The 144,179-nt window shown below is 42.9% G+C and overlaps 1 protein-coding gene across 2 annotated transcripts; it reads right to left on the bottom strand.

The window, feature by feature from the left end:
• Nucleotides 1-81,142: 81,142 nt before the first annotated feature.
• Pgm1 (phosphoglucomutase 1) lies at nt 81,143-141,858 on the bottom strand. Of its 2 annotated transcripts, none has more exons than XM_026408746.2 (11): nt 141,388-141,858; nt 107,004-107,166; nt 106,532-106,678; nt 104,829-104,954; nt 102,900-103,090; nt 101,474-101,628; nt 98,464-98,579; nt 90,202-90,337; nt 87,632-87,815; nt 85,433-85,567; nt 81,143-81,808 (listed from the first exon to the last, which is right to left on the bottom strand). In XM_026408746.2, the coding sequence occupies exons 1-11, from the start codon at nt 141,631-141,633 to the stop codon at nt 81,719-81,721; spliced, it is 1,689 nt and encodes a 562-aa protein (XP_026264531.1). In that variant the 5' UTR covers nt 141,634-141,858; the 3' UTR covers nt 81,143-81,718. The 2 variants fall into 2 exon arrangements, with proteins under 2 accessions (XP_026264531.1, XP_026264530.1); XM_026408745.2 differs by lacking the exon at nt 141,388-141,858 and adding an exon at nt 113,435-114,138.
• Nucleotides 141,859-144,179: the final 2,321 nt, after the last annotated feature.

Genomic DNA, 144,179 nt, shown 5'->3' with positions numbered 1-144,179 from the left:
AAAACCTTTGCTATTCAACACAAAGGCACCAGTTTTACTAACAGACCTGAATTCATTTCCTATTGGTGCCATAACAAATGACCACAAATTTGGTGGCTTAAAACAGCACAATGTATTATTTTACAGTTCAGGAAGACAGAGTCTAGAAAAAGGTCAACAGCGTAGTTTTACTTCTGGAAGATCTAGGTGAGCGTCTGTTTCTTGGCTTTTCCGTCTTCTAGATGCTTCCCACTTTCCTTGGCTCATAGCCCACGTATTTCTCTGACCTCTCCTTCCATTGTTGCATCTCTTGTGTTGATTCTGAACTCTGCATTCCTCTTAGAAGGACAGTTGTCATGGGTCCCAGATAATCCAGGATGATCTTTCCATCTTGAGATTCTTATTTTAATCACATCTGTCAAAGTCCCTTTTGTCATGTAATATAGTGTATTCACAGGTTCCAGGGTTAGAAGGCAGGTGCCTTGGGGGCCACTATTCTGCCTGCCAGGGTACTGCCTTTCTGTAGTTCATGTGACCTGCACTCATCCTGGCCTTTATTCTTTACAGATCTAGGGAAGCAATATGGACATCAACAAAGTTTTAGTAGACAGATTGTATAATGCTCCAATAAAGGTGACTCATCAGCAACTGAGTCCATCTTGCTCTAATCTGAAACAGTAAAACTAATAAATTTAAAATTTGTACTATGTAGAGTACTACACACCAACACTTTGCTTAGTTCTTTACACATTCTTCTCATTCTCACCACCACCCTACGAGCCAAGTATTATCGTCCCATTTTGCAGACGAGGCAGAGAGGGTAGAGAATCCACCTATCACACTGCAGAGAAAGAATTTGGCACTGTGCTGCTTTATCCCAGAGCCTTTGCTCTGAAAGTATATTCTACTGGTTCCTGGACCCATTCTTCCTTTTCCGTTTCTATTGGTGGCTTTATAAGAAGAGAGAAATTGGAACACACAAACACACACACACACACACACACACACACACACACACACACACACACGAGCCTCCTATCTCTTACCATGTGCTGTCCTGCATTGCCTTGGAACTGCCAGCAAGAAGTCTCTTGACACTTGACCTTGCACCAGAACTGTGAGCCAAAGGGAAACTCTTTTCTTTATAAGTTACTCAGTCTCAGGTTAAAAAACAAAAAACAAACAAACAAAAAAAAACCCTGAGCTTGTGCATCTAAAACCTTATCTCAATGTGCAGACATGGAGACCCTTGCAAAGGTGAGTCCCTTCAGTGCCCTATCAGCAGCCACTTGTGACATGCCTTCTTGTCAAAACAAGGTTTAAATATGGCAGGCCTTCCCACTCATCTGAACATAGATACAAAATACAAAGAAGCTACCCCATTCTTCACTTGAAGAGGTTTAAGAAGCTTATTTCAGCTCCTCAACCAGTTTGTGACATGGTCAGGACTAGAAAGAAATTCTTAGACACACTGTATTAGTTGGAGTTCTCCATAGAGAATCAGAACCTGAAGAATACATTCAGACACAAAGGAGGAGATTTATTATGGGAGGTGGCTAATGTGATGTCCATGGGCAAGAAAAGATGGGCGTCCAAGGTCAAGGAGAGAGATACCAAGCATGCTTTTCCTTCACTTTCTTCTCAGACCCTCAGTGGACTAGATAATGCCCATCCACACTGGTGAGAGTGGGTCTTCTTTAGTCCACCAATTTATTCAAATCTCTTCTGGAAACACCCTCACAGATACAGAAATAAAGTTTTACCAGCTATCTGGATGTGCTTTAGTTCAGTTGGGTTGACACATGGGATGAACCATTTTTCATACTAAGAACAAAATTGCTTTTTAGACAATCCCATAGCAAATATTGTTTCTTATTGAGCTTACATAATGAAAATCCCAGGGTTATTTCTGTGTAGACTATTCTTGCTTACCCTGCGTTGATTTTTTTTTAACCTTGAGTCTTCTGCATTGATTCCTATTGGATTTATGTATTTATCCCCCCTATATATACCATTGAGTGACACTACAGCCCCCAGCACGCCCCTCCATTTCTTCTTCAGTGATTCCCTCTCCCACATCATACCTCCCTCCATGCAGACAACGCCAACCTGAAGAGCTATGTAGCATCATCTTTTTCTCTCTGTGCACTTCATCATTTAGTACATCCTTTAACAATGAGCAGAAGATAAGGAGATAGAAATCTGTCTGCCAACTTTTCTATTTTTCAGCCACTCTTTAAAACTCTTCCACAAGGAAGAAAATGGAAACCGTGAGCCTACACAATGGTTATAAGGGAATGTGCATTTGCTTTATCCAACTCTTTCCAAACTCCAATTCCACAAACTTGGGAGAAGTAGCCATTTTACAAATAGATCCAAGCCATGAGAAGAGAATCCTAAAATCCTACTATGAAAATGTAAAAAAAAAAAAAAAAAAATCAGCCCAGGAAAGTACCAAAAGCACTGGACTACAAGGGTTGAAAATTTGCTTTTAAAACCTAACCTGTTACTGACTAGTCTTCAGGGTTGAGTAAATTTTGTTTTAAAACTCATCAGGATTCAGCTTTCCTTCCATGAAATGAAAGGAGTTGAGCAAAAGAAAAATTGACATGCTAAATAATAACAGCACTATGCGTATTGGATTTATTGTTACCTTCCTTTTGCCACTGAGAACTGGGCAACTGAGGCTGGAATGGAGTGCCTGTCCTAGGACTTGAACCTAGATCTTTTGACTTCAGGCACAAGCGTCTTTAACCTCACCAATCTCTGCCTCTCAGATCTCAAATCCTTTAATTTCCTGGAAATGAGGTTTGTACCTATGTACGGTCCAGAATACACCTGAGGTTCTCTGCAGAACAGTTTCATTTGTTTTGGGTAATTCACAGCTTATGCAGTCTGCATGAAAGGCTGCTAGATAGAATGATTAAGAGCATGGGCTTCAGAGTCATTAACTAGCCATATGACCTCAGGCAAGTCAACACCTCTGAGCCTCGCCTTCCTCACTTGGAACTGGAAGTAATTTAGAAAATGGAAGTAGTGATGGTACTTTCTAAGAATGCTGTCAGGCTTGCAGGAGATAGTGCACATCAAGCATTTGGCTTGCTGCCTGGCATAAAATAGAGCTGAAGAAGGTCCAATTACTGTTTCTCTTGGGTTGGTTGTGCTGGCAGTGAGAGGTAATATAGCTTGGTACTCAAAAATGTGGAATATACAGGTTCAAATCCCAGTTCTGCCACAGGCTAGCTGTTTACCTTGGGCAAATCACTTACCCTCTCTGTGCTTTAGTGCTTGTATCTGCAAAAGGGGGGATGATTATAATAGCACTTACCTTGTAAGAATTCCATGAGGAAATGAACCGATATACTTAACAATGCTTACATGGGTGCTTGGCATAGAAGAAGCCCCCATGCATGCTAGTAATGGAAATCATCTTTTCTTCAGCAAATCCAAGTCCATGGTTTCAGACAATTCAAGACCACTTTGGAATATATCCCTATTTGTCTCAATCCACAGCAAAGGAGCCAGCTCTCATGACTCAAGGGTTGAGATCCCATCCACACTGAGCATGCTGCAATTATCCTTACTAATTAAAAGATTATTGGTGCCAGGGGTTCTTTCTGGAACAAATAGCCCACTAGCAAAGACCCAGCCAGCTCTGGGACAGACAGCAAGGATTGGCAAAGCTACAGGGTGTCCTCAGAGGCTTGTGCTGCAGGGCCCCACAAAGTTGAGTTAGGATTTAAAAACCCCTGACCTCCTCAGGGAGTGGTGCATGCGAGTGACGGGGGCTGCTCTTCAAGGCTCGAGAGAGAGCTGACTAGAGAATGAATGAGGCACCGCACAGAGTTACAAGTCCAAGGCCATGGCTCTGTGTTCAGAGCCACCAGCCAAGTGCCCCTCACAGCTAGTGCTGTGGCTCTGCCTGCTCCCATTTCAGATGAGAGGTAATATAGCTTGGTATATTACCAAGTCTGCAAAGTCCCTCGGCACAGCAGAGAACACTTAGCTCATTCTGCTAAGCATCCTCAAAACACGTGTCTCTCCATTGTCAAGGGGCATAGGAGGGAACATTCTGGGGCATCTGGTTTTAAGGAAGTCTCGTCATTAATGCCAATTGAAAACTCAATCCTGGGGCTGGGGATGTGGCTCAAGCGGTAGCGTGCTGTCCTGGCATGCGTGCGGCTGGGGTTCGATCCTCAGCACCACATACAAACAAAGATGTTGTGTCTGCCAAAAACTAAAAAAAATAAATATTAAAAAATTCTCTCTCTCTCTCTCTCTCTCTCTCTCTCTCTCTTAAAAAAAAAAAAACTCAATCCTTACTGAGGCAGGAGCTTAGTGCACGCATCTTCAACCTGCTTGAAAGCAACATAGATGGAACCAGGTGCCACCAACTCCTGAAGTTACCAAGGTTGAGCAAAACCATCTTCCTGAAACACTTTATCCAAGGAAGCAAAAGAAAACCTTAAATATATATATATATATATATATATATATATATATATATATATATACTTTAATTCAATATAATATATATTTAATAGAAGTATGACATGATTAATGAAATCGAACTCAGAGTGTAAATGGATTTTTTTTTTTTTTACATAAAGCACAGAATCTGGCAGCAACTTTGCACAGAGAGTTGTTCATTCCCACCACTGTCAGAGATGTTTCTATGGGAAAGTTTCAGAAATGTTGGGCCTCAGTCATGGTCAGAAATGCAAGAGTGAGGACAGCATAATCCAGAGGCCAGAGTGCTGAGTGTGGGTTCCGGAGAGCTGCGTGCAGGCCCAGTCTTTGTCATCTCTTCTCTGGGTGACCTCAGTTCAGCCCAGATGGTCCCACAGGAATGGTGCTTCCCAGGGCTGCTGAGAGCATCAACTGAGACCGTGCCTGTGGAAAGAGCCTTCAGAGCTGCTGGGTTCCACAAATGTAAGTTATTACGATTCGGCCGTGTTGTTTTTGGAAAGCCTGTTTCATTTTATATATCACATGCATTCTCCACCCTGCCTCCTGCTCCAATAGGCAGATCAAAAGTGTTTGCCTTTCCCTCCGGAGTGAGGAGCCTCTGATCTGACAAAAGGCAATGAAGTCATCCGGCCTGCTCTCGCCCAGCTTTATGTCTTGGCTGTTGGACAAGCACACTCCCAGCAAGACGGGCAGCCCAGCCCTCGACACCCCATCTGGGGGACAGTTAGTCCCCGCTGTCTGAGTCTCATTATGCAGGTCTCTAGACAAGCGGGGGGAAAGGGCGAAGCAGAGGGTCAGTGTCTGAAACGTGAGGGGGACAGGCGTCTCTGAGCTATGGGAATGGGAGGAAACTTAAGAGGCTCCAAGGGGAGGGGACTTGCATCATGTCAAAGTCATTGCAGGCGGTCAGCAAGCATGGAGCTTCGCAGAGGTGGACTCGCCCATGATCCACTTGCAGCAGGGCTGCCAGGCTGTTCTGCTCTGGTGTGAGCAAGCTGGGGGCCCTCTGGTGCCTCAGTCTGTGTGCCCACCAGGACTGGAGTCCCCATCCAGGACCTAAGAGCATGGATTCCATTGGAGCATCATGGTATTAGAGCTGGCAGTTTGAATCCCAGCAAAGGTTCTGAAAGGGAGCTCTGGAGTTTGGAACTGGAGAGAATGGGGCTGGATAAGGTACCCATTAGTTGCTACTTCTATTTAGTGAGCACTTAATACATCCAAGAAAACACTTCATTTAATCCTTACAAGAAGCCTAAAATACATCCCCATTTTATGCACAAAGAAACTGCAACTTGATGAGTTATATGACTTTTCCAAGGGCATGTAGCTAGTGTGTGACCAAGGTAGAATTCGAATCCAGATCTGTTCAACTCCAGATCACTTGATTCGAAGTGATTCCTGAGAAATAATGAGATTCCTGAGGAATAAAGGTTGTGGTTGTAAGAGAAATAATCTTTTTGTTTGGGTGGTGGGTAACAGAACCCACAAGCATCTTACCACTGAGCTGCATTCCCAGCCCTTTGTAATTTTTTTTTTATGTAGAAACAGGGTCTTGTTAAATTGTTGATCCTCCTGCCTCAGTCTCCCAAGCCGCTGGGATTACAGGCATGCGCCACAGGGTGCAGCACCAGATTTGATTCTAAACTCTTCATTATGCCCTTTTCTAAATAGGAAGTGGAGCCATGATTGGTAATTAATGAAAATCTGATCGAAATACAAGTGCTACAGGAACAAGGAAGGAAAGTCCGGATTCCTGAAGGACTGATGACACATTCCTCTGAGCTGGGTGAACATGAGTGTGGTTTCCTCTGTACATTTATACCATAAGCGTTGGCCAAGTAGGTAAGGCATGACCTGCCACAGATTTTCTTTGCAGGTGAGTGAGAGTGGGCTACAGAAGCAAAGGCAAAAGTAGCAAGCAGGGCAGAGGAGAGAAGGCACAGTAGAGGGAACCAACTTCCTGCCACTGATGAGAACTGCCTTGGGTGCTTATTGGTTATCTATTTCCACAAAAACAAACCACCCACTGCATAGAGGTTTAAAACCACAACCATTATTTCTCAGGAATCTCGGGGTTGGCTGAGCAACTAGGCTGACCTGGGATGGGCTCTGACAATGTCATTTGAACTTGCTCCTGAGTCTGCCAACAGTTGGAGGGGCTGTTGGAGATGGCTTACAGGGAGCAGCCTCCGTGGGGAATGCTCTGCTCTGCTCCACACAGTGGCTCAGCTCCTGACAGGCTGGTTAATCGCTATTCGAATGGAAAGGCAGAGGGACAAGAGAGACACATGCCCAAGAACTCTTGATCTTACAACTGACCAAGAGGTCTCAGTTCAGGCCCTTAGGCTTGCAGCTGACATACACCTCTTCTGCCATATTCTACTGGCTAATGTCAGTCACAAGACAGCCCAGAACTAGGAGACTCCATATCTTAATGAAGCTGCTGGCAAAGTCACATTGCAAAGTGCTAGAAGAAATGCAGCCAGTGTTTGTTTAGCCAGTGTGCCACAGAACCCAATCCCAGTCCCAAAGGTGGATGAGAGGCAGCAGTACTTCCCAATATTCTGGACCATTCCTGCTTCCCTGACCAAACCCCTTTGGCCATTGACTGCCAGTTCCTTGTCCAATCTTTCTGTGTCTTATTGGCACTGGACTTGGGGGGGGGGAGAGATAGAGTGACCCTGCAACTGGACAGATAAGAGAACATGTCTGGCTTCTTTCTTCAGACTGCTTCCCTGTGGGTTTCATCTCTGTAGTTTTTATAATTAACAAAGTTTTATTAGAAAGTGTACTTAAACTTTCTCAGTGAGCCATCAGCCCAGCGGTCCATGAACGAGAAATGCTGTCAAATTCCAGGAAACAGATGTTCATTTAATTAGATGAATTCTTACTAATACTTCAACCCCACTGCTAATACTGATTGTGATCTGAATTTAAGACACGAAAACTCCCCAATTTATCTCTTACAATATGGCTGAGATCATAGACTCCCCAGAGATATACCTTTGAAATCCCTTACATATGAAATTATTGGCATGATATTTGACATTTTCATGCCAAGAACTGACTGTTGCAGAGTTTTGGAAAGAGCAGTTGGGCTCCCAATCAAGACTTGGCTGGTGCAGAAACCAATGGAGCATCACAGTCAGGCACATGCTCCGATGTCAAGACTGCCTGGATTTGAGTTCTGGCTTCATCATATATGCTGGGTTTCCTTTGGCAGGTTACTTGACCTCTCTATGTCTTGATTTCCCCATCTATAAAATGGGGTACATCTTACAGATGCTCTTCTCAAAGAGATGCCGTGGTTCAAATACAATGTTGAGAACAATTTTCAAGTGTTGCCTATCATTACAAGCTTTGACTCTTACTGCCTGGAGGACTTTCGGCAAATTACTTAACCTCTCTTGTCCCAAATATCATCATCTATAAAATGAGAACAATATTACCTGTCAAGCTTACAGTACCCACCTAACTGGGTTCTTCGACTTCAGATCTCGGATGGGATTTCTTGGCCCCGAAAGTGTCTTGGAATCAGGCCTTGGGTCAGACTAACCCGCTAAGACAGGATGCTTGAAAGGGGAGAGCTGATCCAGCCTTTTTACCTGAGTTCTTTCCCTTCCTTCCCTGTCTCTGATTCAGCGCTAACTTGCTCCTCTGTTCCCGCCAGGTGCAAGGCTCCTGGAATCTGCTCTGCCTCGGGAAGCCAGCAGCAGTTCCCGAGAGGATTTCTTCTCACTCCCCTCCTGCTCCCGATTCTATCAGCCATCATCTGAAAAGTCAGCAGGTTCCCCTCAGTTGACCTCAGCTATCACCCCTGAACCTGGAAGAAAAAGCCAACCTGGGCGTGGTGGCTTCTCTGTCCTTGGAGTCCTCTCCTTCTGATGCTTCCTTTTTCTCTGACCTGGGCCTGGGGAGATGGAGGCATGCACATCTTCCTACAGGGGCCAAGAAACAACTTCTCTGCTGTCCAGAGGGAAAGAGATAGAAGGGCATGGGGCCATCAACACGGCAATGCGCCCTTGGATTTGGGGACTGAGAAGCAAGGACGTGCCTGTTAGGTACAGTTATCAAATTCTGGCAACCTGAATAATTGATGTTTGCATAAAGTCCCATGTTCTTCTCCATCCCTGTGATTATTACCTTCGCTTGGTCTCATCCTGACTCACCTGGATTACGGCAGGTTTCCTCTGTGCTCCATCTCTCCCTTTTTTTTTTTTTTGCATTAATAAATATTTAATTCTATTTACTTTTGGATTTCATAGTTTTAGGTGAATTTAATATTCAAATAAAATGGAATTAATTTTAATGTGTATTATAAGATAAGAGCCTAAATTTTCCCTTCCTTTCCAAACTGCTGATCAGTCTCTCCATTCAAACTAATCTTTATCTCATTATATAGTGGCATCTTCAGCATATACTAAAATTCTTATGAAAATGAGATATTATATATATATGCATATATAAAATATATATAATATATACATATATATTATTACAAGAGATAAAACCCAAGGTTGCTCCACTACTGAGCTACATCCCCATCCTTTTATTTTTTATTTTGAGAGAAAGATCTCACTAAATTGCCAAAACTGGCCTCAAATTTGTGATCCTCCTACCTCAAACTCCTGAGTAGCTGGGATTAAGGCCACCTGGCTTGGCTTATGTTATATTTCTGACCTTTCTGTTAAACTTCAAAGATCTATCTGTTCTGACATCAAGACTTCAATATTTGGGTTTTGTTGTTTTATAGATTCTTACTGTTGATAGATCTTATTTACTTCTTTACTATTCCACCTTCCCTTCCCAACACATTTTCTTATCTGTTTAGAATTTTTCTTTCCCTCCTTCTTTTTGACTTGCTTAAAAGTTCTTTTGGGATTTTTACCAAGATTCTGCTAACAATTGAAGATGTCTTAAATTGTAGGAAATAGATATTTAGATATTCCATCCAAGCACTTCTATTTTTTCCATTCATTCACATCTTTTCAGACATGAAAGTTTTTATAGTTTCCATTATAAAAAAAATGTATGCACATACGTATGCTTGTTTGCATACATACTAAATCTCTAAACTGCATGCTATGGAAGTAGACTCTGAGATGGAGAGCTGTCTGTGGAAGGTTTTTATAGAAAACACACCTGTGTAATAAGCAGTTGCAACTGGGACCTTAGCTGATTTTAGGGTGGGAGGTGGTGGTGAGAATTAGGGGAGATGCTCCAGAACTGGAATGGGACTTTGAGGTTTGGCAATTTACAATTTAAGTACAATCTTCAAGTGGACAAGGATGCTCAAGTCATCCTGTCTCTCAAATTTTCTCTCCTTAGATGAGCCCCAGAGTCAGGCAGATTATCAGAGAGTGCTTGGGAAGCATGGGATCAAACAAGAATGAGCTGATCTCAAGAAATGTCATTCAGTTAAGGCAGGTTACAGCCTCCTAAGGTTGGAAGTATACATGGGAGTCTGCTTACCAATGGGTTTCTGTGATGTTTGGGTGGCACTGGCAAAATTACTTGGCCAACTTACTCTCCTGTATGTACTAGGTCTTTTTCCAACTAGAGTTCAAGTTTCAGCATGACTGTTGCATTCTTTTCTTGCTTCTCTAAAATTTCTCTGAGCATCTGCACTGCAATACTGCCTTTTCTTTATCTCTTCAGTCACAAATTTACAATCTCTAGATTTACCTCCATACACATAGTTAATCACATTTATAGTGTGGGAGTTTTACTCATTTAATTTTGAGATCAACTTTATTTTCAGTTTCTTGGGAGGCAACTTACTGTGATTTTTAAGGATTACCAACAGCTTCTAAAAATCACCATTCAGTATGATTGAGTACTCTTTATTATATAGAGAAGACTCATTCTATCTCAGTTAACATTATAAATGTATGAATGTTAAGTATTAAATATCCTTTATGAATTTATGAAAAAATCTAATGATGTTTCCATCTTAATATCTTGTGATATTCTCAAGTTAAGATAGTCTTTTATTATTGGCATTAACCTCTTGTTAAAGGCTTAATCCCAAGCCCATGTCACTATTAGGAATTTTTTTAAAAATTTATTTATTTATTTATTTATTTATTTATTTATTATTATTATTTTTTTATTGGTTGTTCACAACATTACAAAGCTCTTGACATATCCATCCTCTCCCTTGATGCCAGAGGTTTGCTAATTAGCCATTTTTTAGTGGCTCACCAGCCCAACAGGTAGTCAGAACCTGTATTTATGGCCCGTTCAAGTTCAGCTATGACCTTCCACTCTCCCTACACCAAGTCTCTTAGCCATGCACAAGTCTTGCTACAACCAGATGGAAACTCTCCCTCTCCCCAGTAAACTGCCTTTCCCCACCAAAAGTCTTCTCCTTCCCTCTGTTCTCAGTAAGCTCAGCCTTTGAATAACATCTTTAAGGTCACCTCCTCCAGGAAGTGTCCCCAGCTTTTCCAGGACAGGTTACGGTAGAACTCCACAACACTCTGAACCGCTTCCATAGACATAGGCGTCATATATGGGGTGGTTGTGTGGATAGATAATCCAGCTCTTAGTTCTGCAGAACCCAATAAAGTCCATTGAATCCCTCTCTGTTCTATACCCTGTGGAAGTCCAAAGTTTTCCCATGGCTTCTGAGCACTCCCAGGGCTCTGTATTTTCTGGGTCCACCATCGGCAACTTCTATGCCTACTACCTCTACTCCGGACAATGTGAACCCAGGTGTGACCAGGGCCATTGAGTAAGGGTGTAGAGATCATGCAGGGCTCAAGGGCACCAAGATAAGGGAGCAAGAAGGTTGGAAAAATTCGGGATCCAAAATGGCAACCTAGAGGGAGGCTGCATTCTGCGTCACTCTGGGACCTGGGATTCAAGTAGTGGGAAGAGCGTTTTTCTGCAAGTGATCAGAGGACCTCCGACAGCTGCTTCTGCACAGGAATCCCAGGCTGCCTTGCTATGCAGGTCTCCAGGCCCCAGCATCAGCGGCAGGACTCCCAGCCACTCATTCACGCAGGTCATCCAGGTGCCAGGGTAGGTCCACCATCATCAGCACCTGTGCAGAATCCCAATCCCTACTCCCATGCAGGACCCCCAGCCGCTAACCACACACAGAAACTCTGGCTGCCATTCCCGTGTGGACCCCCATCTACAAACGTGGAGCTCCTCTAGTCACCTCCCTCTTAGGGCACTGCAAACAAAGCCACAGTCCCCTACCTGGGGACACTGCACTGGGTCTGGAAACAGCTTGCCAGCCATGATACTGCATGCCACAGAGCTGCATCTCTGAACACACCACTCAATGCCACAGTCCCGCCCCATCCAATCAGCACCCCATCACTGAAAGCAGCGGCCTCCACCTTGGGATGCCTTCATCCCCATCTTTAATTGGGGCAACTCCCAGCTTGGAACACAGACTGTGGCTTAGAAACACTATGAAGGTACTGAAAATCCCCAACTCCCCCTTCTTCCTGGCAGTTGTGGCTATGAGGCCGGTCAGCTGCTGGTCTGTAGCTCACAAAGCCAGGTCCTGAACTGCCAAATATAAAACAGTTCTCTGTGACAAGTGCACAGCCCCCAGAACACAGCCCACAAGACCTCTGGAGGGAAAGGTTCCTGACTGGGAAGTAGAAAGGGACAGGTGAGTGAGATACAGTTTAGAGACAAACTTAGAGACCAGGAATCACAAGGTTACAGGCAATATAAGGAGATAAGACCAGGCACCCATGTCACATGAGTGGGCACCAAAGGAGATCCTTGAGGTGCAGTCTCCCATTAAGGACTAGAAAGTGCCATACCTTACCTCCAGGAGCTCCACCCCCAAGACAAACCTTCCCAATATAATAACCTTCACCATCCTGAGGGTGGAGAGACCAGCAAACAACAGACAGCTCCACCTATCAGAGGCTGGAAAGATACTGATCTCCAGCAAAAGCAATCCTAGTATCTTCCTGAGATTTTTTTTTCTTTCTCTTCTCCCATCATCAATCACATCCCAAACATTTGTGAAACCAAGCACTTTTCATGAATTAGACTACTGAGGACTGGGATGTCTGAATAGTATATTACAATGGTGTTGTATATTCTTTTATCTCCTATTTTTACATATTTTCACTTTTCTTAATATATACGTTTGTTTTCTGTACTCTACTATCTTCCCACTTATTTATCTCCCCAAAGTCACTTTCTCTCTCTTCTCCTGCTATTAACCAATTTCTTTAGATTCCTCTTTCATGCTTTCTAAGATTTAATACTCTATATCCTCACCTCCTACCCCATCATCATCTCATCCTATACCTCACCCCTAGTTCTTTGTCCACCATCAGAAACTACTGATTATATTGTTATCTACTGATTTTGCAAACCTACTGATGATATTGTGGATAATAATTGAACTGGTTGAGGTTGTGACTCAGTGGTAGAGTGCTCACCTAGCACATGCTAAGCCCTGGGTTCAATCCTCAGCACCACATAAAAATAAATAAAATAAAGGTATTGTGTCCAACTACAACTAAATAATATTTAAAAAACCAATTGAACTCACCGTTTCTGTATATTGTGACAAAACTGTAATGTCTTAACAGCAAATATTTGGTTTAAAGTTGTATATTGTTTGTATTTGGATCTCTTCACATTGTTCTCTCTCTTAAAGGAGAAGTACTGGAAATCTGCAGGAACACTATAAGCCTATAGGGTAAAAACCATAACACCTCTGATCCACAGTGCTAAAGGGGAAGACACACAAACAACATGAAAAAAAGAGGGAAGAAAGTGCCCCCAACAAACCAAGATACTACATTATTAAAATCGATGGCCAGCAGAACAGAAGAAATAACAGAGAAGGAGCTCAGGATGTACATAATTAAAATGATCTGTGAATTAAAGGATGATATTAGAGAACAAATACAGGCAGCAAAAGATCATTTTGATAAAGAGCTACATAAGCAAATACAGGAAGCAAAAGATTATTTCAATAAGGAGATAGAGGTTCTGAAAAAAAAAAAGCAAACAGAAATCCTTGAAATGAAAGAAACAATAAACCAAATTTAAAACTCAATAGACATCATCACCAACAGATTAGATCACTTGGAAGACAGAACCTCAGACAACGAAGACAAAATACATAATCTTGGAAAGAATGTTGACCACACAGTGAAGATGATAAGAAACCACGAGCAGAATATTCAAGAATTATGGGATAAAATTAAAAGACTAAATTTAACAATTACTGGGATAGAGGAAGGCATAGATTTCCAAACCAAAAGAATGAATAATCTATTTAATAAAATAATATTAGAATTTTTTCTAAACATGAAGAATGAATTGAAAAATCAAATACAAGAGGCTTACAGGACACCAAATATACAAAATCACAACAGATCCACACCAAGGCACATTATAATGAAAATGCCTAGCATACAGAATAAGGAGAGAATTTTAAAAGCCATAAGAGAAAGTAATCAGATTACATATAGGGAGGAAACCAATTAGAACATCTGCAGATTTTAAATCCAGACCCTGAAAGCTAGAAGATCCTGGAACAACATATATCAAGCTTTGAAAGAAAATGGATGCCAGCTAAGAATCTTTTATCCAGCAAAATTAAGCTTTAAATTTGATGACAAAATAAAAACCTTTCATGATAAATAAAAGTTAAAAGAATTTACAACTAGAAAGCCTGCACTATAGAACATCCTTGGCAAAATATTCTATGAGGAGGAAACAAAAAAACAACCATAAAAATCAGCAAAGGGAGGTGTTACACTAAAGGAAATACTAATCAAAAGAGAAACCAAGTCAAATTAAATACTAAAAATAAACAAATATGACCAGGAATACAAATCATATCTCAATAATAACCCTGAATGTTAATGGCCTAAACTCACCAATCAAAAGACATAGACTGGCAGATTGGATTTTTTTTAAAAAGACCCAACAATATGCTGCCTCTAAGAGACTCATCTCATAGGAAAAGACTTCCACAGACTGAAGGTGAAAGGTTGGGATTAAACATACCACTCACATGGACTGTGGAAACAAGCAGAGGTTTCCATCCTCCTATCAAATAGACTTCATGCCAAAGTTAATCAAAAGGGATAAAGAAGAACATTTCCTACTGCTCAAGGGAATCATACACCAATAAGACATAGTTATAAATATATATGCCCCAAACAATGGAGCACCTACGTTCATCTAACAAAGTTCAAGTTCAAGAGTCAAATAGACCACAACACAATAACTCTGGATGTCTTTTAACACAACTCTTTAACCACTGGATAGATCTTCCAAACAAAAGCTAATCAAAGAATCTATAGAACTCATTAAAACAATCAATAACTCAATGACTTAACTGACATATATAGAATATTTCATCCATCAACAAGTGAATACACTTTCTTCACAGCAGCACATGGATCCTTCTCTAAAATACACCATATATTATGCCACAAAGCAACCCTTAGCAAATACAAAAAAATAGACATATTACTCTGCATTCTATCAGATCATAATAGAATGAATAATAGATAATAGAATCAATGATAAAATAAAAAATAGAAGCTACTCCAACACCTGGAGACTAAATAATATGCTATTGAATGAGCAATGGGTTGCAAAAAACATCAAAGAGGAGATTAAAAACTTCTTAGAGGTAAATGAGAACACTGATACAACATATTGAAATCTCTGGGACACTATGAAGACAGTAGTAAGAGGAAAGTTCATTGCATGGAGTTCATTCCTTAAAGGAAGAAAAAGCCAACAAATAAATGATGTAACATTACATCTCAAAGCCCTAGAAAAAGAAGGACAAATCGACACCAAAAGCAGTAGAAGACAGGAAATATTAAAATCAGAGTTGAAATCAATGAAATTGAAACAAAAGAAACAATTGAAAAAATTGACAAAACAAAAAGTTGTTTTGAAAAAAATAAACAAAATTGATAAACCCTTAACCATGCTGATAAAGAAAAGGAGAGAAAACTAAAATTACTAACATCAGTGATGAAAAAGTAAGTATCATGATGGACACTACAGAAATACAGATGATAATTAGAAATTATTTTATAAATTTATACTTCAATAAAATAGAAAATATCAAAGGCATTATCAAATTTCTTCTTTTAAAAAATTATTATTTATTCTAATTTGTTATACACAATGGCAGAATGCAATTCATTTCATATTATACATATAGAGCACAATCAAAGAAAAAAACTTCAGGCCAAAATCTCTAATGAACATAGATGCAAAAATTCTCAATAAAATTCTGGCGAATCAATTAAAAAAATATCAAAAAGACAGTGCACCATGATCAAGTGGGGTTCATCCCAGGGATGTGAGGTTGGTTCAACATATAGAAATCAATAAATGTAATTTATCACATCGATGATGATAGCTATCTATGTAAGCCCCAGGTCAATATCATTCTAAATGGAGAAAAATTGAAAACATTCCCTCTAAAAACTGGAACAAGGCAGGGATGCCCTCTTTCACCATTACTATTTAACATAGTTCTTGAAACTCTAGCCAGAGCAGTCAGATAGATGAAAGAAATTAAAGGGACATGGATAGGGAAAGAAGAACTCAAATTATCACTCTTTGCAGATGATATGCAGAAGGCCAAAAACATTCCACCAGAAATCTCCTAGAATTAATAAATGAATTCAGCAAAGTAGCAGGATATAAAGTCAACACCCATAAATTAAAGGCATTTCTGAACATCAGTTACAAATCCTCTGAAAGAGAAACTAGGAAAACTACCCCATTTACAATAGCCTCAATAAAATAAAATAAAATACTTGGCAATCAACTTAACGAAAGAGGTGAAAGACCTCTACAATGAAAATTATAGAACAGTAAACAAAGAAATTAAAGAAGACCTTAGAAGACAGAAAGATTTCCCTTGTTCTTGGATAGATAGAAGTAATATTGTCAAATATTACCGAAAGCACTATACAGATTTAATGCAATCCCAATCAAAATCTCAATGACATTCCTCATAGAAATAGAAAAAGCAACCATGAAATTCATCTGAAAAAATAAGAAACAATCTTTAGCAAGAAGAGTAAAGCAGGTAGCATTACTATTCCACACCTAAAACTATACTACAGAGCAATAGTAACAAAAACAGCATGATATTGGCACCAAAATAGACTTGTAGACCAATGGTACAGAAGAGAGAACACAGAGAAAAACCCATATAAATACAGTTATCTCATATTAGTCAAAGGTGCCAAAAACATATATTGGAGAAATGATAGCCTCTTCAACAAACAGTGCTGGGAAAACTGGAAATGCATATGCAACAAAATGAAATTAAGCCCCTGTCACCATGCAAATTCAAACTCAAACTGGATCAAAGACCTAGGAATTAAACCAGAGACCTTGTGCCTAATGGAAGAAAAAGTAGGCCCAAATCTCCATCATGTTGATTAGGCCCCAACTTTCTTAATAAGACTTTTATAGTGTAAGAATTAAAAACAAGAATCAATAAATGGGATGGATTCAAACTAAAAAGCTTCTTCTCAGCAAAAGAAACAATCAGTGAGGTGAATAGACAGCCTACAGAATGGGGGCAAATATTTACCACACACACATCAGATAGAGCACTAATCTCTAGGATATATAAAGCACTCAAAAACCTTAACACCAAAAAACCAAATAATCCAATCAATAAATAGGCCAAGGAACTGAACAGATACTTCTCAGAAGATGATATACAAGCAGTCAACAAACATATGAAAAAAATGTTCAACATCTCTAGCAATTAGAGAAATGCAAATGAAAACTATTCAAAGATTTTATTTCACCCTAGTCAGAATGGCAGCTATTAAGAACACAAACAATAATAACTGTTGCCGAGGATGTGGGGAAAAAGGCACATCCATACATTACTAGTGGGACTGAAATTGGTGCAGTCCATCTGGAAAGCCATATAGAGATTCCTTGGAAAATTGGAGCAGAATCCCCATTTGACCCAGCTATCCCATCCCTTATTTTATACTCAAAGGACTTAAAATAAGCATACTAGTAGTAGCACAGCCATATCAATGTTTATAGCAGCACAATTCATAATAGCTAAATGTGGAACCAACCTAGATGCCCTTAAGTAAATGAATGGATAGGGAAACTTTTATATATATATAAATAAAACAATAGAACATTACTCAGCATTAAGAGAGAATAAAATCATGGCATTTGCAGGTAATGGATGGAGTTGGAGAATATTATTCTAAATGAAGTAAGCCAATTCCCCAAAAAAACAAATGGCGAATGTTTTCTCTGATATAAGGATGCTGATCCATAATAGCGATGGGGTCAGGGAGCATGGGAGGAATGGAGGAACTTTAGATAGGGCAAAGGGGAAGAAGGGAAAGGGAGGGGGCAGGGGGGTAGGAAAGACAGTGGAATGAGTTGGACATCATTACTCTAAGTACGTGTATGAAGACACAAATGGTGTGACTCTACTTTGTGTACAGACATGAAAAATTGTGCTCTACATGTGTATTATGAATTGAAATGCATTCTGCTATGATATATAACAAATTAGAATAAAATAATAAATTTTTAAAAAGAAGGTTGGAAAAATTCAACCTATGCCCTGTTCACCTTCTGTATCTACCCAGAAGGGGTCCTGTTACCAATTTGCATGAATGTATGGCATGAGCTAGCAGTGGTCTCTCAGTGCCAGCAGAGATGCTTCCTAAATTTCCAATACACAACCTTCTTTATATACCAGGCGCCATGGTGCACACCTATAACCCCAGTGGCTCAGGAGGTTGAGGCAAGGAGGATCACAAGTTCAAAACCAGCCTCAGCAACTTAGCAAGAACCTAAGCAACTTAGCGAGACCCTGTCTCAAAAAAATATAAAGAAGGGCTGAGGATGTGACTCAGTGGTTAGTGCTTCTGGGTTCAATTCCTGGTACTAAAATAAATAAATAAATAAATAAATAAATAAATAAATAAATAAATAAAAATAACAAAAAACTCTTTATAGAATACTTTTATATCTTTCCAATTTTAGTACATTTAGTACATCTCCTCTCTCCTTCTCCTGCTGCTGAAGTGAGCTGCTTTCCTCTCCCTCTCCCTCTGTATTAAGTCAGATTTCTGTTACTGTGATAAAATACCTGGAAAAATCAACTTAGAAGAGGAAAAATTTATTTGGGCTCACGGTTTCAGAGGTTCCAGTCCATGGTCAGCAGGCTCCATTGTTTCTGGGCCTGTGGGGAGGCAGCACATCATGGCAGAAGGGCACAGCAGAGCAAAACTTCTAGCCTCTGGCATCCAGGAAGCAGAAAGAGAAAGGGGCCAGGAACAAGAAATACCATTCCAGGGCATGTTTCCAGTGACCCATTTCCTCCTATGAGGCCCCATCAACTACAGTTTCCATCACCTCCCAATAATGCCCTCAGTTATGATCCCATTGATGGATCAATGCATTGATGAGGTCAGAAGCCTCATAGTCCAGTCACATCCCAGGAGCCCCACCTCTGAACAGTGCTGCATTGGGGACCAAGCCTTTAACACATGAGTCTTTGGGGGACACTTCATGTCCACCATAACACCCTTCTCCCTTCCTTCCATCCTTCTCCTCTCCTCTCTCCCTCTCTTCTCCTTCTCCTCCTTCTTCCTCTTTTTTCCAGGAGCAGCTTAACATTTTATTTGTTCTTTCTTTTTCTACCAACACAGAGAAATTCACCTTACCCACAGTGCCTTATCAAGATACTTTAGCAAACAAAGTACATCCCTTCTCTAGTAAGATACCCATTAATATCCACTGGGAAAATGATTTTCATTTTATCTTTTTACACATAAAACTCTCCCTGGGCCCATCCCTTGTCTGTCCATTCCTCAAGAGGCCAGACCACGTGTCCACGGAGGCCATCTTAGCAGATCCTCAGTCAGTATCTAGTAGGTGGAAAACTGAAGTCCTCTGGAGCTGCTGAAGATCTGGCTCAGGTTCTAAATCTGCCACTGCCTAGTTGAGGGTCCTAGATAAGTAACTTAATCTCTGGGACCCTCTCCCCATCCTAACCTTGATCTGGAAAATAGGGATGAGTGGCCTCTGTCTCAGGGGACGTCCCTGGGAGTCACTTGAAATGAAGCGAGCAGTGTGCTAAACATGGCATCTGGCATATTTCCAGTAGTCAGTGGGGTTTTTACATCCCCAAATGTCACCCTTGTGGTTTAGTCAGCTTTTTCGCTTCTGTGACTAAGGGACCCAACCAACACGGCTGGCTCCATTTCTCAGGGCTTGGGGTGAGGCCCGAACATCTTGGCGAGAGAGAGTGGGAGAGGAAAGCAGCTCATACCAAGGTGATCAGGAAGCAGAGACAGAGAACTCCACTTGCCCTATACAAATACAGACCCTAAGCCACGCCCTCATCCCCGTCTCCTCCAGCCACGCCCTCATTCCCACCTCTCCCCAGCCACGCCCCAATTCCCACCTCCTCCAGCCACACCCCACCACTTCAGTTACCACTCAGTTAATCTCTATCAGGGGATGAAATCAATCATTGATTGGGTTAAGGCTCTCACAACCCAATCATTTCTTCTCTGAATCCTCTTGCCTTGTCACACATGTGAGCTTTGGGGGGACGCCTCATCTAAACTATAACACCCTGTTACAATTCCAGGCTATCATTTCTCTAGAAATGATTAAGTTTAACAGAAACTATATGAAAATGAATGTTTAGGGTTGTAATAATTCAAACAGACACTCATCATTTTAAATTTTGTTTAAAAAGGTCTTTCTGCACACATTTGTTGTCCTGCTGTTGGGGACACTTATAAATACATCTTCACGTCTCCATCTGTGGGTGACATAGATTTGCCATGAGAGAATCCGCTTCATTGTTCCATCGTGAAGTATTTCTACAGGAATTTTGGTGAAGCCTCATATTTGAAATGACTGGTGGTTTCATATGTCCCTGGCATCTGAATCCAATGACCCGTCTCTCCCAATGGGCATCAGAGATGCCTCTCTTTGTGCCTCAGTTTGATTGCCGGGAAGGATGAGCACCTATTTTCTTGAGTGTTCCACATTCCCAGGTTGCGCCTCTGCCCCCACTGCCCTTTGAGAAGTGTGCCTATCTTCATTAACCGTCATAGAAGTCTCTCTGTGTGTCTCTTCTTTGGACCCCAAACTTCTATCTCACTCTGACTGACATGTTTAAAGTTCTCTTTTAAAAAAAAAAAATCCTTCCTGGCATTGAATGAATGCCTTTAAGGGATATTCAGTCCCTTATAATTTCTTGTGTGTACCCACCGGGGGAGATGTTGATTTTGAAATATAATGAACCCAAGGAGCATTCTCATCCATAAAGTTGCAGCAAGCTTTAAACCTTGCAAATGTCTAGCTGAGCTCAGTGGGATCTACAGAATAGAGTCTTGCAGCCTTCCCTCTAGGTGAGAATCAAAAGCTGAGGCTCCCCTCCACCTGGGGCTTCCCATGGTGAAATTTACATGTCCTGTAGCCCACAGTTGAAGTGAGACCATCTTCAAATACCCTTCAAACTAGGTGAAAATTTACCCAGCTGTTTTCACCTGATATGGTGACAAAGAAACAGAGAGGGACCAATTTATGTTTATGTAGATGATAACGAGAGGGTGGATGTGTGAGGTCAGGTGGCTTAAAGAGACTGGGTGGTGGCAGAGAGTACCTGGCACAAATGGAGGCTCCAATCAGTGCTGTTATCTGTGATCCAAGGTACAAAAGCACCCCCCCATCACTGGCTTTATGAAAAATAATCAAGGAAGCATGAACAATAAAAAAAGACTGCTAAAAACCACATGGAAATATCAAGAATATTCTGTGTTTGGGCACAGGAATTCTTCTTTTCAGTATTTTTTTTTTCATTTTGCTTTCATAGTAAGTATTATACATATCATGAAAACAGTATAAGGCATTATTAAGTTTTGTAAATTTTATAATTATTTTTTTATTTTGAGACAGAGTCTTGCTAAATTGCTTAGGGCTGAGGCTGGCTTTGAACTTGTGATTCTCCTTTCCTCAGCCTCCTGAGCCACTGGGATTACAGGTGTGCACCACTACCCTGGGCTTGAAAGATCTTTTTAAGAAACTCTACTTTAGCCAGATGTGGTAGCACAGGCCTGTAATCCCAGCAACTCCAGAGGCTGAGGAAGGAGAATCACAAGTTTGAGACCAGCCTCAGCCTCAGCAACTTAGCAAGACACTGTCCCCAAATAAAAAACAGAAAGGGTTGTGGATGTCTCTCAGTGAGAGAGCACCCCTGGGTTCAATACCCTGTATTGCAGGGGAGATGGGGGACTCTATTTTATCTCAGCCTTTATGAATCAAATACTTTCCAGACCTCTGAAACCTTCTGAGGGACCCAAGGAAGACTTAGGAAAACTGACAAGGAGCATCCTCGGGTGATAAGACTGATCACTTTTCTTTCCTTCTTTTTCTTTCTTTCTTCTCTCTCACTGTCTTGCAAGTAGAACTAACATCAATGATTTACAGCTGTGAAAGCTGCCACATTTATTTCTTTCATAATTTTTCCTACCAAATATTCCCATTGCCAAAGCTGTCTGTGCAAAATGAAAACACTTAGAAGTTTGTTATTATTTCGTTAAGCAAAACAAAAATGAATTTATTTTAAAAAGAAACCAGACTTGCATGGGTCACTTTTTTTTTTTTTACACCAGCAGATTTAGTAGCCAGAAACTGCTGAAATTCTCTTTCCAGAATCCAGCAACGTAAAAGCATTGACCTCGGTTTAACTCCCGACCACCCCAGCTAGTGAATTAAGTAAACAAAAAAAATCCCACAACTAAAGCTTGATTTTATGCCCCAGCTGTGTAACAGGATGTGGATATTTTAAAACAAACAACCCAACAACAAATGCAACCACGCCACCGACTCCCAAGCACCAGGGTGTGGCCCCATTGCTCCTTCCTAAAGTGCTCCTGCAATAAATCCCTGAGGAATGTGACTCAGAGTTCCTTGTAGATGGAGCCGAGCTGGGACACCTGGCAGGAGTTAGAACCTCTGGCTCAGGTGGCAAGTGGGCATGGACCTGGCCCAAGCCAGTGAAGCAAGTAACTTCTTGACTAAGCAGAATATTGCTGTGTGGGAGGCACAGTCCTGATATTTTGTAGTGAAAGAAGAAAGAGAGTTAATACAGATACATCAGGTCAGGTCCTCTCACCTCCAGTATCTCCTCTGCACAACGACCTTGCCAGGTGAGGCATATTGTGCTCATTTTCCAGGTAAGGGAACTGAGGCCCCATGAAGCCAATGAGAGTCACCCAATAAGTTAAAATAAAATCCAGATCCCCACCACCACTGCGGCCAACGCAGCTCCATGAGGAATGACCTGGGACACATTCCAGGAATCCCCTATATTAGGAATCCCCAGACCTGTTTTTTACTCAAAAATTTAAGGACTCCCACCTGACCAGGTGATGAAGAGGGCTTCTGGCTGGCTTAAGAAAAGCTGAAATTCTTTTTTAAACAGCACTTCTGCTGACAGTGTGCTTTCCATCAGCCCATCACCATAGCAATCATACCTTCCCGTGGCAAAGCTGGTGATCCGGTCTCTGGAGATGATTCTATCTTGTCTCTGAATCTTGTCACCCGATAGCACAGGAGCCAGCTCTGCTGGCCTAATCCTCAAATAGCCACAGCTCCCTCGACAGGCTTGATTTCAGCCTGGAGGGTTATGAGGTTAAAAGATAATGAGTAAATATTTTCGGACCAATTCCTCATAAAAGAACAAGAAGGCCTGGGAAAGGATTGCCCCCAAATCTAAGTTTTTCCTGGTTGGACTGCAGTCAGTTCTTAGGGTGGTACCAGATCACAGTAAAAGGGCTGTTTACTGCCAACTTATCTGGTCCTCCACACAGTGTTAAAAATCAGGAGAGAATGCTTTCTGAAAAGATTGATATCATGAGGAAGTATTTTCAGTATTACCAGTCCATATTGATTAGACTCATCTATTCTAAAGCTTTTGTCTTCACTACTACAAAACCCAGCCTCTGATCTGGGCAGGACTGGAAGTTAGGCACTGATTATTTTTGGAGAGAAGAGGTCAGCACATCCTTTTTTTTTTTTTTGAGGAGGAGGAGGAGGAGGAAAAGATTTAATTTTTGTTGTTGTTGTGTTGTTTGTTTGGAGATACTGGAGATTGAACCCAGGTCCCTGCACATGCTTGGCAAGAATTCTACCACTGGCTACATCCACAGCTTAAGATTTAGTTCTTTTCAAAGAGAAAGAGCAGAGGGGAAAATAGCCTAAAATAGATGCTGAAGATTCTGGAAGCTGGCCTCAGCTTTATATGAAAATGACCCCTTCATGTTGGCTCCAAGTTCCTTTTGGTCACAATTACCTATTATTATAATTATATTATTACCACAGTACAGAACTCTAGAGGATAGAGAACATATACACATCACCACTAATCCTATCACCGACCAATAACAGCATTTTAGAGGGGTTTTTCCCCCACTTCAAGTCTTTTTCCCTCTTTATGAATGAGTGAGCTTCATTCATCTATTCAACAAGTATTTATTGAGCAACTACTGTGTGTTGAACACTGAAAAAAAATCATTGTAGTAGTCATCGTTAAACATAATTTTTCCTTCATTTTTATTGAACAATATAAACAGTTTATATCTCTAGCATTAGAAAGGACAAAAACATCAGAAAAGCACTAAAACTCCATCCCAAATCCTAAGGGGATGTCCCAGGAGCCTCTAGGGACATCCTTTAACACAGGGTCTGACATCTGGGTGTTTCTTGTTCACCTGGCCCCGTAGAGTATGCTGCCTTAGCTGCTTAGGGAAGAGTGCTGGTCACGTACCTCTGGACAGGAACATGGCCCCAGTCATACATGAGTCCTCTACAGGGAAGAAGAAATGTCCTTCTCTGACAGAGGAAGGCCTTTCCCCTCCACCTGACCCGTCCTTCTCTCACCTCCACTGTCCTGAGGCATGGGAGACCTGGAGGCCATAGTTTTTTGTCACAGAAAGGAGCACAAAACTTCTGCCACTGGAGCCCTTGGAAGAAACAAAGATGGCAGCCCCCAGCTCGCTGATCTTGCTGCCTGGGACAGTCAGCCTGGAGCCATACTGGCCCTCCCTCATAAAAGCCACCAAGCTTCAGGGAACCTACCAATCAGCCTGGGGTGCCGGGTGTCTCCACCCACCTTCCAGGAACTCAGACACCCTCCTGTCCTCCCACCTCTGCCCTCACCCTCGAAGGCACCCAGCTGCTGTTCTCACACACTCACCAGCTCGCTGACCCAAGCCACCTAGGGAACTTGAGTTGAGAGGAGGTGGAGAAACAGGGCTCTGCCAGGCTCCCAGAGGCCTCCTCACAGCTCAGAGGGGCTCACTATAGATGAGGACCAAGGAAACGGGGGCTCTGCGCATCCTTCCCCGTGCATTGCTCACCACAGCTCCCACCATGGGTCTTGTTTGGGGAACAAAAGCAGCACATGTGAAGTTCAATAAAATAATCACACCAATACTCCCAACAGCCTGGGGGTGTAGCTCAGTGGTGGAGCCCTTGCCTAGCAAGCACAAGGTCCTGGGTTCAATCCCCAACACCACAAAATGATGATGATGATGATGATGATGATGATGATGATGATATTACCACCACCTCCACTACTCAAAAGTTCTTGATATCAATAAGCCAGGAATTGTACTCTTGATCCTTATGTGGATCACCTCATTAAATTCTTGGAATAAGTTGGTTATTATTCCTGATTTTATACATGAGGAAATTTAGGCTTAGAGAGGCTGCATGACTTGCCCAAGGTCACATAGCTGCTAAGTGGAAGAGGAGGAATGTGGACCCAGAAGACTCACTCCAGGCAGAGTGCCCAACCACCATCCAATGCCATCTCCATGCCATGTACTCAGTATCTACTATATACCAGACCTTGCCCTGGGCCCTTGATATGGTTTTCCCTAGTTCTAAAACAACCCTAGTAGTAAGGAACCTTCTGGAGTCAAATAAACTTCACTTGGAATCTTTTAGATCCGGCCATGGCAGCCACCTTGGATTTTGTGCCTTTCTCCTGCTCTGCATTAATATTCTGTATTGCAAAGAATATGGATACTGGGGTGAGCCATGCTTGTGTTCAAATCTCAGCTCTTCCACATAGCAGCTTTCTGATCTCAAACCTCAGGTTCTTCATGAATAAAATAGAGGTAAATGAGATCTTCCTAATGGGGTCGTCAGCAACTGGAGTTAATTGAGATAATTCAATGCAGGTAAAGCGCAATACCTGGTAACAAAAGGCCAAGGTTGGTAGTCATGGATAGTAAGTATGAGAACCGTGATATACATGGGAGACTTTTTGGCTCCAAGTGCCAGAATCTCTTCTACTTTGCCAAGAACATGGCACTCCTGGAGTCACTACATATGTCCCAGTGATATATCCAGAATTCCTAATTCAATGACAAAAAAAAAAAAAAAAAAAACCTCTTTTATTTATGTTTTTGGTGCTGGGTCTTCCTCACACTAGGCAAGTGCTCTAACACTGAGCTATATCCCCAGCCCCAAATTCTGCGTTTTTTGAGATTCTTCTTTTAGGGCACACCTGCAGCTCTGAGGACCATGGGCCCATTCTAACTTTTCATAAAAGATAAACTTTGTATCCTCCTAGTCACAGTTTTGATACAAAAGTTCAATAAATTTGGCTCATGATGTGTTAGAAGTAAACTTAGTGATAGATAACATACCTCAATCTATAAGGAAAAAAAGAGTATTATGGGTTTTTCTCTTTGTCAATTTGTTACTTTAAGCACTTTGAGTCATACTGACCATTTACGAAATGAGAATAATAAGAGAACTATTCAATCTACCTGACGATAGCCTTCCTTTATTAAGGGAACACATTCAATGATACTTGTTAGAGAATAGTAAGAAAGACTATTCAGGATGGTATAGGCAGAGGGAGCCTATAATGGAACTTTTCAGAGGGAGACAGAAACCAGGATCAATTCCAAATTCAGCAAGAACATTTGGGACTTCATGACCATGGAGCAGAGTGGGAGTTGGTGAACAGAAAATAACCAAGAGGTACCATCAGGAATAAGGAAGATTCTGGCTAAATAGACTTACCCAGAGTCCTGTCTGGGGGACAGCAGAAGACACAGAATTTGCTCAGACTTGGGGATGGGGGGTTCATGCTAAAACTGGATTTACAAGGAAATGCACAGATGGGCTTGGGGAGGGTCCAGAAGCCAGGCTAAAGTTTAGTCAAGCAAAGAATCATTGTCACCTAACACTGCTCTCTATCTTCCTCAATTTCCACAATACGGATCTTTTTTGTTTTGGTTTTGTTTTCATGGAGGCATTCTCAGGAGAAAAGCAAACTGGTTGAGCCAGCACACAAATTTTAGGGGTATATGCATTTAAAGAGAAATTTAAAACTGGAAAAGGGTTGGGCATAATAGGAGCATTTTAGATCATGGATGGTGGCAATGGTGAAAACAACCATTTCTCTCATGCCAGCTGATCGTCCTTATGACATAAGACTGTGCCACAAGTAGCTCCTAGTTGTGGTGCAAAGGAAAGTACTGTGTCTGTCACCAGCCACCCTGCCTCTGAAATTCAGCCTTGTCATCTACTAGGTATTACCTCTGGACAAATGAATTGATTCCTCTGAGCTTCAGTTTCTCTCTCTGTAAAAAAGGGGGAAATAATACCCACTGCTAGAGCAGAAGTGAGTACCATAGAAAATAATGAACATGCAAGCAAGCACCTTGGAAACGCTGGGGTAATTACAGAGATGCAAGATATTGTTGTAAATGTTAATCATTAAAAACTGGGTTGTTGTTACCCATAACACTAATGGTAACCTCAATTGGTTTTGTTTAATTCCTGGTAAGAAGCACTTTCCAGAATGGTATCTAGCTCTGGTCTGTGGTCAGAAAGTTTGCTGGTGAATACTTAAGTGTGTACGGGTGGCAAGCAATGTCCCCAGATGCATCTAAGCCAACGGACATCAGCTCAGCATCTGTCCCTTCTCTCTTGAAAAACAGAAAACTGGGTTTTAACAAATGGCATCCACTTGTCATATTTGAAGAGTAGCAAGGAAGCCAAGAGGGCCACAGAAGATGAGTCAGGGAAGACCTATAGAAAATGGATCAGAGAAGCAAGAAGAGCCAAGGGCTGGTCAGGCCACCATGAGAAAAATACGTTCTCCCTCTGAGAGAGAGGGAGGCCACTGCGGGGCTCTACAAAGATAGTGAGATGATCAGGAGGCCAGGGAGGAGACTGGGAATATTTCTGCCGAGGACATGGTGGCTTGGGCAGGTACAGTTGGTGAGAAGGGATGTGGCACCAGGTATAACTAGGGATGTGTGGGATAATTTGCATCAAGGATCACTCAGGATTTTGGCTTGAGCAACTGGAAAGAATGCCGTGGAGCAGTCTTGGGAAAACCAACAGATCCACTTGCAGTTTTGTTCCACATTTAAAATATTTCATAAAATCATATTTTGAGTGCTCTTAATGTTTTTTTCCTATATGTAATTTTTAAAAAAGCATTCATGCACATAATCCACCTTATAATTTTTGAAGCAACTTCTCACCAATTAGCTCATACGATCACTTAAAGCAACCTTGATAGGTGGTGGCTACTGCTCCCACTGTGTCAGTTAGAGCCTGGGGTGAGCAGAGAAGCAGATTCCCCCTGCTAGAGAACACAGGATATAACAGAAATTAGGCCTCATGCAATGGTGTAGGCTGTTGGAGAAGTTTGTCGGGTGTTGAACCCAAATTTGAGACAAGTCAGTCAGACTGGAAACGAGGAAGGAAAGTGGGCATAAATTGTTGGGTGCAAGGAGAAAACAGAAGCCATCTGGAAAGAAGACAGACTGTATCTTGCATCTGTCTCCCACCACCTCCAGCTGCAATGCTGGCAATGACCTGGAGAGAAGCTATCCCTTTGCCCACAACACATACACCCTGGACAAAGACTTGGAAAAGTTAGAGGATGTAGTGGGAGCTGAAGCAGCTGGGGGCCTGGGTGCAGCCCACACTAACACGCAGAGGTAGCCGATCAGTGTCCTGCCACTGTGCCTGCTGTAGCATAAAAATGGCTGCTTCTTCATTCACCTTCCAATTCTAGCACAAATTTGTCTTGTGGCCAGCTTGAAATCAGATGCACAAAGGGAAGGGAGTTTTGGAAAACATGATTCTAGCTTAGCTAAGCTGGCCTGGTATAAACTACCACACCTACTTTATAGAAAATGAAGATCCAGAGAAATTAAGTGACTCACCCAGTGCCTTGCAGACATTTGTAGCAGACTCTTTATTAAGACATAGTGTTAGGAATGGTCTGGAATGTCACCCAAAGGCTCATGTGTGGAAGGCTTGGTCCCCACCTGGTGGTGCTATTGGGAGTTGGTGGAAACTGGAGGAGGTGGAGCCTACTTGGAGGCAGTAGGTGACTGGGGTTGGGCCCTGGATGGGGATACTTTGTCTCTGGTTCCTTCCTCCTCTCCTCACCTCCCCACACCTCCCCTTTCTTTTCCCACCCCTTCTCTCCCCCCAGTCCACCCTCTCTCCCCATCCCTCTGTTCCTGGCTGCTGTGAGTGAAAGCTTCCCTTTGCCACACCCTTCCTGCACTACGGTTCAGCTTCACCAAAGGCCCAAGACAATGGAATCAGCCGAACTTGGGTTGAAACCTCTGAAACCAGGAACCAAAAAAAAAAAAAAAAAAAATCATTCCCCCTTTAAGTTGATTTTCTGAGGTAATTTTGTCACTGATGAAGACTGACTAATGAACCCAGGTTGGCTGACTCTTAGCCTAGTGACTTTAGTTAACATTTTTTGAAAGCTTGCTATGTGCCAGACACTCCATAATGACACTATGGAGTAAGTGTATCATCCCCCTTTCATAGATAAAGAAATTGATCTCAAAAATAAATAAATAAAGTCAACATCACTCAGCTATGGAAAGATAAAACCGAGATTCAAATACACTAGCCCTGTGCTCCACCCTCCTGGTATGGGTCCCAGAGTGGGGATCAGAAGATGGTTCATGCTAAAAGAGACCTCAGTCCCCTATTTCTCCTCTGTAGTCTGTGGTGCTGGCCTGAGGACAGTTCCCATCCTCTCCAGGACAATTCGAGCACAAAGGGTGGGGGATGCTCTGATTGCTGCCCTCGGGAACTGTCCTGAAGGGAACTGTGCTGAAGGGAACATGCGTCCCACACAGGACATGGAAAAAGCACCAGAGCACAGGCCCTGCCCTGGGCAAAGCCATCTAGCTGTCAGCCAGAGAAACCAGAAGTAGGAAGTCAAGCCAGTGCCTTCCTTGATACTGAGAAATTCACCATCATTGCAGAGAGACCAGGAAATCGAGGTAGAACCACATCACTGGGTGGGGACAAGGGAAGGACTATTGCTTTGGTAATGAAACCTAAGATTATAGTTATCAAACAATTTTACATTCATTTAATTATTGTAATAGTGATGATATTTATAATCATAACCAATATTACTTATTATAATTAATTGCTTATTTTGTCCCAGGCACCCTTTTCATTTCATATAAATTAGTTCAGTTAACCCTCCCAACAAGCAAAGATGGCAGGAAGTACTATTGTCCCCACTTTACATAGCGGGGAAATGAAGGAAAGGCAGCAGGATTATGGTTCCCATTTTGCTGGAAAGGAAACTGAGGCTGGGATTGTTTAATAAGTTGCTTAAAACCCCCTTTCCAAGCCCAGACTCGAAGCCAGAGCCATTGAGCTCCAAGACCTGTGCTCTTTCAATTCTCCCACTCAGCCCTGTTAAGTTAGTGGAACGTTCAAGACTTGAAACCAAGTCTTCTAACAGCTACTGAAGCCCAACCGCATGTGCCTATGGTTTGCTACAAAGACTTGTTGCTGTGAATACCCAGGTGGGCAATTGGATCATGGAGGTCAGCCCAAAAGTCAGAAGCCATCTGCCTGGTGAACAGAGGGTCCTCTCACATTTGCAGGCAGGACAGGACCAGCTTTGACCTCTGCACCTTGGAACTAGGAGAACAAACATAGTTTGATTCTGGAGATTAGGCGACCCCCGAACTGGTATGTAGGCATAATTGTAGTCACCTCAGGGTACAGTCCCTTGGAGGCAACCGGGTAATCACCTATGTGTGATTCAACAAACTTGATTGCCCAGCATCGATTTATTAGGCATTCCTTCACATGTGCACGTGAAGGGGAGGTCCTACTCTAGGGAGCTCACGCAGAGTTCTGGCCTTCAGTGACTTTAGTGGGTACCTGGGAAAACTTCAGACCCCTCTCACACCTCCCCCAACACGCATATCTAAATAGGACCCAGAAACAGCCCCAGGAAGCAGGGGAAGTTGGTAGGGAAATGGCTGATCAAAGTTTCTTTCATCATTCACCCCTTTAACTAAATATGTGTTTGAGTTTCTCTTCTCTTCAGACACTGTGCTAGGACCTTGGGATGTGAATCACACAGTCAGTCCTAACACTCCTGTGTGGCAGGAATTATTCTCTTTATTTTGCAGATAAGAAAACGGAGGCACATGAAAGAAAATGACTCATTCAACATCATCCCGTGAGACAGTGTTAATAATTCTAGAACCCAGATCTTCGGCTGTCCAGTTTTTTAAATACATCATCCTACAAAGGAACTCATAAGATCCTTGAATAAGATTCACAAGCTAAACAAAGATAATGAAAGGAAGGAACAGGAAAATCGGCGGGAGGTGATGAAAGCCTTCAACCTACCAATGGAAGGCAGATGTGACAAAGCTGTCCAACAAGAGTCCCTGCTCCCTTTCTGGGGGGAGCTGACTGCCACTCAGTAGGAAATCACGGCCACACCAAGATCTCCCTCAGCTTGCCTCTTGGTGTGGCCAAGGGATTTGTTCTCACCAATGGAATGAGAGCAGACGTGACACATGTCGCCAGTGTTTAAGTGGGTGTGCCCAATCTACTCCTGCTTTTCCCAGCACCTGGCAGAAAGCAGAGGATCCTTCAGCCATCAGACCCCTACCTCCCTGCTTGGAGAAGGGCAGATTGACAAACAGAAACACACTTGGACTTGATGTTAGCAAGACATGAACTCCCACTCTGTTGGTTCATTATACTTTTGGGGGCGTTGCTACCTTTGTTAAATGTGGCACTTTGGAATGTCATTTATCCCACCTTACAGAGTCAGGTACCTACAGGTCCACCAGCCTTCAAATGGGTACCTATGAGTTAAAAACCCGCCTTCAAACAGGTACCTACAGGTTAACCTTCCTGTCAGAGAACAGGAAAGGCCTTGGGCAGAGGTGAGGTCTTGGCTGGGCTGTGGGCACCTCAAGTGCTGGAACCCGTATCCTTGCCCTCTGCATCCTTGCGATCTAGCACAACACCCAGCTTGAGTCAGACACTCAGCATGTGATGGAATAGGAGATGATCCAGGTCCTCCCAGCCACTGGAACACAAGTGAACGGCTGCAAGGCTGAAACTCAGTGGCAAGCACCCTGTCATCAGAAACATAGAATATTCCTAAAACGTGCCAAGGAGAATCTGAACTGAGCCTTGAGCCACTCCCAGCCAGCGAGACCAGACCAACACTACCGCAGATGGCAATACGGAAATATTTTAAACTTAAAGCTGAGTTAGAATAAAACAAAAGTTGAGCTGGGTGTAATGGTGCATTCCTGTAATCCCAGCAGCCAGGGAGGCAGAAGCAGGAAGATCACAAGTTTGAGAGAAGCCTCAGCAATTTGGGGAGGCCCTAAGCAATTTAGGGAGAGCCTGTCTATAAATAAATAAATGGGCTGGGGGTATGGCTCAGTGGTGAAGAGCCTCTGGTTTCAATCCCCAGTACCAATCAATAAATAAATTAACAAACAAACAAATACATTTTTTAAAAAGCTGAAATCTCCCAATGAAATACCCTTGCAAAAGCCCCACCAGGAAAAATTTCCTACCTGATGAATTGGAGTGTTTGGATCACTCTTCTAATCTGCTACCATCCCATGGATTCCCAAGAGGATTTTCTGGCTAGGAAGTTTTATGGGAAGGGCCTTGAAATACCCTGAGGGAGGGCTGATGGTCAATGTTTTAACAGGGTACAGTAGCCAAAATATGATACTTGCTATAGAAAGAAACGCAGACGGTGACTGAGATGTCAGGAAATGCAATTTTCTACTTCACCTGGGGAAAAGGTTTTCCCTGAATTCCAGAATCTACAGTGATCTGGCCTCACAGATAGTCTGGTTAGAAATCTCAACACAACAGGATCTTTCTCCTCATCAGGGAGAGAAAGCTGGACCTCCATCTCTGGGGTCACTCAGCTATTGGACTAAGTTGTGGCAGGCTTCAAAGTCTTCAGCCAAGGAAGAAACTCGTCCTTTGAAAACTCACGAGCTGATAAGCAATAATACAAGGACAAGAGCCTGTACTAGATGATAAGAGTGCTTCAGATATTACTTCTGTGCCCTGGGGACTTTGAAGATCATTATCTTCACAGCAACTAGGAAAAGCAGGGTCATTACTATCACTTTATAAATTCCTCCACTGATGCCTGCCAGTCACCCAGTTGGGGAATGGCAGACCCTGGCTTCAAGTCCAGGTCTAAACAGATGATGCCAAAACCATGATGCGCTACACATACTGTTCAGATCACAGCCTTCCCGGCTCCAGATCTAACAAGCATCCCAGCACCTCACCACGGCTCAGAGGAAACGGAAAGACAATTTTGCTCATATGACACACAGGCCCTCTATCTCAGGATTTTGCTCTGCTGAAGGGATAGAGATAAACCATCTATAATTTAAAGGGTCAGGAGGTGCCACATGTGCTCGCCTTTTCGGGGTCCCTTGCTTTGGGGCCTAGTCAGTTCAGCTGCCACATACAAAAGCAATAACAGAGATCCCTTCTGTTTCGCCTCCATTCTTAGGAGCACAGTACTAACTGTTCTGTAACCTTCATTTACGATGAGGTGCCTGAATACAACACTGTCAGCGGTTTAGAGCACACAACTGATTTAACACATTATGGTCCATCTGGGGATTCAAACCCCGTGGAAACGGGTTGCTCGCAGGTACGGGGCTTTTGCTGTCGACTCCAGCTAGCAGGGTGGGACACATAAAGCTGCCTTTGCATTCCAACCTGTTCTACCTCTAAGCCCAGCCAGACCATTTCCCAAATCCCCAGGGCTCAGGATGCCAAGCTCATTCTGGCTGGAAACCAAGTACCGCTTCCTGAGTTCAAACCAAAATTGTTTGTTCCAGAACCTCTTGACATGCCTGTCACCTGCCTTCCTTTCTGGGCCCCTCCACATTCCTCTCTCTCTCTCTCTCTGGGCCAGCCATCTTGTTCTCCACCCAACCCCCCTTACAAGATCTGCCCCGCTCTTTTTTTTTTCTATCTTTGCCCCATCGTGTAGTTATTTTTAAACTTGTACAGTTCTCGGGTGTTTAAAATGCCTACTTATCTCAAAAGTATGACAAAAAGATCATCCACAATCCTCTTGTCCCAGACTTGTTCATTTGCAGGCACAGAGCTATAGATCCGGTACCGTCAAGCTTTGGTGGTTGCTGTATCCTGTATGGTTGGGATGGCAAATGGATCTCATCTCTTGCTCTGACTCTGGCCAATCTGTCTGAGGTACTGACTTAAAAAAGAAACCAGGCTAAGCAGGTAAGTTGTGCAGGAAGCAACCAGTGGTTTCTCTACACATCAAGGGGAGAAGGGATCATGGGAGCCTACAGACACCCATGGTTCACACCAGTGTTAATGCTCATGGTGTATTGTCTGAAAACATAGTCTCCAAAAATCCCTGCATCCCTGGACCGGCACGGAGATTAGGTCTGCTCTCCCTTCAGTGAGGCTTGGCTGCCTTTTTGTTTGGATTTAACCAGTGGAATGCAGTGAAAATAATACTGTGACTCCCAGTCCTTAAGAGACCCTGCAGCCTGATCAGATTCGGTGACACATACCTGTAATCCTAGCAATTCAGGAGGCTGAGAGAGGAGGATCACAAGTTTGAGGCCAGCCTTGACAACATAGCAAGATCCTTGGCAACTTAGGGATCTCTGTTTTAAAATAAAAAGTGAAAAGGACTAGGGATGTAGCTCAGTGGTAAAGTGCCCCTGGGTTCAATCCCCAACACCAAGGAAAAAGAGAAAGAGAGAAACAGAGACAGACTCTGCAACCTTTATTCTCTCTTGAGTTCCAGATAAAATGTAAAAAGTTCAGATGACAAGAGATCTCATGGGGAGGGGGCATGGTCCAGTCAGCCCCAGATGTTCCAGCCATCCCAGGGAAGCAGCAGACTTGGGAAACCAGGAATGGAACTGGGTATTCATGCCACACCACCAGCTGAATGCCTCCTCATGAATGACCTGGTCAATACCACATGCACCTGAAGAACTGTCCAGCAGAGCCTAGCCAATCCACACACTCACAAAAGATAATAAAATTTGGTCTTAAGTCACAATTTTTTGTCATATAGCAACAGATACTACATACACATTTTTTTTTCTTTTGGAGTACTAAGGATTGATCTCAGGGGCACTTGAGCACTGAGCCACATCCCCAGCCCTATTTTATATTTTATTTGGAGACAGGGTCTCACTGAGTTGCTTAGCACCTCGCTTTTGCTGAGGCTGGCTTTGAACTCGCTATCCTCCTGCCTCAGTCTCCTGAGCTACTGGGATTACAGACATGCACCACAGCACCTGGTAGATAATACATATGGCATTCGCCATAGCACCTGGTAGATAGTACATACACTTTTATCTTGATAGCTGATTTTCTTAAGTTCCACTTTAGATCATCAATCTTTTGTCTAATATCTTCTTTGACTCTTTTCCATCCAAAAGGAAATAATGACTCTCTTTTTGTGTGTGTCCCCTGGACTCCTTACTTTTCATTGTACATATTTGTTACATATTTGTTGCAGGTCTGTGCCTTCTACAGCACTGGAGACTGCTGGAGGCTGCTGTCTGGGTTTCATTCATGTTTGTGTCATCAACTCTATAAGAGAGTGTCTGCCATAGTGATAAAAGCTTAAGGGGAAAAATGATTTTTTTTCAGCGTGGAGGATTGAACCCTTGTGAATGCTAAGCAAGCACTCTACCACTGAGCTGCATCTCCATCCTTTTATTAAATTTTGTTCTGAGACAAGGTCTCACTAAATTGCCCAGGCTAGCCTTGAACTTTTGATCCTCCTAACTCAGCCACCTGAGTATCATGGATTATAGGCATGCACCTCCATGCCCAACCTCTATAAATGTTTGATGAGTGAATGAACTGACCATTGCATGAGTCTTCACTTTGTCTATAATATCACCTCACCTCTCTTCTCCCATCCAATGTCTCAGCATGTCTGCCTGATTTTATCACGTTTCTTACTGGCAAGAATTTCTCCTACTATATCCAAACTAGTAACTTCTTATATCCCTCTCTATCCTTTTGGCCTCTTTGATTTTATTTCATAGCACAAATAAACATCTGAAAATGTATATATATATTATTTATTGTTTTCCCTTCCCCAGTGGAATATAAGCTCATGATATCAGGGACTTTTTAAATTTGCGGTTATGCCCTAGTACTGAGAGCAATGCTTAGCATCTGGTTTGTTGAGCACCTAGTAAGTACTCAACAAATACTCATTGGGTGAATAAATACATGAACATATGTTTCATAACAAGAACACCAAACTTTGGTAATTTTTAACAAAATTTTTATGACAGCAGAATGCATTACAATTCTTATTACACATACAGAGCACAATTTTTCATATCTCCAGTTGTATACAAAGTATATTCACACCAATTCGTGTCTTCATACATGCACTTTGGATAATAATGACTCTCTTACATTTCATGCATTATGGTAGGCATGATCACGGTGCACCAATATCCAGTCCTCCCCTCTTTCCTGGGCACACTGAAAACTGTTCACCCAGCAATCTTGTGGTTGAATATGGCCATGTGACTCGTCCACAGGGCTCTGAGGGGAAGTGACAGGAAGCACTTCTGGGCTGAAGCACAGCTGAGACGGCAGTGCTCTCCACCAGCTCCTGCCCTCCCTTGTGTTGAGATGATGGAGCCACCAAATCAAAGGAGTCTGGGATCGCCGAGCCACTGTATGGAGAACAGCTGTCCTGGAGAGGCGCCCACAACCACAGGGGACATTGCATGAGTCAGAAATAAACTTTTGTTACGTCAAGCCACTGAGATTTTAGAGTGAACTGTTATAAAACACAACCTAACCCAACCTGATCCAAAAAACCTTCATGGGTTGGAATGTCTGTACTCTTAAGAAACACAAGAGGAAAAATGCAGAGGAAAAAGGGAAAGAATGAATTCTTTCCATCACCCAAATACCAATTTACCATTTTGAAGTACAAAAGTGTCAACTCTGAGCCACGCCTGGTGCCACGTATAGAGTTGGGCCCTGAGGGACCAGGGAGGGATCTTCTCATGGAGCTCACAGGCCAGTAAGAGAGACAGGCGTGCTGTTGACACATGATGGATACCTCATGATTATAGTCACTCTGTGTACAAAGTGCTCAGGGCACAGGGGGTGGGACACTTCGTTCTGAATGGTTAGACCCTGTTTCCATGTTACAGTCACTCTGAGCTCAGCCAGCCAGGGTCACTTCTAGAATGCCCACAAGCATAAGACTAGGTCAGACTGGATAGGTGTTGGTTGGAGATGGCAAATGAAGAAAGGGGAACACGGGCTGCTTCCTCTTTTCCTGGGTGGGAGTGCTCCTGACTCTGCAGGTGCTCCCTAACCCTTCCACCTAAAATCAGAGCTCTACACAGGTGACAGTTGTCTTGCCTGCTTTCCCACTGAGTCAGCCAGCTCAGCTTTGGAAGCAGAAAGGAGAGGAAAAGAATTCAATAAACCAATATACAACCATGACAAAAGACAACACTCATGAATCTAGAGGCTAAAAGATAACACTCATGAATCTAGAGGCCATTAAGAGTCAGACATGGGCAGGGGATGTGGCTCAAGCGGTAGCGCGCTCGCCTGGCATGCGTGCAGCCCGGGTTCGATCCTCAGCACCACATACAAACAAAGATGTGTGTCCGCCCCAAACTGAAAAATAAATATTGAAATTCTCTCTTTAAAAAAAAAAAGAGTCAGACATATCACCACATCAGATCTGAATTTCTTCACAAGACTCCTAAAGCACAAGAAGTGAAATCAAGAATTAATAAATGGAATAGATTCAAATTAAAAAGCTTCTTCTCAGCAAAGGAAATAATTAATAAAGTGAGGAGAGAGCCTACAGATTGGGAGAAAATCTTTACCACATGTACCTCTGATAAAGCATTAATCTCTAGGATATATACAGAACTCAAAAAACGTAACACACACACACACACAAAATAACCCAGTCAATAAATGGGCTAAGGAAGTGAACAGACATTTCACAGAAGAAGTAATATAATTGATCAACAAATATATAAAAAAGTGTTCAACATCTCTAGAAATCAGAGAAATGCAAATCAAAATACTACAAGATTTCATCTCACTCCTGTCAGAATGGCAATCATCAAGAATACAGGCAACAATAAATGTTGGCGAAGATGTGGGGAAAAAGGTACACTCATACATTACTGGTGGGACTACAAATTGGTGCAACCACTATGGAAATCAGTATGGAGATTCCTTAGAAAATTGAGAATGGAACCACCATTTGACCCAGCTATCCCACTCCTTGGTTTATACCCACAGGACTTAAAATCAGCATACTACAGTGATGTAACCATATCAGTGTTTATAGCAGCCCATTCCACAGTAGCTAGACTATGGAACCAACCTAGGTGTCCCTTAATAGATGAATAGATAAAGAAAATGTGGTATACATACTCAATGGAATATTACTCAGCTTTAAAGAAGAATAAAATTATGGCATACGCCAATAAATGGTTGGAGTTGAGAACATAATGCTAAGCGAAATAAGCCAGTCCCACAAAACCAAAGGCCAAATGTTCTTTCTAATATGCAGATGCTAATTCACAATAAGGTGGGGGGCACTAGGGAAGAATAGTGTTACCTTAGATTAGGTAGAGAAAAGTAAAGGGAGGGGAGGGGATGTGGGGATAGGAAAGATAATAGAATGAAACAGACATTATTACTTATGTATATATGTGACTACATGATCAATATGATTCTGCAACATGTACACTCAGAAAAATGAGAAATGATATCCCATCTATGTATGCTATATCAAAGTGCATAAATGCATTCTACTGTCATGTATAACTAATTAAAACAAACAAAACAATTTTTTAAAAGTCAGACATAGCAGGGCATGTGGTGCACACCTGTAATCCCAGTGGCTCAGGGGGCTGAGGCAGGAGGATTGCGAGTTCAATGCCAGCCGCAGAAAAAGCAAGGTGCTAAGCAACTCAGTGAGACCCTTGTCTCTAAATAAAATACAAAATAGGGCTGGAGATGTGGCTTAGTGGTTGAGTGCCCCTGAGTTAAATCCCTGGTACAAAAGAGAGAGAGAGAGAGAGAGAGAGAGAGAGTGCCAGACATGTTAGACACATTCTCTTTAATCCTCATAACAACTCTGCATCATGAGAAGAACTAGTCTCATCTATAGATGAAGAACTTGAAGATCAGAGAGTTTTAGTACCTGGCTCAAAGTCACATTAAAAGTAAATTATGCTATTTGCCAATGGCTCCTAGATGTCTCTGCAGCATGGGCCTCCTCTTCTAATTCCTGCCCTGTGACCACATTTTGACTTTAATATCTAAATTTTTCTGCCTGCTCCTGACACCTGGTCATTGTTTCCCCCTCATGTGTTTGCAATGGCAAAGTAAAAACTTCCAGCTACCTGCCTTTTCATAAGAAGGATGTGGTCATGGCCATAGGGATCAGATCAGCTGACTGCAAGGATCTCACAAATCCCTTCCATGTCTTTCCTCACCAACCTAATCCTGCTGCCTCTGCATGGGAACAGATTATGACTCTGAAGAGCAGACAAAACAATTCAGAAGTAGGTGCACCGATAGTAAGGTGTCTTCTAGGCCTCATGTCCTAGAGGCTGGAGACTCCTACATGGATTGGTTTTATAGTTTCATGAGAATTAAAATGCTTTGATATGGCTTCTTGCCTTTTATCCAATTGGTCAGCCCAAGCATATGATCCAATTGTTTCTCCAATTAGGAACAAGTAAGGAGGAGGCAAAGTCTACCATCTGGGTGGTATATGACCCAGAAAGTCAGAGAGCTGCTGCCATTGCAGCTGTGGTTAGCAAGTAGACTAGGGAAGCACAAGGATTCAGAAGACAAGCAAATAGCCAAAGGACAGAAGAGCTTTAGAAACAGATGTTTCCGATTCTCAACTTCTACTGAGCCATCACTAGCTCAAGAACCAGGATGTTTTCTTGGTCACAAATTCAACTTTATTAGGGTAAGGGCAAGATAGATAATGTTCTAAGAGTTTCTAATCCCCAATGCCAGATATGTGTTTGTGAATGTATGTATGTTAAAATAGGCCTTACTTACAATTATAATGAGCCAAGATTTGTGCCCAAATCATCCTTACTCCAAAATCTATACAAAACCCATGAATTCTCCATATTTCTTGAATCAGTGATATGCTGAGAATGATAAAATTTTTATTCTTCCAATTTGTGTCACAGGCTCCTGGGTTTTCACAGGAATCTTTCAAGGTCAATGATTTAACCAGTCATCTTAACCTATCTTGCATTGTTGTAACAAAATGCCTGATGCTAGATAATATAAACAGAAAAGAGGTTTATTTGGCTTATGATTTGGTGGCTGAAAAGTCTGAACAGAATCACATCAGCATTGGGTCCCCTGGTTGCACCACAGCAAGATGGATAGCATCACATGGCAGGAGTGCATGTGACAGAGCTCATGTGAGCAAGGAAGCAAGAGACAGAAGGAGGGTCAGGATCACCCTTTAATAACAACCAACTCTTGAAGAAACGAATGCATTCATGAAAGACCTAATTTGAAAGACCCAACCCATCTTTAAGTATCAGCATTAATTCCTTCACAAGGTTGGTCATGATCCACTCACCTTCCTCTAAGCCCCGCCTCTTAAAGATCTCACCACTTTTCAATAATGCTACATTGGGGACCCAATTTCTAGCACTTGAAACTTTAGGGAACAAATAATATCTAAATCATAGCACTAGTGATCCTCAGTCTTTGGTTTTGACTACAAACAAATCACTAGCTCACTATGTCATAGGCATAGAGTGAACGGTGGGGATGGTTCCTTGCACTCATGCCCTCTCTGATTCATGGTGGCCTTCTCCTCATCTGCTTTGCTCCACCATGCCCTTCTACATAATGTTCTGCCTCATCTTGGGCCCAGAGCAATGGAGTCAGTCAACCATGGACTGAACTTCTGAAACCATGAGCCAAAATAAACTTTTCCTCCTCTAAGTTGTTCTTGTTGAGTAAGTTGGTCACAGCCGTGCAAAGCTAACACAGGAATTGGTACTGTGAGTGCATCTGTTATTGTGCCTGACCTAAACATATGGTTCAGAAGCATTTGGAATTAGTTTGTAGGAGGAGTTTGGAAAAGTATGGAGATGCAGGCTGGAGAAGCCTTAGAATGTGGTAAGCAGAACTTAATGGGCAATTCTTGTGGGAGCTCAGAAAACCTGAATGCCAATACGACTGCACACAGTAAAATTTCAGAGAGGAAGAAGAAATTGGAGTAGAGTTCATTCATGTTATATTCTGGCAAAGAAGTTGTCTACATTTTGCATGTCTTGAAACTTTTTGTGATGCTGAATTTAAAGAGGATGGACTAATTAAACTGGTGGAGGAAATATTAAGGCAGTACGAAATTTAGGGAGTGGCATGGATATTGCTGGTGGCTTTTAGCCAAATTTACTGTGATAATCAGGAGCAAAAACCAGAGTGGAAAAATTTGAAACATTAGGAATCTGGCCATAAAAGTGCGTGTAAAACTAGGACCAAGATAGGTGTGGCTGTTAAAGAGATTAGAGCTACTAGAGAGATGCTAAGCACTTTAAATTACACAGAGACAATAGGAAAGAAGGCTTGAGAGCAACTCAGGAATTGACTGGACCACATTAATCACAGGTTTCAGGGTATAAAAGCAAAAATTTCTTTCTCCAACCTGCATCTTCAGACTTTCCCAAACTCTTCCCACAAATTAATTCCAAATGCTTCTGAACCATAGGTTCAGGTCAATCACAATAACAGCCCCACTCCCAGTACCAATTTCTGTATTAGCTTTGCACTGTTATGACAAATATACTCAACAAGAAAATGTAGAGGAGGCACCCTGCTCACACAGGGTGGAGGGACCTAGAAAATTGCTTCACTGTGCTCAGCTGCCCTGGCAATCAGAGGCTGCTGCAGCTGTGACCACCCCCCCCCCACAAAGGTCTTATTACTGTTTGAGCCAGAGGAAAACCTTGGCATTGTTCACATGGTGCTGGTTCTGCAGAAATGCAAGGTGCTGGAGTTGGGGGAGGGCATGGAGGTTTCAACTGAGATTTCAAAGGAGGTCTGGGAGGCCAAGCAAAATATATCAGGATTGGGACCCATTCAGGCAGCCCCTGAGAAGGGCAATGAGTGAAGATGTATAAAGGAAGCCAAAGTTGCAATAGAGACCTGAAGATTAAGAGATGTCAGTAACATAGAATGTCTGTTGAAGAAGAATGCAGAAATCAAGCAGAAACAAGGCAAGAGAGAGGCCTTGTGGGCTGCAATCAGCAAGGCCATAGGGGGTGGAGCTACACAAGCCAGTTGGAAAGAACATCATGATGGCATGTCCCCCAGATAGACTTGCTTTGGTTTCATTCCTTCTTTCTGTCCCACTATTTCTCCCTTTTGGAATGGAAATGTCTACTCTGTGCCATCATATATTGGAGATACACGCACACACACAAACACACACACACATACACACACACACATATCACTTGCTTTTGATATTTACAGGGGCTCACAGCCAAAAGTCAGTCTTTGTCTTGAGTCTCAGATGAAATTTTGGACTTGGACTTTTGGACAGTGCTGAAACTATTTAAACTATCTATGGAAACTCTTGTAAATGTATTGAATGTATTTGTATTTTGAAATGGGAATGAGCTTTTGGGGGCAGGGGCAGAATGTTATGGTTTGGATATGAGATATCCCCCCAAAAGTCATGTAAGAGACAACGTAGGAATGTTCAGAGGTAAAATGATTGGATTATGAGAGCTGTAACCTAATCAGTAAATTAATCCATTTGATAGATTAATAATTTGAATAGATTAATGGGTGATAACTGTCAGCAGGTAGGGTGTGGCTGGAGAAAGTAGGGCACTGGTGGTTTGCCCTTGGGGATTATATATCTCTGGCTCCTTGCACTGAAGCTCTCTCTGATTTCTGGTTGCATGTCCTGATCTGCTTCCTCTACCACACTCTCCCACCATGAGGTTCTGCCTCATCTTGGGCCCAGAGCAATGGAGTCCATTTACCATGGACTGAACCTCTGAAACTATGAGCCAAAATAAACTTTTTCTCCATTAAATTGTTATGGTGAGGTATATTGATCACAGCCATGCAAAGCTAGCACAATTGGGGGGAGGAGGCTGGCTTGATTTTTATACATTCACTAACCATTGGTCGATGACTGCCCTCAAGAAAAGGTATGCTCAGCTCCTCAAAAAGTCTCAAGCCAAGAAGGAGGAGAAAAATGGAGCCACAGCCTGAGAATATTTTGAGGACAAGGAAAGATTTCTTTAAATGAAAGAGACTTTAACTGTTTTTAAGCTAACACGATGAAACTGGAGGAGTATTTCAGCCCTAAGGAGGTCTGAGGTCTGGCAATGGCTGAGATGTGGGGGAGGTGATAAAGGAGAGTAACACACACTCCCCTGCCTTGCTGAGAACCATGAGAGAAGCAGCCCGGAAAATGATGGACCATTCAGGAAAAGGTCTGTGTATGAGCACAGATGTGTGTGTTTAAAAGCTGCTCATTAAACTATCGTGAGAATGGTGAGGTATGCCTGAAATGCACACAGATGGGGAGATCTTGAAGGGAACCAGACCTGGAGAAGAATCTATGCTTTGAGAACATTTGCAATTAAAAAAATCTGTTGAACTTATTGAATCAGTATTTCCCCAAACTTACATGACCAAGGAGCTTTTAACTTTTCTGAAGTACCCATTGACAAGCTTCAGAACATGCTTCAAAACAGTTTGGCAAATGATAAGCTAAGTAATAGCCTCAAGGTTAATCAATCTCATAATGGCTAATTCTTAATCAAAACAGTGCTCACTGATTTCTGATTATATGACTATAATTGAATGAAATAAGAGCATGACAAAAAAACTTATTCAACAATATTCCAACTTGGAAAACATTTACAGAGTGACATCCACTATGTGGTAAAATCTGTCCTGGGTTCTAAGGCCACAGAGATGACAAAGGCAAGGTACTGTCCTAAAGGAGTTGGCTCTCTGGGGAACTGATACTAAGTAGTAGTTTCACTGAGAGGCAGAGATGTTGGGTGATGTGGCTGGAGGTTACACTTGTCCAACCATAGCTTGGATACCTCCCTTTCCTGAGAATGAGCCTGTGGGGGGCGGGGGAGGCTGAAGTTGGGCCAGGAACTCTGACAGGGACAGAAAGATTTGGAATAGGGGCAGGATTCCGGGCAAGGACTTGCCAGGATGGACTAGGTCAATACATGCTAAGGTAATCTTAGCCCAGGCCAGTCTTTTACTCTCTGAGCTTCTGTCTCATTTGCAAAACAAGGATAGCAATCATCCACACCTCACAGGACTCCAGGAAAATCAAACAGGAGAAAAGGGCCGTAAAAAAATTAAGCAAACAGCCAAGCTCTCCACAAAGAGGGATCTTATGACTTACTTATTCCTTCACAAAGTACATTTCAAAGAAAGCTAAACAAACTCCCCCAAACTTTCCACTCTCAGGGCTATTTTTATTTTGTGATTTTCCAAGCCTCAAAATGAAATTGAAAAAAAAAAAAAAACTTCAGCGGCTGCTTTTTATATGGTAGTTTATAAGAGTCAGGATGAAATAGAAATCATGATAGCACAAGGCCCCAAGTTTACATTCTCCAAGGGAGGCCAAGAGCTGGGAGCGCTGATGACTTTAGGGAGGGCAGCTGAAATCACTAAGGCCAGCCTGCCTCTAACTAGCCTGTGTAGTTTTAAGTGGTCTAATCAGCCCCGCTCTTCACAAACACAAATAAATAAAAATTGACATTACATCGGGCAACAATATGGCATGCCCCGTGCAATTAGAACCAGCTGAGTTTATGCACCCATGGTTTACAGAGGAGGCAGCCATGCACTGAGCTCTGGGGACAGATGTCTCTGTGGCTTCTTAACACACACGTTCCAGGGCGGCGGTTCCCAATCCCTTGAACCCCTCCGGGGATGCAGAGTTCTTTCAGAAGGCTCAGGAGATCCCTGTGTTACCGCAGCCCTGTCCGCGGATGGGCTAAATACCGGTTTCCAGGGGGTGCACACATCGACGTCCACCGGGGGCTTTGTTCTTTAAGTATTTTCTCGATTAGCAGATCCTAAAAACACAGCGACTGTGACGTGGGGTGAAGGCTTTTACGTTAACAAAAGTTTCTTGCGCTCGCCAAGGGTTGGACCCCATTGTTCTAGGGCGACCAAAGACTTTATTGGGATCACGTTTGAGAACGCCATCGTGGCAGGGAAGGAAAAACCAGGGGCTTGAGAATGAATGGGAGTCAAAATGCAAATTGAAGTTCCTGATCTTGGAGCCAAAACGTTCTGTGCTTCTCCTATCCAGACCCGCGGCTCTGGCTTCCCAGCCTGGTCTTCCTCCAGAGGGCGCTCCACACTCTGCAGCTGGAGAGCGTCCTGGAATACTAAGCTGAATGTGGCCCTCCCAGCTCTGGTGATCCTGCCCCGGTCACAAAGCCCAAACTCTTCAAGTGGCTTGCAAGATGGAAAGATCTGTCCTGCCCTTTTCCTCTGTGACATCATCTCTGCACCTCTCACTTGACTCCAGCCCAAGCTCTCTGCCTTCTATGGCGACACCCATTCTTCCCCACCCAGCCTCCTCCACCCTCTGCCTGGCCTCTGTATTTACACACATTTTACCCTCAGCCCGGAACCCTTTCTCTCTCCTTTCCTTCCGGTCTCCCAATTTCAGATCCTGGTTTAGATACCATTTATTGGGAGAGGTTTGCCAGATGTTTCCCTTCAAGACTGAGGTTGGCCTTGGTTAACCCTCCTGTGGATATTGCCCCCAACTAGTTGTGTCACAGGAGCATGAAATAGGCCGACTCCTTAACCATCCATCTCCACCACCCATGGTGCCCTGAGCTTCAGGAGCCTGGGTGGAGCTTCACATCTCTCTATAAGAAGCTCACTATTTAGTTGCTGGATGAATGTGTTCAGCAAACATCTTCCCCATGGTGTGATTCCATGAACCATATTTTTAAGACAGAGGAGCCTCTCGGCCTCCACTTCCCATCACATCCCTCATAGCCGACCACTTATTCAGCAAGCCCAGATTGTTCTGGACACAGGTCTAGCTCTTGTTAAAGAACACAGTGAAGGCCCTCGGAAGGTTCTGGCATTAGTTACAAGCTCCCAGAAAAAGAGATGCTTGGATTGAGGATAAGAACAAAGGAAAGAGGTCACTCAGTGGAACACACTGAAGAAGGAAGGGATAGTTAAAATACTCACAATGTCCTCCACCCATCCTCTCTATATCTCAGCCATTTGCTAACCTATTTGCTGACCAGAAAGTTATCAGTATTCTTTCGTATTCCTTTTCTTCCCAACTCCCTGCCTCTGTCTTTCCTGTCTTAGAACTCATAGGAAACTAAGGACAAAAGGGTCCAGAGAGTACTTCAGAAGAAGATATACAATTGATCAGCAAATATATGAAAAAAATGGTCAACACCTCTAGTAATTAGAGAAATGCAAATCAAAACTCCTCTAAAATTTCATCTCATGCCAGTCATAATGGCAGTTATCAAGAATACAAATAACAATAAGTGCTGGTGAGGATGTGGGGGAAAAGGCACACTCATACATCATTGGTGGGACTGCAAATTGGAGCAACCAATCTGGGAAGCAGTATGGAAATTCCTTAGAAAACTTGGAATGAAACCACCATTTGACCCAGCTATCCCACTCCTCAGTCCATACCCAAAGGACTTAAAATCAGCATACTATAGTAACTCAGCCACATCAATGTCTATAGCATCTCATTTCACAATAGCTAAACTGTGGAACCAACCTAGATGCCCTTCAGTAGGTAAATGGGTGAAAAAAAAAAAAGACTGTGGTGTGTATATATACACAATGGAATATTACTCAGAATTAAAAGAGAATAAAATTATGGCATTTGCAGGTAAATGGATGGAGTTGGAGAATATCATGCTAAGCAAAGTAAGCCAATCCCTCAAAAATCAAATGCTGAATGTTCTCCCTCATAAGTGGATGCTGATCCATAATAGGGGGGCAGACATGGGGAAAATGAAAAAAACTTTGATTGGGCAAGGGGCGGGGGTTGGGGAGGTGGCATGGGAGCAGGAAAGATGGTGGAATGAGATGGACATCATTACCTTAGGTACATATATGACTGCACATGTGGTGTGACACTACATTGTGTACAACCAGAGAAATGAAAAGTTGTGCTGCAATTGTGTACAATGAAGGAAAATGCATTCTGCTGTCATATATACCTAATTATAATAAATAAATTAATTAATTAAAAAAACAATCCAGAGAGAATAATTAATTTCCAATATTTGCATGACAAGCAAGGAGCACAGCTCAAACAGAATCCAGGTCCCCCGATACCAGGTTGCATCCTCTTTTCAGGCCTGTGCTCAAGCCTGTGTGCACAGTTCGCTGGACGGATTGTGCCACGTCCCAAGAGTAGCATTTGAGCCCTTTAGCCGGGGATAGCCTTGGCAAATAAGTATTACCTGTTGGCTTGCAAAGCAAATATTTACTCAAAACCCACATAGCATGGTGCATGAGTTCCTGACAGCCCCAGGCACTTTCTAACTCACTTATCGTTTACTTTTAATTTGTTTTTTAGTGCATATATTTTCTGCATTAGACCCAGAATAAACAAAGTTCAGAGTAGAGGCTGGTGAATGAAAAGTGGTCTGTACTAAAACAAACAAACAAATAAAAAAAACAACCCCTACTCTCTGTATTAGCTCTAAATTCCAGTTTTTCCCAAGTCTAGGAGTCAAATGAATCAAGCTTAAGTGGAGTCAGTGCTCCATTTAAAGGTAGTCCTTCAGGCACCTAATGTGCTATCCTTTAGGAAATGGGCTGAGGAACAGAGGCTCACAGCTCATGCATCACAGAGTGGCTCAGGCTATCCAGGTTCTGGTTAGGACCTTGTCCTTAACCAGCTGGGCACCCTAGGAAAATGAACCTCCCGAACTTCTCCACTTTCCTCATCTGTACAATATGATTCATGATAGCTTCCTACTTGATTTCCTATTTATTATCAACAGACCAAATTAAAGGTCAAGTCCAATATCTAACCACCAAGTATTTACTGAAGGTCCAGTGAGGACCTGGCTGTTCTAGGAACCCAGCAGACACCAGTGGACAACACAAAATCCCATCTTCTTGAAGTTTTCCTTCCAGTGGGGGGCCAGACAGATGAGAAGCAAAAAAAAAAAAAAAAAGTCTTAAGTCTGATACGAAGTTCTAAAAAGAGAAATCACCATGCAAAGGAAATGGAGGGTAGGTTGTCATTTTCAAGAGAGTGGTCGGTGAGAAGCTTCCTGATAAGGCTCCTGAAGGAGGTAAGGGAAGAGGGTCCTAGATGGAGGAAGATTGGGAACCAAAGCTCTAGGTGGGTTTGCTTGGAGTATTCCAGTATGAAGTCCAGGGTGACGAGCAGAGCGAGTGAGTGGAGAGGGACAGGAGATGGAGTCAAGGAGGAAGGATGGGATTCCCAAAATTTAACATGCAGTAACATCCCTGGAAGTGCCAGAAAAGGTGATCTAGAGATTTCTCCTTTATAATAAACACTAGCCTGGGATCTTATCTGTGCAAAGAGTTCCCACAGTAAACAGTAAATCCCAACCTGACTTAAGAATGTAGGTCAGCTTTTACTCATGAGCAGGCTTTGCTTCTTTATGTAAAGTCTGGCAGAGGCCCTCATCCTTCATCCCTTACCCGTCAGTCTCTTGCCTGCTGTAGTTTTCAAGAACCATAGAAGAAAAAGTCTATTGGGCCTGGGTTTTGTGCATAGCCTGGGATCATGGCCTGCCTGGTGGGCTGCAACCCTCAGATGGCCCATCTGGGGCCATGCGTAGAAGCCCATGCCTAGTGAGCAGGCTGGCCAGGTGTTATACGGCAGGCCTGGCCTCCACAGGCTGAAACATGAGAAAGCATTGAAGAGCGATTGGGAAGGGAATATTTGTACTAAAACCTACTGCTTTCTGGGCAATGTCTTACTCGATCCTCACTAACCTGCAAAATAGAATTACTATTGTAATTGTATAAAAGAGGAAACTGGGGTCCAAAGATGCTGAATGAATTGCCTAGGGCCACTTAGAACCCACGGACACCAAAATCTGGCCTAGTCCCATGACACCACAACTGTTGCTTTGAAATGAGTGACATCATCATGAGACAGGCCATAGTACTGTCTGGAGTTGGGTAACTGAGGCAATTTATCTTCTTTGTCACTTCAGGAGTATGGAGAAATGTCTAGATTCTCCAGATGGCTATGGGGTGGAGGCAGGGGTTGGAGGGAGGTCTGTGTTCCCTGGGGATTCATTTAATCTGATCCTTTGAAGATCCTTGCCTCTAGAACTCTCATCCTTACAGACCCAGTTTCCCTGAGCAGCCTGCCAGGGCTCCTGGCACTGGGACCCACCACCCCCTTACAGCCACCCAGCACCCTACTACTCCACCTGCCTCTGCTGCCCTGCACCAAGCTGAGCAGGTTGGAGCTAACAGCCCTCACCCCAGGTCTCCACAAGTCTGAAACTGACTTGTTTTACAAGTGTCTGTCTCTGCATCCGTGTTCCTTCTTGGGCTTGTTGGCACCCACTCTCTTTGGCGGGCACTCTTATTCATGAAATAGCATCTGCAAATAAGGGAATCTCTGCACCAGCCCCACATTGTTGATAGCTCTGGAGTTGTTTATAAAAATATCCCTGGCATTCCCTGCCCGACATGGTTCCACATCATGCTCCGCTGGCTGGCCAGCTTTGCCAGCCCGATAAGGAGCCCTTTATTTGCCCTTTAGGGAAGTTATGACTCATATCACCAGATTTCCTTCCTTTTCTAGAGTTCATGATATCCATAAAAAAAAGCTATTATAAAACTCATGGAGAAGATTAATCCCAGTCCTGGGTTTTAAATATTCTCAGTAGGATGCAGTTGAATCTGTGGTATTTGTGGCCAGTTGTTTGATTAGGAACTAGATTAACTGGAGATCAGTTTGCTTGATTAGTGACTTGTCCATTCATCTTGGCACTGACTAGTTTCACAGGGGGATGGTGAGTTCAGGCAGGGTCTGGTTAGCAACATTAAGGGTGGGTTATCTCATATTTGAGTTTGGAAATTGTAGTTACTAATGTACTTATTGGCTGATTAGCTCAACTTCCTGTAGCCCTGGGCCTTGGAATAAAGACCCCGATCATTATCTCCCTAAGAGCAAATCAATATTACCCTGCCAGGTTCACTAACTGCCTAACCTCAGGTAGCAAATATACAGGTGCAGAGAGTACGCATGGATCCCCACAGCATATCAGCAGGAAGAATAGTTCTAAGCATACGCCCAATCTTTATTTGATATTTAGGACATTAGGTTCTATGTCATCTTTAAAGGTCAAAGCAGGGTACCAAGAAGAGAGTACAATGGCAAGGAGCAAATGAAACCATGTTCATCTAGGTATGTATTCAACAGAGTTTACTGAACATACATTTTAGACATTATGTCAGGTGTTAAGGTTGCAGACAAGACAGTGCTGTGTGCAGTTTAATGATACTTCCCGACTTCTTTGCATTAGGAATGATGTTTAGCCAATGAGGCATGGACAAAAGTGATGTGCGACACTTTTACAAGGGGTAGATTATAAGATCCCCTCCACAGTCCTCCAGAGCTTTTTCCCTTTTTCTGTGTTTGCCAGGGGGTTCAGGAGGTACAAAAAGGGACTCCGAGGAGCTCCAGTGGCGCAATCGGTTAGCGCGCGGTACTTATAAAAAGGGACTCCGAGATCCCACAGGATGAGGGAGCCAGGAAATGGGTAGGTCCTGGTTCTTGATCAGAGCAGAGCCCCTCCCAACCTCATGCTGTCCGGATTTAACAAGAGAAACAAACTGTCACTATAGTGAACCTCTAAATCTCGGGGGCTCTCAGCATAACTTGCCTCTTACTCTTCCAATAAAGAAAGACCATCCAGAGACCCTTTGATTTCATTTGACGACACCCTTGGCTTGTCTGTGTGTCTCCACCCTTGTTTTCTCCATCCCCAACACCCATCAGGACAAATCCTCCATTTAGGTCTTGGATCCCATCTCCCCGCTGTTTTTCATCTGCTTTCTGTTGACTGTCCTTTGCCCCAAAATATATCTACTCAACTCTCCTCTCTCCTTAAATAAAAGAAAGTCCCATCCAAAAGTTGGGTAGTTGAGACTGGTCATCCTCCTGATATCCCAGGAGTCTGGAGAGGTGACCAGATCCTCCAGAGAGATTTGAGGTTTCGGCAGGGGTTTGTGTTCTCCTAGAGCTCCATCCCCTTATATAAAGTATGTGAGAAGGTGTTTACTGATCTTGCATACCTCTACCACGCGGCCTGCGCAGTGGTTTCATTAATGAGGTTCTAGGCATAAAGTTAGTTAGAAGAGATCAAAATAAAAACACAAGACTCAGTTACCTTATTTCTATTGCTAGGTCCGAGACGGCTCCTCTCTCTGGTTCGCTCCTCTAGCCGCCCAGCAGGGCAGCAAGGATTACTCAGGGCAAGCAGGAGAGAGAGAGCGAGCACGCCGGGGACTAGCCTTTTATTATGAACAAGAGATTCAGGGAAGAATTCCATCCAATGAAGGTTGAGGGGGGGCTGCACTCCAAGGTCAGGGTCAGCAATTGGGTCCCCGGGGTCAGTGGTCAGGCACACCCCCACACGGATGGGCTCTCTCATCAGGAAAGGGTCGGGAAAACTTCGACTTTTGCCAAATTGCCTCAGGCCCTTAACGGGAGGCACCCGATCACGTGTGAGAATGGCTTCCCACACATACCCCCAAGGCAACAGACTTATTTGTCTCTGACCCTTCATTTCTTACTCTATTCCGGTGGCTATCACAAAATACAATCAACTGAGTAGCAGCCTATAAGCATAAACTTTAGAGGCTGGAAAGTCCAAGATAGAGGCAGATTTTGTGCCTGGTGAGGGCTTAGTTTCTGACTCATGGCACCTTTTTGCTGTGTCCTCACATGGGGCAGGGAGTCTCTCTCTCCAGCCTCTTTTATAAGGGCACTAATGCCATTCATGGATCCCCACCCCATGACCTAATCACTTTCCAAGGTCCACAGTCTAATACCATCACCTTGGATGTTAGGATTTTACAACATATGAATCTGGGGGCACATAAATGAACCAGAATGCTTCACAATTTAAGTTCTGAAGACTAGCCAAAGTTATTATTTCCACCTTATCACCCATTGACTCCTTAACCCTCAGCAATGTGGCTTCCTCTCCCACTGCCATCGTGAGACTTTTCATGCTCAGGTCACTAATGATGGCTGTCAAGTCTAAGGCCTCCTCCAGTTTAACCCTTCAGAAACATCTGGCACTTGACCAGCTTTTCCTCTTCTTCACTCTTATTCAATGTCTTCAGTCCTTCTCTCTCCTGGTTCCTTCTGTTACCTCTAAGTAGAGATATGCCTCACATATTCTATTCTCAGCCAACTCTTTTCTCTCTAAATTCTCTTTGTTGGCAAACAGGACAATTATGACTATTGATAATAATAAGTAGTACATTTGAATCCAGGTATGAGACAAGTGCCAGGTGTCTCGCCTACATTAGACCCTCCGGCTCTAACAAGAGCCCTTTTACGGAGTACTATAATCTCATCTGCAGATGGGAAGTCAAGGGAAAAAGTGAGGGTTAGTAAGTTTTAAGGCCACACAGTTGGCAAGAGGAAGAGCTAGACAAGGTCAGTGTTTGCCCATAGAGTGGAGCCCCATTTCAGAGTGCTTGGCTTAGCAAAAAAAAGGGGAAAATTCAGCTCTGCTTGCCCCCTTAGCTAAGCCCCTTCTTGCAGGGCACAAAATGCCAGAATGTACAATGAACTCCTGATGCCAGAATTCAAACCCTGGCCTCTCTGACTCCAGAGACGTTTTTTTCTCACCAAACCCTAAGGCCCCTGCCTCACTGCGAATCAGGAGGATTAAAACTAAACAGATCAGAGATGTATAGCCCTTGGCTCAGAGTTTGGCATGTAAGAAGTACATGATATAAGGTAGTCACTATTAATGTCATTATTATTCACATCACCATTCTGATTCACTTCCAAAGCTTCAACAAACTCATTCATCATATACATAAAATTCTCTCTCACATGCCAAGCCGTGTGCTAGGCGCTGAGGTTACAAAGACAAACAAAATACAGTTCCCACTTCACTGAATTGAAAGCCTAACAGAACAGACAGCCACGCCAACGATGAACTACAGTAAAAAGTGACAGATACAGTGGCAGAGCTGGTAGGAAGCGCTGTGGGAGCACAAGGGAAGGAGCATTGTGCCAGCAGGGGGTGTGATGGGAACCAAGTCAGGTCTGGTGACAGCTTCAGAGAGAAAGGGACATTTCAGAGAGTGTCTGGATCATTAGATGTCAGCTGGTCTGGATCACTGGGAAGGACAACCAGAAAGCAAAAGCTGCATGGGCTAAAGCCAGGAGGCAGGGGGGTACCTTGCGTATGAGGCCTAGAGTCTGCACTTGGCAATGGAAGGTCATTGAAAGTAACCAATCGGCACGGGGACATATTCAGGACTTAGATTTAGAATGTAAGTCCTGGCATCTAGAATAGCATCTGGCACATAGTATGTGCTTATTAAATATTTGATGGATGAAAGGTAGAAGAATGAAAGAATGGGTGAAGGAAACTTTGGCTTCCCACTGTGAGCACTGGGACACTCACATGAGCTTCACAAGCCTCTGGGGTTGTATAAACAAGCACACTCTTCCATTTCTTTTAATCCACTGTGGAACAAACTTGGGCTTAGGTGGAGAATGTTAGCACTGAAAGAGTCCTTGGTAAAGAACCATTCCCACCCAGTCCTATAGACCCAGGATCTGAGGCCCAGGTGGGGAAGTGGCTTGTTGAAGCAGTTTGTGTCACAACAGCCACAATTTTGGCTGCAGAAGTGAGACAATCCTTGAATCTAGTGGGCTTTCTAGGTTTCTGATTTGAGCAGGTGCTCCATCCATAGATTCTACCCTCTCTGGAGCACACCTACCTTTCTTTCTTTCTCTTTCTTTCTTTCTTTCTTTCTTTCTTTCTTTCTTTCTTTCTTTCCTTCCTTTTTTTTTTATACCAGGGATTGAACTCAGTGGTACTAGACCACTGAGCCACATCCCCAGCCCTATTTTGTATTTTATCCTGAGACAGAGCCTCACTGGGTTGCTTAGCACCTCGCCATTGCTGAGGCTGGCTTTGAACTTGTGATTTTCCTGTCTCAGCCTCCCCAGCTGCTGGGATTACAGGCATGCGCCACTGCACCTGGTCCACCTTTCATATTTTAACCTCCATGCCTCACTTGTCTTTCCAGGCCGCAGCTACAATGTCTCCTTTCAGATTCTCCCAAAGACTGTCCATCCTTCATATCTCTTTTCCTCCAGGAAGCCTCTCCTGACAGCCCTGGCACAAGGTGCTTATCTCTTCCGCAGGCGGTTGTTCTGGATACTCTCATACCAAGAGCTGTGCCTGGCAACTCACATTCTTTATTCCCTACACTTCAGCCTTAGAACAGCCCTATGCAATGTGGGCCGTCATCACCCCCAGTTCACAGAAGCAACTGAGGTGCTACCAACATAACAAGAGTTAATCGCCACCGGAGAGGGGGACCGGATACTTTCCCTGATTATACGATTATCCTCATAACCCCATTAAATGGATACTGTAGCGTCAATTTCCACGTGATTGATAAGAAAACTGAGGTTCATAGTGGAGAACTCATCCAAGTCTCCACAGGGATGAGGTGCTGATTCCAGGATCAAACCCAGCATTCTGTCTCTAGAGCCCCACTGGATTCCCAGTGAAGGTGATGACTTGCCTGGGGTCACCTTCCAGTATGGGACAGCTCTGGTACCAGCTCCCCTGAAAAACCATCCTCATCCCCCGGGGCTAGACAATCTTTCGTCACTGGACTGTCCATTCAAACCACCACCTGCCTTTTGTTGTGGTTAATTAATAAGGTGTTTGTTACCACCCAACTTCTCTAATTGGATTCAATTTTCTTCCAGAGTTATGCCTTCCAGATGCCAACAAAGAACCACAAACACATAGATGCTTATCCATTATTGATGATAGATTAATGAGATAACCATAGAAATCTTGCATTGTCTTGAGCATGGACAAGTTTATGTAAATCAATGACCCCAAATTATACTGTAGAAGCAATAACTGCAGATCTCATTCACTGTTTATAGCCTATAAAGTAGATCCCAGAATAAAAAGTGTTAAATTCAACAAAACAAAAACAAGCAAACAAAAAGGGGAAAAAAAAACCCTTGACATTTATATTTCTCTTGGAGGAAGGTTGCTTTCTTTAAAGTCCCCTGAATCCCTAGAATACCACCAAGTAGTTGCTCTATAAATAACTGCTGATCAGTCGACTCATAAAGACACATTATATCTTAACACTAACAAATATTTTTGTTAGGTTTTCGGCCCCTCGCCTCTTGTTATTTTAGCCTAAATCCCATTGATTTTGCATTGGACCTGATTTCTTTATGTGAATTTCCTCCCTCACTAGTAGAAGGACCTACTCCCTGAGAACACACTGTAAAGTTTTGAAACAACTTTCTGCAAGAGGAGGAAAAAAAAAAAAAAGATTTTATTGCCAGACTTTATTTTTCCAGCTCCTTCACAGGGAGGTTTCAGTGGGCAAGGGCCAGCTTCATGCCATCATGTTGTCGCCCCCTACTGGTGGCAATGGAAGGTGACTTGCTTCCATTAGGTTAGGGAGCATTTTAGCCTTGAAAACATGAGACTGTTGCTGCTAAGAACATTTTGTTTTTAGTAGTAAATCTGCCGCCAGCAGCAGACACACTTTATTCCCCTAAATAAAAAGCTTTCCTCAGTTCTCAGAGCCCTCAAGGACTAACTGTTCTCTAACTTACTTTCACAGTTATCACAATCCCATCCTGCAGTCGCATCCTCTCAGGCCTCCTCCCTAGGAGTTTTGTCTTGTTCATTCTTGTTTCCTCTGCACCTAGAATTGATCTTGAGACATAGAAAGTACTCAATAGAGGATCCCTGAATTCATGCATGAGGGGAGGAAATTATGAAGGAAGGTTTTTTGGTTTTTTTAAATATTTCCTCTGGGGGCTGGGGATGTGGCTCAAGCAGTAGCGCGCTCGCCTGGCATGTGTGCGGCCCGGGTTCGATCCTCAGCACCACATACAAACAAAGATGTTGTGTCTGCCAAAAACTAAAAAATAAATACTAAAAATTCTCTCTCTCTCTCTCTCTAAAATATATATATATATATATATATATATATATATATATATATCCTCTGTTTGTGGTAAACTGTAGAGAGCCACATTTGTTTATAGAGCCATTTAGTCATCAAATAGTGTTTTAAACTTTTTCTAACAGATTCAAAAATCAGTAAGCCCTTCCCCCTTCTCCATCTTTTCTGTAGCTGAGCAGAATAAAAGGCCTGGCGCTGTTTCAGTTGGGGTCATTAAGCTCTCGGACTAACAATTATATTTTTCACTTTTTCCTTTGAGGTTCTCAGTAATTGCAGGGCAGTTGAGTTATTTTCTCTTTTCTAGAAAGCAGAATAAAGGAAGCTAGCTGTGCATAGCTACAGAGGACACCTTCAGGTGGAGCTATCCAGCACAATCACCTTTTCTCCTAGAGGAGTGCCTGGGTAGCTGATCTTGGAGGGACAGTGCCCTGCCCCTTCTCCGGTCTCCTGGCAGCTAGGATCTAGGCTTGTAACCCCAAATCAGTCAGCTTCTTTACCTTGGATCATTAAGGGATGATGGAAAATAGAAGGTCATTAAAAGTCTTTGATAGTAGCAGTTGTGAGGCTGAGGTGGCCATGTTTGCATCCAGCCACAGCTCCTGCTAGAGGATGGTGATTTGGGTTCCAGCTCTTGACCTTCTGGAGATGTCTCTTCCAAGCAGGATCCTCCAGAGTTTCTGGAAATTCTGTGACTTCTAATCAATTCCTCTTTGACTCAGTGAGAGAAAGAAAGAAAGAGGGAGGTGAGGTGAGAGGAAGAAAGGAAAGAGGAGGAGAAGGGAGGAAGGAAAAGCACCTGGAGTTCTCCTTGGGTTGGTAAATGGGTACCTAGCACATGCTCAATGCAGAGAGGGGCTCAATGAAGTTGGATGAGAGGAAAGTCCCTTAATTTAAAAATAAAGTGCAGAATGCTTGCTTGGTAGTCTCCTTACCTGATCCCTGTCTCAACTCTAGGGGCCCTCTAGGGCTCAGATTAATCCAAATCAACAGTTCAAAGTGTGTGGTCTGCAGGCCAGCTGGAACCACCTGGGAACTTGAAGAAATGCAGACTATCAGCACCTCCCCAGACCTACTGCATCAGAATCCACACTTTAATAAGGTCCCCAGTGACTCCGGTGAACATTAAAGTTTGAGAAGCACTGGTCTACGAAACCAAGTTTAAGTTACTTCCCTCTCAAGTCTTAGTTTTTTTTTTTTTTCACCTGTACAGTGAAAATAATAAGACCTAACCCATGTGAAGGGTAGAAGCATATGAAATTGCTAATATTTAACTATGTTGACCTATAGAAATTGCAGTTCCATATAGTTCAACCTAATACTTGTTTTTACAATAAAATAAAATTCTCCATAGAAAGTGTCTACCATAGTGCTGGCACAAAGATGAGATAAAAAATCTAGTTTATTCATCCTAGTTTCTAGCAGAACATTTTCCAATTCAAGTTCTGTGTGCTCAGGACGTTGGAATTGAACTCCAATATATCTTGAGTAGCAGGGAAGAAGGTGATGAGCTGATTGACAGATTCAACTCAATTTGACATTGTTCCTCATGCATTGACTCTTTGCCTGTTACTATGTAGACATGAAGGGTACTGGGAGCCCAGAAGACCCTGTTACCACCAGGCAATGTGGAAGGTTTTGCATCCATTCTCTCATGTCACTGTCACCTCACATAGCCTTGAGGTGAGAATTAGCCTTCTGTGTCATAAGAGAACAAAGGCTGAGCATTTAGCAATCCCCAAGGTCAGCATCTAGCAGATACGGAAACCAGAGTTGAATCCAGACAAAGTTGGCTCACCATTGTGCCTAACTGCCAAAATATATGGCCCTGTGGCACTTTGGAAGCTTCCTGAAGGCCAAAGAGCTTAGAAGTCTTCTTCCTCTCAAACTCTTTTCTCTCCGGATCTTATTGTCTCCTTACTTCTTCTGACATCTAGTTCTAATTTGGTAAACACTGCCTCCCACACCAGATGAATTAGTTTCCCAACAATGGGCTACTTGTCATTCTGGGTATAGGATGCAGAGACAGTCTGTCTGGCAGTGTTTCCTGGATAGCTACAGAAAGCATTCTGGACCATGGTGAGTAGTCTTGTTGCTGCTGAGCTTTAGCTGGTTTAAGAATTTTTTAAAGTCCTGTCTGCATCTCCATCACAATGGAGTTCCAAGACCCCACATCAAAGTTGTGTTATAGTTGTATCCCGAAGCCTCTGGCGTGGAGAAGGTCCACATTCAGTGCCTTGCCATTGCTGTGGCAACTGTAGGTTACCTCTTTTGCATTTGCTGTGGCCACTCTAAGATGGAGGCAGCTGTCGACTGTGGACATCTTCATTTAGTAGAAGGACACAGAGTGCCTGGTTGTGCTCCTCAGCAATAGTGTCAGCTAACAGAGGCTGTTGGGTCCCCCAGAATTCCAACTTCAGGGTGAGCTGGCCCTTGTTTAGCATCTGTGTCTCCTTGCTTTAAGATCTTTGTTCTCTTTCTTCTTGTTTTGTATGAAGGAACCTGCTCTGAGCATTTAGCGGGCAGGACAGACAAGTCTTTGGATCAACACCCCCTGGGGCAGCCCTCTGCTGGCTGGCAATTCATGAAAGCTGGTGTATAAATGCCCCAGCGCCCAGGCTGTTCAGGCAGGTTGACCCTAAGGCTGTTATCTTAGGTCAGCTCCCGGAGTTGCCCCACTGGGGCCAACTTCCAGTTTCCCACAAAGGTAAAGTGATTCAATGGGTGCTCTAAGTCACCTCCCATCCCTGTTTTACCTTCCCATCCTCACCTGAGCCTCCTGAGATGCCTGCTTGGTAAACCATCTGCACTTTGATCTGAGCTTGGAGTCTGCCTCCGAGGAAACTGCATCAGGAAAGCTGGGTAAAGCACCCATCTCTGCCCTCCTGGGCACACCTGGCGGCAATCACTTGCTGTGCCTTCAAATCACTTTTCTTTAATTATTTATTCAATGGCTATTAAGTGGGGCTTGGGATTTCCTTTGCATAAATATTTTGAATAAATACTGACTTCCTATGAATAAATACTGTTTACAGAAATAGCCTAATTACTGGTTCTTGTCTACTGGCTGAAGGAAAATGAATGTACAGAAAAATCTGACAGTATTTCCACCCTTCCTGGGGTTCTGGTTCTCCCATTTTCTTTGCTGACTTCTTGAAGTAGACTTTTTTTTTTTTAAATGTATTGACTTGAAGTAGACTTCTTAAGGAATCACTTTTTAAATTAGATGATAAAATATGTCTTCAATTTCCAATAAATAGCTTTAACCATGCATTCATTCTACAGTTTTTAGGACTTCAGCAGATTATGACTTTCATAAACTGTCAGTTTCACAGAAACTCAATAGAGATGGGCCTATTCATTCTCACTGAAAAATGCTACCTCTCTCAGTAGGAGCAGACCAATTTCTGTTCTGCCAATGATGCCTTAGTCCCCAGTGTAGCTCAACATCTTGGAGGGCCACTCCCTGGCCTGCCCCCTTGGTGCTCAGTCTGGCTTTTTTAGTTTTGGCATTAAGAGAACCTGAGGAGGGCTGGGGTTGTGGCTCAGTGGTAGAGCACTTGCCTAGCATGTGTGAGGCCCTGGGTTCATTTCCCAGGACCACATATAAATAAATAAAATAAAGGTCCTTTGACAATATATATATATTTTTTTAAGAGACCCTGATGAGGCTGGGGTGTAGCTCAGTGATAGAGTGCTTGCCTAGCATATGGAGCCCTGGATTCAATTCCCAGTAACACACACACACACACACACACACACGCACACACACACGAGAGAGAGAGAGAGAGAGAGAGAGAGAGAGAGAGAGAGAGAGAGAGAGAGAGAGGCTGATGAACAAGAGATTTATGGATGTGACTTCTGTAGTTGCTTTCCTTCTCACTTGACCTTATCCTTCCCCCACACCTTGGGTGGGAGAATACTGCCAGACCAATCTGGCAAGAGTCATCATGACGAAGAGGATCCCAGGACCTGGGTAGTCTTGCTGGAGCTTTAGAACAAGCAGACATGTGGGAGCCCCTGCCTGCACCAGGGCCTTGAGGACCTCCTGAGCAGTTTCTTGGCTCCTTTGTTTTTCAACAACAAAACAAAGTGGGTGAGACACTGAATTACATTTGACATGACAGCTATTGAGGGGACAGCTACTCTGCCATCTCCCTCTATATAAATCCCCACATATGGAGAAAGATATGTGAGATGTGGTTTATGTATTTGAGGAACTTATAGACTTCTTACCAGGCAAGTGATCTATCCTTGTTAAATAATTAATCATCTGAATACAAGTCAGTTGGTCCTCTTTTTGGAGAAGGAAGATGCATCAGAAAGAAAGAAGGAAATAATGTTCATTAAGCATCCACCACTTGCTACTTTACATTCAAGTTCTTCATCTTCCAACCATCTTTGAGACTGACATTGTTGTTATTACTATTTTCATTATTATTTTTTATTATTTCCATTTTATTCATGAAAAAATAGAGGCTGATAAAGAGCAGATGTTATACAGCTGCTGAGTGGGCAGAGATGGGACATGAAGCCAAATCTGTCAAATTCTAAGCCTTACATTCTTAATAGTACATTGATCTGTAGTTAGAGTGTGCTTATTTTGGGTTACTATAGTAAGAGAAAACTCTGAAGAAGATGAGGAATTTGAGCTAGATATCTTGTTGGATGGACAGAGAAGAGCAGGCAAGAGAAAGACAGGGAATGGGAATGGTTGTGAGATGACAGTCACTGGTGTAGGGCTGGCACACGGAGGGCTGTAGGAAGGAAGGATGGACAGATGTATGCATGGATGTGCAGGTGGGTGGAGGAATGGGTGAGTGACACTGCTGCATATATAGCATGACAGTCTCTTATAAAACATGAACACAAGAAGGGAAGAATTTTTTTTAATATTTATTTTTCAATTGTAGTTGGACACAATATCTTTATTTTACTTATTTATTTTTATGTGGTGCTGAGGATTGAACCCAGGGCTTCGCACATGCTAGGCAAGCGCTCTACTGCTGAGCCACAACCCCAGCCCCAAAGGAAGAATTTTTAATTAGAGTATCAAGATCCTAGTTTGCTGTCCCTCAAATACGTCAGCTACAAAGGTCTGTGGACATTTTGCTAGGAGGTTTTACCTGCCTTCAAAAGTAAAATTGTACAGTAGTTAAGATCAAACACTTATTTGAATCTGTATGTGAAATGATCTCATTTCCTAGCATTGATTTTGGTAAGCTTCTTAACCTCTCTGGACCTTGGTTTCTTCATCTGTATAATGCAAATAATATATTACAACCTTCTTCAGAGGGGTGAAGCAATATGTAACTCTTAACCCAGTGTCCAGCACACAACAAATGGTAAGTAAACTTTAAAAACAAATAAATAATGTGGAGCTGATTCATCCAACCCCTCTTTGTGGCCAAGAGCCTATCTAATAAGCATAATCAATCAATTGTTGAAACCAATTCCAGCAGACAAAGTCATCTAGATAAAAGTGTGTTGATTAAGGCTCTACATAAACACAGGAAATGAAAGTTAAAGCCACTCAGATTTTAAAATCCAAAAGATATTTCTCGCACTGTTGAGTCAATTCAGGGACTAGGAAGAGAGAGTCCTTTTAAAATCTGAACGTACTTGTTGCTTACTATCATGACAAATCAGTGGACAGTGAAAGAATTTCGCCTCTCAGTGTGGACTCTCAGGCTGCAGCCACTACAACTGGATTGTGGCCACAGTGTCAAGCTACTCTAAATTTATTCAGGACACAGGACAATGCTAGGGGCACAGTCAGGCTTGTAATAGCCTGACTCATAAAAAATTGGGGGGAACTTCAACCAGAAAAATGGTAAAAAATATATATAGTTGGGGCTGGGGTTGTGGCTCAGCAGTAGAGCACCCACCTCGCCCGTGCAAGGCCCTAGGTTCGATCCTCAGCACCACATAAAAATAAATAAATAAAATAACGTTATTTTATATATATATATATATATATATATATATATATATTGTAGTCTCCTCCCCTTTATCCATGGTTTCACTGTTCAATATTTCAGTTACCCAAGGTCAACTGCAGTCCAAAAATATTAAATGAAAAATTTCAGAAATGATATAAATTTTAGATTTCTCACCATTCTGAGCAGCATGATGAAATCTCATACTGTCCCACTCTGTCCTTCAGGGATGTGAATTGATTCTTGGTCCAGCATATCCACGCTGCATATGCTACTCACCTATTATTCACTTAGTAGCCACCTCAGTTATCCTATCAACTATCATAGTGATGAATAGAGGGTTCTGCACTATCTGCAATTTCAGGCATCCACAGGGAATCTTGGAATAGTTCCCCCACAGATAAGGGAGGTGTTCCCTATTATGATTTCACATTTTACGAAAGCAGATGTGCCCATTGCTAAGACCCTTCCCAGATTCTTAGAGGACCAGTATGAGTGAAGGGTTCTGAAGCTTAGTCCTCACTAGCTTCACAGTACATCTGCCTTTGGTAGTGGGAGGTGGGCCCCCATCTCTAAAAGAGCTGTGTGTTGCCCTAGCTGTAAACACAACCTAGTCTTGCATACAGACCTACAGAACCCCAATACTGAAATGCACTTTAGAAAATATTCATCAAACACACTGATTTTATATGTGAGGAGAACAAGAAATAAAATGTTCTGGTTAAAGTCACACAGACTGAAATAATTAGAACTTAACAAGCAAATGAGTTCCATTAGAGGGAAAGCACCTTGGAAATTTTAAGCATGCAAATCTGTTGTCCTTTTGTAAATGGATATTATCTATACCAACGAAAACCTATTTTAACAAAATGGAGCAAAAAACAAATCTATAGGCATACAAGCTCTAGATTGGGAATATAGCTCAGTGGCAGAATGCAGGCTAGCATTTATGAGATGCTGTGTTCAATCCCTAGCACCACAAGGGGAAGAGTAGAGAACAGCCTTTAATGATACTTTCCAGGCATGTGGCAGAGATGCTTCTTAAATTGCTTTGAAATTGTCTACCATGACGGAATCATCATGATGCATCAATCATGCATCAAGAAACTATTAGGTCTTATCTTACTTTGGGTATCCCTGAAAGCAGAGCCTAGGACAAAGATTTGGATGTGGGTCGTTTGAGAGGTGAGCCAGAAAGCAGGAGTGAGGGGATAGAGAAAGTAAGACAGAGAAGGAGGAGCAGCCTACAGAGGGCGTGTGAGCAGATTATTGCTTAGAGTGATATGGAAGGGAACAACAGAAGTGAATAGAAGCCACTACGGTAATCAGGGTGGGTGGGTGGGAGAAAAGAACTGCTGTGACACCAGGAAAGAGAAAAGTAGAGAGGATACGTTGCTGAGGCAGAGTTGATAGCATTCTCAGGTGCGTTGGATGGAAACACTTGAAGGATAACTCCAAGATTTTTGGCTTGAGCATGTGGATGCCTGGGGATTATTTATTGAAATTGGGAAAACCAGATGTGTTAGCTTGGTTTCTCTGGAGAAGCAGAACACATATATATGTCCTATTATATGAGAGAGAGATTGATTTACTATAAGGAATTGGCTCATGCAATTATGGAAGCTAAGAAGTCCAAGATATGCAAGCCAGCTGGAGACTAAGGGAAGCCAGTATTGTGGTTCCAGTCCAAGACTGAAGGCCTAAGTACCAGGATGGTTTGAGTTCCAGTTCAAGTCCTAGCCTGAAGGCAAGAGAATACCAATGACCCAAGTCAAAGACAAGAAAATCTTTCTCATTTGGGCTTCTTATTCTATTAAGGCCTTCAACAGATTGGATGAAGTCCACCCCCATTTGGACATGTGATTTTCTTGACTCAGAGGACAGATTCAAATATTGATCTAATCCAGATTCACCTTCACAAGTATACCCCAAAATAATGTTTAATCAACTATCTGGGCACCTCATAACCCAGTCAAATAAGATTTGTAGGCAAATAAAATTTCATATCAGGAGAGAAAAAAGATGATCACTGTAATAGAGGAGATCAATACTTCTATTTCAACCACATTGAGATCCTAAAAGTCACACAAGTGAATGATAAGTGGGTGGCAGGAAGCTCTTGGGAGAGTCCATGGATGAAGATCTAAATTTGGAATTTATTGATTTAGAGATGGCTTTGAACCAAGGAACTGGATAATGTCACCTAGTCAGAGAAGAACTGTGACAGAACTCTGGGGCAATCCAATGTACTCCTCATTTATTATTTTTCTAAAGCTACTATAACAAAGCACAAAAACCTGGGTGGTATAGAACAAGAGAAATTTATTGTCTCACAGTTCTGCAGGCCAGAAGTCCATGATCAAGGTGTAGAAAGGCTGATTCCTTCTGAGGGCTGTGAGGGACAACTGGTTGCAAGCCTCTCTCCTAGCTTCTAGGAGTTTACTGGCAATCTCTGGTGTTCTGTGTCTTGTCAACCCAACACTCCAATTCCTGCCTTCATGTTCACATGGTGTTCCTGCTATGTGTATGTCTGTCTCTATGTTCAAATTTCTGCTTTTTTTTTTATAAGGTTATCAGTCATATTGGGATTAGAGGCCACCCTGATGACCTCATTGTAACTTGTTTACTTTTCTGTAAAGATCCTATTTCCAAATAAGGTCATACTCTAATGCACTGGACATTAGGACTTCAACATCTTTTTGGAAAGACACAACTCACCCATAACAACATATTCACCCCACTTCCTCTTCTCTTGCTCTGACTTTTCACTCATCCCATTCCATTTCTTCCAGATCCTGACCCCACCTGCTCCTGTTCTGGGGCCCAGGAGATAGTATTTTGCAGTTTGATCCTGAGACAACTCCAAGAGCTCTGGCTCGGCCCTGCTTTGGATGATTGGCATTTTTTGTCACTGTGGTGAGAATCCTGTACTAAACTTTTGACTTCTGAGATCCAAAGCTTGATATCAATTCACCTGGGTTCCCCAAGTTCCCACTAAAAATGGCATGATACCCATGCACCAAACACACCTGATTAGTTCTCAGAGTTGGCAACCTACTCAGGGTGAGAGAATACAACCATTGATAGTTAATAAGATAAGGTTTGGATGGTAGTCTATCTCCTGAGACAAGATCTGGACAAAATGGATAAGGACAACTTTACAAATAGTGGTGAGGGGCATGGGGCTGGGGATGTGGCCCAAGCGGTAACACGCTCACCTGGCATGCACAGGGTGCTGGGTTCGATCCTCAGCACCACATAAAATAAAATAAAGATGTTGTATCCACTGAAAACTGAAAAATAAATATTAAAAAATATTCTCTCTCTCTCTTTCTCTCTCTCTCTCTCTCTCTCTCTCTCTCTCTCTCTCTCTCCCCTCTTTCTTAAAAAAAAAAAGAAAAAGAAATAGTGGTGGGGGGATGCAGAAAAAGGAACCTCAAACGGCATCACAGATATGAGTTCTCAGGCTTGCTCTGCCACTAACTCTCTGATGTCCTTGATATAACCTACTTTCTCTCCTTGAACCACTTTGCATTATCTTTAAAATACAAAGGCCCTTCCAGTTCTGGCCATCTGTGATAATAAGATGACCCCAGAAGCTTCCCCTCAGGTGACAGGAAATGGCTGCAGACAGAGAAGTTGACAGCAAAACACTTACTGGGCAATACAAAATGGGCTTGGCTGGAAGCGGGGTGAGATCAATGGACACTAGTCTATTTTGCGTTGCTGAAACAGAACTCCACCGACTGAGCATTTTATAAAGAAATTTACTTCTCACAGTTCTGGAGGCTGGGAAGTTCAATATCAAGGCCTTCATGTTGTGTCTTGGCATGGCAGAGGACATGACAGGATGAGAGAGGATATGAGAGAGAGCAGGAGCTAGAGAGCACAAAACCACTCCTGCAAGTGTCACAAGCCATCCCTGGGCTGTGTGTGTGAGCTCTGCACACATGAACATCTGAGGGGACTGGTCTGGCATTGCACGCTGACTGGGCTGTGGGAAGCAAATGTGCCTTTTTTCTCACTCTTCCTGTGATCCCACACAGCATCTGAGATGGATGTGACTTACCAAGATGTCAATCAATCTGCTGACCACAAGATATCACAAAGCAAGACTCCACCTTCAAAACCCTATTCCCTGCCTTATTTGATGAACCTCCCTTGTGTGTGTGTGTGTCCCCCCTATAAAATAAAAAGAATCCAGGTGCATGCTCTTTTTCCAGCACTGTGCAGTGTGGAGCTGACCCTTGGGGTCCCTGAGCAGTCTTGCCCTCAACCTTAGAAACTCATGTTCATGTGCTGCGTGGTTTCTTTACCGTTTTCTTAGTTATTGATATAGCCAGCTCCTTTAAACCCAGCTCACCACGCCAGCTTGGCCAGCTAGAGACATGCAAGAACTAACCCACTCCCATGATCATAGCATGAATCCATTGGTAAGGGTGGAATCCTATATAAAAACTCAGTTAAATTTTAATTTCAGACAAATGACAAATAATTATTTGAGTATAGTATTTCCCCAATAATGCATAGTACATACTTGTATTTAAAATGCAATCAGGGGCCTGGGGATGTAGCTCAGTGGTAGAGCACTTGCTTAGCATGTGTGATGCCCTGGGTTCTACTACCAACACCACCAAAAAAGTGTTTAAAAAGTATTTATCATTTATTGGAAATTTAAATTTAACAGGGTATCCTATATTTACCTGGCACCTCTGTCTTTGTTAGGAGAAGTGGCAAAGGAATTCCAGGTACAGGGAGAGGCTGCTTAAATACCAGGAAGTAAGAAGAGTTCAGTGCCCTGGGGACTACGGATGTCCAATGTCAGGACTGAGAGGTTCCTTTTTCCCAGCTCAGCACCAAGGGACCCAAAACCTCAAGAACAGAGGTGGATCTTTTTGTGTGTCTCCTCCTACAGCCTCAAAGTGGCTGCCTGAGGGAATAAGGAGAGCTTCTGGTGTCCACTGCCTCCACTCACCTTCCAGCACTGTAAAGACAATGTGGCCCTTGCATCCTGTTGGCACATAAATATTTGGGGAAGGGAGGGAGGGACGGAGGGAGGGAAGTAAGTCAATTTCTCAGAGATCTTTGAGAAAGGATTACGTAGAAACAATGGGCACATTCTATATTGGGGATCATATGGAATGCACACCAATAACCTGTGTGCATTCCATATGATCCCCAATATAGCAACGAACAACCATTCCATAACAATTGTTAGTTCATCCTGTTAGTTAAGGTAATTAGAATGCTTAGGTTTCCAAGTGAGACCAAAACTTAATATTCCCCAAAAAGAGCTTTGCAGATCTCTTTCAGGGACTCAGCCATTTTGATCCTCTTCTTGGCAGCATCTTGCATCAGCCTTTGGGAAAATGAGTAATGAAAGACTTTGCAACCAGATCCAGGAGAGGGCTTGGGCCAAAACTTTAGAGGAGTGTCCTAAATTCCCTGAAATCAGTGTCAGGAACTGAGGTCTCAGGAAACAAGGGAGTCAAAAGAACAAGTAATGGGGGAGGGTAGAGGGCTATGTGAATGCAGGGGGATGGTCTGGATGGACACTGGAGGCTGCCCACAACAGGGTTTCCATGTGCTGCTGATAATACTCCACTGGGTATGCCAGAAGCATGTGGAGGTCTTCATTCTAGTCCACCTGGAAGGGCAGTAGTTTCTCTATTCTTTCTTTTTTTTTTTTTGTATCAGGTATTGAACTCAGGGGCACTTAACCACTGGGCCACATCCCCAGCTCTTTTGTATGTTTTATTTCGAAACAGGGTCTCACTGAGTTGCTGAGGGCCTCATAAATTGCTGAGGCTGGACTTGTGATCCTCCTGCCTCTGCCTCCCAGGCTGGGATTACAGGTGAGTTCCACCATGCTCAGCGGGTTCTCTATTCTTGGCCTGTGGTTCCTCTTCTCCATTAGCATTCCTTTTCCCTACCAGCTTTCCTTGGTTTCATGTTGCAGCCCCCTCCTTCACACAGGTGCTAGGGCCTTGAGTTAGTCACTTCCTAGCAAACCCATTCCCCTTTCTGCTCTGAGTCTCGTGGGCCATCCTTGCCAACACTTCTCAGGCTCCTTTGTCCACAGAATTCTGGCTGGGTGCAGTCAATGGGAGACACAAATTGTACAGGTGGGCCAGGGCCCTAGTTAAATATGCCACGTTTGTGTCTAATTGTGAGACCAGGGCTGTCTAGGCAAAGAAGAAACTGGTTTGTTCTTTCAAATTTAGCTTACCAAATGTGCAAAACTTACGTTGATATCTTTCAAAAAGCGGGCCTGTCTGCTTAGCCAGCAGGTCTCCTGAACTTAGTTTGGTTAAACTCTAGTTGGGAGCTTGGCTTCTCAGACTAAAGTGCATTCAAATCACCTAGGAGTTCAGCAGGTCTGGGTTGTAGCCTCAGATTCTGCATTTATAGTTGAGTTCCTGGTCAGCTGCTGCTGTGTGCAGCTTAGCTCAATACTTTAAGCAGCAAATCTCTAGAGCAGACTGGTTTCTGAGGATGATTTCCATGAATGGCTTTAGGTGTGCCTTGAAAAACAGCTGGGAGATAATTTAGAGAAATAGTGGGCACAATGAAGTTGGCTGGATTTCTTTACTTGGAGGACTTTTTGCCTGGTTACAGGCCTTGTCGCTCTAAGAAGGATCAATGACATGTTGTGCTTCCCAAATTTATTAAGCCACAGGATCTTTGTTCCCACACATCTCAAAGACAAGGGTTTTAAAACATATGCCTGGAAATGTGCTCCTCTGGGAGCCTGACCCTTGCCCCTTGCTCTCAGCTCAAGACTCCAGGGAAAATTTGTTAACAATGAAAAGGAGCAGGATCCTGTGCTCTTGGCTTCAGAGCTTGACTCTCCCTCAAGCCAAGACTTCAGCCAGAGAGATTAAGAATTCCTAAAAAGAATGGTTGGTGCCTAAATTTATATCTTTGCTCCACCACTTACTCACTGTAGGTGTGCCAGGCGATCTCTCTGAACCTCGGTTTCCTAATCTGTACAAGGGGGCTACCTCTTTTGTGGGGTTATGGTGAGAAATCAGAGTGGAACACATGAGGTGAACTTAGTGCATTGCCCAGCACACAGTAAATGCCTAATAGGAGCCCTTATTATTATAGTGATGCCAAAATGTCACAACATTTCATAGGCACCCCATTTTTACTCCAGTTTCTTATTGAGGGAGAGAGGGAGAGAAGATGGGGCAAGAGAAAGTGCAAACCTTCTGGCTTAGAAGGAAACTTTGCTTTGATGCTGACAAGTATAATTTGTCTTAAGACTGCCAAGCGCTCGGGTTGAGACTTCATATTGGAGAAAAAAGACAAACGAGATTAATCTGGGGCCTCCAGTACTTACACCATCTGGCTTGGCTTGGCACAGCCCCGTCCCTGTACACAACGATTACTCCTTCAAAAGCCTTAGCAGAGGGGTTTCTAATGGATTCTGATGTGACAGGAAGAGGGTTCACACAGCACAGAGATAAGGGCCCCAGCACCAGGGCTGAAATACTCCCAGCACTATGGCCCAGATATTCCACCATAAGAGAAAGAATGGACTAAAAAGGAGCCAAGGCCTCAGGGCCAAGAGGAAGCTGGGAATTCCCAGGAGCACCTGGGGCCCCACTGTGGGAGTATCGGGAGCTGGGCTCACATGCCTGGGGCCAGTGACCTGGATTACCTGACTGGGACACCTCCCAATCATCACTTTGTAATCTGGCTTTCTAGTTGCTCTGGGAATAGGAAGGTGCTTGGGGGATGTGAAGAAGGTTGTTGTTTTTAGACATCTGCTAGTCAGAACCTGCTGGAGAGGCCTCTCATGCTTGCCACTGTGCCTGGGATGGCAGGATGGAGTGGGTAGGAGACAGGGAAGGGAGCGAAAGGGCTGAGTACTACTGTGCTGCAGGCACAGGGCCACGGGGGCTCCACACTGCAGGCCTAACCACTCAGCACAAGCCTGAGAGGTAGACATGGTTTTATTGAGAGAAGGTAAGGAAGGGGTGTGTCCTGGGTGATAGAGCCAGGACTCAACCCACCCACCCGAGGATCTGTGTGGCTGTCGTGCTGATTTGCACTCGGAGAGAGAGATTATGAGTAGAGAGAATCACTCACAGTCCAGGAGATACCGACTCCTTGGTCTGAAGTCTTCTTTCCTGGGAGACTGGAAAAGACTGAGAGGAGGGTGCCTTTGACCCACCTTGGAAAGACTGAGTTCCTGAACAGAAGACTAAAGCAGTTCCATCCATCAGGCTTGTTTATCTTGGAGTTGTGAACTGCCATTGCTGGAACAAAGGCTCTGCTTCTGAGCTACGTTGAACATACACTACTCTCAGAGAGCCATTCACTTGGCATTCCTTGGCTTGATGGACAAGGTCCAGCCCGAAGTTCCCTAGGCCTCAGAGAAGTGTTTGGGAGCCTTGATGAGCCAGAGACTATACAACACTGCCATCTCCTGGGAGCAAGGTCCAGGCTGGCATAGGCAGACCAAAACCCAGCTCAGAAGACCCAACTAAATTACATGTTAGGCTCTCTACTCCTCTCTGTGGTCACATCATGACCGGGGATGGCCACTGTTTGTTTATTACTTAACAAAGCCCACAGAGATCAAGAGCTTGTGTGCCAAATATTTCATCTTTTTTTTTTTTCATTTGACAACTATTAATGGGTATATTTTGTGTCCTGCACTGGGTTACACACTAAGTACACAAGATGATTAAGATAAATGATTCCTATCTTCATGAAACTGATGGTCCAGTGGAGAAGAGAGACTGAAAACAAAGTTGTCTCTTTGCAAACAAATAATTTGTTCCTGATTACCATGATGAGTGCTTAGAAGGAAAAACACAGGGGATAGGGAAATGGGAACTCTGGCCTTGTCAGAACATGATCTATTATAGGCAGATCCATGCAGGATGTGTAGGAATTATCCAGGCAAAGTGATTTAGGATAACAACATGTTGAAGGCCTCAGGACAAAAAGGGGCCTGGCACATGTGAAGAACTAAAAGAAGTTTTGTATCGATGGGTCTTTGAAAAAGTGGAAAAGACTGGTATCAGGTATGGGTGGTTATTGGTAATGACAAGATCACACAGGGCCTTAAAGTATCATATTAAAGATTGACTCCATTTGGGGGCACACATAAATGTGACAAAAACCTAATGCAAACTAGTCTCAGCAAAAAAGTAATTTATTGGTTCATATAATTGGAAAGTCTGTGGTTAAAGCTTCAAATATGGTTGGATCCAGGAGCTCAGTTCTTGGGGGGGGGGTATAGCTCAGTATTAGAGCACCTGCTTAGCATAAGCAAGGCTCTGTGTTCAAACAACAGCATCCCCTCTCCCCACCAAGTCTTTTCCACGAATTAATTGTCTGTGTTTTTGCATTTGGGTTCATTCTCTCTTGCAACCTCAGGTCCTGCCAATGTAGTGGGAAAATATTCACTGATGTTTACCAGTCCAACATCTTTATAATTGATTCAAAGGGAAGAGACAATTACCCCTCTACCTCCAATTTAAAAGAAAGAATCAGGAAAGACTCTGGCCTAGCTTGGGTCACAACCCTACCTGTTGGATCAATTGTTGTCCGCAGGGATGAGGTACAATGATTAGACTAACTTGGCCATATTTCTACCCCTGCAGCTAGAATGGGGGTGAGGGTGAAGAAAGGTGGGGGCAGGTACTATGAATGAGAGCCTCAGGGTCATAAGAAATGTGGGAAGAGTTTTCCCAAGGAAAAGGAGTGCTGATAACAGAAGAGAAATGGGGAAGTTTGTGGGATATACAAAATGACATCATAATAAACAGAAGACTATGAGAAATCACTGAAAGGTTACATGCAAGTGAAAAACAAAAGAAGGATTTTTTTGTTTTGTTTTGTTTTTAAGATCACATTGGTTATTGTGAGGCTAGAATGGAGGGGGCAAGAGCGGAAGCAGAAAGGACATCAGATTCTAGGCAAACTGAAAACTCTCCCCACTACTTATAAATAAATTAGAAATGCTCAATAAACCATAGCAAAGGATTTTTTTTAAATGCACAGTAGAACTTGAAAAAGTATGAGATGTCTTCGTGGGCCAAAGACAGGGAAGAAACAGAAAAATAAAGGTTACATGAGTGGCTGGGTCCTTGGGAACCTTCTCTTAGAAAATTCCTCCAACCTTAGATAAGCAAGAGACCTAGACTTTAACAGTAGGTGGGGAAAGGAGGCAGGGTCCGGGCCTAAATGAGATGGGTATTGGATTTGAGAACCTTCCTCTCCAAAGCCCATGTTAGCTGGGCACTTCAGCAATGGAGAGACAATGAACCAGGCATTAAAGAATGCACCCATCACCGTGGAGAGAGAACGAGGAGGAGAGTGCCTCTTGGCCTGGGCTTTGGGTAGAAAAAAAGACTCTGAGACTTTATAAACATGAATATTTTCATGGGTTTTGGTTAAAATTCATCTCACTTGCATGTCCTTGAAATCCCCAAGATGATAAATTAACTTTAAAAATAGTAACCAACTAGTCATGCCCCTGAGGTCCCTGGAGAAGGAAGCACTACTTCTCTTGACACCCTCAACCTAGGATGCACAGAATTCCCACATAAAAATCCCCCTGAGCAGATCCCATTTGATGTCCTCAGCCAGCTCGTCTCCCCCCAGATGACTACATAGTCATTAACTGGCTATCAGCCACGGAGGCGCTCCTGACCCCTTCCCAACCTGTTTCTGTTCTCATGAGTGTTCTTCCTTCCCATGGTCTGAATTAAGCCAGCTACACTTTGTATTTACGTCATTTCTCTGCCTTAGACCTTCAGCCTTGAACTCAACCTAGTTGAGGGACCCTTTTGAGTTTTGAGGCCTCCATCTGTGCCCAGTAACAATTTTCTTCATCACATAGGCCCACCCAGCCTGGTCTTGGGTTCCTGCATCCTGGCATGACCCCACAAGGATGATGCCCCTCTCAGTTTGCTCTGGCCTGGCATGCTGGGGGAATTTGGAGCAGGCTGGCTTGGTCTCAGGCCAACCTGGGCTATCTTGTGGAGGTGGCATGGCTCTGAAGGTTCCGGGAATTCTTCTGACGCCCCAATCCCTTCACCCACTTGCATCTGGGCTGCAGTCCCACAAGTGTTGACAGCAGGTATGGAAGCCTGTGCTGAGCCCCGCCCACTGAATCTGGTTCCTGCTCCAGGAACCAGAATTCCTTCTTGTGCCATGGCCTGTGGCGGTGAGGCTGGCAACACAGAATGCTGGCACTGAGTTCTGAGGTGGAAATCAAATAACTATCTGAGTTAGAAAAACAGGGCCAACACGGGAGTCTTTGTGGAGAGAAAAGCCCTAAGCAGGCCAGAAACACCAAAGCAGCCAGGTTGGCAGCTGCGCCCCACCCTGTCATGGGGACAAAGCAGCTACTTTCTTGCATGACAAAGGCAGGGCCTTGCCGGTCACTGCCAGAGCAGGACTCACTTCCTGGGCCCTCACAGACCAGGAATATGACCCAGGCAAGGGACCCTTTCCAGGAAGCCCCTGAGGGTGTAAGGTGGGGGCACTGAGTCCCACAAGCGTATACATGGGGTGTGTCTTATAACCGCAGGAACAAAAAGGTGTTGTCGTCCTTATGCAGGTGTCTCTGCCCACGGTCCCCACAGTTCTCAATGCACACAGACCTCACCCCAATGCCTGGTACATGGAATCCCCATCGTGGGGCTAACTACCTCTGTTCCTGGCTAGTTGAGAACCTCCCAGGAAGCGCAGTGGCTGCACATTGTAGAGGACTCAATAGAGAGCTGTAAGGGCACTGAAGACTTCCAGTTGCTGGCTGGAGACAGTGAAAACTGGACCCCAGCTCCCAGAACCATGCCAGACCCATAGCAAGCACTCAGCAAGCCTCAGACTCTGAGCCTAGCGTCTCCAGACATTTGCTTCATGATTCACTGTGAATTCAGAGCACCGCGAAGTCAGAGATGAACAGGCAGTCTTCATGTTGCAGGAGCTCAGAGTCCAGGGCATTTGCTATGTGTTAAACAATCTACAAGTGCAGAGGGCTGCATATTTTATAATTCCATTTTTACAGAATGTCCAGAATAGGCAAATTCATAGAGAAAAGAAAGTAGATCTGTGGAGGCCAGCAGCTGGGGGGGCAGGTGTTATGGTTTGCATGTGAGGTGTGTCCCAAAAGCTCACATGTGAGAAATTGCAAGAAGGTTCAGAGGAGAAATTATTAGCTTGTGAGAGTCTTAACCCAATCAGCAAATTGATCCCCTGACCGGGATTAACTGAGTGGTAACTGAAGGCTGGTGGGGTGTGGCTGGAGGAGGTGGGCACTGGGGGCGTGGCTTTGGAGTATGTATTTTGTATCTGGCAAGTGGAGTCTCTCTCTGCTCTCTGATCGTTATGGGAGCTGCTTCCCTCTGCCACACTCTCCTGCCATGATGTTCCACCTCACCTTGAGCCCCTAGGAATGGAGTCTTCCTTCTGTGCGGTAAGACCTCTGAAAGTGTGAACCCTCAAATAAATTCTTCCTCCTCTATAGTTGTTCTGGTTGGGTCTTTCAGTCACAGCAGCGAAATAGCAGCAGAGGTCCTGAGAAGAGACTGCTAATGGAACAAGGCAGTGCTCTGCCAAAGAGATGGATAAATTCAATGTGATGAATTAAATATGATAAATTAAATATGAATGTGATGAGTGCTGAAGAAACACACACAAAAAAAGAAGAGACCAATTGATGGTGGAAAGGATGGCAGGTCAGAAAAGCATCTTACTCATCCATTCGCAATAATGACTGAGAAATCTGAGAAGGAATGGTTAATAATGGGTACATGACCTCCTTGCTCCTGAGTCAAGGACTGTACTGGGCCCTAGAGTGGAATCCTCTGGTCATTGCTGTCAGCTGTTTCCCCCTTCCTTGACCAAAGGTATTTTGAAGGTAATTCTTAATTCTGTAGAAGTTACCATATGACAGAAGAGAAAATCTGCCTTCAGTGAGGAGATGAGAACATAAACATGGATCTCAGGGTCCTGTGATGAACCGGGCCTTATGATGCCTAGTACTTCCCCAGTGAAGCAATCAGGGACACGGACTCAGGAAGTTTGAGCAGATGGGTCAGAGCCCCAAGTCTTTCCTCCCTTCCATAAATCAGCCATATAGCAAGGGGTCACCTACCCAAGGACACCTGGGACCTGTGAACTTGGGCATCTATTATAAACCAGCGTTGACCTCTCCCCCAGTATTAGTTGTATCAATGTCTCACCACTATCATCATGAATGTAAAACGTGAGCATCAAATTATATTATCAGCTCTCTTGCTAAAATCATCCCTTTAAAAAACTAGATCTGAATAAAATTTTATTTCCCAAAGGAAGTAATTGAATGACTCTACTTTTAGATTTTATCTGGACTTTGGAGTCTGACTGACCCGGGTTCAAATCCCACTTCCACTGTTTGCCAATATCAGTCTTGGGTCAATTACTTCATCTCTTACAGCCTTCACTGCCTCATCTGTATCATAGGGCTGATAATCTTCACCTTTAGGGTTGTGATGAAGGTTAAACGACATAGTGTGAAGTGATTCAATGGTAACTGGTACTTAAAAGGTGATCGATACATATTATAAGTGACCTACAATTTGGGACCTATATTTGAACTGCGAAATGTCATTTTTACTGAAAGTCGAATTGTTTCTTAAAACAGCTGTGAAGCCCAAATAAAAGAATGCAAATTGAAGTGCTTTCAAAAATGGTAAACAGGAGCTTTGGGATCATGATGTCAGATATGAGGAGAGTCAAGGCTGCAAAGTGGCAGGTGGAGAGAGCCACAGAGTAGGAAAAAAAGTTGCAGCATGACAAAACGGTGACATTAACCTTCACATCTGAATTTTTAAAAATCAGTAAAGTTATTTTATTAGTATTTTGAGCTAGTTCCAAAATCAATTGTGATTCATTTAACATTGGCCACTGATTTTCTCCATACTGGACATATACATTTTTTAAATCAATTTATGATTATTTTGTCTGTTTCTAAATAGACTTTCACACTCACAAACTTTTGTAAAAGTAAGAAAGTAGGAATATGCTCCATAAATGGAAAATGGTTTTTATTCATAGCCCCATTGCACTTGATTAATATATCTTTCCTGATGTTCACTTTTTATGGTGGGTTTGGAGAATGACATTCCTTGACTCCCTCCTCCACTGTAAAGTTTGGATGGGAAATGTTAATTGTGAAAAATGTCATGCAAATAGAAAGTAAATGATAAACATAAAGTTATGAGCAATTAAATGAAAAAGCAATTTATGGATTAAAAAAAAATTCTTATCCAGCATCTTGCATCAAGGTTTCTGGAGCTTAGGAGAAATAGTGCAGAAATTGATTTGTTATGTCTGTCATGGGCACGAGATGAGATGATGGTGCTTGTCCAGGCCTAGATAAATGACAAAAGGATGATTGTGGTAAAAATGATTTCTGAATCCCATTCATTCTCATACCCACATGACCCAGAATGGTATATTTCCTGGAGTTGATGGGAAATATTAACTGAAGAATGCAACATATTTTCCAAAGGTGACTACAGTAGCTGCCATCTCATATTTTTACAACATGTCCTGGCTGCTCCCCCAACAAAAGGTAGAATGCAACTCCCTCCCATTGACCCTGGGCTGAGTCCATTGGAGGGAACCAATCGGATATGGTGAACATGATGCTGCAAAGTATCCCAAGAGAGGTAGGAAGGGGAAAAACAGCTTCCACCTGCTCTCTTGGCACATTGGCTCCTGGAAGCCAGCTATGCTGTGAGACCCACGTTGCATGCAGAGGTCAAGTGAAGGATGAAGATTCAGCAATTCTAGCTGAACCCCAACTCCAGTCATCTGAGATATGTGAGTGAGTGATGGTTCCAGGCCCTACCATTTAGGCTTCCCAATTTCCCAGTCTTCCCAGGTGGGGCCCCAGGCATTATAAAGCAGAGACAAGCTGCCTCCAAGGTGCCCTAACTGACTTCCTGTGAGCTTAACAAAATCACACAAATGTGTAACACTTCCAGATTTGGAGGTGCTTTAGTTATATAGTAATGGTTAATCAGACAAAAAAAAAAAAATCCCAAACTCCCAAGGGTGGGTGGAGGTGGTGGGTCCACTTTCTCCTTCTTCATGGATGTGGGACTCTGCACAGGCCACAGAAACGCTCAATATGTTCACTTCTTTATCTGGAACAGCTTCCTGTTATGGTGTAAGATGAAGTCAGAAAGCAAACAGAAACAGAGCTCTTCCAAAACAACTCATGAAGAGCACGTCCTGGGGACTGGCTGCTCCCGAAACCCTCCTGGAGAGCAGCAGGCAGGTCCACATGCTCCTGGGAAACAGTGACTAACCCTGCCTCCAGTCCAACTCTGTGGGTCTAGGTGGGGCTTTCACACCAGGTGAAAACCCAAACTCCCCAAAGTTCCCACAGGCAGACAGACACAGGACATGCTCAGCCCACACTGACCTCACTTCTTTTGTATAATGACATGCCAAATTGTGGGAATGCTCTTGTCCTGGTAATAGACAGCAAGAAGAACCTATAAGCCTTCCAGAGGACATGCTTTGTGCCCTGCAGCAGGAAGCCCAGAGCATGACCCTCATCCCAGCTTTCCATGAACCCTCTACAAGGAGGGCTTTGGGGCTTGGACTTGACTTTGCTGAAGAAAAATCACCCCGTTCTGTATTCAATGGTACTATTTCCCAACAACACTCCAATTAATTTTTATAGTATTGGGAGATAAAATCTTTTCATATTTAAATTAAAAGATGTTTTATTTGTTTTCAAAAAGGGTCTCAAATGTTGTCCAGGCTGGCCCAGAATTTGTGGACCCAAGCCATCCTCCTGCGTCTGCCCTTTGAGTAGCTGATATTATAGACTGGTGCCACCATGCTGGGAAAATAAAGTTTCATTCAGAGTGATCAAGGTACACATCTGCCACCTGTTGCCAGTACTCCCCTCTCCCCTGGTACCTTCTGACTTCCAGCCCAGAAAGTTGGTCAAGCTACTTGTTCCCTGTAAAATTAAGATAAACCCTGACTCATAGGTCAGAGAAGTCACAGCAAAATGAAACACTCTGCCAAGTAACAAGTCGGTTTCATTCACTCAATCCAAACGTATTTAATAAGGTTTTCACTAATTGCCAGACATGAGCCCAGATCCTGAGAAAATGCTTGTGACAATGGAGGAACAAGGATGCTACCGGGGCACTATGCAAAGCTCCCAAATCAGACAAAGGAGGCTGGGAGGCACTCTTCCTTCTTGGAGGAAATAATGTTTATATTGAGACCTGAGATACTAGCAGGACTTGAGGGGACACGGTGGATCACAGAGTGCAGGGAAGGTGACTGGGGTAGAGAGAAGAGCAGGAGGGAAGGCCGGGAGAGAGGTATTTAGTTACTTTAGAGGAAACTGTTACCTGAAGCAAGGAATGTAAGGCAGAAAATGGAGGGTGAGGAGTTGGTGGGTAAGTGACAACGAGGTGGCCGGGGGGCCTTTGAGCTTCAGCATTTGAAAGAGCACTTAGCAGGTGATGAGGAGACTGGATCAGAGAGCAAGAGGGAAGGCCAGAAGGCCAGGAGGCAGCCCTGCCCAAACCCAGGCAGGTCAGTGACTCTCCCACGAAGGCGCTAACACTCTGACATCCCACCCACCCCTGTGGGGGTTCAGAACACAGGAGCACACCCGTGCGTCTCTGATGCATGGAGATACGCTTTCTGGAGGATTCTTTTACAGCAAGGCCAGCTTCTAAGGAGTCCAGAAATGCAGCAGAAAGCCATGTGGATGAAATCTGGGGCAGAAGAGGCAGAAGGACCCATCCCTAAAGTCTGGCCTGGAAGGGCCAAGGAAGTGACACAGTGACACCCACCCCTCAGCAGCACTGCAGTGAACGTGGCCTCTACTCTCCTTCTCAATGAGGGAGGGCCCAGCGAGGGAAGCCTGGCCATTTCCTGGGCCCTGGGGAACATCCCGAGCAGGAAATTCTTCTCTGAGATGAGAGCTGAATGTCAAGAGGGAAGAGAAAAGTGAAGTTTCAGAGCAGGGCCCCAAAATGTTTCAACCAATTTTCTCACTTTAATTCTCACCACACCCCAAAGAAAACAAGCCTGACTCACCAGCCATATCAGTCCTGGGAGGAGGGGAAGCCTGGCCAGCCTCTCAGGGCTCCAACTCCTGGCACTCCTCGGGGCTCATGTGCTGGGGTCTCTCTGGCATTCACAGAGGAAGAGTGGCCCTTATCCATGCCCACCCCCACTGTCCATGGCTTCAGCCACCTCCCTCTCCCTCCCCCAAGCTTTCAGCCTCCAAACTATAGTCAAGTGGGGTCAGGAAGAGCAGCTGAATTATGATCAGGGATGAGGAGGACATTTTTGAAGCCATTCCAGTGGCCACAGGACTGGGAGCGTCTGCAGCTGGTTCAACAGATGGGGAAGCAGGAAAGGGTCATGGAACATGAACGAGACTCAGGGTTGACATTCCAAGCCCACCACGTGGTAGCTGAGAACCTGGGACAAATTACTTGAGCTTCTGTTAAGCTACAGTTGACTCGACTCTAAAATGGGAATCATAACGTCTTGCTCGGAGGTTACTAGAAAGCACCTAGGCCAACATCTGAAACAGAACGAGGGCTTACAAAATATGACCCCTAACAGCGGGAACTGCCTACCCAACTTTTAATGTTCATCCTACATGATCTTCTATAAATTCCCCCTCAGTAGGGCTCACAGGAAGCTGGAAGGAGGGACGGTGTTATGTCCCTTTTCTTCCCAGACCTCTCACACTGAACTTGGGTCAGCACATCCAGGTATTGAGCTCACCAGGGGGAATGATAGTGCTGAACATTCAAGGCACCCCTCTAAAAATAAAATACAAGAGTATTTGCACACCATCTTCTATCTTATGTAGCTTTGAAGTAGCCAAAGCAGGGAGCCACGGTGACCCAAGCAAGGCTGGAGCTGCCCCATCTGGAGCATCCACCATTCTCCAATGTGACCTTGGGTGAGTCATTGGGACTCATCTGTAAACCGGGGGTATACAGAGCACCTCCACTGTGTTTAGAGGATGTGAAAAGTGCTTAGAATGGTGCCCGGCACAGAGATAACGTCCCATGAATGGTCATCACCACCACCAGTCAAGCTCAGCTCCGCTTGCTGGGCTGCACTCCCTTGACAAATGACAACACTGAAAACCTCACCCCAAATAAAGATTCTGTGACCTAAAACAAGGAGTCCACACTAAGTTGCAGAGGAGTGCAGAGCTGGGCTACCTTCGGGCATAGCCCATGTGGCAAGGTGATTGTGTGGATGAGCCTTGCAAATGATAAAATGTACTGCAAGTATTAGTGTGATGGTTTTTGGTTTTCCTACACTTCCCAGTCTCTAAACAATATTGCAAGTGTAATTCTAGTTCCTGTTTATTTGACAATGTACCATGAACTAGTAGGTGCTGTGCCCATTGCTTCTCACAGGTCACCTAATGTTCCCAACAGCCTCATACAGTTAGAACTATTTTCATCCCCATTTTAAAAATGAGGGTTAATGACACCCCAAGATCACTCAAGGTCTCAGGTGGGATTCAAACTCCAGTCTGTTGGCTCCCAATTCTATGTTCTTAACGACTACATTATATTTTGAGTTGAATATGAATGTTCTAAGGTGAACAAGATGCCACTGACCATAATCCAATTTCCCGTCAAGTGACCACAATCCTACTCTTGAATTCTGGGAGTTCTCCCTCTGTCTCTTAAACAGGTATGTGGCATGTGAGCATCAAAGGCATATTATTGCTTTGCTATGTGAGATCTCCTAAGAAATCATCTTCTTTCCCTTGTTCCCAGTTAACCACGCCAAGCTGACTTTGTCAACCTTGGGAGGATCCAGAACCCAGTTGACCCTGCTCAGATTTAAAATTATAGCTCCTGAGTCGAAGGTTTTCAACCTAGCAAAAAGAACATTTTATTTTCTGGCTAGGACATCAAAACAAATTATAATATCCTCCTACTCCAAAACAAAACAAAACAAAAAAATCTGTCATCTTACAGAAATCAAAAAAGTACTTTGTTAAGGAAAAAAAAAAAAGACAAAAGACAACATGCAATAGTAGCTTATTCTGCTTTAATATCCCAAAATATCTGTGCAAATGGGACTATGCTGCAAAACAAGTCAGAAATCTACAGACAAGTACGTCTCACTCGGAGGGAAACTGATTGGAGAGAAGGCACCAGAAATTGCGTTTTGTTAGATTACATGTAAACAGTAAACTGGGGGAAGGATTCACCAAGGAGAATGGAACTTCCGCTATCATTTCATGGGCATATCCTAAGGCTGAAAGCTGGCCTTGATCACTGTGACACTCAACCTCCACCTTGTACCGTCATGTAAACAGTACCTGATGCTAAGGATACAAATACCCACACAGCAGCAGTCGCAGAGAGGCATGAAAAGGGACTGACATAAGCCTGTGGGTCCTCTTCCCTCTCCCACATGGCTCCCGAGGGCATCTCAATTGGCAGTGCCTTGCAAAGCACCGTTTTTCAACAACCATGAAGTGGAGAAATCAAATCCTAAAAAGCCTGGGTGGGTACACTTTGCTTCATTCAGTCCATGCTCTTCAATCAGATGACATGAATAGGTCCTGGGGTGGAGGGACGTACCGCATCTGGTGGGTCTTCTTAGGTGATGACGGTGGGTGCAGTGCGTCCTGTTCTCTCCTGGAGCTGGGACACTTTCAGAGCAATAGAAATAAGGGGGGCCAACATGACCTGTGGGAGACACAAAGAGAAAAGCAATTCCCATCACTTCAACACAGATCCAGAACTCCAGCCCTTGGCTTTGCCCCTCAACTCCACAGGTCTGCCTGACTACTACCAGCCTTCCAGGCTCCTCAAGCTCTGTGAGTTTAAAAACAAATGCATGGTTCTCTTCCCTCAAACTTAGCTCCAGCATAAAGCAAACTAAGTCGTTCCTGACACCTTCTCCTCCACATGACCCATGTCTAATCTTCCAGCAAGCAGAAGTGATTTTCACCTTTCAAATACCTCTTGATGGCACCCATTTCTCTCCATTCGCTGCCAACTCTTGCTAAAACAATGTTCTTTCTCTTAACTGAAACAATGGTGCCTCCACATGTACTTTTGTATCCTTTGCTTTATTTCTCACACTGCACCCAAAGATCTTTCAAAATGCAACTTCCCCTCACTGAAAGGGGAAAAATTCTGCTGCTTCAATAAATATTGTTGATATTTAAAAAAATGAGAACTACTTATTGAGTTGAACTACCATTTTACAGACAAGGAAAAGGATCCACAAAGGCGAAGTGATTTGGCCAAATGGTGGGAGTACATTTACTACTGTTTTCTCATCTAAGTCTCCACCAACTCCAGATGAGAGGAAATAACATCTCCACCTGCTGGGACCCTACTTGGGGCTTGGACAGTTCCAACACAGTGCTGAGGTTGTGGCACAGCAGCTGCAGAGTGAGGGCAGGCATCTATCTCCCCAGCAGGATCTCCCTAGCCATCCCACCTCCTGCAGACGTTGGTTCAAAAGAAACCTGACTTTCATTCATTCTTTCTGTCTGCCAAAAACCAGGCTTTTATCTTGATGATACAAAGAGAAATAAACACAGCTTCCTTTCTCCTTTCCTCTTGCTCTATTATCCTAAGTGTGAATGATGCAGACTTGGGTTAAGTTTTAGGGACACCGGCCACACAACAGGGATTTGGCAGACATGGAAGTTGAGGCCTGGCTACTGGAGAACATGTAGAAGTCCTCCCCTTTAGTAATAAAAGCTACTGTAAACATTTAAATGAAGTCTCTCATCAAATCCATAGACACAGAAAGGAGACTGATGGCTGCCAGGGGCTGAGGAGAGGGGAAGTGGGAAGTGACTGTACAAGGGGATCAAGTTTCAGTTTTGCAAAATGAAAATGTTTTGAAGATCTGCTGCACCATAAGGCAAATACATATAACATTACTAGACTGTGTACTTAAAAATGGTTAAGATGGCAAATTTTATGTTATGTTTTCTTAGCAATTAAAAAAAAAAACACTTTAAGCTCAAAAACATAAAAAGAACAATTGGAATAGCTCAAAAAGGAGTCCTAGGTTTCTGCTAGAGTTTATGCATTTTGCACTCATTATCTCCCTCAATCCCTATGACTCTCCAAAGTTATTCTCCTACTATTTTTGTAGACAAAAAAAAACCAAGACTCACAAAAATGGAATGACTCATCTAGGGACATACAGCCACTAAGGGGCAGGACTAGAATTTAAAAACAAGACCTAACTCCAAAACCTATGCTCGAACCAGCCCGCCAGGAGTTTCCAAATGAGTTTTACAGAATTTAAAATCGGTTAAAGAAGAAAAAGGCTCTGTGGAAAAATAACTGTGAAAAATACTATTTATTTTATTCAAAAATTTTTATAAAAACAAAAAAGGTATAAAACATGCTATTTTTATACATATATCATAGTGAACTTATTACTACAGTCAAGCTAATTAATAAATCACTCCTTTGCATAGTTTCCTTCTCTGATGTGATGGTGGTGGCAGTGAGGCACTAAAGGTCTTCTTTCTTAGTAAATTTCTTTTTCTTTCTTTTTTTGGCATAGTTCTGAGGATTGAACATGAGGTCTTGTTCATGAGAGGCAAATGCTGTACCATTGAGCTACATCCTCAGTCTTTCTAAAATTTTGTTTTTTGAGACAGGGTCTAAGTTGCCCAAGCTGCCCCGGAACATGTGATCCTCCTGTCTCAGTCTCCCAAGTCACTGGGAATATAGGCATGCCCACTGCGCCAGGTACTCTTAGTAAATTTCATAGTACTACATTGCTGTACCATGTTATACATTAGATCTAGGGAACTACTACATCCATCATAACTGAAATTCTTTATTTTTTAACCAACATCTCACCCATTTTCTCCAGCCCCTGGTAACCTCTTATTTTGTTTCTATGAGTTCAACTTTTTATTTTTTAAGATTCCATACATACATGAGATGATATAGAATTTTTCTTTCTGTGTCTGGCTTATTTCACTTAGCATGTTTTCCACATTCACTCATGTTGACACAAATGGCAGGACTTCCTTATCTTTTCAGAGGTATCTCTATATCTAGATATGTACTCGTCTTTATCCATTCAACACTTGATGGACACTTAGGTTGGTCCCATATCTTGGTTACTGTGAATAGTGCTGCAATACATGGGCATGCAGATATCTCTTCAGGGCAAGGACTTCAGTTCCTTTGGATATACACCCAGAAGAGGGATTGCTGGACCATACAATAGTTCTATTTTAAACTTATTTGGAAATCTCCATACTGTTTCCCAAAATGGATATACCAATATATTCCCATCAACACTGTAAGAGTGTGCTCCCTTTTCTCCACATCTTAACTAATACCTATCTTTTGGCTTTTTGACAACAGCCATCCTGACAGGTAAGGGGTTATATCTCATTGTGGTGTTGATTTTCACTTCCCTTATGATTAGTGATATTCAGCACCGTTCATATACCTGTTGGCCATTTGTATGTCTTCTTAGAAAAAAAATAGGTAATAGGCAATAGAAAAATGAATATTCAGCAAATGCCACTTAAATGGTGTGAATCACCATCTGAGGCTGACACCACACTTCCTAAACATTTTGTCGCTATGAATTCTGGTTGGGGAGCATCTATCAAGAGGTGTGCTGTGAGGAACACACTTAGGGAAACCCTCCCTCCTCTGTCTGTCACTCTCCCCATGGGTCCTCCATTTTGGTGGCTATTCTGTCTCAACCTTGGTTCCCATGGTCCCTTCTCACTCTGACATACTCCTGGAGACATTGAGGATATGGCCAGGAACCCAACCCACTAGGCTGTAAGGCAGAGTTTTCCATAAAGACAAAACAACTTCTGCCTGTTCCCCATCAAATCTAGAACCATGTATGTTCTGCCAGAGTGGGTGATCCACCAAGGAAAGTGACACATGATCAGTGATAGCAGAACATCATATGAGGTGCGGATACAAAGATTAGTTATCCTGAATCTGCCACTTATTAGGTATGCAAACCTATTAACTGGTGTTTTACCTTTCTGGGCCTCAGTTTCATTATCTGTGGTAGGGACAATAATAGAGTCTATCTCATTTGAGAATTGAATGAGTATATCTATATAATGGCTTAGAGCAGAGTTTGGCAAATAGCAAATGCTCAGATAATTGCTTATCATTATTATTATGCTTGTTATTTTCTATTATTACTGTGATAAAAGACATGGAGGAAGTTATGCACAGCCGGGGCCCTGGTGTATCATTGAGAAGTGGGGGCACAGGCTCAGTGTGGAACCACTATCATTCCCTTCAACAGAAAGAACCAATCAGGGCACCGGGCTTAGGCATTACCTGGGGGTCCTGATTGATTTTGGCGACATCTTTCTCATAGCTGTCAATGTACAGTCGAATGGTGGCCCCTGCACTCCCAGTGCCACTTAGTCGGAAGATGATGCGAGAACCATCTGCAAAAATGAGCCGCAAGCCCTGGAGAAGATAAGCAGAGACTGTTTGCCCACATGCTGGAAGGGAAGCTAAGGACTGACAAACTATGAGGGGTCCATTTGAAGACCTAATCACTCCTTCTTGATCAATCAGAGGATTGGGTGCTTGATACATGGCAGCCACTGGGCCTCATGGGTCTGCCTTCTCACAGCATCCAGGTGATGGGGCTTAGCTAATGTGGAAGAAGTGTTTCCAGGGTAGGGGGAAGACCTGAGCTTGGTGATGCTGGGGGACATGAGGGCTTCCCTGTGATTTATGAACCAGCCATTACAGTTTGAAGCTTAATAAATAAGTCAAGCTGCAAGACGTAGAAATTGGACCCTCAGCTCAGAAGGGACACATGGACAGAATGCGCTGAAGCCAGAGCAGAAGAGTTCCAGGCAGACATGGGGCAGGACTCTTTACAAAACACTTATAGAGAGCTTCAGAAAGGGAACAGGAGGCCACATGTCCCAGAGTGCAGACAGCAGCTGTTCCCGACATATCACGCAGGATCCAGCAGTCAGTCTCCTGCTGACACCTGATGGCTCCAAGTGGCTCCATGTGGGTGCATCCTTGCTTGGCTCCTCTCTCCTTCCCTCCCTGGCAGTACCTGGTCCTCAACAACCTCACTTCAGGGAAAGGTCAGGTACTCTCAGGTAGATATTCCCCAGCTTGAGGGAAGAAGACTGGGCCAGATCATTGTCTGAGGATCCTTCAGTCTCCGTGAGTCTCTCGTTCTTCCACAAAAAGATGGACTTTGCATCATGCAGATGACTGACTGGAAGGAAACACGCTATTCCTCACTCACTGCTCGTCAACCAATCCCCATGTGGTTTTAACCATGCCCTTCTTTAGCATTCGTCAGTGAGGCCAGCCAATGGAACACACAGTACTGTCTCCAAACAGTCAGTGAGGAGGTGATAGTTCATTCCCATTTACCAAGTCTTGCTTTCTAGAAACATTAGTCTTCTTCCCCCAGTTTCAACTTGAAATTTCTAAATTCTTTCCACTTGACTGCAGAAGCTATACTTACTTCAGAACACTTTTGCTCCTACCTAGTCTTCCACCTAAATGCTCAGGTTTTCTAATTTTACAACATGGTGCTGATGCCTCCTTCCTCACATGGTGCAGAGAGCAGCCCCCACCTATGCTGAGGCCTCCCGCCTCACCTCTGCTCCCCTCCTTCCTCTCTGGAGATGCTGGATACAGAGCAGAGTTGGGACCTACTTTCCCAAGCTTCCCTTGCAAAGGACCAGGCCAAAACTCTGGGTCTATCGAGAAAAAAGCTAAATAGGAAGTTATAACAGAATCCTCATCCTCTCCTTATTATCTCTGCTTCTAAGTTCCCAAAGATGACTCAAATCTATGACTATAATAGACCATAGACCCAGAGGTGAGAAGAGTCTGGTCCCTGAATGTTTGTGAGAGGCTAGGAGAAGGCCCGAGCAGCCTGCAGCTTTGGTACTAGCACACAAGAACCTAACAATTCTGTCAGCACCCGGGATGATCTGGGCTCCCAACTGTGGTGTCCTGCTACACAATGCTGTGTCAGACAAGCTGCAGACACCGACACTTAACATTTCTACATCCAGGGATACCATATTTAGAAAGGCATATTCTAAATATGCCATATTTAAGATTTAGTACATATGAAAGAAACATGTATAGCAATGCCACCCTTCTATTGTCATTCTGCTATAATCTCTAGAGAGAAAAGAGGGGGGTTGATATCTAAGGTGATGATTTACTTTTGTTTAGGTTCTAAGGCTTCTTTCTGCACATACCTTCAATTTGACACCTTGCATATAATTCCAGAAGGTGTAAAAGTCCTTCTGGCATGTAAACTAAGAATCCCAGAATGAGGGCAGAGGGGACTGCAGAACCAGGGTAAAAAGCATTCTCCCTACAAGTGCACCTGAGAGCCACATAGAACTCAGTAGAAAACTGGTTGAGAAGAGACACCCTAGAAAAACAGGACAGCAAAGGGCCATTGACATTTTTCTCGTGAGGCTTCAGAAATGATGCTCTTCATGGGGACCCTCTAGCACATAAGTCTGCTCCTACCTGATTTCTTGAAATGCTTCCGTCCACCGGGTCACTATATTCAAAGTTATCAGCTTTCTCCACAGTGTAGACTTTGTCATTCGCAGAGAACTGCTTTCCCACAAAGGAGCGGTCAAACATCAGGGTCTCCAGGTCCTTCATCATCTTGTTGGCGCCTTCCGCTTCTACCTCCTCGTAATCATACCTGGGAGATCACGGAGTTGACTTCAGAATCACACCCAGGTGCATCAATGCTGTCTTTGTCATTGGCCTTCCCCACCCCCAGAGCCATCTGACTTCAGAGGAAGCTGCAGAACTATAAACTTTTCATCATTGGGGATGAAAAAAAGGGTCTGGAGGATTTCAGGGAAGGGATGGGGGCTTCTGCTCGGGCAGAAAATGGGTCTTGGCTCTTCTACAGAATCAAGCACCAACATGCTTCAAAGGCTTTGAAGAAATACAATCTGACATTGAATCACCACATCCCAAGGAGGTGGAATCAAAGCTGATACTTCTAGGGTTGGAGATATAGCTTAGTTGGCAGAGTTGGCAGAGTGCTTGCCTTGAATGCACAAGGCCTTGGGTTCAATCCCCAGCATCACAAAAAAAAAAAAAAAAAAAAAAAAAAAAAGCTGTTATCTCCAGAGAACTCCACATAAAGGAGCACATGACTCGGGCACTTCTGTTCCAAGCTCCTAGAGCCCTTTTGGGGTGGGAACTGCCTAAGCCAGCTGGAGTTTGGCTAAGGAGGATTCCAGTCTCCACAGGAGCTTCCAAAAGCAAGACCAGGATTTCACCCAGCAGATGAAGGGGCCAAACCAAACTCTTCACATCTGATATGCCACCCCGCTTCTAGAGGAAATGGATTCTGCTCTACAGTGTTTTGGATTCACTCTGACAGAGAAGGCCTGGTGTGGATGCTGCAGGGCCAAGAAAAGAAAAGTGAACCAGAAATAAAATTCTGTGACAATTATTTTTCCTTCAAGACTTGTTCCCGACTCCTTTCTTAGGAAATTAAAGACTCTTGCAGGTGGCTTCACTCAACCTACTGGCACACACCCTCTTGAGAGAGTTACTTTTTAAAGGCTCAAGAGAGCCAAGTCTATATTTATTTGCAATCGTGAAACAAATATAAGATGTGCAAGATGACACCTCTGAGACATGAGAATTACTGGGGAGTAAAAGCCAACCTATTCTGGCTCCTGGATTCCATGAATCAAGGACCACAGTTCCCTTAATCTTGAAGTCAGATCTTTGACCCAGTTAAAATGATGAAGATCAAGAAATTATAACCAGGTGTTTGTGCTTTATGTCTGTGACCTTTGGGCATCCAAGGAAAATGTTTTATGAATCCTAGGCACAGAGGGCAGAATGAAAGGAATAATCTGGGCTTTGCAATCAGAATGAGCTGTGGTCCAGATTGCACAATGCTTGGCCCGTTGCCCCATCTCTCTGAATTTCAGTTGCCTTATCAATAACTGTTTTGAGGCACTCACAGACAATGCATTTAATAAATGGAGGGTACAATGGAGTCAAAACTAATCATAAATGCAAATTCTGAGGACTTGATTTGTAATACTTGGTTAGCAGTTACATTTGATAATAAAAATTGCTAAAATAGTTTTTATATGGCAATTTCTAATTAATTCAAGAGTGGCTCTTTCCCTAAACAACTGCTCCTACTCTTCTTCCACTCTGGCTTTTCACTAGCTCATTCATTTATTTGTTCAAAACATATTTATGCAGTGTCTAATATGAACTAAGTGTTGGAGGATACCATGGGGCACAAAAACAGACATGGCCCTGTTTTTGTTTTGTTTTTGGATTGGGGATTGAACACAGGGGTGCTCTACCACTAAGTTACATCCTCAGCCCTTTTTGGTTTTGAGACAGGATTTACAAACTCCTCCAGAATTTACAAAACACCTTCAAGCTCCTATTTCACATAAGCCTTTCAATTGCCGGATCATTATTCCCATTCCTACAGATGAGGAAACTGAGTAGAGAAAGAGGTTAAGTGACTTCCCAATTTAGTAATGTCCAGAAATAAAATTCAAATACATGCTTCTAAATCCATATCCAATGTCATTATGTGTCCAGCCAATGGGGACATTTCAAAATGCTTATAAAGTATTGATTCTTTTGATTATGTTAGCTAATTTTTTTTTTTTTTTTTTTAGCCCTGTTCCTTATGACTGACACAGAAGTTGACTTCTTCTGATTTATTTACTTTTTAAATCCCTAACTGGGCTGGGGATATAGCTCAGTTGGTAGAGTGCTTGCCTCGCATACACAAGACGCTGGGTTCAATCCCCAGCACAATAAAAACAAAAACAAGAACAAAAAACCCAACTGGTAGAAACCATATGAACTAGAATTTTATTACCATTTAGTTCTCGGCGGACACAACATCTTTGTTGGTATGTGGTGCTGAGGATCGAACCCAGGCCGCACGCATGCCAGGCGAACGCGCTACCGCTGAGCCACATCTCCAGCCCTGATTACCATTTAGGACAGACATTGTATGCCTGAGAATTCCCTCTGCCCAGTCCCTTTACCCTAGCTGGGAGCCCAGCCAGGCTGTGCTTTACCTGGTGAAGAAGTTCCGGCCATACTTTTGCCAATGATCTTTGAGAATGTCCTCCACGCTCTGTTTGCGGGTGGCTAGGATGGACAGCCAGGCGAGGACAGCCCACAGTCCATCTTTCTCACGGATATGGTCCGAACCTGGCAGGGCAGAGCAAGCTGCTATGAGAAATGTGACTTCTCCAAAATACTGGGAAATAAATTCAACAGTGAGCACTTAGATCTAACCAGAAAAAAAAAGTCATGAAATTTACCTGGGAACTTGAGTACATGGAGGGAATTACACATTCAATAAAGAAACATAACACTGACAAAAAGTCAATGCTTCCCAAAGTAATTTAGAAATGTCAGTAAAAATGACAGTGTGATAATCTGGTAGAACTTGATAGATCTGTCACAAACTAGTAATGTCAGAGGATAAAAATAAATCTTAAACAGCAAAAAAATAATCACCACTACAAATTTTTTTTTATAAATCTTGGTGATAAATAGGTAAATTCAGTATTCATAAAGAGAAACAACTGACGTATTTATGTACTTAAAAATTCCCATTTCTATACAGCAATACTACCACAGATAAAATTAAAAGGCCATTGACACATTTTAAAAAGTAAACACATTCACATTTTTTAATTGTTTAAGGTAGATGTTTAAATACATTCAATATAGGAAACCATTCTTATGTATTAGGAGGTACAGTGGCACAGTCCTGTAATCCTACCTACTGGGGAGGCTGAGGCAGGAATGAGGACAAATTCAGGGCCAGCAGGGGCAGAATGCTCATCTAGCATGTACAAAATGCTCGTCTAGCATGAACAAGGTCCTGGAATCAATTCCCAGTACAGAAAAAAAAAAAAAAACAATCTTAAATATTAATAAAAGAAAAGCAATATCTCAAATGAAAATGGTATACCAAGGGTATACCAGGCAATTCGCCAAAAAATAAATACAGGTAATGAATTAACATAGTAAAAAGCTGGCACTAATTTCAAGAAAGGAAATTGAAGGTAAAACCACAATAAGAAAATGCTACTTGCTTGACAAATGGTTACAGATTTTAAAAGTTAGAACACCTCGTATCGGGGGAGGCATAAGGGAACTGGGACTCTATCACGAAGCTGATAGGAGTGTAGACTTGTAGGAACCTTCTGGAAAGCAATTTGGCAGAAAGTATTCAAGCCTTAAAGGTAGGTCTGCTCATGGATCTAGTAACTCTCTCTCTAGAATGTCTTCCTTTTGCCAATAAGGGCTGGTTAAATTAACAGTGACACATCTGTCTCCTGCTAAAATCTTTACCAAAATTAAGAAACTGAGTCTTTGGATGTTCCTGTCTGTATGGAGACCCTTTCCCAAGAACCTGATGTGGGGCAGAAGTCTCATTTTCAGTCTTTTAAACCCCTCATTCTAAAACCAAAACAAAATACATATTACATTGAGCTCTGTTTTCTGACTAGGACTCTACACAATCCCTCTACAATCATGCTTTGCATAATGTCACATATCTTGGAACTCTTTATGTACCTTCTTGCTCTACTTGGCCACCCATTGGGCTTTATCATCCTTAGGGCTGACAGACTATCTAGCTCAATGCTGGCCATGTCACAAGCATGTGGTTGTTTCTTTCCTTCTCCTCTTCGTCCTTTTAATATCATCTCTTCTTCAAGATTAGCTCCCAGCTTCCCTAGGTAGCTATGAGCACTTTGTCTTCCATCTCTTACAGCAACCGACACAAAACTGCTGGGGAGGTGCCATCCTCCCTGGGCCCCAATCATGTCCTCTCCACTAACCATGTGCTTCTTAGAGGCATCTGTTATTTCTCTTTGTAACCAAGTCTGATGATTAGCTTAAAACATGGAAAATGGCAGATAACTAATTGCAAAGGAGGACATGATCAAATGAATCAATACATTAGTTCATCTACTCCAACATTTTCTCTCTTTTTGGTCCATAAAAATATACAATTCTTCCTTTCAAAAATTTTTCTCTTCAATGGGGTATCACTTTTAGAAGTAATAGTCCTTAGAAACTGGATGCTGGCAAAATTAGAGACAGAAGGCAGGATTTGTAGTGCTATATATAAAAAGTTTTGGAAATGTTTACCCAATTTTATCATCTGAAGACTTTTATTTGCCTTTACTGCTATTTTAAGAAACCAAAAAGTTAGCTTTCTGCCTTTTTCAGCTTTTGCAAATGATGATATGTTTTGGCAACAGTTCATCCTGAGGAGCAGGATTCTGGCAGCTTCCGCAATATATTGGGAATTCATGACAGCAGTATACAACTTGGAATTATTTGTGCTCCACTGGATGTTTTCTTCCTTTAAAATATCTTTTAAGTTAAAAATAATATAAAAATTGTATGTTTTAATTTCTTCTTGTTTTGGATAGATCTAAAGCATAGAGGTAACATTTCTTATTCTAAATAAGGAATCTGGCTTTTTATTTTATGTGTAAATAAAATAAAATCTAAAAAATCTTTCCCAACTCTGACCAAATTATTCAGAGATTACTAAATCACACACCTGGCATTATCAATGAAATACTTGCCTTGAATAACATAAACATTCTATTCAATTTGCAGGATCCTCAGTTTCTCTGGAAATTCTGATTCATTTCAGAGGTTCACATCTTGGATGTGCCAAAACTCTAGATAATTCAATTAATACTGAGGAAGCCTGAATAAATTTCATTTCCTCCAGTGCTCTGATGAATAATAACAGTTTGTTAGTATAAAAAAAAAAAAGCCAATGGAGAATCCATGTGTTTCTAAACTGCTTTTACAGTTTTGGCTCCAGAGAAATTATTTTATCCTTAAAAAACAAAAAACCTGAATCTGAGACTTGCTGTTATTTAGAAGCTATTTGAATTTGGACAAGTCACTTAGCTTTCCTGAGACTCAGTATTGTCAACTGCAAAATGGGGGTAATGCTAACTTCTAACATAACTGTAAGAAACTACGGTGATGAAGAAGTAGAGATATTTTGTGAACTAGAAAGTACTATATAAAATGCAATATACCATTATGAAAAAAAAGAAAAATAAACTTTTAGGGAAAAGTAATATATTTTCCACTGACATTATTAAGCTTTCAACAATAATATTCCTTAACTGTACATACTGGAGAAGAAAATGGAAAAATAAAATCCAACACAGTTGGTTTTTTCCTCCTTTTTTATACCCCCAAGATGAACATGAATTAACTTGTATCATTATGTTTTCATTTTAAAAAGTAAAGGAAGCCAAGCTCACTTAAGTGTGAGAAAAAGGTAAACACTGCTCTGCTGGGCCCAGCCGGCGTGAAGGTAACCCTGGGTTTTGCTGTGGGTCTCTTCATTCTTGCTCCAGCTCAGGGACCCATGGAGTGCATGGGAGTTCTGCCCCTTCAGCATCTTCAAACACCTGTCACTTCACTTCGGCCTAATCAGCACCTTGTGGTAAGTACAAATGGCTCAGTCAGGGCACAATCTGGGTCTCAGCCAAGAAAAATGTCAACCCTTGCTAAGGGAGCCAAGAGCTAACAGCTAGGGGATCAGGTTACATCCACCAACATGGGCATCTCAGGGGCTGCCCTGGCGTCTGCCCTGACCAACTGACAACATGGAAGGGGCCACTAAAATACAGCTATAGGGAGTTCTCTGAAAGTACCAGCATCTGTCTGTCTCTCCCTCTGTTCATTTTTTTAAAACCTTTTATCTATCTCTCTACCTATCTATCTACCTATCTATCTATCTATTTTTATGTGGTGCTGAGGATCGAACCCAGTGCCTCGTATATGTGAGGTAAGTGCTCTGCCACTGAGCCACAATCCCAGCCCCTCCCTCTGTTTATTTTTATCTCTTCCACATTCCCCTGAACACACTGCTCTCTCTGCCTGGAAATTTCCACCCCACACACATACCCATATTAGCTTGGCTAATATCTCCAGCAACTTTCAACTCACCCTCATCCAGGATGCTGCCCTTACCCTGCTCTGTGATGCTGTCATCCTGTGACCATACCACCCGCCCCCGACTATGTGTTGCACTCGTAGCTGGGGCTGGGCCCCCAGTCAGCTCTCAAGAGGGGTTTCCACAGGATGGCCAGTCCCCAGCGGGACTGGCTGGGGAGCTCAGTAGACCTGTTCTGCCCACAGTCTTGTCCTCTTTACCTTCCACTGCTCAAAAAACCTCACTAGCAAGGGATGGTGAGTGCACCGGAGGCCTTCTCAGGCACTCCAGCCACCAGCAGGCTGTCCCCAGGAGCTCCCAGGCCCTCCACTCAGCAACTCCTGCAATGTGTCTCTGGAGCTTTGCTTTCTCTCCATAAGGCTCCCTGGCGGGAGGTAGTGAATGGCCGATGGGCTGCAACTGCGTCTTAACACAAACTTCATTTTACACTCGACCAATATGAATCTGTGTGATTCAAGTACCAAGATGAATCAGGTAAGCCTCTTGCCCTCAGAGATGAACAAAGATACATAGATAAGGAGACAGATCTGCAGGTATCAGGAAAACACTGACAGATGATTTGTGGTTCCAGCCTTACATAACTAAATGAGTTAGTTATGACTAGGGCATAAGCTTCATTCTACTGGGCTACTCTGGGATATTGCCAGACCTGGGATGCTGAAATCTTCCCCTGGGGGCTTTACCTATGAAGAACTCAAAAGCCAGGTAAGTCAAAATGGGCAGAGACAGAAAACCTGATCCCCTACACCACAGAACAAAGTCAGGCACCCCGAGTACAAAGCTCCCAGACACTTGATGTGTCACCTCCTTTCATTTTACACATTTGTGATTACCTGGCCAGTCTTCCTTTCCTGATGGAAATGCTCACTGTCCTGTCCCCAGAGCTTAAAAAAGCATCCATTTTTTCAAGTTATCACTTGTGTATGATACATTATCACTTAAAGATGGGACAAGGAAAAATATTGCTAACCTTTAGATCTGAACAGATTTGATAACTTACTGGCACATCTCCAAGTGATACCAAGTTCACCTTTGACCAGATTTCCTCTCTCTCTTTCCCAAGCCCCCCATTTTCCTGAAAAAGGGTTTAAAAAGTAGTGACCTTCTATACTATTCAGTAATTTACTTTCAATTTCCTAACAAGGCCATGGTGGGACAGAACTGACACTCTACACTCTGCCCTCTCTATCACTATCATGTGCATCACTATCCAGTCAGGAGGAGGAAACAGCATGGTACCATGAGATCAGCCCAAAACAACAGGTCCATCTGTGTAGGGCTGCCCCTCATTTCTGACTCCCTATTGAAAAACACATTTATCCCTGGTGTATATAATGCTGATGTCTGAGGAGGAGTCCCAGCCTCTGCAGTTATGATAATCATGCCAGAAAGTTGCTGTTTCTCCATCATAAGCAGACTGGTGAGTATTTGGTAATGTTAGTTATACAGTATTATAGGCTTGTTCTCTAAATGCTAGTGGTTTGTTTTACTTGGTGAGCCAGTTCTTCTGAAGTCAGTCTCCTCTGCACCTCTTTGCTAGAAGACTTCTTTTCTTTTTATGGGAGCTCATTTCTTCCTGCAGAGACCTTAGGGTTCCCGACCCTGGATTCTAGAGCAGGAGTGGTGCTGAATGAGAGAGCCCTATTGCAAGAGGTGAGGTGAGGACCTCCAAGGAGGTGGGTGCTAATCAGGAAAACACTGACAGGTGACTTGTGGTTCCAGCCTTACAAGGGAAATTACATCAAATGACTTTTAAAATTCTTTCCTTCCAGGGTGGAGTTATGGCTCAGTGGTAGAGCACTTGCCCAGCAAGTGTGAGGCACTGGGTTTAATTCTCAGCATCCATATAAATAAGTGAATAAAATAAAGGTCCTTCAACATCTAAAACAATATTTTAAAAAATTATTTCCTTCCAACAGCAAGATTCTGTTTGTTGAAATGGAAGGTGCCAAGGGAAATATGCTCATTCATTCACTCAACAAGCATTTACAGTGCACCCATTCGATGCTGGGTTCCACAGGAGGCTTTTAGGACACAATAATGAATAAGACATAGAAGACCCCTGTCCTCATGGAACTTATAATCTAGTGGAGGCAACAGACATTATTAATCAAATTATCATAAATAATTGTAAAATCCCAGCCACAACAAGTTCAACAAAGGATAGGCACGTGGTGCAAAAAGAACAAGTAACCGGGGAACTTGGCCCACTCTGGAAGGTCAAGGAGGCTTTCCTGAGAAATTGCTTCTGCTGTTACTCAGAAAAATACAGAAATAAAGCACCTTGCATTCAATTAAACTATAGAATATTTCAAAGCTTATATAACACCCAACCTGGGAAACTCTGTAAAGGCACTGTTGGAATCATTCACCAGCAAGGACCATGGCAGGTGGACACCAACACTTCTATAATGCAGATCAGAAGTTTAATTAACTTGACTGAAGCAAGATGGGCGGCCTGGAGAACACAGACCTTGGAGCTGCTGCTAGTTCTTGAAGTCCTACTATGCAAGACAGAGCAGCTCCTGGTGTTTTGTCCTCAGGCCTGTACCCACCCAACAAAGAGGCTCCTGTTTACTTCTGGGACTCTTGCCCAAAGCTTCCCATATGGGCTGGTGGGATAAGACATTACTGGATGTACCACTCAATAAACAGGTAGATAAGGTAAAAAGATATTGTGGGTAACTTTGGATAAAACTGTATTAACAAGAGTCTTTACGGTGGAATGTTCTGGAACATTCAAATGTAAATATCATTGTGAATATCCAAGATAGAGAGGTAGAGTGGTAGTTTCCCAATCTTTGTTGACCCCTAGAAACCTCTCATAAAACTAGCAATCTTCCACAATCACACACACTCTTGGAAACCAGATTTTAGATTTCTCTCTTTTCACCAGGTTCAGCACTGATATAGGTACATGGGGGCAGGAAACTACAGGGTTACAATAGACTGTAACTTGCCTCCAAAGACATCTTTATCTATAGAGAAGAATAACAGAGGCCAAGTCTGCACTGGATAACACTGGGAGAATTTCACAGGCAAAGACCACCTCACTGGACATTCATATATATAGTATCTCAAGGAATAACATGGCACCACCCACACTATATGAAATAGTAAAGGACTAAGCAGTAGTTTTTTATTCTTTGGTTGAAGACTTAAAACTATCCGAAATAATCTAACATTCTTTGTGGACATTGCTCAACCCACAAACTTATTTATCTTTGTTAATACTTTCCAATTTTATCAAGTCAATTCATTGCCCAAGAGTACTGCCACTCTCCCAAGGATATTAAATTGCTTAGAACTTTGTGTAAACATGCATCAAATCTACAGGCTCATCCAACCGATCGAGTATCTGAAACTGTAGGGGAAAAAAAGGAAATCAGTACTCTGTTCTGTTTAATGTAACATGAATTGAACTTCTTTTCTAACACATGCCCACAGTGTGTACTACAGGACCAGGAAGATCAGTTCCTTTACTTCAAAATGTTGGGTAGAAAGAATGGAAGAGATGTAGCATGTTGAGTACCTGGCAACCTGATTGGAGACCAACACATAGGCAAGGGCCACATGCCTCAACAGGTGTTTGGAAAAGAGAGATTGATTCAGGTAGGATGGGGTTCTAGGGAGGAGGTACGAGTTCAGTTCAATACTAGGACAGGCAGGGAGAAAGACAGCCAGTACATAAAGTGGGGTCTAAAGCTCTCGGATCACCCCCAGAATATATCCAATCACACCACTTCACCATGCTACAACTTACACACATACCCTCATGCACAAGGATGTATTTTTAATTTCCTTATTACCTACCAAATTAGTTTCACCCTAATGGTCTCCCTTAATTTAGCCTTGATAATTCATAACTTGTAGCCATAGAAAATGTGGGTCTTTGAATGAGAAAATCTTAATGCTGTGCTGAGACTTCTTAAATAAAAACGAAAAACTGACTCACTTCACCATATTTCTTCCCAGAAACAAAAACACTTAGGAAGGTTTCTTTGGCCACTGAATGAAAAAAAAAATATATATGTTTATCACTGTTTAATCCCTGTAGACTCAATGACCATGCCGCCAAGGAAGCCCCCAAACTTCCTGTCTCAGGGGACGTGATCCTCTGAAAGTAAAATTAGCCATCCTGCAAAAATGTGCTCACGGCTTTTCCAATGTGTATACTCCATCAGGCTGTTATAAATAAATTGCTTCTTGATTTAGGACACATCAGCTCCTGTTGCTATTTCAGGGCTGTCCTAGCTGTCTAAACTTTCACTGGAGGTGGCAGTTGTGGGGAAGAAAATGCTAGCGCAGGACTGCAACTTACCAGTGCCGAAGCTCTCCTCCCCACAAAGGGACAGTTTGCTTGCATCCATCAAATTCCCAAAAAACTTCCAGCCAGTTGGGGTCTCGTACAAAGCGATCTTTGTGGCATTAGCCACCCTTCAAAGGCATGAAATCAAAGTTACATCACAGCAGGACTGTGCGCAGGGCCGGGTGAGGGTGCAAAAGAGCAACGGTTATTGTAATCAAGGGTCCCATTTAGCATTGCTCAGAGGTATACATAATTCTAAGATTGGTGGAAAATCATAAGAGAAAACTTGGGCACAATGGGCTATTCTATAAAGATTCAGAGGAAGGGGGAGAAGAGGAAGAAGAAAGAATTAATTCAGAGCACACTTTAGTAGTTTTAAAGAAGCAATAGCAATAAAATAGGTAGGGCTGTTTTAGGGGCCATTTAAACCCAGGTGTCTTGGTTAAAGGTTGCATCTATAATCACTTTGTAAAGAACAAAAGAATGATGTTTTGATGCGTTATAATCACAGAATCATAAATATTGGGTTTAGTAGGCCAGCATTTTACAGAGGAGGGAAAAGGATTCAGACAAGACCAAGATCACACAGGCAAGATGACTGACAGCCCAGCTTTGAGCTTCCCAGTAATGCTGCTCTTATCAAAAAGCCCACAGGAGAGCACCCAGCAGGGTCTTTTTTGTTTTGGTACTGGGAATTGAACCCAGGGACACTGTACCACTGAGCTATATCCCCAGACCTTTATATTTTTGAGATAAGGTCTTGCTAAGTTGCTGAGGGCCTCAGGGCCTCAATAAGTTGCCAAGACTGGCCTTGAACTTGAGATTCTCTTGCCTTAACCTCTTGAATTGCTAGATTTACAGGCATGTGCCTCAGGCCCAGCTAGGGGGCTCCCATTTCCACCAGCTTCACCCACTTGGTCAGTGCCCCCCTTCCTTCTCAAACACATTCTTTACTCTTCCTTATATATTTTTAGAGTACTTAAAAACCTTTGAGTGGGGCTGGGGGTCTAGCTCAGTTGTTAGCATATGTAAGATGCTCTGCATTCAATTTTCAGCATCAAAAATAGATACATAGGGCTGTGGTTGTGGCTCAGTGGTAGAGTACTGGCGTAGCATGTGCAAGGCACTGGATTTGATCCTCAACACCACATAAAAATAAATAAATAAAATAAAGGTATTGTGCCTAACTACAACACACACACACACACACACACACACACACACACACATAAATAATAAAATCTCTAAGTAAAAATCCTTATTCCTTTGAGTAAGAAGTTACCTGGTAAGTTTCAGCACCATTTCAGTGAGATTTGCTTTTGGAAATGCTCGCCTATTCCTACCAAAGCAATGGCATGCCTGGATTCTAATATTTGAAGAAAATCAAATACATGATTTTTGAAAACTATGAAAGTATAATAAAGTTTTATTTGGGCAACAAGACGTTTTAATTGCAAATCTGTGTGTAAATTATCAATTTTTTTAGAAAATTGAAATTTGATTGTCTCTGGATAACACAGAAGGTATTTCATTCAGGGTCTGGTCAGCTAGCATGATTATGTGACCAAAAACCAGCTCTTGACTCCATGTGCAGCATCCAGTGGCAGAAGCAATGGGCCTCACCCTTGCTCCAAATTAGTAGGATGTTGGACAAGACTGCTAACTCCTCTTGACTTCCGGCTTTCTCTTCTTTATAGTAAGGGTGGCTGTGAGGATCAACTGAGAGAGAAAATGTAAAAAGCCCTTTATAAACTATCAATTGCTAGCCGGATGTTAGTCCTTAGTTTCTTGCTGGCTGAAGTAAAGTCACCACAGATTCCGTAGCTATCTCCTCTCTCACAGGAACCTACTGCAGAGCCCCATGGTAGGAGGCAGGGGCTCTGGGCTCATTCCTGACTCAGTCATTCACTATCTGGGTGAGCCTAAGTGAGCTGCAAGCTGCGTTAACTTCTTTGCCCTTTTGTCTTCCATCTGTAAAATGGGGTCACACATAGCATTTGTCTCATGGGGTTTGTTTGGGAATTAAGTGACTTAAAATATGTAAAGCATTTAGTTTCTAGGATGTGGTAATAGTCCTTGAAGATTAACTGTTATTATAACAGCCTAATTTATACATTCTACTTTCCTCCCTGGCCTTGACCTTTTATTCATTCATTCATTCTCTACTAACATTCATTCAAAAAGATTTCCTGGGCACCTGACAAGTTCTACTAATATTTTCCCTAGCCTTCACTTGTTATTTATTACTTTTTATTTTTCAATTGTTTTAGATGTGGTCTCATAAGCTACTTTAAAATGTTCATCTAATGAAGTGATACATAATAAGTAAACAAATATATAGATGCAAGTCTGAGCTATCAAAGGTTTATTGTCACTGATTTCTTTCTATCACATAAACCTGATTTTTTTTTCTATTTTACCTATTTGGGCTTTCTGTTTTAGATTTTGGACAAATAAAGAATTGCTGTATTTCTAGGTGCATGAGCAATCTTGTTGTGTTGAAACTGTAAAATTATTTAGAATTGCTCTTTCACTCCATGCACATTGCTAAAAACAAATGATCTTGAGTACAGCGAAAGTGCCATCCATCCATGCATTCAGTCATTAGCATTTAAGCATTCATACATTTTTTTAAAAAATGGTGTGTGTATGTGTGTGTGTGTGTCCTATTATATGTCAGGAACCCTATGGTCAGGCAGAGTCCAGGACAGTGAATAAGACAAGTCCTTTCTCTGCAAATGTATAGAGCCTAGCCAGGCAGCTGAACAAGCAAGGTGGCTATCAGAACCCAGTGTGGTAAGTACCGGGTGGAGGAAGGGCAGGTGCTAAGGGAGCTGAGAATGGAGGGGGAGTAATCCTGAAAACATATCCCCTATTCCCTCATATGAGAAACAACTAAGCACACACTATGTACCAGATGGATACAATGGAAGGGGAAGAAAACTGTTCCAGGCACAGCAGAGGGGATGGGGAAGCCCAAGATGACCCCAGACAGGAGGGCTGTGGGAATGGGGAGACCTACCGGTCCAGGGCACCACTCGTGGGCATGCTGCGTGCAAAGCCGCGGACCCCAGTCTGCTGGAAATACGGAATGCTGAAGATGTTGGCAGCAATGACAGCCACAGAGTCTGAAGGGTTCACAAAAAACCCATGCTTGCCCAGAATCATGTTTCGATCCTTTGGAAGAAGGGAGATTCAAAGGAAGACCTTTTAATCAAACTACCAAAGCCATCAAACTATCTTTCAAGGAAGTCTTATATAATTTAAAACTGATATATTTATCCATAATGGGCTTTAAACACTGGGTTTTATATTTTTAATGAATTTGTACAGTACAAATGGGACAAAGGCACCTCCGTGCCCAAAAACTAAAAACGTTTTCAATTGAAGTAGAAGCACAAATTCTTTGTGAGCGAAATTCTCTGTTCTCCCTGCAGGGGCCAGCATACTTTAACCTCTAGACCTTTCCCAAACTCTGGAACCAATCACTCCTCTCCCTGCGGAGAGGAGAGAACATATGAGAAAGGAAATGTTGGCTGTTTACACAGTTTGATAGGTCACCAGGCATCCTTTGAGAAACAAAGGCAGATTTCTTCAAGGAAGTCCCATGATTTGGTATGGAACCCAACAAAATATGTTGTCACCTTCACTGCCCCTGGGTGCCTGATAGACAACGCCACTCAATTATCTGAGAGTGGAGGAAAACCCCCAACATCGGAAAGACGTACTGAAAGGAAACATCTGCTATGAACCCCTTTCATTTCCCCCAAATACTTATAGGAGAAATGTTATTTTTCAGGAAACAGTGACTTCTAGCTGCTTCAGCAAAACAACAACAAAAATAAAATTTCAACTTAATAAACATGCACAGTACCTACTATTTGTGAGATGCCAGGGTTACAAACCTAAGACACATTTATTCTTGTCATTATGTGGTCACCAATGTAAATAAAACATTTTATTTCTAAAATTTTTAATGCTTGGAGAAAAAATAAAGTGCTAATTCTCTCAATTTAGCCTTCATACAGGCTATAAAATCATAGTTTTATCATTTAGTTAATGTGAATGAATGAATAGGTATAAGCCCAAAACTTTTTCCAGTGATTAATAATTAGTCAGCTGCTAGCTGAGGACAGGAGCCTACCTTAGAGCAGTATCTAGAATTGATGCAGTTCATGAAGTACCAGTCATTACATCATAACCCAAACCTCTACTCTTAGTAAATATGAATGAATGTGTGAAACTAAAGGCATGGGTTATGTTTCAAGACTTTTATTTCGTTCCACGAGGGTCTTCTAGTAATTTAGTTCTGCCCTCAAGTCAGATGAAGGATCCTTGGCAGTCACTCAGCAGTCTCCTGGGGCCTGGCAGAAGCAGCCCACTTTCCCCCCATCTGCCTGATCAGGCCTGGCCTGCATCAGAATTCATGGAAAGGCACTTGTACCTACCCCATCTCCATCGAAGGCAGCCCCAAAGTCATGCTCTCCAGACTTCATGGTCTCCACCAGGTCAGCTGCATAGGTGAGGTTGGGGTCAGGGTGGTGGCCTCCAAAATCCTCCAGGGGAACACAGTTTACTGCTGAGTTTGCTGGGGCGCCAAGTTCTTCACAGAGGATCTTCTTTACATATGGCCCCACAACTATATAAAGCATAAAAGTATAAAGGATCAGAAAAAAACTGATGAAAGCATGTGGAAATGGGAAGGCAAGCAGGGTGGAAGAAGAACGGCATGAGCAACAGTGACAACGTGCAAATTGGGGCTAATGCAGAGACACCTCTGACTAGATAGAAGGTTCTAGAAAAAGGAGTAATGAGAGATTAGGGTGGAAAGGTGGAGATAGTTCACAAGAAAAGTATGGGAAAGGGAAGGGAGCTACTCATCGTGAAGGCCCCACCATGCACCTGAGCCAGGTGCTTCTCAAATGTTTTCTCATTTAGTTTTTCAGAAAAGGTGGTGCAGCTTAGTGCTTAAAAACCCACACTCTGGGATCAGACGGTCTGGGTTCAAATCTCAGTTTTGCTAATCACTGTACAACTTTGGAAAAGTTACCTAATCTCTCTGTGCCTCTCCCATCTGTAGCATGAGGATGATAACGGCAACAACCTCACAGGGTTGAAGCCAGGATTGCGTGAGTTAATAGACAGGAGCTCTGAGAACAGAGCATGTACGTTGTCAACGTTTATATCATGATTGTCATCTCCAATGTATAGATAAGAAAACGGAGGAAATGAAGACATTTGCCCAAACTTACACAGCCAGAAGTGGGAGCTGGGACCCAGGGCTCTTACATCACTACTCTAGCAAGCTACAAACAAACAAAAACCAGTAACAGTAGACATCAAGGGAAACCGGCCACATATTTACAGTAGTATTTCATATAACAAGTCTTAATACAGTTTGCCGAATGGTTTGTTGAAAAATGAAAGAATCCTTTCCCATTAAGAAGAAAGTAAGCTCATTCTGTGGGACTCCTGTGGGCTGGCAAGGACCCCAGGGGAGAAGTTCCAGGCCCACCAGGTGGTTTTCTCACTGTGGTTTGCGGGGTAGCACAGTCCCAGAACAGCACCCCTGAGCAAAGGCAGAAAGTCTTGCCCAACCCGGCAGCAAATGCATGGATTGCACACACAGGAAAATCCTTGCCACTCAGAGAGTCTAAAGTTTTTAATGACTGCAAAACACATAGATAAGTTAAGTGCTAAGGAATTCTTACATTCTCACACGTGGTTCTGGTTCACAATCATGGTGGCTGTAACTACTGGCCTGGTCACACAACCCACAGAGCAAGAAGAGAGGAGATACACATCCTGTTTTTCCTAAATTTAATCCCCAGCTTGTTCTTGCCCTCTCCTAAGACAAGGAGCATGTCGGGGCAGGAGAGAGGAGGTGTGAGGCTCTGGAGCATGTTTACATCCAGCAAATGGCCATTCCCTCAGAAACAGGGGTGTGTGTAGGAAGAATGTGAAGAATCTTCTGAAGGGCAGGAAGAGTGCACAGCAGCAGGTGCATGTGATTCAAAACCCGAGGCTCAATGTGGAAGCACGGACCTTCACACAGGCTTACCATCAGGAATGTCTCTACTATTCTGGGTGCCTATGATTAGATTTTTATCTCTGTGAATATTGCTCTGAAATGGTTACAAAATAACTCCATTTAAAAACTGTCTGAGGATTAGAACAAATAATTTTTTAAAAATTTAAAAAAAGAAACTGAGGGCTGGGATGTTGATCAGTGGGGGAGCACTTACCTAGCATGCATGAGTACCTGGGTTCAATCCCCAGCATCACAATAATAGAAAGAGGCAGGGGAGGGGTGGAGAAAAAAAAAGAAAGAAAGAAAGGAAGGAAGGAGGAATAATGGAAGAGACAAGAGTCCATACCTCCATGCATGGCATCTATACGGATCTTTAGTCGGTTTGGACCAGAAAGAAGTTCTTTCAGGGCGTTGAAATCAAAGATGTTTCTCAGCATTGTGGCATAAGCTTCCACTGAATCTACAATTTCCACTGTGTGGACAAGCAACATTAAAAGATGGGAGAATAAAACACATTTAGAAATATGCTTTGAAATGATTATATTGCTACGAACCTGAAATAACCATTTTAAAAGGACAATTACTAAGCAGCTCCAATATGACAGGGCTGTTAAATGATATCTTACCCAATACTAATAATTTTCCTCAGAGGTAAATGTTATTAGTCCTATTTTATAGATGAGGAAAGTCTGAAAGGTTAAGGAACCTGCCACCCAGCTGGAACAGGCACACACAGGTTGGCAGCTCCCCCATGCTGCTTCCCCAAGCAGCCTACGATGGGTGTATTTTGGTGTCATGGATAACAGAAAACATAATGCCTATTTTTCTTTTCTTTTTCTGTAGACCCATTATCATTAAGACTTAATGGTAAAACATAATGCCTATTTTTTTCTTTTTTTTTTTTTCAGGCCCTAATGGTAAAAAGCATGAAAAAAAAAAAAAACAGTCCTTTAATGAATCACTTTTCACACATACAGTCAATGGAATAAAAGCTGTAAAGGAACTTAGTGGTTATTTTATTTTCAGGGAATTTTCAATACCTGAAGAGTTTAAGAGACTATTTCTGGTGTTTTTTGAACCCCAAGAATGTCACGGAGATGTACCAAAGTGTCATTTTAGCTTCATTAGGATATACCTGTTAGCTCTCGATGGGTAGGTTAAAAATAAAAAATGGGGCTGGGATTGTGGTTCAGCGGTAGAGCACTCGCCTAGCACGAGTGGGACCTGGGTTCGATCCTCAGCACCACATAAAAATAAAGGCATTGTGTTGTGTCCATCTATAAAAAAAGATTCTCTCTCTCTCTCTCTCTCTCTCTCTCTCTCTCTCTCTCTTAAAAAAATGCACTCCATATAAAGTCGCAGCTCAGAGGAAAGAATACACACGAGGGCAAAGTCAAAATGCAGGTCTCACTGCCACCCATCTCATCCTCATTCTATTAATATGAATAAGTTTATAAACATTTATTCTGTCAGTTATTGCCACACCTTGGCATTCAACAACAAAATGTTAACCACTGCTGCCTCTGCAGTTTCAATGCAGTCCAAATGACCTAACTAACTTTACTGAATATTAGGATGCGGGGGGATTGAAAGCCTAAACTTAAGAATCATTCATATCTGAGTTTGAATCCAGGTTTTACTATTCACTGACCACGTGACCTTGAGCCTGTTGCTCAGCCTCTTCTCTCAGTTTTTGTTTCCTCCTCTGTCAATAGTGAATGCAGTCGGTGCTGCCCTCACAGGACTACAGGGAGAATAAGATGGGACAGTGAATGCAAAGAGCTTGCTTGGCACATAATAAGAGCTCAATCAAAGTTAGCCATGAATGTAATATTATAGGTCTTCTAGTGAAAGGGCAGAAACTGAGGCCTGGAGAGTTAGTTTCTAACACCAGACGGCTCATAACAGGCAGGGCCCAGAGACCTCAGGTCTCTAGACCCCCAGACTCAATCTTTCCAAAGCTGAAAACCCAATTGAATAAAATCTTGAAAGGAAAAACTGCTCAGTTGGAAACAGGAGAGAGGAGGAATGGGAGGAAAGTAAACATGCCTGTGAAGGGCTTGAACTTGTTTTCCAGGTCAAACTGCTGCTTGCCCAGAACACCAAGGTCCACTTTCAGATCAGGGCAAATTGCATACTCTTCGATTGTCTTGCTGATTTGGAAAATTTTATCAGTTATTGCTTCTGGAGCAGGACCTGCAAATCCAACAGCAAACAGTGGATCATTTTGTGCTGTTCACGTGAAAATAACAAGGACCAAAGTGCAGCTGTTCCTCTTCACTAACGCATTTACCATTGCATCACTTAGACAGCAAAGTATCAGAATTGTTCTAAAAGACAACCTCATGCATGGCTCGTCATATCCAGGCCCAGCAAATAAGAAGTATCTCTCCAAACCTAAGGAGCTAAACACCCCTCCCCGCAAAGGACGAGAACCTGAACCCTTGCCTTGTAAGCGTCAGGAATTGGTTTACCCTACTGACTATAAAATCATCTGTTCTCAAAATGACAGCAAACTTACCTCCATTAGAAATATTAAATTTGATTCCAAAATCTCCATTGGGTCCTCCTGGGTTGTGGCTAGCTGTCAGAATGATCCCACCAATGGCTTTGATTTTTCTAATGATGCAGGATACAGCAGGGGTGGAGAGGATTCCGTTCTGTCCAATAACCAATCGACCAATCTAGAAGAAATCCAGAACACATACCTTAGCATCCATAAATCCACAGCTACCACATGAAAACACCAGAGCAACAGGAAGATAGACAAAGAAAATATTTCATTGGACCAGAAAAGATCTTAATGACAGCTCAGCTGTCTCCACCATATTACTGAAATAGAATTGGCACTGTGGAACAAAGCCATTCCTTTTGTCCACAAAGCTTTGGGGGACTTTGTGGTTTTCGAATAGCGTGTAGTCTTGGGTGCTATAAGGCCTTCTGGCAAAAAACAAAAACAAAACAAAAAAATAGCCTATTTCTAATAGAGCTTTTCCAAATCAGCCTCATTACGTGGATACACTGCAGAGTCCACATTTTTATTTAACTTAGTCATACTGTCAGTCCCCAACGGGAGAAAGGATATAGGTTCACCAGTTAAAAGGATTCTACCCAAAGAGAAGGCTTTTGTAATGTAAAATTCTTAAAAAGTCAAAAGAGCCAACTTTATGTCAAGAAGAGTAGGAAATGGATCTCATAAATTTATCTTGCCCAGCAAGCTGGGATTTTTCATGTGGCGTACCTGGGTCACCTCCTGGGCCTAAGACAAGAATGCTGGAGAGATTACTGAGTAAACCAGCCAGAACCATCACGGGGCAACTGAGGGCCTTTTGTTGTATTCTCAACTCACCTTCCTGTATTCCTCACGGATGACAACGGCCTAACTCTGCAGTGTTTTTCTGGACAGTTAGCTTGGCCACCCCCCCCATCCCTCCCACCCCAACACAGGTCACTGAAAACTCGACCATCTAGGACCCCCCCCTCCCCGACAACCAAACACCTTCCAGGAAGCACCTGGCTCATCTCCCTCACCTCTGGTCTCTCCATGTCCACCTCGGAACAAATTTTTTTTTTCATTTGTTTTTTGGTACCGAGAATTGAACCTAGGGCACTCTATCCCTGAGCTATCCATCTCCCTACGCCTTTTTTATTTTCTATTTTGAGTCAGGGTCTCCTAAGTTGCCCAAGCTGGCCTCAAACTTTTGAGTTGGAGTAGCTGGGGTTATGGGCTCTGAACAAGTTTTCTTGCAGTGACCCTAACGTTTTTGTTACGTTCTGCCTCCCCCAGGGAATGGTGAGCACCAGGATAGGTGCTGCCAGTAGACTCCTTTCTAGGCTGCGGAAACTGCGGATGCACCTTGAGTCCATTCTCACATTTGCTCTTCCCATGTACCATGCACAGCAGACCCTGCCTGTTCCCTCTCTCCCACCCATCCAACACCAACGGTAAGAGGCACAGATGGAAAGGGGCCACGGCAGATGCTGGGAGAGAGGACAAGGCCACACAGCAAGTGTGTCATGGCAGAGAAGGCACTGAAGCCTCCTCACTCCACACAGTGGGAGGAGTGACATCTCACCCTTCCAGGAGTTTCCTCCTGTGGTTGTAATGAGAATAAAAGTCTAGAGTCGGGCACTTCCTGAATTTCTATTAGAGGAGTTTAGGGGTGGCAACTTAATCAGCCACAGTGGCTGGTGGCATTATCTGAAAATTGTCTTTGCACATCAAGCACACTAACTTAGATCTTGTATATATTTGATGTGAAAGGAGAGGCTCATGAATATTAAGCTATCCCACCCAAGTCACCCCTTAATTCTACCATTCTTTGGTGAGAACTGTAGTAAGCAATAGTCCTAGGCTGAGGGGATAATGCCTCCAGGTAAGAGTAATAAGGAGAGACAGAGGCAAGGAAAACCCATGGTCACCTCACCCTTTTTCCCTGGCTTAAGAAGGGGTACATCTAGTCAAAGCACTTCCCTCCCAAAGCAGACTGGTTCTGTGAGTTACCCTCAGGAATATCACACCTCAATTTCACATAGGGACGATATGTTCCACGACTGTCTTTTCCTTAAAGATGCCCGAACCATCATAACAGTTTTTTGGTTTTTTTTTTTTTTTTTTTTTTTGGTACCGGAGATTGAAATCGGGGGCAATCAACAATTGAGCCACATGCCCAGCCCTATTTTGTATTTTATTTAGAGACAGGGTCTTACTGAGTTGCTTAGAGCTTCATTGTTGCCGAGGTTGGCTTTGAACTTGCGATCTTCATGCCTCAGCTTCCTGAGCCACTGGGATTACAGGTGTGCACCACCATGCCCGGCTCACCATGGTAACAACTCTTAATCCAAACTCCCAAGCCTCTCTCTCACCTGAACCTCCCTTCTTCTCCTAGGCTGAGACCATCCCAACTACTCAGGACCACCTAGTTTAATTTTCTAACCATAATTCTGTACCCCTCTCTTCAAAAACCCTTCCCTGTACTGTATGATCCAAAAAATCCACTTCTAAGTATATATCCCTGAAGAATTAAAACCAATGAATACATGAACAATGAAACTCTACATCACGTATAATCACAAGAATGGGATCTAATTAGAATAAGTTATACTCCATGTATGTATAATATGTCAAAATATACCCTACTCTCATGAATATCTAAAATGAAGAAATTAAAAAAAAAGAATTGAAAGGACTCAACAGACCCATAAATACCAATGCTCCCCAGAGGATTAGGAGGATTATGGGTTCAAAGCCATCCTCAGCAACTTAGTGAGGTCCAAGGCAACTCAGTGAGACCCTGTCTCTAAATAAAACTTTTAAAGGGCTGGGAATGGGGGAAAGGGAGGGAGGATGGGATTGGGAAAGACAGCAGAATGCATGGCACATAACATTCCCATGTTCATGTATACGCTACCAGTGTAACTCTGTATCATGTAAAACCATAAGAATGGGAAGTTATACTCCATGTGTGTGTGATATGTCAAAATATTCTACTGCCATGTAATAACTAAAAAGAATAACTAAATAAGAAAAAAAACAGTCATTCATAAACAAAGTCTTCAGTTTCTGGTCATGATAAAGTAAAACGATTAGATTTTTTTTTTTAAAGATGGCAAATGTCATGCTAAAAATTTTTTTAAAAAAATGTTTGGGGAATGTGGCTCCGTGGCTAAGCACCCTGCATTCAATTCCTTGGCAAAAAAAAAAAAAAAACCAACATCAGTGCTCAAAGCAGCATCATTCACAATAGTCAAAAGGTGGAAACAACCCACACACCCTTCCTAAGATGTACAGCTAACCAAGATGCTGCATATGCATACAAGTATGATTCAGCTTTGAAAGAGAAGGAAACCCATGGGAAAGTATGAAGAAGTGGAGAGAGACTAAAAAAAAAAAAGAATATATGAAACTATGTGAAATAAGCTAGTCACAAAAGGACAAATACTGCAGGATTCCACTTGCTGAGGTACCTAGTGGAGATAAGCTCACAAAAACAGAAAGGAAGGGTGGTTTCTAGGAGCTCAGGGGAGGCAGAAGTGGGAGCTGTTCAACAGCTGCAGAGTTGCAGTGTGGCAAGATGAAAAGTTCTATAGCTGTGTTGCACAAGAGTGTCACTACAGTAAATGCTGCTGAACTGTATGTTAAAGTGGCTAAGATGGCAGATTTTATTGTGTTTTTACTACAACTAGATTTTTAAAAATTGGTTGCCATATTCAAAGATGGCATTGCTATCTATGGACATGGATACAAATGGAGGAACATACTTGGGAGAAATATTCCTTTTAAAACTCACAAAGGGAATGAAATTCTGATCCATGTTACAATGTGGATGAACCTTGAAAACATCCTGCCAAGTGAAATAAGCCTCACACAAAAGGACAAGCAGTAGATGATTTCACTTCCACGAGGGACTCAGAATATGCAAATCAGAGACAGAGTGGGATGGAGGTTACGAGGTGCTGGGGGCAGGGACCATGGGGAGTGACTGTTTTATGAGCGCAGAGTTTCTATTTGGGATGATGGAAAAGTCCTGGAGATGGATGGCAGTAATGGTTGCCCAGAATTGGAAAGGTAATTAATGCCACTTTACACGGAAGACTGTTAAAATGAAAATCTGATGTTATGGGGATATCACCTACCCCAGCTCCCGTGCTAGAGAGAATCCCCAGGTTGGAGCTGGGAGTCTCTCACCACATGGCCTCTGGGGGTCCCTTTCCGGCACCCTCCTGTTGCCCACATTCCACAGTCAAGCATAGCAGGGAGCCAAGGGTTCAATTCTCTCTTCACTGAAAATAGGGCTTGGTGTTTTGTGTTTCCTCACACACCAAGCTCCAGTCCCATTGTCCTGCTAGTCATAAACGTTCCTCTAAATTCAGAGCTCTGGGGACAGAGTGACCTACCAACACTCTGATCAGGACCCACTGAAGTAGATTCAAATGCATGCAAATAAGAACAAAGAGAAACTTCCAAGGAAGGCTAATTATATTCTATACTCCACCAGATAAAAGTATACCAAAGCCGAGGCTGGGGGGGGGGGGGATAATGAAGGGGTCTCCATTTAGTTCACTAGCTTGAGCATCCTCCACAAATCAGCTCTTGGGCAGAGTGGGTACCGACAAAGGTGAGGAACACTGCCTTTTGCAAAAATCTGCAGCAATAATTATCCTCCCTTCTTTTGACATTTTCTCCCTGCAACCCTACCCACAACCAAAAGTAAATTAAAACAGTGAGAATTTAGGCTATGTTAGAAAAAGGGGAAACCAAACCTTGTAGAAATTCACAGCTTTTATCAGATTAAAGTGCTTTAACAGTCCACTAAACATTTCAAGTGATTCAGGTGGCCAGCATGACTGCTCTAAATGTAACGCTATTCTTAATAACGAATGTCCTTGAAAAGATTTGAAAATACTACTTGGGCTGTGGCAGCTCTAACAAATAGGCAGTTACGTATTTAGTCAATTATTATCCCTTAAATGTATTATTTAGCAAACCTTCAGACAGTAAATCTGAGCATGTCCATAGGGTCTGCCTGAATTACACATTCCTCCCACCTCTTCCACACCCTTCAGCTCCACACAAAGATGAAATGAAGCCAAATATATCACAGCAAAGGGGACAGTGTACCAGATCCCCTCAACAGCCCCGATCTACACGGAGAAATAATGTTCCATTCGTCCCTCTCAAAAGATTAAAAGCATCTTAATACTGTTCCCTGTGCGGCTCTCCTCAAAGATGAAATTTACGACACGTCACATTTTATCTTAAAAATGTGTATGCTTCATAATAATTTCATATTTGAGTGCTTTATCAGCAATTTCTACATGAAAAGCATTCAGATTCTGAACCAGTACCAAAGGAAACCTCGAATTATAAACAATAGGATCCACAAACACTTTTAAATCTAGTTTGGTGTTTTTTGTTTTTTTTTAATTTTGGTTTTGGCAAACACACCTGTGTGGCATATTATTAAAATAGACTGAAAATGAATGCCCGACAAATTTGGTTGCAGTGCTGAATTTTATGTTCTCAGAACCAGAATCTCTTCTGGAAAAGAAACACAACAGATTTTAAGATGTACAAGCACTGAAGGACTGAGTGCTCCAAATTCTTGCTAAGCATTATCTAAAACACTGAAAATATTTTTTTGGTCCCACAGAGGAAAAAACTGCCACATCCCAATGCCCACCTTCCTGTAGATGAGGGGGCTGTACAAACTGCTAGATTATAGGATGAGTGCTGTCTGGTGCAAAATTCCTTCAGATTAATCCAGCCAACATGCTTTTTCATGCTGCAGAGCTGCAGCAGGGCCTACTTTCATTATAGTCTTACAGGAGCTATTATCTCTACCCTGCTGCACAAATTCACCCACACAGGACCTCTTTGTGTCTGAGGTCATTATAAGCAGGTCCTTCTGTAACAGGTCCTCTTGGAAGGCTCACACCTAACATTTTCCAGTCCCCTCCTTGCGTTTCTGCTTGGCTACTGGGATCCATAAACAACAGCACGCCCTGGCTTTTGTTTTCCTGTTTGACAAGTGACTGAACTTCAACAAGGAAGCCATTGAAAGAACACCAAACCCTCCTCTCTCCACCATTCATCACAGTCCCCTTACGTAGGACAAGGGTGCCCCTTGAAACTAGTTAGAATGTAGACACAAAAGCTTAAGGCCAGGAGTGTGCTTCAGATGTCTAAAAAGCAACAGGTACTTTGCAAGCAGCAGGGACAGAGCACAACGCAGATGAAGCTGAACTTACATTCCCAGATCCCAATGGAACTAAAGGAATTCTGTAGGATAACCACAACATTTCATCTCTGAAGTCACAGTGAAATTTAAGTGAATGTTAATAGAAGTGAGGAAGATACCACATACAAATCTTTGTACATTTGTATATTTCTGCAAAATCAAGAGGTTACTTGGAGAGCCGGAGACATAGCAACACTTATCATATACCAACCCCATTGGCAGCTGCCATCTGCACTATTGTTTCTATTGCGGATTTATTAAAATACCGCCCATCGCCACCAACCACCAGTGATGATCCCTGGCGATCTTTTAGGTCTATGGAAAAAAATATACTCTGAATGAAATTCTCCAGATAGCATGGCTTTGCCTCAAAATAATAAGCTTTCTTCCGTAATCCACTGGTTCCTGGTTTCTGGTCGTGGTAGGGAGCTGTAGCAAAAGTCATCAGTGGGAGAGGACCTTCTTCCATTTTTCTATATGTCCCAGAAATCCATTCTTCAAAATCACTCATCTTTCATTTCCACCACTTGTCCAGAAAGTAGTCGAGGATCCTCCAGATTCAAGATAGTCTGTCCACTCCGCAGCTACAACAGTGTCTGGACAACTGACAGAGGTTTTGCCTGGATGATCTCTCTCAATGAGGACACGTGATTAGTCCCTTATGGTTGTTGTCCCTTATGAAAAAGTTACGGGACACACGCCCACCCACACTCACACCCACGAAGCAACCTTCAAAGTTGTTTTGATGAGGATACTTCTGCCCACATAACCAAGGCAAATACCCTTCAATTATTTTTGCCTCGCTTCCTGTTAGGGCAGAGACAGCCCCCAAGTGCTGCATACAGCAGACCTCAGTCACAAACACCAGCTGGCTGCCAGACTCCACTCAGGGCAATCACAGCTCCATGAAGCAGGTTCATGAACAGGACACCTGGTGCGGCTCTCACTGCTGCTGTCACCCCGTAAACTGGAGCCTCTGGGCACTCATCACTGAGGCCATCTGCTGCTAAAGTTGCTCTGTGCCATCTAGCAAGTTAAAGGTCAATCTTAAAATGGATGTGAGGGATCTCAGTGACCTCTGGTTTTTTCATATCACTGTCATTTTGATACCCAAGGGATTCTTTACTTTCTACATGCAGTCCCACGTAGAAGGGGGAAAATCATCTAACAGAATGGGTTTATTCATTAGCCACCAAGAATTTTAAAGAGCATTCAGTTCTGGAAGAACAGATCCCTACAAATATGCACTGAGTGATCAGAGGCTTGTTCATTCCCTGAAATTTACAAAAAAAGTGAGGATGAGGATGCACCAAATCCTTGAGAAATTTAAGCAGAAAGAGGTAAAAAAAAATGTATTTTTCTGAGCGCATGAGGTTGGGTTCAAATTATTATTTAGAAAAATAATATGAACATCAGATTAAATTTTTTTGTTTTAAGTAGACTTGACTTTCAAGGAAATATATTTAGTGAAGCAGTTTGTCTTTTTCATTTGAAGAACCTAAAATGTTTAAAGACTTTTATTTATTTATTTAGGTGGTGGTGCTGGGGATGAACCCAGCCAGGACCTTGTGCATTCAAGGCAAGCACTCTACCAACTAAGATATATCCCCAGCCCCATGTTTAAAGACATTTTACCTGAATAAATTTAATATCCAATCCCACGTGAGCCCTGAAGTTTTCTTAATAATCCATTTAAATATATGCATGTGTTCTTTATCTGGGTCAGCAGAAGTTGCCAGTTAAGGAGCTCTGTTGTCAAAGTTTTGGCAGACTTGTTCAGGATGCTTAAAAACCAAACGAGGACTAGTCATACGGCATGTCTGGGAAGTCTGACATGTGATGAGTCAAGGTTTTCAAGGGAAAAATGAATCATCCCTAAAAAACAAAATCTGATATTTTCCTACTAATGTGTCAAGCAAGTTCTGACAGTCGACAGGCTCTGAGGGCAGCCAACTGTCCTCTCCAGGAAGAACAGCCCTGTGTGCTGGAGCTGCGTGCACAAGACCCGCAGAGCTCATGCAGAAAGCAGGCCTCTGGTGAGGGAGCCCAGTCCCCTTCAAATGACAAATGGGGCTGGTCCAAGTGCAGGGAACACCTCAAGAAAAACAATTCACAAGACACACCTATTAAGTTGGAAACCAGCCAGTTAAAACACAGCTACTTTTTACAGCTTATTTAGGGCTCTTATTTAGTTTCAAAAGTAAAATTCTTTAGAAATTAAGCTTACAAAACAAGCTCACTTTATTAATAGTTTCCATGCTCATGATTTTCCAACTTGCTACAAATGCTTTTTTTAATTCATATTTTTAATATTCGGTGCCAAATTTTCTCTGGTTTGACAAAGGCTTGCAAATCAGGCTGATAAACGTGTCAGGATCTATTCAATAAGAGATCCAGATTTATGAAATATTACTTTAATAATCTCTTCATTGGAATTATAGAGAAACCAACCATGTCACTGGCAGTTTTCCTAATGAGACCTCAAAGTTTCAGGGTAGATTTGGAGTAAACCCAGACACAAAAGTGCTCCAACATCCTCCAAGAAAACTTCTCTGCCCACCCAACACATCACATTCCAGCATGTCCCTGGTACTTTTAGGAAGTTCCATAGAAGCCGGAATTATAAAAGTAATGTTCTGAGCACGTCCATATAATATCCTGGTGTGTGTCTATATGCAAAAGGAAACCAGAAGGACACAGTCCTTACCCCAGAAAGACTCTGTTCTAAAACTGGGCTGAGACATAATTTTATGGACACCATAGAACTCAACCCCATATAAAAATATTACCAGAAGCAGCAATGGTAGATGGACTGTGAAGTATGGTAAAAAAGAAGAGGCATTAAAAACATTAAGTTTCCTAAGACGCACGGACTAAGTGGGGCAGCTATTAAGAAACTCATTTGTTTTAGCTCTCCAGCAAAGGTTGAACTTCATCTTCAGAAACGTTACTGTCGAGCATAGCGAGCCCAATTTGGCCTAATGAATTCGCCTGCGTTGCCAGTACTCCTTCACAATGACACAAATTACATTTAAACCATATGGGGGATTTAAGGATTACTCCCTCCAGACAAGGAACTTTCATACTGGTCTTGGGTCCAATCAATTTCACAAATGGCAGAGTTATGAACCCCTTCGCTCCCAGCTCCTGGCCTTGCAAAGATAGCTCTGTCCTCATCAGCAAAGATACCTTCCTAGCGGGATGCGGCAGAAGCTATAGACTTGCCAATTCTTTCTGTCTGTCAATAAATATGTATTTGAATCCCAGGCCCTGCATGAGGGCTGCACCCAGGGTGCACTGGGTTCATCTCTTCACATCAAGGGTTCTTTCTTAGGAACTATCAGGGGAAAGGGCATAGGGTATGGAAACACTAACCTTATTTCCTATCTCTGGGCACAAGCACTAGAAAGCAGGCTACTAATTTGGCTAACAGCAAGCATCAGGGTTCCTCAGACCCCCAGCCCCAGGCCCTATCCTTGTGCTGGTCTTAGGTGCAGACCTGAGTACTTGAGTGTTTGTCCCCAGTACTAGGAAATAAGTCATCATTTCTCCAACCAACAGTAACTCAGCATGCAGCTAATGCCAGCCCCAGGAACTGGAGTCTGTGGAGAGAACACAGGTTGAGGAGCCAGACACTAACAAGGCTCAAAGACTCTGTGAGATATGAAAGGTACAATTCTTGAACAAGTAATTTAACTGAACTGAGTCTGTAAAATGGGGCCAGCTCTCAACTGAAACAGGTAAACCTAAAACCCTCAGGCCTGTTCCTGACACACAGTAGATTGTCACCTCTCCCAGCCTGTTTCTTCATCTCTAAAATGGGATCATAAAACCTGCCTCACAAGGTTTCAGTGGAGATCACCTCACCATATGTTGAGGTAAGCTCTTGTGAACTAGAACATGATGTCACGATATGAAGTCATGATTGTTTTGCACGTCCTGAATGTGGATGGAGACAGAAGCAAAGATGGATGGGCTTTTGTTCTCAAGAAGTTCACATCAGAAAGAAGCCACCTTGGTGTGGTGGCCTTAGTACCATCCTAGAGATGAATTTATAGAGTAGTGGCTTTCAAAAGATTGTGGGGACAGGGACAAGACTGGAGAAGCTGTAGTAAGGCTATGGAGTCACATGAACCATACTAAAATTCATTTTATGGGCGTGAGGAGCTATACAAAAGGTAGGCAGAAAAGATCTAAACCAATGTTTTTGGAAACTTGAATGGCCAGTGGTGGTGCAGCAAATAACTTGCACAAGGAGAGGCTGAAAAAAAGATGAGCCAATGCTTGTAAATTAACCAAGCATTCTTCCTGAGCTGAGACATTAAGGATCCTGGCCAATGTGATCCTGTCCAGCACTATTCTTCTGCTGGCCATCTGTATACCAGCTTCAACCTTCAGTCCATGGGCCAGTTTGAGCACTGTTGCTTCTTCCCACCAAAATGAAGAGAAGTCCCAAATGACTCCTTGAAGCATGTAGTGTCTTCTACTCATTCTTTTTCTTCTCTGAGAACTGTCCCCCATCTGAGAACTGTTCCCCAGATTCAGTTAGCCCTTGAACCAGGAAGATAAGACAAATGAGGAGGGTGGAGGGCCAAAACAGTCATGTCATGAGAAAATTCACAGAATTGATCCTCACAGCCAGATGATGCATGAGGACACACGAGAGCTGTGCAGGCTCCAACTCTGCATCATCTATACATCTCTAGGTATCGTGGCTCTGATGTGTAGGAAGATCAGAAAAGCATTCAGAATAGAATGAAGCAGAAAATAGGTTGGATGAATCTTCTCGAGCTGGTATTGACATTCAGACACGGGAATTAGGGGAGATATGCTGGGAACACAGGTCACTTGAGCCTACCTATTGGCACTGGTGTTCTGGATCAGGGTGCTCCACATCCACATCTCTGGCCAAGACGTACCTCCTCCAGCTAATGCTGTGACCCCAATTCAACTGAAAAGATAATTCCTAATTACTGGGGTAAGAGAATTTTTTTAAGTAGTCATTTTTAAACAGATTTAGAATAAAGCATAGAAATGTTGAAGTATATCTCACAGCTTAAAGATGATAAATCAAACTTAGAGTACAGGTTGAGTATTCCTTGTTTGAAATACTTGGGGCCAGAAGTGTTTCGGATTTCAGATTTTTTTTTTTAATATCTGTATCTCTGTAATGATATATCTTGGGGGTGGGACCCAAGTGTAAACATGAAATTCATTTATGTCTCACATATACCTTATACACATAGCCAGAAAATAATTTTATACATTATTTTTAGTGCACCTGTATTTTCACTGCGACGTGGCACACGAGGTCAGACATGGAATTTTCCATGTGTGGTGTCAAGTTGGTGCTTAAAAAGTTTCAGATCTTGGAACATTCTGGCCTTCAGATTTTTGGATCAGGGATGTTTAACCCTATTAATATTCTTGGAGTAAGTTTAGGGGGAATCTAGGTATTTTAGTATTATAAGGACATTTAAGAAATTTGGGATATTAGCTTATCTATTTGCCTTGTGGTTGCAGTTTATAATAAACAGTTGAGTAATGTACTTAGACTTGCAATTTTAAGCTTAACAGGGTAAGAGGATTTTATCAAAATTACAAACACTAGTGGAACATTCAAGAAAATATGGAATGTGCTGCAAGCTTAACCCATTAGATGCAGACAGTATACTGTAGTATTTAAGGAAATGGTCTTTTAAGCCAGATTCACAGATTCACAGAATCTCAGTTCTACCAATTCCTACCTATATGACTTTGGACAAGTTATTTAACTTCTCTGTGCTTCCATTTCCCTCATCTGTAAAATAGGATAATAACAGTTCCCCTATCTCACTTGTTCTTATAGTCATGATTGAATGAGGTAAGAGTCATCCCTTGACACCTGGGTTCTGGTTCCAGGAACCCCTGAGGATACCAAAATCTGCAGATGTTCAAGTCCCTTATATGAGATGTTCAAGTCCCTTAGTATTTCATATAACTTATTATTATAAACAATCATCTCTAGATTATTTATAATATCTAACACATGTAAATGCTATGTAAATAGTTGTTATACTCTATTCTTTAGGGAATAACAAAAACTCTGTATATATTCAGAATAGAGGCATTTTAAAAAATATTTTTGGTGCAAGGTTGGTTGAATCTACCAAAGCAGAATCTGCACATATGGGGGGCTGACTGTATATAGAAAGTTCTAAAAGCAAGGCTGGTATATGCTTCCCTTGACAAGTATCTGCCATTCTCATTATTAGATCATATAGGAACAACTCAAATACTTTAAGTGTTACTGTTAGACAAAGAATTTAAGAGAAAATAAACACTAAGTATTCATAGCAGTTTAAATAAATGAGTTTGTAAATAAAAGCGCTCTCTCTCTCCCTCTCTCTCTCTCTCTCTCTCTCTCTCTCTCTCTCACACACACACACACACACACACACACACACACCTCCAAGTTACATCAACAAGTGTACTAACAGAAGGAGACAAAAACAAAGTAGATGTGCTGAGGTCAACAGACCAGAGACAGCAGCTGCCTGGGCTCCACTGGCTCAGGCTCTCCAGAGACCCACCACCCACTCTGCCCTTGGCCTTCAGGAGGCCCAGCCTCACAGGGCAGTCCTCCTAGCAGCTCCCTGTAATCTGACTAGACTGCAGTTACTTGCATCCACCTCTGTCTCTCAGCAAAGTTGACCAGGACTCTGTAGTGCCCAGTCCTGTTTGTCAGCCCTGGGTCAGCCTCGATCTGCTGCCCCAGATAAGCAAGGAGAAAACTCCCTCCACCTCTCCTCTGAGAAACTTTGGGTATAGGAAAGGTAGGTAATTCCAAAATCATTCAAACAAGTCAAGGGTAACGAGAGCTCACCTAGGAGCTTCTAGGGGCACTGAGTGAAATGTGGACAGCATCTCCATCTGCACAGATGTCCTATAACAAGTCTCAAAACTGTCTCCAAAGCCCAAAGCTGCACAGAGCTTGGGAACCCTCTTCCTAAGTAATGCCCAGGAGAAGACTCCTGTTTTCATTAGAAATGACCAGTATTCAGCCACCTTGACCAAGAAAAACAGTCATTTATATGGTTCTATGAATTTTTTATCCGAAATTTTTATTTCCTTTTTGAAGTATTCTCAAGGAAATTTTCATTGAAATGCTGTAAGAAGATTCATTTGAAGTAACAAAAGAATTTTCCACATTCTGGTTACTACCAGGGGCTAAGTATTAAAATTTTTTGGTAAAAAGGAGGTCCAAGTTCAAAGCTTCCCAACAAAGAAATGATAGCAATGCTTAAGGAGAAGGAATTGCTAAAAACAAGGATTTTATCATTGCACACTGTATACATGTATTGAATTATCACACTGTACCCCATAAATATGACAATTATTATACATCACTAATTCAAAAAATAATAGGGAAAAAAGAGGTCTAACTAAAAAAAAAAATGGCTTTAGTTTCAAATCATTCACAGTTATATGCTTCCCTCTTGTGGTGGAAAACGGAAAAACACAGAATTTCTGAAGCCCCACCAGGGGACCAGACAACTGGTGGCAGAGACTCCCTCCCAGAACAGCCGACTTGCACAACTCTAGGGGTCCCCCTTCATCAACATTTCGATAGGAATTGTGCCTCATTATGTTTTATGGTAGGCAATGGCTGGTCCTCTATCAATGCATTAAAATGCGGCAGTATTTCTAGGCTTTAAAGAAGAGAGAAGAAATGTTGACATTATCTGTCCATCTCATGATTAGAAACTCTTTTCCAATTATATGGTCTGGCCTCACTGGGACATCCTGCTGCAAAGAAAGTGAATGAAGGTGGCCACAGAGAGGAACCATCCTTTCTATGGGGTGTTTGTGAGCCTGAGTTTCTATAAAGCAGGAACAATGAAACTTCTCTTAACAAGTTCTGGATGTGCATGAGAAAAGGCAAGGAAAGTGCCTATCCCAACATCAGAACATACACTAGCCACTCCCTAATGTTATCCAAATGACCCAAAATAGGATGAGATATTGAGAAGGGCTGCATTCTTCTAACCCATCTCCTGCTTTCAAGAGCAGGTGAGGCCAGGCAGGACAGAATCGACGCTACTGGCTGGCCTGTGGGATAAACACTGTTCAAACTTCTCCAAGGGGCCAGGCTCCTGAGAAAGGGAAACGGGAAGGCAGGGACCTAAAGATGAGTCAAGCACAGCCCTGCTGTAACGAGAGGGCTCTGGATCACACAGGCCTGGGTCTCAATTCTTCTAGCACCTTTTAGCTGTGTCTGTCCTCACTGGCCCTTAGCATTCTTATTTATAAAGTAGGGACAATGGTAGCTCTTTAAGGCTGTGTGTTGGAGGAGATGGTCCAGTAGGTCCCATGGTGCTGGGCATTGTTTCCAGTGCTCTGCGGGCATTCACTCAGTTAAGTTTTACTCCACTTTGTAAGGCCAATGCTGTTATTCTCAGCCCCCATCTTAAGGATGAGGACACTTGTGGCTCCAGCAGTCCTGTCACACCACTCCTGAGCAGACCACTGGATGTAGCAGGCAGAGACCAAGGAGAAGTCTTCGTGGCACTCTTCAACGTGGGGCAGAGAAGTGGTTTGTGGGAGTGAGAGATGGAGACCAAAGGAAATGCGAAAAGAGGGTCACACCAGACCCAATGTCCCTGCCCTGTCGACAGTATTAGAGTGAGATCCATAAACAAAAGAGCCATGCTGCATGTGTGTGTGTGTGTGTGTGTATGTGTGTGTGTGTGTGTGTGTGTGTGTGTGTGTGTGTGGTGAGATTTTTCTTGCATCTTTAAACATGTAACTTAAGTAAATGAACTGTACATATTTCAGTTATTCTACAATATGGATTCAGATCAACCAACCCAAGTAAAAAAGCTCACTCCAATGAAGCTATCAGGTCACATGCAAACGTGTAGCATTCATTGGTTAAAGAAAGACTTGCAGCAAACTATAAAAGCTTTAATGCAGTACTGTGACCCAGTCTCCCACATACTGTTTTTTAGCTTTTGCTAATTTTTGTCTCCAAGACTCTCCCTTCCCCCTTGAGGCCATGAGGTAATTCTTAGCCTGGCCTTGGGTTGGACTTTTATATAAAAAAGAAAAAAAAAAGCCTGGGGATAACATGTGCTGATGAGGATGCAGAAGGGGAACTCCTACGCACTATTGGTGGGAATGTTGGAAGGAAGGAAGGAAGGGAGGGAGGGAGGGAGGGAGGGAGGAAGGAATCTATCTATCTACCATATGATCCAGCAATCTCACTACTGGCTGAACATCCAAAGGGAATGAAATGATGCCTTATTGGCATGTGTGTTACAGTCACTGTTTGCAAAAATTAAGATAAAGAATCAACTGAGGTTTCCATCAGTGGAAGAATGGATAAAGAAAATGTGGTATATGCACACAGTGGAATATTATTCAGCCATAAAAGAATGAAATCCTATCATTTGTGGCAACACGGATGGAACTGAAGGACATTATGTTAAGTGAGATAAGGCAGGTATAAACACACACACACACACACACACACACACACACATTCACACTCAGCTGAGGAAGCTAAAGAAGTTGAGCTTCTAGAAGCAGAGGGTAGCACAGTTGTCCCTTGAGGGTAGGAAGGGAAGGGAGGGGAGGAGAGGTAGGTAGACAAAGGTTCCAATACATACTTACATAAGAGGAGTAAGTGCTACTGCTCTACAGCATGTGATTATAATTTATAATTTATTCAACATTTTATAAAGAACTATAGAGGAGTTGGTAATTCTCAACACAAAGAAATGTTTATGAAGTTAAAAATGTTAATGTGATCTGATTTGACCATTACACTATGTAAACATGGGTCAAATTATCACACTGTATCCCATAAATATATACAGTTATTATATGTCATCAACAATTAAAATTAATTGCAAAAATAAAAGAGAAAAAAAGAAAGCTTCAGGGGTCAGTCAAGGACCTGTGCAGAGGCCTGTCCCTGGCTGCCTGCCTCTCCTCCTCCAGCAGTGCTCACTGAGACAAGGCGACTTCAATGCCTAGGGCAAGGAATGGCCTCCTTGCTTTGTAAGCACTGTTTCTTCTATACACAGTTTTCCTTGTCCCTGTCTTGACTTTGTCCTGGCTCTCTTTTTATCAACCTTCAGGATGTGGCTCAAATACATCTCACCTGGGATACTTTTCTGGCCACCCCACACGCTCCCCTCCCTTGGTTTCCATCCCAAGGAGGCATTTCTCAGACCACATTGCAGTGGGCACTCAGAGACTGTCTTGGGTGTGTCCCAGATGCCTGGCACATGACTGAGCAAACTCAGTTACTGTTTGAAGGATACAAAGAAAGCAATCACTCAAATACTGTTCAGGAGAGGCTCCTGGAACATGCAGACCCAACGAACCATTTACCAGAATCACTACCCTAAAACCCTAAAGGGTATGATGGGATCAGTGCTTAAGCTACCCAAGGTCAATTCTGCTTACTTTTGGCTGCCTGATGTGTTCTTTTTAGACGAGACAGCTGAGTATCAAGCAAATGATATATTAATGAAAACCTAACAGGTTTCCAAGCCCCTGTGCATGAAATGTTCTCCATGAGAAAAACACTACTGTTCTGAAATTTATAGGTTAACAGGTGTGGAGCATCTTGAGCGGTCTTTGGCAAATCTGGAAAGAGAAGTGAAATTGAGAAGGCAGTAGCTGACCAGAAGATGCTTAGCAAGGAGTTTAAAGTGTCTATATTTCCCATCAAAACCCCCACGGCCCAGTGGGGAAACCTGCTCATTGCTGTATACAGCACGTACGCAGGCAACGTGTATGCCTTTTCTAATTATTTCCTAAACAAACCTCTAGGACATATTGTTTTAATTTCACAAATGAATAAAGAGTTCAAGCAATTTGCCCAAGATTAAACAGTTAATAAGTAGCAAACCCAGGAATCAAACTCATTCTGTCTGACACCCAAAATTATACTGCAGTAATTTTGTTATCTCACTAAGATCCTCAAAAATGGCCTGGTGTCTGTACTTTTTTGATTTCTTTTTAGTTCATCTGAGACTTTAGCACATGGACTTTGAGAAATGCAAGATAAAACTGCAATGTCAAGGTTTGTTTTTGACATAACTAAATTAGTCCAGTGGGCTGACTTTGCTGATGCAATAGAATTTCAAAAAACGATCATAACAACTCATATTTAGGTTGTACCTCAGAGTTCCCCAAATCTTTCCATACATATTATTTCATTCGATTCTCACAAAACTCTCAGATTTGGCAGGAATTAGAATTACTCCTATTTTACACAAGTTAAAGCAGAGTGCATGATAATCCACAGCATATTGTAAAACTGAGGTTTGAACCAAAGTCTTCAATTCCAACTCATCACTATAAACTTATTTGGTAAAATTCAGGGTGCTACCAAGTAGCCCGTCTTCCACTTGGCATTATGTCAGAGGCAGAAGCACTGTAGATGATGAAGTTCTGAAACCTTCTCTTCAATTGTTATTAGCGTCTGCTTAAATGAGGCCACAGAGGTACTAGATGTATGCATTGATTGCACTCTCCCCCCACCTTAACTTGCCCCCTCGTGCCTCTTCATTTTGCCTCCTTTGTGAAGACACCATTGGTCTTCCCTTACCCACCCTGGTGGTGCTGGGTGGTTCTCTTCTATGTTCCCATCCCGTGTTAGCTGTGATAGGTTCAATGGTAGCCTCTCTTCCCTACAAAGTTATGTTCCACTCAGAGCCTATGTCTCTGACCTTGTATTTGTGGATGTAACTAAACTTAAATATTAAAGTGAGATCATTCTGGATTACCCAGGTGGCCCTAAATTCAACCACAAGGTACTTAAAAGAAACAGAAGAGAAGACATCTACACATGGAGAAGACCATGTGAAGTCAGAGACAGAGCCTGGAATTATACAGACAAAAACCAAGGAACACCTGGAGTCTCTAAAAGAATAAAAGTGGCAAGGAAAGATGTGCCCCTAAAGCATGAACTGCTAACACCTCGACTTTTGACTCCCAGTCTCCACAAGGTAAAAAAATAAACTTCTGTTGTTGAAGGCCCTTGTTGCGTCAGACACAGGGCATTAATATACTGGTCTTCACACCATGTTTGTGTAACTACCCATCATTGTGCCCATCTCCTCTGCTGGCACGAGCCTCCTGAGACCAAGGACTTTGTCTTACTCCCAATCACTTCCCAGAGTGTCTGGCACACACAGTGTTCAGTGCTTGCTGAATGAACAAATCCGTGTGTCCAGGAGATTTGCAGCCATGCCAGCATGCACTCCTTGCAGCTTCCCATCTATACAACACTGGCTGGATCAGAGACCCATGCTGCAACATCCATCCCGAGCTTTCTATTGCTAGCTCATGACTCCAACCAGGGGACGGCCTCAAATCATTGGCCCTGTAATTGAGTTTTACAAATTGCCTGGCAGATCAAATCCAAGAGACAACATTCGGATGAAGTCAGAAAGGGACACCCAAGCAGTACAGGTGGCAGCAGACACAGAAGACCCTCACTTGGTCCATCTCCTTGCCCCCCACCTCTACCCTCCAAAGGCCTTGGATTTTGAAATAATCATAATAGTTGTTAGAATCACCAGAATCTTCTATTTACTAAACACTGTGTTGGGAATTATGATAAGTGCTTCACTAATTTTGTTTCATTCTTAAGTGAGTCTTTCAAGGCAGGTATTATTATTCTTTTCATATCAAATCTACATGTGGGGGAACTAGCAATGCTGAACTGTGTGGGTTTTCTTACATATTTGACCACAAAGAGCTTGGAGCCAACTGTGTGGCCCAGCCCAGACAGGAAGTTTAACTTTCCTGATGGCTGTCAATCTTACTTCTGAGTCCATCTGAGTTTTCTACATTTATCTCCCCTTAGTTTTCCTTTAAAAATTTTCTTTAAAATCGTTATTTCTTCTGGCTCTACAGAATGCATTCTTCAAAGGCCTCATGGAGGCCATGGAACGTATTTTAGAATTAAATCAAAAAGGCCTTTCTCTGTCCCCACCAAGTTATGTCATCCCAGCTCATTTTCTGGCCTCATTGCAACCACAAGACCCCTGTGAGTCAAGGTGGGCATGGGATTAATGATTGGGTTTTTGTTTCTGTAGCTTAGAGCTGACAGGTCTCTCTTCCTAGGTCAGGGTCCAGTGTTTGGCCATGATGTTTACTTTTTTATAAACAAATCTCCCCATTGTGCACAACTCCAAAATGCCCAACCAAAGCATGTTTTGATGCTCACTAGAGTGGAAGAGAACTGTATCCCCAGCCACCATAGCAGACTGCAGGAGGAAAGCAGAACGGCACAGTCTCCCCTAGCAGAAGCCCTCTTCTAAGCTCCTCTCCAGGCAGTGTGCTTAAACGGCGTCACATACGGGAACTCACCTGAAAAGTTACGCCAGAGCATATTCATCTCTATGAATACCCTCGCTTTCAAAAACACCCCCTTGGGAAGCAGCAAATTTATCCAAACATTGCTGACATCACAGTCACTCTTCTCGGGTGAACTGTCTTTTCTTTCCTGTCTGGGGCACTTTCTTTCAAAGTCCTCAGTCATAACACATTTCATCCTTTGAGAATAGACTTGAACTTTGGGAAGAGACAAAAATTGGTTGGAGCCATATCTAATGAATAAAGTGGGTGATCAAATCTTGTTACATCGTTTTAGGTGAAAAATGAGGCATGACTATAAAATAATCTGACTTCTTTTCCTAGGTGACCCATAAACCGACTGGCTGAAAAATAATTCCCACAGAGGAATTTCAAAATGCTCTGGGCATTGGAAGCATCACCGCAGTAAGTGCACGGTTCCCAGAGTGGCCATTTTGTAGCATACAATACTAATTGGGATATATCAGTTCAAGTATGTTTGTGAAAAAAAAATGATTGCTTACAGTCATGAAAACGAAGAAGCTATGCTCCTAAGAAATCTCTCCTTTTTTTTTTTTTTTTTTTTTTTGACAGCCTGGTCTGCTTTGGACAGGGAGTCTGCTGAGAAAAACAGACTCCTGCAGAAAGCCTTTGCTGTCCACACTATGCATGCATGCACACACACACACACACACTCTCTCTCTCTCTCTCTCTCTCTCTCTCTCTCTCTCTCTCTCTCTCTCTCTCCCCCATCCCAGGGTCCCACAGATATTTCCTTAGTTGTTGAGTATTAGCTCACATAGTACCCAGAGGTGACTGACTGTTCTTCATGTCTTACTCTTCCTGGTTCAACTGGAGTCCGCTCTGTATCTCCAGGATGGTGCACATGGAAGCCTGGACACTGATTGTAGTTTGGATCTTAAATGAGGCGCTAATTGGGAATGGAAACTTTGAGAGCGGGGGGGCCCTGTGGAGGCCTTTAGGTCACTGAAGTCATGCCCTTGAAGTGGTCTGAGGGACCCCAGTCCACTTCCTTTTCTCTGCTCCCTGGTTTGTGATGTACGTGGTTGTGCTCAGCCATGCACTCCCCCTGCCCTATGATGTGCTATCTTTGCACAGATGCAGAAGTAGTGGGTCTGGGATCATGGTCTGAAGCCTCTCAAACCTTGAGCCAAAATAAACCTTATCCCTGAGATAGAAGTTATATCTCAGGTTCTGTGTTATAGCAATGTTAAGCTGCCTAAAACCAACACTAATTTCACTACTCTTCACACAAACACTTTACCTTTGTTACTCACGTTCCTGGGGCTTTATGTGCTGTATGGTTTTCCTGGCTGGCAACCAAATCTGGCCATTTGGTTCATGTAAAATTCACCCACACAAATTTAGATACCTATAGTAAACCAATGATTGCTTAAGGCAAACGGGGCTAGGAGAGCAAGGAAGATTGGCTGCTGATATATGGGGCTTCTTTTGGGGTTACGGAAACAGTCTAAAATTAGATTGTGGGGATGGCTGCCACCTTTACACACTAAAATGTACTGCTGGGCACCATGGTACCTGCCGACAGTCCTGGCCACTTGGGAGGCTGAGGCAAGAGGATCGCTTTAGCCCAGGAGTTCGAGGCCAGCCTGGGCAACAGAGTGAGACTCAGCACTGCCTGCTGCAACCAACACTGAACTGTACACTTATTAAATGGGTGAATTGTATTGTACGTGGATCATATCTCAATAAAGCATTTAATTTAAAAGGTCTCCCGACAGGGAATGTTCATGCCTTTGTTTCTTTTCCCAAGGTGATAGTTGGAATAATCGATAGACACTGTCTCTTCCAAAAATCTAGTCAGCCATATAAAATTAAGTTCTGCCTCCTCTCTGTAATTCCACCACTTGAAAATAACTGAGTTACTTCCACCAAATTTGGAAAAACAATGCTTAGGGATGTGATGGCTGGTTTTTCTTCAAAATCAATTGTCCCTTCATTTACCTTGATGATCACCAGTGTTTAGTGTGTCATTTAATTACCAGCACAAAGTAGGTATCTTCCAGCCTCCCTGGCTGCTAAAGGTGGCCTTAGTTAAGTTTTGACCAATGGGACATGAAGGAAACTGGTATGTGTAACCTCTCCCTCTCTTCCCCTTTCCTGTTGGCTAGAATGAAGAATGGTGGTGGTCAGCATCTTGGCTGGCGTGCCACAGATTAGGGCAACACTGTACAGTAGACTGAACAAAAAAAGAAACATGGATCTGTTTGCGTGACAGAGCCACACACCACCCCTGGACTGCCCACACACAGTCCCTAACCAAAAGGGTTCCATATTATAATCTTTTATTTTAAGTACCATATTTTGGAACTCTGTTACAACAGCCAAGCCTACATTTCAGTTAATAAGAGAAGTTAGCCAGGTGTGGTGGAGCGTGCCTATTATCCCAGCTACCTGGGTAAGAGGATCACAAATCCAAGGCCTGGGCAACTTGGCAAGACCCTGTCTCAAAATACAAAAGAAAGAAAGGGTTGGGGATGTAGCTCAGTGACAGAGCACTTGCCTAACAGGCCCCAGGTGCTATATCCCCCACTCCCCCCCAAAATCAGTATCAAAACAGAATCTCGGGCTGGGGATGTGGCTCAAGTGGTAGTGCGCTCGCCTGCATGCACAGGGTCCTGGGTTCGAACTTCAGCACTACATAAAAATAAAGATGTTGTATCCACCGAAAACTAAAAAATAAATATTAAAAAAATTCTCTCTCTCTTTCTAAAAAAAAAAAAAGGAATCTAAAATATGTGCATCCGCATGTCTTTTATGCTGTAGCAAAACTGCTACCTCTGACAGTGTGGAGGGCAGACCACTGGCAACCAAACCTGTAGCTCAAGGTGAATGGTTGGGAGGATTCAGAACATGTGTGTCATTGGCTGCTTCTTGCTACAAGTCAGAAGCTCAGGCCAAGCCTGGCCAATTAGCAGACAGAAGCAGAGGAGCTTATGACTCTGCTAAGGTAGGTTTTTCTTTTACTGTGGTCTGCAAGCGATGTCGCCATAGTCCAGTACTTGGTGACCCTGCAGAGTTGAGATGACAGCTGTTGTGTTCCCAAACTTAAGCAGCTCTGTGAAGCAGCCTACTAGGCAGAAGAGGCTGTGTCAAGTCTGTGTCAGGATTCCCTGTCAGACAGTGGAACTGGCCCACCAGCAAATACAGGATGATGAATACCACCCTCTCCCCCACTGTCCTTTCCTGTTGTCCCAAGTGGCCATCAGCAATGGTGAACCAAGGCAGAGGCCAATAAGTCAGTCAGTTTTCAGGCTTGGAAAGTCTGTGTTGCTGAGAACCTTTACTGTGGTTCCCAGCACATGGGGCTCATCACACTAGGCCAGAAGCCTGATGAGTTTGTGAGGGAACTAACTGAACAGGAAGGGCCAGTCCTACCCCAGTCCCCCATTCCCATCAACAGGAAGCAGTTTGCAAACACCATGCAACCCCCAAAGGGGCTTTTAACGCCTCCTCTCCAATGTCCATTACTAGGTGAAGAGAGGACAGACATGTAGAGTTCCTTCCTAAGGCAGAACCAGGGCCCCCTGTGGACCCACCCATTACCAGGGCTGGAAGTCTGCACTGCCCTCCAGCACAATGTGACCTCCGTGGCTGGTTGCTACTGTATGACTATATATAACTGCACAGAACCAGATCTGTGCCTGTGCGTGTTATGTAGAGAGAGACAGACAGACAGTGGGGAGGATGGAGCTGGTAATTTGCCTTTAAATTTATTGGCCTTTGAACCACCAGGAGCCACATGTGGCCCAGATGGAGAGAAGTATGCACAGCACCTGGGGCTCACAGACACTGAACTAAGAGACCAGAAGGAATGTGGGATGCCTCCTCTCTGGAGGGGTGATGTGTTTGTGGGGGCCGGTGGGTAGTAGGCATACTGATCTGCATGGCCAAAGGGACAACTGACCAGGGCAGGGATTTAGAGTTTCCCCTCCCTTTTTTAAAGTAACAGAACCACCCATTTTTAGCTGGTCACATGACTTCCAATATTAAAATCTACTTTTTTCAGTCCTTCTTGTAGGTAACTGTGGCTTACCTGTCAGATCTAACCCATGAATTGTCAGCAGGAGTCAGATGATTAATTTCCAGATTTGAAGGACAGAGGCACTTTGCCCCATTGCTATTATTTGAATAGGTGTCCCCCAAAGGCCCATGTGTTAAAGGCTTGGTCCCCCAGCCCACAGTGCTACTGGGAGGTTGTGGAACCTTTAAGAGGTGGGGCCTGGTGGGAGCTGCTTTTGTGCTTGGCGGTGAGGTGGGTGGGCCTCCTGTACCACACACTCTCATCATGGCTACTTCAGGCCCAAGGCAATGGGGCCAACTGGTCATCAACTGAAACCTCCAAAGCAGTGAGTCAAAATAAATCTTTCTTCTGTTTATCAACCTCAGGTATTTGTTATGGTAATAGAAAGCTGACAAACATACCCATCTTTGTCCCATGCCCACTGGCTGAAACACAGATGTGGTGCTAGGGAGCCATCAGCAACTAGGTGGGCAAGTGCAATCCCTTCAAGGAGGAGGCAGGCTCCCAACACCACAGAGCAATCACACTTGTCCCAGCCTGCATACAACACACGATTCCACGAGAGAGAAGGACTTCTGGCTATTTGATAGTTGTTTTGAGTCTCTATTACAACCGTTCGACCTATATAATTGGACAAAGTATTTGACTTAAAATATAGGCTACATGGTGTATGCTGAATTCACTTTGGGAGGCACCTCAAAGTGTCATCTTCCAGAAGAACAAGCTGAGTTACAAAGGGAGGACAAGCTCTGAGAGAGAAATCTAGCTGAGATTTCAAATATAATCTAGGTAGAAAGTCACAAGGGCATCATGTTCTGAGTCATATTTGTTGAACTACAATTGAGATGTTTCCAATATGTACAACTGAGTAGTAGCAGGAATTTGCAATGTAGTTGCATCAGACAAGTATTGCTCTTGCACCAACTTAATCATATGTAACTGACAGGGAGACAACGAGGAAAAGAGTGAAATTTAAATAGAACGGGCAATTCAACCACCTTTCCACTCAAAAACTCCTTGCCTTGCTCAGTCCTAGACCGCACAGGACTCTCGAAGTCTGAGCAGCTCGCTGTGCTAAATGCCATTCTGGAATCTACAGATGCACACATTGTGTTGTACCTATTCTTCTACATGATATTTGTGTAAGGGATTTTTAAGGGTGATCTTGATTATCCTAGAGTATCATCTTCACCTCCAACTCTAGAACCCAACCCATGGCAAACATGACTTCCCTGTACGAGCTGGCAGGTGGGCAGTGATTTATTACCGTTGATCCCAAAGAGGCCAGCTGGTCCTAGGATTGTAGTCCACTGGCTCAGTTCTCATTTTTTAATGGAAACCATCAAAGGAGGAAAAACGATTGTGCCTTGATGTGGATTTTGCCTCTTCTTTTACACTGTGATTTCATAAGCTGGTTTTAATTCATTCCAATGTTGATAAAAGTGGCTTTGACCCAAGGGGCAAGAATCCCACTCCACTCCAACTGATCCTTCCCTGCTTAACCCTTCACCCAGCTTGTCTGCATTCTCAACCACTCCTAGTGGGACACCTGAAAGGTCTATAATAGAGAGGAAATGAAGCAATGCGTGCAGGAGTATCTTGTAAAACATCAAACATGAAGTATATTTTTAGATGCACTTGATTTTTGTAAATTATGAAACAAAAATAGAAAGTTGGGGGGTGTGGCACCTCTCAGACATGTCAAGCTCTCTTGCCTCTGTTCTTTCTGGAATATACTCCTCTCCTTCCCTTCAGGTCTGGGTTGAGTGGGCACTTCCCTGCTCCTTACCTACATAAGCTGCACCCCTTTTCTCTCTTAGCCTGCCTTACCCCAAACAGCACTGCTGGACTCTAGCTATTGTTGGTTTGTTGTCTGTGACCCACCAACGCTCAAACATGAACCTTTCAACCTAAGTCTCAAGTGGTGAGGACTAGGCCTGGCTTTTCCACTCTATCCCAGGACAGTATAGTTAAACTATCCAATGTGATCCCCACATTGATTGGTTTGGCCCCCAAATGGCTACCCCACCATGCTGTCTGAGTCCACTGGACTCAAACCACATAGCAGTCAATTTAGTTCATTCCTGAGCAACAGACGTGCTTGTGACAGGCTGGAGTACAGTGCAAATATTTGATCAGGACTGCTGTTACTTATCCCACAACTCTACCACTTGGTGACCTAACAGGAAAATACACCTTGTGCTCAATCAATCACACACAGAGTGGCCAAAAACAAATTCATGCCATTAGCTGCCAAAATAGCTGTGTGGTATATATCTACAGGAAAACAGACCTCACCCTCCTTGCATGCCATTAACACCAGTTTTAAAAGAAGAAAGCAAACTTAGTTCTGGAAAGATTCCTATAAGGTCATATCAACCCAACACAGTACAGATTGGTAGTAGTTGCCCAAATCATTCCATTTGGGGTCCTCTTGCAAACTCAAAGGGCTCACTGAACATTAAAAACTCTGAAAGTGGTAATTAACATTGCCCAGTCTAGTTTCCACAGACTTTAACCGGGATATTATAACAATCCCCAGAAATACTTGCTTTGAGATATACTTATTTATGGAAAAGATCAACTGGATGAAATATCAGAAGACCAAAGACCCAGTTCCAACTCCACTAACAGGCTGGACAAGTCAACCACATTTCATCTATTACATTTCATCTTTTCAGACTTTGAGATACTGATTGTGTTAATCCATTTTCTGCTGCTTTAATGCAACACCTGAAGCTGGGTACAGTATAAAGAAAATATATTTATTTTATTTAGCTCACAGCTTTGAAGGTTGAAGGTTCAAACAGCATGATGAAGGATCTGGAGAGGGCCCCCCTAGCAGCACCAATCATGGCAGATTACATCATGGTGGCAATACACACAAGGGGGAAGGTCACAAGACTGCAAGCCAGAGGACGAGAAGCAGCCAGACTTTGAATCCCCACTAAATCCCACCTCTTAAACATCCCATGACTTCTTAATATTATCGCACTAGGTACCAAGCTTCCAATCCATGAACCTCCAGGGAACACATCTAAGCCATACTCAAATCATAGCACCCATGAAGAGGAGAATGGAAGGAAAATGTTTCCAATATGGAAAAAAAAAAAAAAAAGGAAAACGGTGTTTCTGACCCATGGTTAAAATTTGGTTTGGTGTGACTTAACTGGCAGTCCCTGTAGGGTTGCTTCAGGGCTGTCTTTATGCCTCAGGACTCTGGGGTGACTGGGAGAAGCAATGGGAAGACAGACTTACTTGTTGAAATTAAAGCAAACCAAAGCGAGCAAATACCACCTCGAAAAAACAAAAACAAAAACAAAATAACCCAGCTTATATCTGTTTGTATAGCCCAAGAAAGGGCATATTCTTCTTACCATTCTAAACCATCCCATAGGGCTACCCCTTTGTAATTTTCCCCCAGATGATACCAGATGAGAAGTCTCTCCAGATCCTCCCAAATGAAGCCTGTACTGAACTCCTAAAAACTGACTTTACTCACTTCGCAGCCATTTTTAAAAGGTGGGTCCCAACTGTGAGCACAGCTTCAAAGTCAACAGAATTACTGGGTATATCTACGGGGACTTCATAGGACCATAAGGGAGAATAGATGGACTAGTTCAAACTTTTCTGCTTTGCTTTCTTAGAAGGTAGTGCTGGGGATGGAGTTCAGAGGTAGACAGCTTGACTGGCATGTACAAGGCCCTGGGTTCGATTCCCAGTAGTAGGGTAAAGAATAACACCATGTAGCCAACCCGAATCATTCTCCTAAACATTCTTCTGAAATTTCAAGGGGCCCACATTATGCCACTGTGACAAAAGAAAAAAAATTATTTTGAGTTGAACACACCTAAGAATGGCTTCTTACTAAACTCTCTCATCTATTTTATAAACAGGGCATCCCCAAAGAACTCAATTGTCATAAATCCCCTTTCCTGGAGATTCACAATCAGGGAAGATTAACTCTTAGTACTTAAGACAGTGCACTGTCACAAAACTATCTTATCTCCCACACGTACTCTCTTAAGGGCCCATTTGATTTTCCTCAAAGTCACGCTATACACCAAGTACCCTCTGCCTTCTCCCTTCCTCTAAACAAGATGGTATATAAGCCACAAAATGTAACTGCCTCCAGTCACATATTTCTGTGAAACTCCACCGATATATTTTTGTTACTAATCCATTTCTTATAAGTTTAACTTATAGTCCCCCAAATATTTAACCTAAAAGGGTAGATGAAAAGTTTTTCCTACCCTTTGAGTCCAAGAGAGAAGAATTTATTATTAAATATTTGATCAAAGATGGTTATGTCTACTATCCTAAGATATAAGTATTAATACAATAATACTTACACTATATGTAAGACTTCATATAATGAAAAACTATAATATATTAGGACCCTTCATATAATGAAAAATTATACTATACTTATCTTCTTGGAGCATAGCTTTACAACATTAAATGAGTAAATGTGCTTATCCTCTATTAACTCTCCCTCTGCCTAGATGTCTTTCACAGATATGTGCCTGGCTCCCGGCGGCTTCACTTCACTCAGGTCTCTGGTCTCATGAGGTTCACCAGAGGGGCTTTTCCTATGATCACACTGAAGAGAACACTGCACCCCAAAATGTTCTCTCCTTTTACCAGGCTTTATTTTTCTTCAGATCATTTCTCTTTATCTGACACATATATTTATCTTCTGTCTCCCTCAACTATAGCCTCACAGCTCCATGAAAGAAGATATTCTTCAGTTCACCGATTGTGTCCTACCTAGTACAGCATGTAGTAGGTACTCAATAAATATTTACCAAATGAATCTCTCTTCCAATCTCTCTCTCTCTCTTCCTTATTTAATTTTGTTTACCAAAAAAAAAAAAAAAAAAAAAAGCTTTAGTTTGAAAAGAGAGAATGGTTTTCTTTTTAGTCTTTGATGCTCTATGGGTATTAGATTTGATTAAGTCAGGGGAAAAATTTAGCAAAAGAATTAGTACAACCAAGGGCTGGGGTTGTGGCTCAATGGTAGTATGCTTGCCTCGAAGATGTGAGACACTGGGTTCGATCCTCAGCACCACATAAAAATATAAATAAATAAAAATTAAGGTATTATGTCCAACCTCAACTAAAAATTTTTTTAAAAGAATGAAAATTTTATTTAAAAAATTAGTACAATCAAGAAAGAAAAGCTCCCAATTTGATTTAAAGACTTTATGTAACAAAGACTGTGACTAAGTGCCTGGCTCTGAACACTAGCCCTGCCTTTTCCCTCTTCCTTACTTCTTGCTGTTCCCCTCTCCTCAAAAGGTGGCCTGCCTCTTCTCTTTGCACACTACCACTCCTTAAGGCAGTTCAAGTTCCACCTCTTCTTTCCCCAGTCCAGAATGTTCTCTCCCTTCTCTGACCTTAGCACTTTGGAATTCTGCACTTTCTGTGCAAATGTATTCCCTGTGTCTCATCTTCCTGCAAGGACTGTAGACTCCTAAATGAAACAGCCAAATATCTTATTCATCCTGGTGTTTATGCTGATTCAAAATCAGAAAGGAGAACAATCATTTAAAAAATTATCATAATTAAAAAATCAACTTTTTAAATCATGGGAGTTACAGCATATTAAAAAGACCCAAAGATGCTTCTCTTCCAGGTCATCCCTATCCAAGGATATCAGATTTTAAAAGGAGTAATGTGTCTCCTCTACCTAGCACCAATTACCTAAGAGTCCCCAAGATTTCCCCCTTCTGCTCAGTATTTTTTCCTGTCCTTCTCAGGAAATGTTGTGACTGTACCCAGACACAGGATCCTTCACCAGTGCTTGCAACTGGGCCTGTGAAAGTTCAGAAGAGGGATTCATCTCAAATGGGAGACAGGGAATTTTCTAGCCCTCTCCCTTCCGGTTCTTCCACTGTAAGGTGAACTTCTCAAAACTCCACTAGTTTGGTCTGAGAACATGAGACCCTGAATTGCTGTTATCAAGTACTCGAGGTCCATTTTAGTGCAGGTGGCACCTGATGCAAAAAGGGGATCTTAACTTAGTGCCGGATTCTTAGCTCAGGATGCTTAGACAACACCTGCCCCACTTGCCAGAATGGGCAGAATTCAATGGGGTCCTGGAATGTGAATGGCAAAACAAAATGTTTTTGTTTTCACTAACCTCTAACTAAAATTTAGCATTTCCTTCCATTATAATGCAGGAAGCAAACTTTATTATTATTATTATTATTTCTCTACTACTACAACTACTAGTATTGCTCCCTGGGACTTTATCATCAGTAGAAATCACACATATTTTCATACTGCATTATAAATGATCTCAATGTATTAAAACTGCACATATTTCTAAATACCATGTACAATCATCACTGCTCTGAAATAAGGTAGTATTAGACCTTCTGTAGATTTTTGTATTTAATATAGCAAAAAAGAAGCACATACTTATCTTGTTATATAACACAAATTTGGGGGTCTTTATTCAGATTTATTTTTCCCCTTTTTATTGGCACATTATAATTGTAAATAACAGTGTGTTTTATTATAATATAGTCATACATGCACACAATAAAATAGTATAATTTGAACAATTACAAATTTGGTTTTCAAAAATATTTTAATACTTCTATTTCAGTATAATTTTTGTTTCCTTTAGGATCCTTTGTTTTTTGTTTTATACACTTAAATTTTCTGAAGAGGTCACAAAGAGGTAGCAAAGGAGTCCAGGGCAAAGAGCCCCTGTGAATTGATGACAACCCCACTTACTTTCAAAGTATCTATTTTACTTTTGCTTAGAATGGTGATAAATTATCCTTTGAAATATCCACATGTTCATCTACTTGTAAATTTGAACTCTCCCAGTTCCTCATTTGGGTCATTGGCAGATGACCAGGCCCAGAGTGGTTCTTAGATACCAGGAATAGTTCAACCAAAGAGTCTACACTGAGCATCTCTTGCACTTTCGGTGACATGGCCCCATAAATTCCTTCCTCACTTGGACTAATCCAATTAAGTTTCTGTCACTTGTACTCTGCTGGTTCTACGTGGAATTCCTCCACATTAGTTAGGGCTAATAAAAAGTTGCAGGCAGGTGGCAAGCAATGCCACTAATGTATGGAGGGGAGGTGGGTAATATTTGCATCAGGTTGGATTAACTTATCCTTCTAATAGCAGCAAAACACTGATCATACAAATGTCATTCCAACAGTTCGTGTTGAAAAGGGGCTGCCAGGTACTTTTATATTTCATCTAATCCTCACAACAGCCTCTCTGGGCATATATTATCATACCACATTTTACTGATGAAGAAGGATCAGAAATTAAATAACCTGTCCAACAGAACAGTCCCCCACCCTTGTTCTGCCTGTTCATTCTGCCCAGTGTTCTTCTCCTCTGGCACATTCACCTCCTGCCCGGAGTATCCAATTCCAGCGCATCCTTTAAGACTCAATTTAACTGTCTCCTTTCTAGATGTCTTCCTCACTTCATCTTCCCCTCCCACCAATAGCTGTCTCTGCTCTTACCTCTTCAATACCTGGCACTTACCTCTATCACAGCAGCTAACACACTATGATGCTGTGTGTGTTCTTATCCATCTGCCCTTCTAGACTATGTCTTTCTTAGGACAAGGACATTTTTTATGTCAAGTACAATGTCTGATACAAAGTAAGCACATAATAAATGTTTGATAAGAATAAGTTTATTGGTCACCAACTATATGATGTCTTTAAGTTAAATGCTGGAATACATAGGACACTCACAATCAAGGGCAAATGAATATGAATTCATAAGATGTTCTATTGTCCAAGGTATTGTAGACATAGTAGGCTTTCTGTATACAAGGCTTCCAAATTCAGATTCAACCAAATACAGACTGCAAATATTTAGGAAAAAATACTATACAAATAAAAATAGAGTAAAAACTATTTACATAGCATTTACATTATATATTTTAATTAATCTAGGGATGATTTATGTAAGAGGATGTGTGTGGGTTCGGGGTGTGACTCAGTGGTACTCATCTAACATGTATGACACCCTGGGCTCTATCCCTAGCACCACACACACACACACACCAAAAAAAAAAAAAATGTGTAGGTTATATGTAAATAGTACCCCCCAACAACTCTTTAGAGACAGGGTCTTGCTAAATTGCCCAGGCTAACTTAGAAGTCATGATATTTCTGCCTCAGCCTTCCAAATGGCTGGATTAATTTGTGTACCCAGTACTATCCCACTTTATACAAGGGACTTAAGCATTTACAGAATTTGGTATCCACATGGAGTCCTGAAACCAATCCCCCAAGGATACCAACTTATAGATAAAACACAGACCCTTTCTTAAGGAAGTTTATTCTCCTGTGGGGGTCCATGACATATGAACAGATTGTTCACTGGAATCTGATTCATCTGTGCTAGAGATATGGGGGAAAAGTAGTTAGGCCCAGGAGAGCCATAGCAAAAGAAAACAAGGAGACAAAAAGTAGCAAATTAAATCCCTGACGTGTAGAGATAATGAGTAAAATCAAAGAGCAGCAAGCTGAGGCCTAAAACCTAGTGACTAGCCAGGGGATAAATAGGGAAAGCAGTCCCTGAAGGAATTTACAAAATATTCAGGTAGAAGTAGGAGAGTGGTCAAGGCAAGGGAGTAAGATCACTAAGAATGCAAAGTCAGCTGGGCCAAAGGCAAGAGAAAGGTCAGGATGAGGCCTATTGGGTTTAGCAACCAGAGAGCCACTGGTTCTGGCATGAGCACTTTTAGTGAAGAGGTAGAGGAGGCTGAAGCCAGGCTGCAGAGAGATGGTTAATGAATGGGAGTCAAGAATCAGAGACATTTAAAGAATCAGAGATGGTGAATACAGAGAACTTTTTCAAAGGTTGATTGAAAGAAGAGTAACAGGGCAGTAGGTAAAAGGCGATAAAGTTTTAAAAACATTTTTGTAGTCTTAACTAATTCATTCCTTTCCACCTCACCTATTTCCAAGTGGACCAATTTCCATTTGAACCCTAAAACTCCCATTATGCTCTAAGTTCCTTAAGGACTTGTGCCTGAATCATCTTTTCATTCTACCAGTTTCTCTATACTAAGTCTCAATATCTCCTGAATGAATGAAGTGCAAATTTGGTACAGGTGGTGCACAGGGAGATGAAGGGATCCACTGGTATACATATATTGTTTATTCTTCAATCTGTAATGGTCTGAAAACTCAAAAGCATAGAGAAAACAAATCCAAACGTCCCACATGAATGCTTATAAATGTTTAACCCAGGGAGGAAGATGTAGTTAGGGCCCATTTGAGGCTCTGAAGACTAGAAAATATAACTTCAGATCCAACAATGCCTTCATTCCCAGAAACTGCTCAAGTTCTTGGGATTTGCAGTTTGTATTGGATTCTCACGGCTGCCATTATAATTTTTGTAAATCATTCTTGTAATTCTTGTAAGTTATAATATTTTTGGTCCTGGGGACTAAATCCACATATTAGACAAGTGTTCTGCCAATAAGTTATACGCCCCAGCTCAGTTCTCCTCAAATATTTAACCTGCCTAAACTTCTAAGTTCTCATAGTGACTTGAAGGTACCATAAAATAGCATCTACCTTACAGGGCTACAGGATGGTATAAATGAGGCACCGCAAGTGAAGTGTTAACCCTGGTATTTGGCAAAAATGCTCACAATATGTTAATGATAGAATATCACTAAAATGACTAAAATATCATTAAAGATAATGGGGTTCCAGAAGAGTTGGGTATACAGCAAATCTTTTTATAAATAGAGAAGGAAAATTTGCTCCTTACAAGAACTTCTTGAAGTGTTTTATAAAACTGAGTGGATAACCAACCCCAATTCATCTGTTTTACAAATCCACATTTTCATTCATCAGATTTATCGAAAAATCACTTTTAAAGTTTTACCTCTCCAAGTGGACCTGCCCAATTAAGTCAGTTAACGTTCCTTAGCTGAGGGGCAGAACCAAGGTGTTGCGTTAATTTCCTGGCCTGCCAGGACTGCTTGCATAAGAGCGCCCTAGGGCATGTTGTTTCTGTTTTAATCAATATTCAGCTCCAGGCCCCTTGGTGGAACACATCCAGAGCACCGCCCGGCAGAGACCAGCCTTTTCCAAACCCTGCGCTCCAGCAGGCAGGCACAACGCAAACTAGGGGATGGGTAGGAAGGGCTTGGCACCTGCCTGCTGAGACCCGCTGGCCGGACGCCCCAGAGGGATGGGTGCTTTTGCCACCCCAGTCCCAAAGCGCCAGGCTCTGAGCCAGCGGGAGGCGCCAGTCCCGGCTGAGAATAGCAAGGGGTTCAGAGCAAGACGACGGCTGTCTAACCTTTCCTCGCTAAGGCCACTGCGCTCTGTGCTGTAACAGTATCTCCCGAGGCAGCAGAGGTTAATGTAAATGTCAGAGGCCTCAGAGCCGCAGGAAATTGACTACCTTCAGTGAAGCAGGAGGAGGGAGGGGCAGCCGGGAGGGTCGGGCCTCCCAAGGTCAAGGCCAGCTCTCCATTCCCCCACCTCCCCGCCCCAAGGAGTCGGACAGGCAGCTGCGCGTGGCCCCGTGGCCACTTCCTCACATCCCGCCCGGCGACCTCCGTGGGGCCTCGAGGCGAGAAAAGCCCGCGCAGAGGCCGCGAGGGTGGAGACTTGGGCGCTCGCGCACGGAAGTGGCCCGGCGGGGAGCTGGGCAGGCCGGGGCCCCGCGTCGCGCACGCACCCCGGGCGCACGTCCCGAGGAGCAGCCGCGCCCCTTACCCCGTTGGCGGCGGCGATGCGGACGATGAGCTGGATGGCGTCCTTCATGTAGAACCTGCCGTCCCCGCCTACCACCAGGGTGGCCTCCTGCCGCTGCCCCGGTTCCACCGTGGAGATGATACTCTGGATGAAATTCTCCGCGTAGTTGGCATTGCTCTGGAACACCTTCACCCGCTTCCGCAGCCCGCTCGTGCCGGGCTTTTGGTCCGGGTACGCCTGGGTCTTAACAGTTACGATTTTCACCATGGTGGCGACTCGCTGCCTGGCTCTGGCGCGGACACTGCTAACCCAGGGGCGGCCGCGATGGGGCTGCAGCTGCTCTGGGCTGAGGTCGCCAGCCGGTGGGGGCCACGCCGGCACTCTGGGTCACGCTGGGCCCTCCTCCTTAAAGGGACAGGAGGTGGGACTCTGCCTCCACCGCCAGCCCACCTCCCCGCAGGTTCCGCAGGGAGGGGGAACCGGGAGCGCGCAGCGTCAGGCTCGGGAGGAGTGGGCGGAGCCGCTCTGATTGACCCTCCCCTTGTTGAGCCAACCCACTATAAAAAGAAATCTGCCACTCCCCCAAATAGAGGCGGAGCTTGTATTAGGGGCCCCTGTCTTAGGGCAAGGACGTCAGGCGAGGTGGGTTAAATGTAAGATTATATTATATAATTATAATGGTTTCCTTTGCCTTGGCTAGAGTATCATGTGTAAATAACTTTCTGGAAAATGTTTTGAAGGACAGAAAAGCCAACCTCAGCTGGGTTCCATGACTACTTATTTTTTTTTTATTCTTTCCCCAAAATTTAAGGGCATTTGAGTTCAAAAAGGAATCGAACTCAGATCTTAATCGACTTACTACTTTCCATGTGTTTAAGAGAGACCACACTCTATTTCTGTTGGTGGGTATTACAAATAACTGGTTTTTTGGATGTAATATTTCTAAACTTTACCAAAGTACAGGTTTTACTTTCCCGTTTTTTATTTATAAAAATGAAATTCAAAACATGTGTGTCTAGGCCACACAAGCAAGTACATGCAAACCAACTAAGGTGGGTCTGAGTCCAAAACCAGGGCTCTTACTATGATCTCTTTGCCAGTCATCAGATTTGAAAACTAGGAAATGTACAGGGAGGCCATGATAAATGTAGTTACAAACATAAGGTAAAATGGAGTATGATTACCATGAAAATGAGATGACCCCAAAGGGTCATGGAGGATAACAGTTATTTGATCATGAAGTAGAAATCTTCAGTCTTACCTTCAGATTTAGTATCTCTCTTGATTTGTTGAGATTATCTCCTCTGCTTGAGAAGTGTGCCATTTTGGTGCAGTGGGGGGCCAGGCGGGAAACAAGTTAGCTTTACAGGATGTGTAACCTTGGGGAAGTTAACTTCTGTGGGCATCCATTTCTTTACTATGATTTTTGCAAGAATTAATGGGGTTTTCTGTGTCAGTAATTCTCAACCATGGATACATAGAATTACATGAGATAATTCTGAAATGACTCATGCTCCAGCCCCAGTTGAAATAAATTCCTCATAATCAACTGATATGAGTCCTCTAATATGGTGCCCCAAATAGAAGCTCTGGAAATATTAGCTCTATTTCCCCAATTCCCAAAGCAGAGTTTATCATTAACCTGTGAATTAGAGTCTATTCATGCTTCTTGTAGTGGTTAATTGGTACACTGTGATCAAGCAGGGAGGCTGGCAGACCCATGTGAGTGCTGCCTGTCAGAGAACAAGCATTGATGTACATGTTGATAGAGCATATGTGATATAGAAATGCTGTGTGCTGATATATCACTGTAAGTGCATTTCAGTGACAAACAGTATGTGAAAACTGAAGCCTGGACTGCTGGTAATGATTTCTAATATTTACATAAGAGTCAGTTTATAAAGTTGTATAATCTTGTGAATTAAATAGTATCATCAAACCCATGTTATAAATGAATTGAGAATGGCGTGGTTAATATAATCAATATATTTACCTAACTGTACACACTGAAAATATAGCTAGGCACTGTGGCACACACCTTGTAATCCCAGTTATGCAGGAGACTGAGACAGGATTGCATGTTTCAGGACAGCCTGGCAACCTAGCCTCAAAAATAAAAATTAAAAATAAAAAGGGCTGAGAGTGTAGCTCAGTGGTCGAGCACTTGCCTAATATGTAGAGACCCTGGATTCAATCTCCAGTGCAGAAATAAAAATAAAAAAGAGACAAGATAGCATACAACCATTGAATCTTAGAAATGCCTACTTTAGAGTTGTGTGGTTTAAATTAGATGCTGAATGTAGAACTCCTACCACAGTGTTAATAAATGATTACTTTATAAATGGCAATTCAGAGTATTGAGTTCAAATTTGGATCCCATGGTCTATTCTTCACTATCTTTGTAAATAGGATAGGGCTTTTCACTTAAGGGGAATGGCTCTATATTTCTCTCATTTCAAAAGAAGTAACCATTAGTTTCCACTGCATAGCAAACTGTCTCAATCTTGATGGCATTAGTCAACCACCATTTATTATTGCTCATTGTACCAGTCAACTGGGCCATTCTGCTGGTCTGAGTAAGACTCTGCCAATATTGGCTGGGCTCCCTGATGCTAATCTGGTAATCATGTCTTTATGCAATCCCTTTGTATTACTTTTCTACTGCTGTGTAACAAAGTACCACAAACTCAGTTGCTGACAACACATATTATCTCACAATTCTGTAGGTGAGAAGTCTGGGTGGGTTTGGCTTGGTTCCATGTTCAGGTCATATAACAAGTCTGAAATCAAGGTGTTGGCTGGGCCAGGCTGGG

Source organism: Urocitellus parryii, chromosome 11 (genome assembly GCF_045843805.1).
Source record: "Urocitellus parryii isolate mUroPar1 chromosome 11, mUroPar1.hap1, whole genome shotgun sequence".
Classification (NCBI taxonomy): domain Eukaryota; kingdom Metazoa; phylum Chordata; class Mammalia; order Rodentia; family Sciuridae; genus Urocitellus; species Urocitellus parryii.
This window is presented reverse-complemented; position numbering and strand designations above follow the sequence as displayed.

Coding starts and splice junctions, on each gene's coding strand:
- Pgm1 (XM_026408745.2), bottom strand. CDS start 113,734: ATGAGTGATTTTGAAGAATGGATTTCTGGGACATATAGAAAAATGGAA. Junction 107,167..113,434: donor AGATGGCAGCTGCCAATGGG/GTTGGTATATGA, acceptor GATTTCTTCTAG/ATTGGTCGATTGGTTATTGG. Junction 85,568..87,631: donor GAAGCATTTCAAGAAATCAG/GTAGGAGCAGAC, acceptor TATCTTCTCCAG/GGCTTGCGGCTCATTTTTGC.